Raw genomic sequence first — 144,179 nt, forward strand, 5'->3', positions numbered from 1 at the left:
ATGATGATGATAAATCAAGAAACTTACTTAAGGAGAGGAAGTTTACTCACATTGGTTGACTCAGTTCGACCCGAGTTGTTTTGGCTCCACTTAACCGTCCACCTTTCCTCTCTCTCTCTCTCTCTCTCTCTCTCTCTCTCTCTCTCTCTCTCTCTCCCCCCTTACTTAGAGAGGTCCAGCGGCCCCTGGACTCGACCCCGCCAATGGGTTAGCAGGATGACTCGGCGAGTTGACTTGGTGTGAAACCGAGTTGACCTGGTTCTCTCTCTCTCTCTCTCTCTTCTTAGTTTCTCTTCTTTTCTTTCTTCTCCTTATCCTTTTCTTTCTACTTATCAATGGACGCCCAACTCGCCCTTAGTTGGGACGGACTCGTTAGCGAGTCGAGTCACGCTCAAACCCACACTCCCCTTCTTGTTTTCTTTCTTCCTTCTTGTTCTTTCTCTCTTCTTTTTCTTTCCCTTTTCCTTTCTCACTCTCTTCCCTGCTCTCTTTCTCTGCCCAGCCACAATAGGACCTGCCCCAAACCTGAACCGAGTCAGTGACTCGGTCAGATGACTCTTCGGCCTTAGTTACGAGCATGGCTCGGCCCATTCCGGGTTGTGCAATCTCTCCCTCTCATATTCTCCTTCCTCCCTCTTTCTTCTACTTATGTTGGAACGTCCAGCAGTGGACGTTGAGCTTGGACAGGCTCGGCCCGGTCACAATCGCCACTCATTTTAACCTAGTGCAGTGTCATTATGCGCACACAGCGTCACCTACCTTATCTCTCTCTTTTCTTTCTTCTCCCAATTGCTTTCTCTCCCTCACTCTCTTCTACAACGTCCTGCAATCCTCTGGACTGAGACAGATTCAAAATTAGGTGTGCAGATCATATGGTGGCAGCTGCTTTGTCGGGGAAGATGATTGATCTCCAATGGTGCTTCTCAATCCGATGAACCTTTCGTGATTCCAACACTTCCAGATGGTTTGAATACACCCATAGGAGCTCGTGGGAGCTTGAGATTGAAGCACTAAAGGCATTTTGATGGTGGGTTCGAAAGGAGAAGGAAACGGTCGATTTCTTCTCGAGCTGTTGTAAGAGGTGGAGAGCAGCTACGGCTACTCGATCCTCCTTTCTTTATAGAAAACCCTAGTTCTCTAGGGCCATTGGATGGAGAATGAGTGGCCCAGATCTCACTAGCTTGAAGACATTCCCAAATATAGCTTGAAGGACAGAAACCGGCCATGGTTTGGTTTTTTTATGGGTGGAAATCCTCTCCCATGTGGAGAGCTACTGGATGGTTGAGATTTCCCTCAATGAATGGCCAAGATTTGAGGATAAGGGCAGGCACGGATCGCCAAGGTGGAAGAATAGCAGGACTTTTTGTTTTTAGAAATTTTTGTATTTGTAGGCTTTATTTGCGTCTATTCGCGTGTGCACACCTATGCGTAACATCAGGTGGAATGGTTGTCACTTCCCATTCCACAAGATGGACGGTTCGGATGATTCATGGGGACGATCGTGGTGGGCCATAGCATGAAGGAAGCGGACGTTGTCCGGTCACTGTTGCAGCGCAGGAGAAAGGAAGCAAAAGAGGAGAATTTCCTCTTTTAGGCAGGAGGCATCGAGTCAAACCCAATTTAACCAAGTCTCTTAGTCCCGTGCGTCGCCTGTGCACACCCACCATGGTACACACACCACTAATAGTGGGGTCCACAATGATTCTGGACGAAATCCACTCCACCCATTCAGTTTAGGGGGTCCCCATTAAGGCATCTGACCAAAAAAACTAGGCAGATCCCAAGTTCAGGTGGGCCATACCAACTAAATCATGACCTCGGACTATCAATTATCATCATTTCGGAAGTAAGATTAATCCCAATCTAAACATCAATGGTTAAAATGGTCCTAAGGATCCTAAGAAATGGTCGAGCAAGATATACAAGTTGATCTGGAACTCAAGTGGACCACAGTACATGATCTTTGTAGCTTTTCCAATGTTTAACGGTCAAAATAGCTTTAGGTGTTAATCTGATCAACCCCCACTGATTCTTAAGTTGCTCAGTCCACAAGCTATGATGTATGCCTCCATCCAACCATTCAGTTAGGTTACTTTTGAGCAATTAAACATCTTTGTAGTTACATGCTTAGCTACAATGTTTGCCCTATAAACTAATGGTCGAATTGATTCAATCACTCTAATAGTCCTAAGAGCCGTTTAAGTGGGCTTTGGTGCCTGATTTAATGCTTAGGTTGTTCGATCAGTGCGATTAAGTGGCAGATCGCTTTAGGGATGTTGTGGGCATGATGGACGATGGACAAGATGATACAAGCCCTTATATTAAAATGAGCGGTTTGATTGGTCTTTCTGAGTGATTAAAGTCCTATAGTAGGTGTCTCTGAAGTCATGATGGACCTTCCTAAAGACCAATCAAATGGATAGTTTGACACGTGGATGGGGATTGCTTTCGACGGTGGATTTAGCCTAGAACAAGGGTGGACGTTCAAGTAAGCTAGGTTAGTGTTCATATTAAGTTGGGTGACATGGTAACACTCGAGTACCGAAAGTACGGGGTGTTACAATCTACCCCCCTTAACAGAAATCCCATCCCGAGATTTGTTAGGTGTACCCCTAAATGTTAACATTACAAGTAGTGATTTAATTCCAATAGTGGACTCTATTTCTTATTTGTGCAATCACGTCTGTACTGTTAGTAAGAGATATTTAAACGTACCACATCCCTTAAAAATCTAGTTTAGCATATCAATCTCTACTATTCGTTTGAAACCGTTCTAACATTAATCAATACTAAGAATTTATTTAAAGGTTTATCTTCGTCCAATGTCCTATCACCTTTACTAAGATTACAAGTTTGTTTAGGCGACCGCTATTAACAATATCTTGTCTTTTCCTTTTATTTTCTTTTATCCTAGTGCTTGAACCGTCACGAACTGATGGTCGTAGTGGGTTTGAGCCTGATACATCAATCATCTGTTTGCGCAGAACATAGGACTTTGGGTATCAATTCACATTCCTATTAAATCTCGATCCTTTGCTTGATCAGGGCTTTGCAATTGTTAAGGTTTGCTAGGACTTAGAACTTAAGCCAAAACCATGTAAACTTTGTTTAAATATGGTTCCATCAACTCGTGATCTTGATTATTCTGGACTCATGGGAAATATCATGTATTCTTCTATTTTCATAACAGATAAGACTATGTGGCCCATTACGCTTCTAATCCGCACTCTGATTATCTAGTGCACTACCTAAAAGTTTCATGGCCAAAATTCTCATGTGGAAATTTGAAATCTGCCGAGTTCACCTAGGTTTTCAAATCTAATCTTGACATGCTCAGACTATGGTTCAAAATTTGCCTAAGATTTTATAAGTTCACCTTTAGTTGATCTTTACATGTTGAAAATTTGAGAATTATTACTTCTAACTAAAGAAATGTGTTAAGGGATTCAATTTACACTTCATAGCATGATTATTTAAGCTTAAGGAATACTTATGTTCGATCTAATCAACAATGTAGTGGCAAGGGATTTCCCATAAGCCTAAGTCCATTTCATTTGCTGAATATTATAACAGTATTACATCTAACTAATGAAATTTTGAAAAATTATCCTACATTCGTAAAGAAAGTCAAAAATCGTTCACTTGGAAGTTAAGTATAAGGAACATTCCCATCTAGTGTTATGTACATTATAGTGGCTATTTGTTCTATCATGCTACCCAGCCTTAGTTTCCCAAATGTAGACAATTATTCTAATAGCTCACAAGAGAACTAAAGTTTCCATTTCCAAGTTCAATTGATTAAGCCTAAAATGTTTAAAGGGGGCTTAAGTTCATTTCTAAGTCATTTGGGCATCCAAAAAAGTTTTTAGGGGCCTAATATTTTGAGTTCCTATATTCTTAATTTCTCCTAACTATAAGGGACATTCACATAAGTCCAAATGGTTTCTCTAATAATTTCCAAAGGGACCTAAGTTTGGATTTCTACATTCTTAATAATTCTTCTAAATCTAAGGGGATTTCTCCTAAGTTCAATTTTCTAAGTTCAACACCCTCTCTTGAGACATTTAAGGCTTGTATAAGGGCATTTCCCAAGGCCTATTTTGTCTGATACCAACTCTAATGCCCCGACTTTTCAGGACTCGATTATATGACCCGTTTCCCAAAAACTTGAGTGTTAAACTTAAAGGATGGTCAAATCCGAGTATATATTTTTTCAACTATCAGAGTAAGCAGATGATCATAGAATGGATAAGTAAGCATAAAGGAAAAATTACAATTACAATGTACAAGAGGTTGCCCATAATGCCTTATACAATCCAATGTCTCAACGTTAACAATTACAAGATTTACATACATGAGAAATATAAAAGAAAATATATAAACGAAAGCCGCAAGACCACGCAGCTTCCCTGGCAAGTACTATCATGCATCTTTGACCATCATAATAGCTCATCATCAATCTAAACCGGCATATCACTTAAGTCACCTATACTACCATTACGGTTGTATATTTGATGGATGAGTGGTCAACTTAGTGTGAATTCCCCTCAAGATTACACACCGCCGCATTAGGTAAGCATAGTTAATAAACAAAGCATTCAAAATAATACATGATGTAGGTCTTATTAAATGCATGGATGCGTGAATGCAATCATTGTCCTGGGTAAAACATCCAAATGGACATTGGGGTCCTCACCCATGCAATCGTCAACCTGGGTAAAACATCCAGAAGGTCTGTGGCCCAGGTAAAACATCCAGTCAGGCAAATACGTATGATAACAATAGATGGTGGTCTATGCCCCGCATAAAACATCCAGTTAGGCGAATCCGTATGTCACGTACGACAGCAATAGATGCTGCTCTATGCTATGCATGCATAATTAGCTGACCCGTTATTATTCTAATTACAACCAGCTAATTTAAATAAGCTCACTGTCACTACGGGGAGCACATGGCCCAGCATAGGCCAACGGCTCGGGTATAGTGTCCCATGACCACCATCCCCGGTCCATGAGACTACCATCTCAGGATGTTTAATGAAACTCATCGATTAGTGGCCAATCATATTACAATATATAGGGCTTACCATCGCATAGTTGCACAGTATAAAACATCGAACCCATATAGGGAAAATATCAAAATAAAACCACGTAAGGCGAGTATTAAAATATGCCACATAGGGCCAATATTAAAACCATACGATGAAGACTATCCTCAAAAACCATTGGACACAACAACCCTTGATGGTAGGCCACATTAATGATCCATCTAGACCACCACTCAATAACCACTAGATCGAAGGTCCATTGCAATCACCGTCAATCGAGTTACATCCAAAGTATGGGTATACATTTATAAGTAGGGATTTCCCACTAACATACCAGTTTAAATTCCGTAAGCAATCCACAAATAATCCACAAGCATGAACAAATATACAGGATAAACATTAGTATGTAATATAGCAATTCAATTTTCACCAGCTAACACATGTGATTATAAAAGGGAGATATCAATTATAAATTTAAAATACAGACTATAACTTAAGCTAATGGGAAAATGGAAAGCTCAAGGGGAAGAATCATCACCTTATAGATCGGATCACCACTAACGTTGTTAAGAAGTACGTGTGCCCTTAGGATCAAATCCTACCACAAATCAGGATGTACAATTAGATCCAAGTTCTACATACTACCTAGGGTTTAAGATCATAGCCTAAGGTTTTCTTTCAGGGTTTTAATACAAAATTAGGGTTTTCATCCTAGGGTTTAGTTAAACGCTTAGATCCTAGGATTTGAATCCTAGATTTTTATTAATAATATTATTATTATACAATGGGCTAATTAATATTCATAATAGGAGTATTAATCCATCAATGTTGATAATGATGGTTCATAAGTTCACGTTTGAATGTATCGACATTATCTAACACTTTATAATAACTAATAATCTCTTAGATAATACAGGTAATAATAATAGGATATTTTCTAATGATAATACAATAAGGACTAACACTAATAATTATATTAACAAGTATTTGACTAATCCCATAAGGGAAATGATAATATCTTCTAATGATTTTAAATCATAACTATCAATCTCAGTCATGATATTGGATATTATGCTCTTTCATGAATTATGAAATTCTACAGTTAGATCCAATCCTAACACACTATCTAGGTTCAGGGTTTGAAATCTAACTTATATAATTAATTTGTAATAATATTAGAATGAAGTAAAATAAATAGTAACTGTCCATTTATACTAGCAACACTAATATTATAACCAATGACAAAATAAGAATATCATTAATAATGATAATTGTAAGTGTCAAGTTTCTGTAATAACTATTACTAACAAAATTATCCTACTAGTGGTTAACCATATTGTAATAATTGTAGTAACACTAATGATGATGATAAATCATGAAACTTACATAAGGAGAGGAAGTTTACTCACATTGGTTGACTCAGTTCAAGCTGAGTTGTTTCGGCTCCACTTAACCATCCACCTTTCCTCTCTCTCTCCTTATTTAGAGAGGTCCAGCAGGCCCTAGACTCGACCTCGCCAATGGGTCAGCAGGATGACTCGACGAGTTGACTTGGTTTGAAACCGAGTTGACCCGGTTCTCTCTCTCTCTCTCTCTCTTCCTAGTTTCTCCTCTTTTCTTTCTTCTCCTTCTCCTTTTCTTTCTCCCTATCTCCTCATTCATTCTCCTGCTGGAAGTTTATCAATGGACGCCCAACTCGTCCTGAGTTTGGACGGACTCGATGGCGAGTCGAGTCACCCTCAAACCCACACTGCCCTTCTCATTTTCTTTCTTGCTTCTCATTCTTTCTCTTTTCTATCTTTCCCTTTTCCTTTCTCACTCTCTTCCCTGCTCTCTTTCTCTGGCCAGCCGCAGCAGGACCTCCCCTAAACCTGAACCGAGTCAGCGACTCAGTCCGCTGACTCTTCGGCCTGAGTTGCGAGCACGACTCAGCCCATTCTAGGCTGGTGCAATCTCTCCCTCTCATATTCTCCTTTCTCCCTCTTTGTTCTACTTATGCTGGAACGTCCAGTAGTGGACGTTGAGCTTGGACAGGCTCGGTGCGATCACAATCCCACTCGTTTTAACCCGGTGCAGTGCCATTATGCTCACACAGCGTCACTTACCTTATCTCTCTTTTCTTTCTTCTCCCAATTTCTCTCTCCCTCACTCTCTTCTACAACGTCCTGCAATCCTCTGGACTAAGACAGATTCAAAATCAGGTGGTGCAGATCATATGGTGGCAGCAGCTTTGTCGGGGAAGATGATTGAGCTCCAATGGTGCTTCTCAATCCGATGAACCTTTCATGATTCCAACACTTCCAGGCGGTTTAAATACACCCATAGGAGCTCGTGGGAGCTTGAGATCGAAGCTCCAAAGGCATTTTGCTGGTGGGTTCGGAAGGAGAAGGAAATGGTCGATTTCTTCTCGAGTTGTTGTAAGAGGTGGAGAGCGGCTGCGGCTACTCGATCCTTCTTTCTTTATAGAGAACCCTAGTTTTCTAGAGCCATTGGATGGAGAATGAGTGGCCTAGATCTCACTAGCTTGAAGCCATTCCCAGACACAGCTTGAAGGACCGAAACCGGCCACGGTTTCAGTTTTTCTATGGGTGGAAATCCTCTCCCACGTGGAGAGCTACTGGACGGTTGAGATTTCCTTCAATGAATGGCCAAGATTTGAGAATAAGGGTTGACACGGATTGCCAAGGTGGAAGAAAAGCAGGACTATTTGTTTTTGGAAATTTTTGTGTTTGTAGGCTTTATTTGCGTCTATTCTCGTGTGCACACCTATGCGTAACATCAAGTGGAATGGTTGTCACTTCCCATTCCACAAGATGGACGGTTCAGATCATCCACGGGGACGATAGTGGTGGGCCATAGCATGAAGGAAGCGGATGTTGTCCGTTCACTGTTGCAGCGTAGCCATAGCATGAAGGAAGCAGATGTTGTCCGTTCACTGTTGCAGCGTAGGAGAAAGGAAGGAAAAGAGGAGAATTTCCTCTTTTGGGCAGGAGGCATTGAGTCAAACCCGATTTGACCAAGCCTCTTGGTCCTGTGCACTACCTGTGCACACCCACCATGGTACACACGTAACCAATAGTGGGGTCCACAATGATTCTGGATGAAATCCACTCCACTCATTTGGTTTAGGGGGTCCCCGTCAAGGCGTCTGACCAAAAAAACTAGGCAGATCCCAAGTTCAGGTGGGCCATACCAACTAAATCATGACCTCGAACTATCAATTATCATCATTTTGGTAGTCAGATTAATCCCAATCTGAACATCAATGGTTAAAATGGTCGTAAGGATCCTAAGAAATGGTCGGGCAAGATATACAAGTTGATATGGAACTCAAGTGGACCATGGTACATGATCTTTATAGCTTATCCAACGTTTAACGGTCATATTGCCTTCAGGTGTTATTCTGATCAACCCCCATTGATTCTTAAGTTGCTCAGTCCACAAGCTATGATATATGCCTCCATCTAACCATTCAGTTAGGTCACTTTTGAGCAATTACACATCTTTGTAGTTACATGCTCAGCTACAATGTTTGCCCTATAAACCAATGGTCGAATTGTTTCAATCACTTATCAATCGCTATAATAGTCCTAAGAGCCATCTAAGTGGGATTTGGTGCCTGATTTAATGCTTAGGTGGTTCGATCAGTGCGATCAAGTGGCGAATCGCTTTAGGGATGTTGTGGGCATGATGGATGATGGACAAGATGATACAAGCCCTTATATTAAAATGAACAGTTTGATTGGTCTGTCCGAGTGATTGAAGTTTTATAGTAGGTGTCTCTGAAATCATGATGGACCTTCTTAAAGACCAATCAAATGGATAGTTTGACATGTGTATGGGGATTGCTTTCGACTATTGGATTTATCTTAGAATAAGGGTGGATGTTCAAGTAAGCTAGGTTAGTGTTCATACTAAGTTGGGTAACACGGTAATACTCGAGTACCGATAGTACGGGGTGTTATAGTTGGATGATTGAATCCTTCCTAACATTCATACATCTTTTAAATTGGTTTAATATTGTTGTGTAATGCCCTAACTTTTCAGGACCCGAGTATATGACCCGTGTCCCAAAAGCCCGAGTGTTAACTTTAAAGGATGGTCAAATTCGAGTGTACATTTTTTTTCTTCATCAGAGTAAGAAAATGAGCGTAGAGTGGACAAATCGACATAAAGGAAAATTTCATTATCGTTCAAATATACAAGAAGCTGCCCATAATGACTTATACAAACTAATGTCTTTGAATTTAAACAAGTACAAGATTTACATGATTTAATACATGAAGAATAACAGAAAGCATATAAACATAAGCCGCGAGATTACGTAGCTCCTCCAAACAATTATATTTATGCATCCCTGGCGATCATACCCTACTCTTCATCAAGTATGAACAAGCATATTACTTAAGCTGCCTGTATTACCTATACAGTTGTATATTTGATGGATGAGTGGCCAACTCAGTGTGAATTCCCCTCAAGATTACACACCGCCGCATTAGGTAAGAAATAGTATAAAACATTCAGACAACCAAAATAGAGTAAATGCAATCTTATTAGGTGCATGGATGCATGAATGCAATCATCGACCCAAGTAAACCATCCGGACAGTCGATGCCCCAGGAAAAACATCCAGACAGGCAATGGGGTCGTCACCCAAGGATGTGACTGGTCATCAGCGCAACACATGGCATAATCATATGGGCATGAAGAACCAAGTCATCATCATAAATCGATCGGCTGGTCATTAGCGCAACACGCGACGTAATCGTATGGGCATAATGATCCAAGTCGTCGTAGTATGCTATGCGTGCATGATTTGCTAGCCCATTCTTAGTCCAATTGCAATCAACCATTTTTTAATAAGCTCACGGTCACTATGGGGAGCACAGGGCCCAGCGTAGGCCGACAGCTTGAGCATAGTGTCCCATTACCACCATCCCCAGCTCATAAGGCTACCATCTTAGGATGTTTAATGGAAACCCGTCGACTAGTGGCCAATCATATTACAGTATATGGGGCTCACCATCACATGGTTACACAGTATAAAATATCAAACCCATATAGGAAAAATACCAGAACAAAGCCACATAGAGCGATATCAAACAAGCCACATAGGGTAATTATCAAAATAGGCCTCATAGGGCGAGTATCAAAACCATGCGATAAAAGACCATCCTTGAAAACTATTAGACACAACAACCCTGGATGGTAGGCCCACATTAATGATCTATTTAGACCACCACTCAATAATCACTAAGTCGAAGGTCCATTTTAATCACAACCAGTCAGGTTACATCCCACATATGGGTGTACATTTATAGGTGGGGGTTTCCCACTAATGTACCAGTTTAAAGTCCATAAGCAATACACAAATAATCCATAAGCATGAACAAATTTACAGGATGAACATTAAGCAGGTAATATAGCAATTCAATTTCCACCAGCTAACACATGTGATTATAAGAGAGAGATATCAATTATAATTTTTAATAAAAGCTATAACTTAAGCTAATGAGAAGATGGAAAGCTCAAGGGGAAGAATCATCACCTGACGTATAGGATCACCTACTTATGTCGTTAGGAGGTACATGCACCCTTAGAGTCAAATCTTATCATGAATTATAAATTTTGTATGGTTAGATCCAACTTTCATATGTTATTTATGGTTAAGATCATGACCTATGGTTTGGATCATTTAGATTTAGGGTTCTATTCATTAATCTAATCTTTTACTTTGGTTTAGGGTTTGAAGTTCAACTCACCTAATTAAAATAATAATATAATGGAGTAAAAATAAATAATAACTGCCTATTAATACTAATAATGTTAATCTTATTATCAATAACCTACAATGACAAAATAAGAATAACATGATTAATGTTAATATCTAATATCTATAATAACCAATACTTAGCAAAATTAACCTATCAATGGTTAGCCACATTTAATAATTGTAATAATTATAGTAACTCTAATGATGATAATAAATACTAAGATCTACTATTGATGATAATAATTAAGAATGAAGAGCAAGACACTCTTATTTAATCATGGAAATCTATATGTATTAACCAATATAGGCATTTTACTAATGGTTAATCATATGTGCTATTAATGATCCTAACAATAGTGATACTTAATAATGGTAAAATAAAACACTACTATCTAATGATGAGAATTGTAATTGAAATCATTTAAATTTGGAAGGAGAAGGTGGACTTATCTTGTCGTGCTTCCCAACTCAGCCAGCACCTTGACTCAACTTATGTGGACCGAGTCGACTCGGCAGCTACACCAAGAGGAGACGTCCCACACCATCTCTTCTTCTTCTCTATTCTCCTCCTTTCCCTCTCTTTTCTTTCTTCCTTTCCTTCTTCCCTCTCCGTCCACATGCTGGAAATCCAACAAAAGTCTAGATCATGCCAAACTCAACTCGACTCGGCTAGACTCGGTTCAGCCGAGTCAACTCAGCAGTCACTCACCCAAACCCCCTCACTCCTTCTCTTCTTCTCCTCCTTTTCTTCCCTGCTATTGGGAACACCCAACAAAACCCGTCAACTCGGCCTGACTCATTGGGAACTCACCTTGGACTGGCCCAAGTCAGCAAGCACGGTGGCTGAACAGTGCATGGTGCAGTTGCACCGCTCCAACACTCTCTCTGACCTTCTTCTCCCTCTTTTCTTTCTCTTTTCTTCCTATCTCTCCCCCTACTTCTCTTCTTGATTTAGTTGGAAAACCCCAGTAAAAATCGGACTGAGCCAGGGTCGATACTCACCACCCGACCCAGCTGACTCGGCTCAGTTTGGGTAGCTACCACAGTGGCGGACGCTCCCTCTCACTCTCTCTCTCTCCCTTCTCTTCTTTTCTTTTCTTCTTCTTATTTTTCCTGCTGCAGGTCCAGCGGAGTCACGGGACCCCGGATTCGACCCGAATCGACTCGGTTTGGTGTGGCTCAAACGAGGAAGAAGGAGACAGCTCCAATGGCAGATCTCTTTCTGATGATTCTTTCTCCATTCCGACAGCATGGGAAAATTTCTAGGGGTGTAATGGAGCTTAAGGCATAGTTGGAGTGGAGCTCTAACAACGTTTTCTTGGTGTGTTTGAAGGTTGGAGGGAAACAACCGGTTTTTTGGTTGTGGCTGCGAAACTGGAGGGTGAACTACTGTTCCTCGATCCTCATGCCTTTTTATGCTCGCCCTAATCTTTCCTAAACCGTCAGATCAACAACGAGTGGCCAGGATCTCCTCTAGTTGAAACTGCCTCCAAAACAGTGGGCGGAATGGGGACCGATTGTGGTTTTGAAGCCCTAAACCACTGTTGGAATGAACGGCTGAGATCTCGCTAGGATGGATGGATAGGATTGGAAAAGGGAGAGGGCATGCAGATCGCTAAGTTGGAAGGAAGATAGGTTTCCATTTTTAAAAAATTTATCTTTGAAGGTCTTGTTTGAGTCGAAGATGGTGCACATGAACACGTTTGCCAACGCATGGAAAAGGGTAGGTTTTGGTTGGACCTATGCTGTGCACACGATGGACGGTTTGGATTGTCCAAATGGATAGAGCAAGTGGGCCGTTGATCACAAACACAGACGTACATCCGTCCGCTGTTTTCAAATAGAAAGAGAGAGGGAAATCTCCCTATTTTAAGAAAATTTCGATCAACCCACCTTGACCGGTTTGCTTTGGGTTGGTGCATAGCGGGTGCACATCCCTGTTGTGCACGCACGCTTGAAGTGGGGTCCACCATGATGTTTATGATAAATCCACTTCACCCATTCTACTTTGGAGGCCCCAAGAAGCGTTCTTGATCGAATATCATGTAGGTCTAACACCTAGGTGGGGCCCACAACTTGATTTGGGTCCCATTTATGGATTTTTCGTTGATCAGTTAGTTAGATCAGTCCGAAATTGAACTTCAACGGTTAAAAGAGTTCAAGAGTCCATTTAAGGCTTTCATCATGTATTATTAACCAATACTAATATTAATATGAATTTACTTGTAATTAAAATAATTAAAAACTCATACATATATATAAATATAACTTCTAATATTGACATGCTAATATATACATGTTATTAGTCACATATTTATTAATATAAAATTCCTAATATACAATATCATATTACACATGTATGGATTGAAAATTGTACAATATCTCTTTTAAAATCACATTGTTAAATAATATACCTTCTTATTAAGATGTCTAATAATTTTTGCATACATGTTTAATACTACATCAACATTTATAATTCAATTATATATTATAAAATTATTATCCACTATGTTTAGTTAATGCAATATTAATTTCATAATATTATATATATATGCGTATCACTCTATTACAATGCATTTTCATACATTATTTATTTAATAAATAAATTATCAAAATACATCCATAATCTTTTAATTCATGTTTTTGTAAATTTTATAATATAATAAATAGATAAGATAATAGACTCGGTATATTTAATTTGACCAGTGGATGGTTTGATATGTGGATAGGGATCACCTTCGACGGTCAGATTTAAACTAGGTTGTACGTGAATGTTCACTAAGCTAGGTTTGCATCTTACTAAGTCAGTTTATATAGTAACACTTGAGTACTGGAAAGTACGGGGTGTTACATGTTGTTTACTTTGTCTCATGAGCATGGTTTTGTGATGGAATCAATTCTAATTCTCATACCTCTCATCTCTTGAAAAATAAATGAAAGGAAGTTTAGATTGAGTTCTAGTGATATATCTTCCAACTGGATGAAGATGGGACTCAAACTCCAGTTAAGTTCATGAATCAAGCATAGATCTCCCTGATCTCTACAAGTGGATCCTTGACACCCTAGTTCCCACCTTTAATTTCATTAGTTTTACTCACTTTAATCACAATTATTTCCTCAATTATTCTAGATTTAGATTTCATCTTCACCTAGTTCTCGTTCTAGTTACTTTTAGATTACATACAAGGTTCAGTCCTTATGGATTCGACCTCGGTCTTACCGAGATTATTACTACATCACAACCCTATACTTGGGGTGTGAACAAGTTTTTGGCACCGTTGCCGGGGAAATATTAATCTAAAAGCTTGAAGAATGCAAAGATGATTTTGTGAGGTAAGTTTTGGTTTAGGTTTTGGTTGTCATGAATTCTCTTGTTGGTTACCAATGATATCATGAAATCGAGAAGTAAATCTTTATGTTGATAAGCTGGGATTACACTATACACCCATAGATCTTAATGTTTATACGTTTTCTAATTGGTGGACTAATACCTTGAACTTGACTATGAAGTTTACCATGCGCTTAAGTCCAGGAGAAAGTAATACCCAACATTCATGAATCTTAGAATTCTCATATCTGGATTATTTTGCAAATTTCACTCAAGTATATAGAAATTATCCTGTAGTTCTCAACTTATTTTTCACATACTTTGCTCAGGACTAGCAAAATGTTAGTTGGGGGTTGTGTTGAGGGTCAAATATTGCATATTAGATCCCATTTATTACCTGATTTACGAACATGATACTGTATAATGGCCCATTTTGATCGTGTTTGTGTTGCAAGGTGCATTTATGAGCCTGGAATGAAAAAGGGTACTAAAAGCATGGATTTAACAGTCATAAATCATCAAGGCAAGGGACGGACCCCAGGGGACCGAGATTGAAGAGTTTACACACTAGAGATTTAAGAAAATCAAGCCATTCACACTAAAGGGACTTGAAAATTGTCCAGAATGAAAGATCACAGGGTTCCCACCATTCGTTCGGCTCAAAACTTTATATCTAGCCTGAGAACTTAAATTAACCGTACACGTCAAATTTCATCCATTGGATCCTTATGGAAGTGACCCAATAGACAGATAAGCTCATAAATCATTAATCTAGGGCCACCTAATCTCTGCATATGCCTCAATTTTGGACTCAACCATTTAAATTAGACTGGAAGTGGATGAGCGAAATGGATTCCCAAGATACATCACGATGGACCTCACATTTACATTGCATGTATATAGGGTACACGTGCACAGGAGGTGCACCGGACGGAGAGTCCGGTTAAACAGAGGGCTGACCGATCTTTCCTTAAAAAAATGAAAATTTTCATTTTCTTTCATCCCTAGCGTCCGCACGTCCGGATGTTGGGACGTGTAGTGGGCCCACATTATTCATCACATGGATGATCAGGACCGCCCATTCGGTCCAGGGGGTGGGGATGACCCTATCCAAGATCTCCTTTTGCTCCAATGCATGCACACATAGGCAGATCACATGTAAACGCAGGAATGGATGGTATAGTAAAAATCTTGATGGGCTACACCAAAATCGAGAAAAATTACACATTCTTGACTGGTTTTTCGAGGATAATTCAATGGATGGGGTGGATTTCTCTGATAACATTGATCATGGGCCCCACTAATAACGAAAAAACTGATTTCCACATGCAATACACTGTTCTCGCGCTGTCGGACGATCTGGGCAATTCTAAAATCAAGGAAACGGTCGGATCTACCATCCAGACTGTCCAAAACTCTCCTACGGGGGGACCAACCAAGCTCAAGGAGTCTGAATGACTTAGAACCCATTAACAGATCAGTTATCAACGTCAAACACATTCCAAATGCGGTTCTTTCACTGTAGCCACGTACACACGTTCTGCAGCCGACTTTCTTTTTATTTTCTCTCCAGCAAGGTTGACCACCTTCATGCTACTATAAAGGGAGAGAGAGGCATGGAGAATGAGATCATCCTTCAACGACCGTGAGAGAGAGAAGGAGGAGTGGATGGCCAGGCAAAGAGTTTCTTTCCTCCCTTCATTGTTTCCTTTTAATGATTTCTTTTCCTTTGAGATTTAGCATGATCATGATTACGTCAGGCTAAACCTCTTAGCTAGGGCTAAGAGGTGAAGCTTGTAGCGTGATGGGTGAGTTTCTATGGCTTTGATTCATGCGATGAACTCTCTTTGATACTAGTTTCATTATAAGATATACTTTTAGTTTTTAATGGTTTATTGTGACTCAAATTACAGTCGATCTACAATAGCTTTGAGTATGTTTTTTTCATTATGAGATTGTGAATCTTGGATGCCCTGTTGTTCACCATCATCTACTAGGCATGGTTGGATGATTGAATCCTTCCTAACGTTCGTAACTCTCTTAGATTGGTAGTGGATTGATTAAATTCTGTTGTTTTCTTTGTCTCATGGGCATGGTTTTGTGATGGAATCAATTCTAATTCTCATACCTAACTGGATCAAAGGAAGTTCAGATTTGGTTTTTAATGAATTATCTTCCAATTGGATGAAGTTGGGACTCTGATTCCAGTTGTGTTCTTGAATCAGGCATAGATTTCCCTGATCCCTACAAGTGGATCCTTGGCACCCTAGTTTCCTGCCTTTGAATTCTACAAGTTTTAGATTAATATTTCACCATTATACCCTCATATTCTCCCTGATTTAGATTACATCTTATTCTAGTTCTAGTTCTGGTTATTTTCAAATTACGTACAAGGTTCAGTCCCTGTAGATTCTACCTTGGTCTTACCGAGATTATTACTACATCGCAGCCCTATACTTAGGGTGTGAACATTGCGGCTCAAATTTATACACATTTTATTATTTCACATATGTTAAATCTTGTAATTCTTGTATTTGTTAATATAGAGACATTGGTTTGTATAAGTCATTTTGGGCAGCCACTCTTATAATTTGAATGTATATATAATTTCCTTTCTACTTGATTTGTTCATATTCCACCTAAATGCTCACTCTAAAAATAATATATGTTAAGACTCAGGTTTTTGGAAAACGAGTCATATACTCAGGTTTCGAAAACCCGGGGCATTACAGTTGGTATCAGAGCATATTTTGGACAAACCAGACATGGGGGAAATGAACTTATACAAACTATAAATGTCTCAAGTAGGATGTTGGAAAATTAGAGATTAAACTTAAGTGAATCTCCCCTAGAATTAGGAAGATCTCGGAAATGTAAGGACCCAAACATAGGTTCCCTTAGAAATTATTAGAATAACTATTCGAATCCCCTTTGAATTAATGAAAAATTAAGGGCATAGATATTTCAAACTTTAGGCTCCCTTGAATCCTTTAAGTTAGACCTTTAAACTTTAAACTTATGTAGAAACCCCTTAGAATTGGTAGGAAATGAGAATATAAAAACTCAAAATGTTAGATTCCCTAAAAAAAATTGTTTGGATAACTTCAAAACTTAGAAATGAACTTAGATTCCTTTGAAAATTTCAGGTTTAGTCACTAGAACTTGGAAACTAAACCTAAGTATTGTTGAAGAACAAATACCCACTATGATGTACATAAGACCAAACAAGAACATTCCCTTGGCTTGACTTTCAAGAAATAATTTTTGAGATCTAGAATTTGAACGTCTCCAAAATTTCTTAGTTAGAGATAACATTGGTATAATAACCAGCAAATGGAACAACTTAGACTTCAGAGGAAATTTCTTAACCACCACATTGCACATTAGATCGAACATAAACATTCTATGGACTTAGGGAATCATACTAGAAATTGAAATTTGAGTTCCCTAATGTGCCTCGTTAGTTAGAGACAAGAATACTCACAAATCTCAGCACTTAGGGCTAACTAGAGGTGAAGTTATAAATTTTTGGGTAAAATTTTAACCCTAGATTAGGCATGCTGAGGCTAGATTTGAAATCCTAAGTGAACTCGGCAAATTTCAAACTCAAATTTCATGTAGGAAACTTAGTCCTAAATTTTGGGTAGTGCATTAGATAATTAGATTGCATAGTGAAAGTGTAATGGGCCACATAGACTTATCATTTATGAGAATATATGATTACATGATATTTCCCAGGAGTATAGAATAGTCGGGATCACGGATTGATGAAACCATGTTTAAGCGAAGTTTATGTGGTTTGACTCGCATTATAAGTCCTAGCAAATCTCAATGATTCCAAATACCCTGATCAAGCAAAGGATTGAGATTTACCAGGATTATGAGAAACAATTTTCACCTATCAATCAGATCATCCATCCGTTGTGTCTTCAAGATGGATCATCAAATCACTAGAGAGACCTACTTTTAGGATTTCAGTTTCATAGACAGACAAATCTAATTAATAATCTTAAATTTTAAAAGTCTGAATCACGAGATCCACTGTTCATTAGATCCACAACGTCCCATCAATAGCTCTAATACCTGACTTCCCTAATCCAGCCATTAGGTTATAAAATAAATCTTTAGGTTGCAATCAAACAATCCTAAAGACCACTAAAATTGTTCAATGAGGGCTATGGAAGGCTTTGACCTTAAGCCATCTTAAAATTAGGTCCAATTCGCTAGATCCATCGTTATTAGGCCTACTACACTCAAGTTCAGAACCTGCTATTTGATCATCCCAACCCCAGCTTCTAGTAATTGAGTAAACCATTAAGACTCAATTAAATAGGCCCCAGGACCATTTTAACCGTTGATGCTTAGATTGGGAGTAATCTAACCGTCGTAACAATGGTAATCAATAATTAAAGATCATGATTCAAATTGGATGACCCACCCAAATTGATGATTGGCCCCATCCATGATTTGGGGTCATAATAAAGCCCTACAAATTAAATGGACGGAGTGGATTTGCCAAAAACATCTACGTGGGCCCCACACTTATAGTGTGGGTACACCAACAAATGTGCACCAGGGGATACCAAACTAGTCAACTTGGTTTGACTGAGGGACGCCCAAAGAGGAAGGGATTCCTCGTCCTTTCCCACTCCTATAATCGTTTTAAAAAAATGGATTGATCTTGTTTGATCGAGATGTGGCCCCATCTGGTCCCATCCTCATGATCTGAGACGTCCATCATGACAGGATGCTAAAACTAACAGAAACCAAGTCATTCATGCAAACCTACACGTGTGTGTTCACAGCGACGGGTGCAAACGGTCAGGCGTGTGAGCAGGGTTGTGTTTCCAGCCGCTCCAAAACTGATCCGTTGTGATCAAGGTGGGACACCTAGAACTAATCCAAACCGTCCACCTTATAGAGCCCTAAAACACAACAAAAAATCAGTTGGTCCCACACCTTGAAGCTCACGTAAGTGGCTGCAAATCACTGGCACAAATGGGCATGTGTGCAGCATTTTTAGAAAATGGGAACTTTTTTTTCTTTCCTACTCTGCTGGCGATCCACGTGAGGCAAAACCCTCACATCCCAACCCTCCATGTAAGCATATCTCGGCCATCCATTGTTGTTCATGTGGACTAGGGTTTTCTGTGGAAAATTAACGTGAAAACCACCATTGTATTGGATGTTTCAAGAAAACTGGACACCAGGATCAGATCCTGGCCTTTCATTCTCATCCAACGGGCCTGGGAAAGCTTAGAGTGATGCTTTTAAAGGGAGGGTATCATCAGCAGTGTCTTCTCCCCCATTCATGGCAACTGCACCCGAGAAAATGACCTTCACCTTCCATCTCCGAACCCACCACTCAAACCTCATCTAAACTTCAAAACCTAGCGTCCTCTAGCTCTCTCACATGGATTCAGACCCTCTAATGCCTTCATTTCAGAGGAAGGAGATCTATAGCGAGATCTGTCATTAATGGTGGGTCTCCTTCCTCGTCATTCTACCCCACCGGGTCATCTCGAGTCGGGACAAAATCGGGTCGAGCCAGAGCGTCTTCGGACCATAGTAGGGAGGAAGTAAGAAAGAAGGAGAGAAAGAGGAGAAAAGAGAGAGGGAGGATAAAGAGAGAGAGAGAGTAGCGAGAGCCAGGGCTGTTGTCCGACTTCGTGCCGCACCAAGTCGATGTAGCTTGGATCTAGTTGCTCCTACTGGAACTTCAGCAGATGGGAAGAAAAAGGAAGAAGAAGAAGAAAGGAAAAGAAGAAGAAGAAGAAGAAGAATCAGTAGGAAGATGGAAAGAAAGGGAGTGTGGCTGCCACTTTGTGTGGGGTTGAGGGGTTGTTGTCAAGTCATGTAGACTCAACACATTGATTTTGAGTTGGGTTTGGGTCACCAGCTGGGTAGTTGGATGGGTAGAGAAGAAGAGAGAAAGAAGGGAAGAAGTAGGAGAGAGAGAGAGAGCCAGCCTTTGAGTGAGTTGACTCGACTGAGTCGTTGGTTGAAATTGTGGATCATTTTGGTCTAGCAACCTTGCTGGCTAGGGCAAGGGGAAAGAGAGTAAAAAGAATAGAGGAAGAAGAGCAAGAAGAAGAGGGTGGTGGAGAGAAGAAACGTGGCAGTTGAGTCAACTTGGTTCGGAATAAAGTTAGACCGCTGGCTCATTGGTTGGGCCACATCTAACTTCCCTTGAGGTATAAACTCTCTAACCTCTTATGTTGAAATTTAGATCTGATTATTTGGTTAGACTTTATCACCACGAATCTTATATTTCTCAAAACCCTAACCTTAAGTTAGGGTGTGGGTCAAAGTCCACTAGATAACATAGTCAAGACCCTAACGTTGATCCTAACCATAGATAGTTTATAAAACTTTGAGCTAATCGTGTGATTTACGATTCATGGTAGGATACAATTTTAAGGGTGCGCTCTCCCTAACAATGTTAGTTGATGATTCAACTCGTGTGGTGATGAATTTTTCCCCTTCAGCTTTCCTCTTCCTTGTTAGTCTAAGTAATAGTTCATTTTATCTCCACTGATAATTGATATCTCTAATTCATAATAACTTGTGTTAGATATTGAATCTAATTATCAATCGTATGCTCAACACTTAGCTCGTATGAATATCCATATGTTGTACCTGTGTATCTTTCAAGTTTATGGATTATTTATAGATTGCTTGAAGAACTTGAACTATTACATCTATCAATGGAAAACCCCACTTATATATTTACACCTAGACTTGGGATGTAACTTGACTGATTGTGATTATAATGGACCCTCACCTAGTGACTACTTTGATTGATGGATTAAATGAAACATTGATGTGGGCTTACCATCCATGGATTGTTGTGCCTATGTGACTTTTTCCTTCTTGATATTTGCCCCTTGCAGTCCTGATTATTACATATTTGCCTTAGGCGGCTTGATTAAATTATTTTGTGTGAACATGCGATGACAAGTCCCACTTGATAGACTGTGAACATCCTAACGATGAAGTCTCATAAGCTGGGGATGGTGGAATGGGACACTATGCCCAAGCTGTCAGCCTATGCTGGGTGACGAGCCCCCCATAGTGACCTTTGATATTTTCTAAATTGGCTGCTTGCAAATTTGAATAATAATGACTGGGATTAATCATGCATTCATGGCACTTGCATTCTGAATGGACTGACTATTTGAAAGGTCTATTCTCTTACTAGGGATAAGCTGACTGTTTGAAAGACCCATCTCCATGCTTGAATGAGCCGACTGTTTGAAAGGCCCTTTAACGCGCTGACTTTTCAGGATTCGAGTATATGACCCGTGTCCCAAAAACTCAAGTGTTAACCTTAAAGGATGGTCAAATTTGAGTGTACATTTTTTTCTTCATTCAGAGTAAGCAGATGAGCGTAGTATGGACAAATCAACATAAAAGAAAATTTCATTTACATTTGGAATATACAAGAAACTGCCCATAATGACTTATACAAATAAATGTCCCAAACTTACAATTTCCAGTGAAATGATGTTACATGTAACCAAAGCAAAATATAACAAATTTGGAACTGTAAACCATGTAGCAACTCTTGACAATACAATCATGCATCTTCAACAGTGATACTCTGCTCCTCATCAGTCTGAACTTGAAACTCAATTAAGCCATCTATGCTACTTGTACAGTTATATATTTGATGGATGAGTGGCCAACTCAGTGTGAATTCCCCTCAAGATTACGCACCGCCGCATTAGGTAAGCATAGTTATAAATCAAAGCATACAAAACAATACACGATGCAGGTCTTATTAGATACATGGATGCATGAAGTATGTAATCATCGCCCCGGGGATGCTCATCTGTGCGGACAGTGGGATCGTCACCCATACAATCATCAAACCTAGGAAAAATCATCCATTTGGAACAATACACACATCACGTACGATAGCAATAGATGCTGGTCTCTCCCATGTATGCATGATTAGTTAATCCATTATTAATCCAATTACACTCAACCAATTTAATTAAGCTCACGGTCACTATAGGGAGCTCTTGGCCCAACGTATCCCAACGGCTCAGGCATAGTGTCTTATGACTACCATCCCCGGCCCATGAGCCTACCATCTTAAGATGTTTAATGGAAGCCTGTCGACTAGTGGCCAATCATATTACAGTATATGGGGCTTACCATCGCATGGTTGCACGGTATAAAACATCAAACCCATATAGGGAAAATATTAAAACAAAGCCACGTATGGTCAATATTAAAGCAAGCCACATAGGAAAAATATTAAAATAAGCCACATATGGTGAGTATAAAAACCATGCAATAAAAGACCATCCTTGAAAACCACTTAGACACAACAACCCTAATTGGTAGGCCCACATCAATGATCCATCTAGACCACCACTTAATAACCACTAGATCGAAGGTCCATTACAATCATCGTCAATCATGTTACATCCCAAGTATGGGTGTACATTTATAAGTGGGGGTTTCCCACTAATGTACCAATTTAAATTCCATAAGCAATCCACAAACATAAGCATGAACAAATATATATGATGAACATTAAGCAGGTAATATAGTAATTCAATTTTCGCCAGCTAACACATGTGATTATAAAAGGAAGATATCAATTATAAATTAAAATAAAACTATAACTTAAGCTAATAGGAAAATGGAAAGCTCAAGGGGAAGAAATCATCACCTGATGTATAGGATCACCTACTAGTGTTGTTAGGAGGTACGTGCGCCCTTAGAGTCGGCTCCTATCACGAATTATGAAATTGTATGGTTAGATCAAGTTCTACATATTATTTATGGTTGAGATTATAACCTAGGGTTTAAATTACTTATTTTTAGGGTCTTGATGTGAAATTAGGATTTTCATCATAGGGTTTAATCTTAAACTTAGATTCTGGGATTTGAATCCTAAATTATCATTAATATTATTATTATTATTATTATACAACAGATCGAGTAATATTCATAATAGGAGTATTAACCCATCAATATTAATAATAATGGTTCACAAGTTTATATTTAAAATATATACGTAACAACAATATTTAATGTTCTTAAAATGACTAATAATCTATTAAATAGTAAATGTGATAAAAATAGAATATTTACTAGCAGTAAAATGATAATGACTAATGACAATAATCATATTACAAGAATTACACTAATCCCATAAGGAAAATGATACCATTTCCTAATGATAATAATTATAACTATAAAAAATGAATCTAGTCATGATAATAGATACCATGACCTATCACAAATTTTGAAGTTCTACAATTAGATCCAAAACTCATGCACTATCTAGGTTTAAGGTTTTATCCTAGAGCTTAGGTTTAGGCTAAATTTTGTGTAATTAATTTTAGTGTTAATTAATAATTATAGAATGTTTATTAACATTAGTGTTATAGTTAATATTAGTTAATAATCGTTATGATGACACCAATTAGTGCAATCCACTATCAATAACAAATATTTAAGAATGATAAATAAAATACTATTATTTAATAATTGAAACTTGAGTATAATAACTAGTCCTAACATAAATGTTCTACTAATGTCTAATTGTAACACCCTAAAAATTGAGGGTCGAGCAGATGTCCAACTCCCGAGTTTCACCGCATCACTTATGCAACATAGATAATGATGATTAAATGTTGTCTGTATTAGTGCATTAAACATGAATGGGATTATACCAAAACAACATATCATACTTCAGAGACAGTTAAATTACGCAAGCGAAAGACTATGATAAGTATATAAAGCATATAAGTGGTCGTAGGTCCTCAGAGTATGAACATTATACCAAGTTAAATAGTTACATGTTTAGTTCCAAAATATACAAAATAATGAAGTGTAATGTCATCTACTCTATATCCCTGTAGCCACGGTGATGCAACTCCAAGTCTTCATAGACCCGCCAGAGAGTTGCAGGTAAGAGAACTCCTCGTCATCATAGAAGTCAGGCTCTACCTCGTAAGACTCGGCATCACTTAAAACTACAACAGAGTCTAGTTGGTGTTTTAAAACACCGTCCTAGAGTGGGAGTGAGTGATCAACTCAGTGGAGCTATAAGCCAAAGGTTAACATGTTATCAATTCAGTCAAGCAGTAATGATAAAGTAATACAACAAGCATTCCTAAGTACTCTGGTTAATGCAAGGAGGGTATGTATTAATGGTGTGTGCCCTCGCCTGCACTTCCTCTACGACAACATCTCATGGTCGCGCATGCAACACTCCCGTTGTGCTCAACTCCAACGTCAAAGGCACATGCAATGCGATGCATGTGCATGATTAGCCAAGTTCTTAATTAGACCTATTCATACAGCAGGTTTGGGAAGCTAAGGTACCTCCCTTTATATCATTGACCCAAACAATGATCCATCTAGGGTCGTCAATCCTAGCTAGTCGTATACGATGGCAGTTCCAGGTCACTACCGAGAGGCTCGTCACCTCAGCACAGGCCTAGTTTATACTCGAAGTCACTACGGAAAGGCTTGTCACCTTAGCGTAGTCCTAGTGTATACTCGAGGTCACTACAAGAGGCTCGTCACCTGATCATAGGCTGACAGCTCAAATACAGTATCCCATACTACCGTATTCAGCTCACGAGTTTGGTTTGCTCACTGGACACTACGGGGAGGCTCGTCACCCCAGCATAGGCCGACAGCTCGACCACGATGTCTCATATCCCATGCCTGGCTTATGAGTCTTGGCAGATCATGGTACCAAGATTAAATGAGCTTTTCATTGGTAAGTTGGTACCTTAGTTTCAAGCAGTAGCATCCATACATGGTGAACATACATTAGGTCAATCGGGTTACTTGACAAGCTCGACTGGTACGAGCATACATTGAATTAATCGACATGAAGCGCATACGCACTCCTCGTGGCCTAACCACTGTCGATAATCACCGTACGACTCGGATTCACCGAATGTATTGGTCATGGTTAAAACAGTTCAGCCACCGATCGTAAACCATTACCGATTGCCTGGACTACATCGTAGCCCCAATCACACTCCAATGTGATAGTCAAAGATAGCATGTGACAACAAATCCAAATATAAATCTCATTTGAGCATTTTTATAAACACATAGTGTACATCTTATCATGTATAGGCATTTCAACCATAAAGCACGTAGCAGCGATATAGGTTACATGAAGGAAACCGTAACTATAGATAAGGCAATTAAGAAACCTATCTCAATGCCCTCGTTAAATACATTTCAACAAGCATTTTCTCATTCAAGGATTTTATCAAACACTTAGACTACACATATCACATACATGTAATAAATTGGTTATAACGTATATTATAGCAAATCCTTTCACAAGGGAGTTGCCACGCGTACAACAATCATGTATTCTCGAACAACAATCATGGCAAGCACAAATCATAATTACGTATTCATACAAAAATTTCAACAAACACATGGAATGCATTAATTTTAACATAGTTTATATATATATGTAATACACAGAAAACATCGCATTTAAGCATATGTGATAGCAATCAAGTCAGTCATAAATAATTAACTGACATTGAAAGCCTTGAAAACCATAACCTAAACATTTATAGTCCGCACCTTTCATCGGTAAACTCGTATCGAACTCAGTTCGAACACTATGCCTTTATCTACGGCACAACGGCAACCTATAACATGAAATAAGTTAGCTATTTCACCGATCTATCTATTTAGATACCTAAAACAGATTAGGGTTAGGACTTCTTACCCAAGAATGGAGGAGAAATTGTCTGTATAACGATACAGGTAGGATGATTCGGCACGTGGAGCGGTGGGAATGAATCCAAGGAACTATCTCTCACTCGCTCTCTCTTCTTCTCATTCTTTCCTTCTCTTTTTCTCTCTTCTCTCTCTTAGAGTTTTGAAAAATCGTATGGAATGAGAGAGGGGTGGGTTAAGGCCCTTATATAAGCCCAAAACTGATGTCAATGGCCCCAGGGCCATGGTATTCTTAAAATATATCTAAAGGGTGACTGTTTCAGTCCAACGGGGCTCATCCGGAGGTCCATACCTCGCATACGGTCTAGAGAAAGCTTCCTGATAATGGATCTATGTCAAGTTAAGATTTCAGTCCAATAAAGTTTGTAGATCGACCGAAGAGGACCAGTTTCAGTTCAACGGTCATCGTCTCTCGATCAGGGCCACAAGTGCACTGACATGTGTAGGAAAATTTTCCTGATCTGAGGGTGTAGTTGGGTCAGAATCTGACAGTCTGAAACCTTAAATTTGGCCTACAAACGAACGGCCCAATTCACTTAAGTTTGAGTCTATTTTCTAAAGATATTCACGTTTCTCACACACTTCACTCCGGGCTCAAGTTGTACATTTCTGGATATTATTTGGACTTGATTTCTGAGATGGTTGTCAAGCCTAGTAAGGTGGTCATAACCGTATAATTTCGCTATAATCAGACTTTCAACGCGCGGTCTAGGTCCGATACGGAGTTTCAAGATGCTCTCGAGAGCAACTTGGTTTTGAGATTGATCATATGTTTTTAGGTAATGTAGAGTTAGCGATTCTGCTGGTTTTGGGTCTTGCAGTTCATATTAAAAGTGATTCGATCTAATTCACCGATTAACTTAGTTTAGTACTTAATCAATTTTCGTCTAATTTTTAAAGGATTCGGTCCTTAGTGATTTTTGCCTGAGGTGGTACTCGAGTCTTTGTATGGATTTTTCTGAGACGTTATAATAATCGTATTTAATATTAACAACCCCAATAAATAAGAGTGGTAACAATTATATTAATACAATGAGATATGTCTAGTCTAGAAAGAAAGTATTGACTCATCGAGTTGACTCAGTCGATTTGGATTTAGTTGGAAAGGTTACCTGACGATGATGCATAGTGCTCGGATCGGGACTGGGAGTCCCAACATCATCAGTCTACCGACCGAGTTTGGTCCCCGAATAACATGGGATTTGGGTCAGTCTGACTGAGTGAGTTAACTCAGTTTGAAATCGAGTCGACTTGATCTCCTCCTCCTCCTCCTCCTCCTCTCTCTCTCTCTCTCTCTCCTCTTCCTTCTCTTCTTCTTCCACTATTCTTTTTGTTTGCTTTCTCCCTGACCCATCCAGCAAGGTTATTGTACTAAAAACAACCCATAGCTTGACTAACAACTCAATCGAGTTATTCTGCTAATAAGGCAAGACTCGACTCTCCTTCCCTACTTCCTATCTTCTCTCCTTTCTTCCTCTTTCTTTTTTTTTTCCATTTTCTTTCTCTATTTTTCTTCTCTTTATTCTTGTCAACCATGGCCAGCAAGAGCAGCTCCCACACACCTAAATCTCGCCCCAACAACTCGGTGTAACTTTGAAATATCAAGGTGTAGACGCTGTTTTGGCTCAAACCATTGTTTCCCTTCGATGGTCAGGCCATGATGGAGTCCTGGTGTTTAGGACGAACTCAGATGTCTTTCATGGTGGATGAAACAGAACTGGAATCCATAGATCTTGATCACTTTCTGATGAGGGAGAAGACCAACCGTTAATGGCTGGTCTTGCTACACTACGTACTTCTTTGTTTTGCTTCTATTAGGCACCTCAGATTGGTCCACAAGAGCTCGTGGAGGTGATATTTCAAAGCTTCTGGGTGGTTTAGGTGATAGGTTCAAAGGAAGAAGGAAAATGATTGTTTTCTAGTTTTTTTTTTGTAAAAGATGGGAGAAGAGACGTTTTCTCTTCCTTCTTATAACAACCCTAGCTCCCTCACAACCCTTAGATGGGTAATTAGCGGCCAGGATTGGATCCCACTGTCCGGTCTCAAGAAACCGCTATGCAAAACGGTGGTCTTGAAGCCAATTTTCCTATCTCACGTGAACAACATGTGGATGGTTTGGGTTCGTCTAAAATAGGGGTACGTGATTGGAGGAAGGATCCTCACATGGATTGTGACAGTTGGCTGGAGGACGTGGTGGGATAGTTTCCATTTTTGGAAGAACACCCACGCGCATATCTTGTTTTGCACAGAGAAACGTGTGCCCGCATGCTTGTTCCCACGTGCAAGGAGGGTCATTCTTTGGTCAGATTCATGTGCCGCATCTGATGAACAGTTTGGATCATCTAACTGGGATGAGATGGTGGGCCATATCTTGATCAAACAGGAAGAAGAAAAACCAACAGCTGTTTCAAACGGCTGCAGGCGGGAGCGAGAAGAAGAAAAGGAGAAATTTCTTCTTTTTTGGCAAACTGACGGGTCAAGCCCGTGTTGACTGGCAGTGCAATAAGATGCATTAGGGGTGTTTTTCCCATTGAGTGCACATGCAACTCAAGGTGGGGTCCCTCGTGATGTCACTTAGGCAAATCCTCTCCCTTCATTTTCTTCGTATGATAATGTTAGGCCATGGGCCAAAATATGGGGTGGATCCGAGTTTTAGATGGGCCACACCACTAGTCAACGTGTGGTGATAATTTCGTCACTCCTGATTTTGCGTCCGCTGTTATAACATGCAAACAAGTTTCTTTTCTATCTTGTTGTTCAAAATAGATGGGGTCCACATGTGATGATCTTCCAAAAGACCCTCTCCATACACCATCTTTGGCACGTCGTGCTAACACATGGTCCTAAATTTGAAGTAGATTCGAACTTCAAGTGGGCCGCACGATCTGCTAATGCATGAAATGATATTCATCGTTGAAACCATCTTCACCCTTACGTAGTCACTTTACATCCTTCAATTACAAATTTGCCATCCATTTTCTAATCATCTTCCAATGTCTATTATATCAAAGTGCATTGTCCAAATGCCTTGAAATTTGGCGAGTATCCCCCGTTTTTCATGCTCTTTCCATCGGTCCAATTTAGGCCTTGATCACGTATAGACAGCCATGATGCCTTTTTAACGGATTATACTGCCCTGAGGTCTAAAATAATGCTTTCATACATTCAATAGAGAAGTTAGCCGATAGTTTTGACATATCGCCTAAGACCTTTGTTATGAATGGATTACCCTAATATTGAGATGGCCCGTCTAGGGGATCCACATATGATGGATGGTCAGATGACATGTTAAAAATAGGAAGACTTGATGGTTGGTATTCAAGTCATGTATCTGGGTGATTGTACTGTCAGTTTTGTAAATGGACGAACACAAGGTGGTTTTATGGAGTGATTAGGGGTAGGACATGTAAATTGTTAGATTTGAGTAACCTTTCCACATGTCCGAGTTCCTCATATTGTAATTCTAATGGTGAGTTAAGCATATTCATATGGTGTGAACAAGATGGACGGGTCAAAATCTTGATCTGATAAGTGTACGAACGAATGTAGAGTTCAAGTAGCTAATTTACTACGATCTGGAAAAGGCCTAGCTATATGTCCTAGAGGGGGGGGTGAATAGGACTATACCAAATTTAAAATAATAACAGCGGAATAAAATAATAGGATAGCGAAGAACAGGAAAGATAATAATTCACAATGTAGAATGTAAAGCAATCACAAAATCTACTTGTTCTAAGGACAACCTTTCACCATAAAAACTAAGGGTTTATGGCAGGACAACCTTATTAGAACAGTTAGAGAATTAAAAGCTAAAACTGTAAAGGAACAGAAAGGAAATAGCAAGAATTGAAATCTAAACTATTATAACATTCCCCACAGTGCTTGAAATGTAAATATTACAACATTCACATCTACACATACATCCCACAATTTTAAATGATAAATGATATAGAAATAAGCAAACATTCAAACCACAATACACAAAGAATTATAGTGGTTCGCATGTATGTTCACCAACTATTAAACAACAGCCACACAGATTGCTACTCCACTCCTAATATCCTCACACAAGGGATATCAGCATTCACTATGAAAATAGGTTTCACAGGTTCACCTAAAACCTTCACAATTGTGTCTTTCAATGGGCTTACACAATTCAAAAACCCCACTTCTGAGTTTTCCTGGCACTCCTTGGATAACCAATAGATTGAGATTTTTCTGGCTTAATCTCAAACAATAACCAAAATGAAGGAAATTTACAATATAGTAAAATACCTGTATTTCTCCTTTTGTAGCAGCTCGGAAGAACCAATCAGAGTAGAAGTTCGAATGTGGAAGTTCAATGTCCAATACTAACTTTGAAATGGTTCTAAGTTCTAATTGATTTTAAATTAATCCAATTAGGGCTAGCTCTATTTGATTTTGATTCCAAGAAGTGGAATATCCCAATTCCTCTTTCAAATTAGATTGGAATGCAGAAACAAAATCAAATAAGAAAAAACTAACAAAAGAGAATATTAAATATGCACAATTAGCTTAAGAATGAACACAGACTTATCTCAGAGTGATGCTTGATTTTACTTGAATTGCATTGTAAAACTCTGAAATTTTTCGTCTATTTATAGTTGCAAAAATCGCATCTATGACTGGTCGTAAACTGAACAGATTTTTGAAATTTTAAGCGCGATTAGATAAAACCGTTTCATGACTGGTCGTAGGATGTCCACGACCGGTCGTGAGCATCCTACGACTGGTTGTGAGGTACCTAATTTGATTGTTGTAGTTTGAGTCGAAGGTGTACGACTGGTCTTAGAACGAGTCGACACTATTCCTACGACTAGTCAAGCAGTCTCCAGGACTAGTCGTAGCTCAACCAAAAAATTTTAAAAAATTGCAACAACTTAGGACTGGTCTAGGAATTTCTTGGACTGTTCGAGCCAGAGCTAGGACTAGTCGAATAGAGTTCAGGACTAGTCTTAGAACAGACCAAACATCTATAAAATGATTCAATTTAAATTATGTATATAAAATGACCTATCCTAAGGTCAATCTAAGGTCAATCCTACCTTGAAAGTGAGGTATGAACATTGAGACTTCATTTCTTAGGATGATAGTTAACCTTTGAAGATTGTGAAGCTTAAGATCTCTCTACTTGATGTAACATTGAGCTTGAGATCTTCTAAAGCTTGAATTACACTTCATCTTGCGTTGTACACTAACTTGAGTCTTTGAACAAGATCACTACTTTTGTTGTAGCTTGTACTTGCATTTCTTGAAATGGTTTGAAGTAGTTCTTCGTTCTTGACTTGAAGAAAGTGTTTAGAGAGGTGATGCAATGTCTTGATCATATATACCACTGAGCTACACAAGACATAGATTGATGTTTTGGCACCACAAAATTTAACAACCAAAGAAACATAAAACCATCCCTCTTTGTCAAATTTGTGACAAAACACACTGCAAAAAAAAAAAAAAAAAAGAGAAGCACAACATGCACCAGTCATATATAAGAGAACTAGTTACAGCCTGGTTAAAGAATCATGCACCAGTTCTCATTAACTAGCACAAATTCTTCCTTGCACAAATTCTTCCTTACTTATTTACTCCCCCTGAGTAGCACACACATATATCATAAAAATTATTGCTACTTCCCCAAGCCTGAAATCGTCTCCCCCTTTTTGTTACAATATGACAAAGGAAGAAGAAAAAAATATTTGGAAAAGAAGGATTACCAAGAGAGTAAGAAAGTAAATAACTAGGCAAGATAAGAAAGCAATTTAAAAGTGCACATATCAATAACCAGTTCAAATTCCACAAACATAGGTCAGTCAACCAAACTGAAGGAAAAAAAAAGTTCACAGACCGACTAAGATAATTTTAGAGTTAATACAGGCCAAAGGATAAAACACTTAATCAGATCTAAATGAGGAAGCAGGTATGGTAGGATCAAGTTGATGAAGGCCCTTGTTTATGCGTCGAAGATACTTGCGCATATATTTAAATCGTAAATCATGGGCCACATTCATATTCTCTACCTTCTCCTCTAGAGCATGAAGACAAGCATCAAAATCAGATGACTCATAGTCAGGATCATGAGTAGAATTAGATTCAAGTTCATCAAAAATATCATCCATATTAATATCATCAGGAAGATTGCCATCTTCATCTTCATTCCCTGCTTCAGCTTCTCCAACACCAACATCTACTTGGCCAGGAGCCAATTCCAACTTCATCTTGTTAATATTCGAATTGTTAAAAATAATATGATGAATAGGAGCCTCTCCAACCGGCATAGCAACTAACATGTGATTAGCTAACACTGTCATAAGATAGGCAAATGGAATATCACTATGACCTGGATGGAGATGAAACTGAATAACAGAATGACATATCAATGAAGGAAGACAAAATTTAGTACCAGAGATAACGGAATGCAAAACCCGAACCATAAACGAAGTCAGTTCAATTTTGTTACCTAAACGAGGATACATATTAAAAATAAAAATTTTGTGGAGAACTCTGTATCTGGGTAACAAATACTTTAAGGGGAGCGCATTCCCTTTATGAGTCCATTGCACATTCATATTACATAGATCTCTAGTGAGCATGCATTTTTCTGATTCTGAGGGTTTTTCAGCTAAAGTATGAATAGGAATACCCTCATCATTGAAAGGTATGCCCATAAGACCCGAAATCAGATGGCGGTCTACTTCAAATGGACCTTCTCTAGCATCAATTTTAAATGATAAATTATCAGTCGAAAAATCAAAGATACATGCAAACATGGACTGCGTAATAGATTGGTATGCAGGCCCACCTCAATGTAAGATGTTAGCCCATCCTACAGCTTGAAGAAGTGGGAGAATATCAAAAGGAGAAATGTGGTCAAGATCAACAGGTCGCTCAACAATGACATTGCGCAAATGTAAATCCCACACATATGAGGGATCATCTTAGGGTGACCGAAGATGGCGCTGAGTGATAGGGGTTGATCGAGAAGAAGATGGACCATGAGAAGTTTTCTTTTTCCCTCTAGCATCCATTTGCAATAGAATAATCAAAGAAATAAGTAACTTCAAAAGATGTGAAGTGGGGTTTTTATAGATCAAAATTTTCAAGATAAAACCCCAAAATTGAAATGAATGACGAAATAAATTACTCCAAGAGTGAAAATGAAGTGATTTTGACTAGAATCTATAAGAAAAATGCAAAAGACGCACTAACCTTGAAGATCTAGGAAGGTGGGTACGACCGGTTGGGCGTTGGCTCATTGGAGAGGAAATAGGAAATAAGAAAGATGAAGTTTTTTCCAATTTTAAAATGTCTAGCGTGCTACACGACTGGTCGTGGGATGTCCACGACCGGTCGTGCTACAACTGGTCATGTACATCCACAACTGGTCGTGCACCAACTAAAATATGCATTTTTCATAAAAATTTGAAATTTAAACCAATAAATTATCAAATATATATATACTCTGATATAAGTATGCATGAATATTTAATTTAGATTGCACATACCAAGATCAAATTTCAATTTATTAAACCTTCTTTTGTCGAGCGGTTTAGTGAAAATGTCAGCAAGTTGAGTCTCAGTAGAAATGTATTCTAAAGATATCAGCTTTTCTTCCAAAAATTCACGAATGTAATGATACCTAATGTCAATGTGCTTGGTACGTGAATGCTGAATTGGATTTTTTAAAATGTTTATAGCACTGGAATTATCACAATATAATATCATTGATTCCTGTGCAATTCCATAATCGCTTAACATACATTTCCTCCAAACAAGCTGCGTACATGCATTTCCAGCTGCGATGTATTTAGCCTCAGTAGTTGAGAGCGATATATAACTTTATTTCTTGCTAAACCAAGAAACCAAACAATTTCCAATATAGAAACAACCACCACTGGTTGATTTCCTGTCATCAATATTACCAGCCCAATCAGCATCTGAGTGCCCAACCAATTGAACACTAGTATCATATGGATACCAGAGACCCAATTTAGTAGTACGTGCAACATATCACATTATCCACTTAACAGCAATTAGATGTGACTCTTTAGGGTCACTAATATCTAGCACAAATACCAACACTAAAAACAATATCAGGTCTATTAGCAGTTAAATAAAGTAAATTGCCAATCATACTACGATATAATTTAGGATCAACATTTTTACCTATAGAGTCCTTTGAGAGTCTTAAAGAGTTACTCATAGGAGTTTCAAAATTCTTACCATTCTCAAATTTGAACTTTTTAATCAAGTTCAAAGCATATTTGGTTTGAGAAATAAAAATACCATCAGGTTATTATTTTACTTATAACCCTAGGAAATAATTTAATTCCCCAACCATGCTCATTTTGAACATAGATTTCATTAAATCTGCAAACTCAATAGTCATGTTAGAATAGGTAGATCCATATATAATATCATCAACGTAGATCTGTACTATTAAGATGTGATCATTAAGTTTCTTAACAAAAAGAGTCTTATCTACACTCCCCATTTGAAAATTATGACTTAATAAAAACTTAGTCAACTTCTCGTACCATGCCCTGGGAGCTTGTTTTAAACCGTAGAGAGCCGTTTTAAGGCGATAGACATGATCAGTGTTCTTAGGGTCTTCAAAACCCATTGGTTGTTCAACATACACTTCTTCATGTAGATCACCAATTAAGAAGATACTTTTTACATCCATTTAATAAATTTTGAATTTTCTAAAGCAAGCAATGGATATGAATAGTCTAATTGAATCAAGATGAGCTACTGGGGCAAAGGTTTCATCATAATCAATGCCTTCAATTTGAGTGTACCATTGTACAACCGGTCTACCCTTGTTTCGAATAATATTACTAAGTTCATCAGACTTATTTTTAAAAATCCACTTAGTTCCAATAATATGTTTATCTTTAGGTCTAAGAACAAGATACCAAACATCATTTCTCACAAATTAGTTAAGCTCATCTTGCATCGCAATTATTCAATTTTCATCAGTAAGAGCTTCTTTTACATTAGCCGGTTCTATCTAGGATGTAAAGCATACGTAATTACATATGTCTTCAAGTTGTTTACTAGTGCGCACTCTAGTGAGAGGGTTTCCAAGAATCTGATTGGTTGAATGATCTTTAACAGTCCTCAATTCAGAATTGTTTTGACTTAATGAAGTATCTGGTTTGTCAATTAAAAGAACTTCATCATTATTTGAACTTGGGACAAGTGTATTCAAGCGATCATCTATAACTACATTAATAGATTCCTGAATAACACCGGTCCTTTTGTTCAGTACGCGATATGCGCGACTATTTAAAGAATAACCTAAAAAGATCCTTTCATCACTTTTAGTGTCAAACTTTTCTAAATTTTCACGGTCACGTAAAATATAGCACTTGCTACCAAAAACTCAAAAGTATTTGATAGTAGGCTTCTTATCGAACCACAGTTCATAAGCGGATTTATTATTTGACTTACTTGTATAAACTTGGTTGATAGTATAACATGCAGTATTTACGGCTTCAGCTCGAAGATTTTTAGGGAGCTTCATACTATTCAACATTACATTAGCCATTTCTTGAAGTACTTTATTTTTTCTTTCAACAATTCCATTTTATTGTAGATTTTTAGGTGCAGAGAAATCATGTAATATCCCCTGATCGCTACAGAATTTCTCAAAACTGCTATTCTTGAACTCAGATCCATGATCACTACGGATTTTACTAACTTGAGAACCTTTTTTAGTTTGGATCCGTTTGATAATCCTTTTTACTTCATTAAGGGTTTTTGATTTATCCCTTAGGAAGGCTACCCAAGTGAATCTGATAAAATCATCCATGATTACCAATATGTATTTTTTGCCACCTCGACTTTTCGTCCTGGTTAGTCCTACAAGATCCATGTGGAGAAGTTTGAGAGGTTTAGATGTGGCATTAGAGTCCACCTTTTCGTGAGCACTCCTAGTTTGTTTGCCAATGTGGCATTCGCCACATATTTTGTCTACTTTTTACAATTTAGGTAGACCTCTTATTAGTTATCTTTTGCTCAATCTATGGAGATTGCAGTAGTGTACATGTACAAGGCATTTATGCTATAACTCGGTCTCATCGGTATGGACCATGTAACATAGTTGATTAGATGAGCTAGAACCACTTACGAAGTAGCAGTTTTCAGATGCTCTACGACCAGTTAATATTATTAAACTATTTTTGTTTAAAATTTCACACCCTGGGTTAGAAAATTTAACACTATGATTTTTATCACATATTTGAGAAATGCTTAACAAATTATGTTTTAATCCTTCAACGTATAAAACATTCTCAAATAAGGGGAGGTTAGAAAGTTGAACCGTACCTTGGCCAATAATCTTGCAGTTGCTGCCATCACCGAATGTAACTGAACCATCAGCCGTGTCTTTGAGATCGGTAAATAGACCTTTATTACCAGTCATATGCCTTGAACATCCACTATCTAAGTACCACTTTGAATGGTTTGAAGCTTTGAAAGTCGTGTGAGCAACCAAGCAAGTAACCTTAGGAACCCATTTCATAGCTGTTTTGGGTTTAAGAGTATAGTTGGTCTTTTTGTATTTATAATTGTTATAGGAATGACCCACTGAGTTAGATTTTAAGAGCTCCTTAAGCAAATCAGCTATCTTTTTAGCCAAAGGGTTTTGATTCTGATTTTAATAGTTGATATAATTACTTTTAGGTTTGAAAGATTGAAAAGTTTTAACATTTTTAGAAAACTTTTGATTTGAACTATTTCCTTTTGAGTTTGAAGATTCTCCTTTCACAAACTTAGGAAAAGTATTCTTCTGTTTAGGAGAAACACTTTTATCGTAGCCCAAACCGGATCGGTCGCCACATTTTCTTGATCCAGACAAAAGTTTTTCTAACTTTGGATCACCTTGGGCATATCTCCATGTATCCTTTAAACTCAAAAGAGAAGAGACTTCAAGTTTTAGTTTTTCATTTTCAGATTTTAGATTTTCAATCAAGGAAGTTTTGAAATCTAAATCACATTTTGATTTTTCAAAATAATCTGAAATGTGGGATTTTTCTAAAAGAAGTGATTCAAAATTTTCTTTAAGTTTTAAAAACTTTTCTTTTTGAAGTTTTAGTTTTACGGCAATTTTACAACTTTCATTGTAGAGGGCATTATAAGCATCTTGAAGATCTTCTTCATTTTCACAATCACTGTTCAGATTTTCTTCACTTATTGAATCATCATTATCTGAAAAAGTGAATTTGGCTAGAGTCATAAGGGCTTTAACTTCACTGCCTGACTCGGTTTCAGAATCAGTGGATTTATCCCAAGTAACCAACATACTCTTCTTTTTGGGTTTGTCCTTTTTACAACACTTGTTTGCTAAATGCCCATATTCTTGGCAATTGTAACATTGATTATCTTTTAAAGATTTCCAAGTTCTGGTTTTAGATCTTTTCTTATCATTTAATTTTTGAAAGTCAACCCTCTTTTACTTTTGAAAATCTTGTGAAACTTTTTCGCTAAAAGAGCCATATCATCTTCAGAATTTTCTAAATCAGAATTTTCTTGAGAAATACATTTAGAAGATTTAAGGTCGATGGATTTACCTTTAGGAGCTTTAAAGTTTAACTCATAGGTTTGTAAAGAACCAACTAGTTATTCTACCCTCATATTGTCCGTATCACAAAGTTCCTGGATCGCGGTTACCTTAGAATTGAACCATTCAGGAAGTGAGCGTAGTATTTTTGCACACACTTTACTTTCTAGGATTTTACTGCCAAGACCCCACATAGAATTTACAATGTCATTTAATCTTGTATAAAAGTCCATAAACATTTCATTTTCTTCCATATGAATTTCCTCAAATTTGGTTGTGACAAGTTGGAGTTTAGATTTCTTGACAATTGAAGTACCCTCGTGTGTCATTTCTAAAATATCTCAAGCTTGCTTTACAGTATCACAAGATATAATTCTTTTGAATTCATCCGGTGATAGTGCGCAAATGATTGCATTTAGTGCTTTTGCATTGTCACTACTCTCACTTTTCTGAACTATGGTCCAAGTGAAATATGGTGAAACTTTTATTGATTTTGAACCATCAATACCAGTTACTTCAGTGGTAGGGGGTTCCATTCAGTCACTGTAGCTTGTCATACACTTTCATCTATGGATTTAAGAAAAATCCTCATCTTAGCTTTCCAATAGGCATAATTGAAGCCATCAAATGGTGGAGGCCTAGTAACTGAAAGGCTATCAAAATTTGACATCTTATAAATAGCATAGATCGATTAGCTCAGGAAATAAATCCAAATATAAAGAATTAGAATAAGCTATTAGGCTCTGATACCACTTGAAAAGGCCTAGGTATATGTCCTAGAGGGGGGGGGGGGGGTGAATAGGACTATGCCAAATTTAAAATAATAATAGTGGAATAAAACAATAGGATAGCCAAGAGCAAGAAAGATAATAATTCACAATACAAAATGTAAAGCAATCACAAAATCTAGTTTTTCTAAGGATAACCTTTCACCATAAAAACCAAGGGTTTATGGCAGGACAACCTTACTAGAACAATTAGAGAATTAAAAGCTAAAACTGTAAAGGAACAGAAATGAAATAGCAAGAATTGAAATCTAAACTATTACAACATTCCCTACAGTGTTTGAAATGTAAATATTACAATATTCACATCCACACATACATCCCACAACTTTAAATGATAAATGATATAGAAACTAAGCAAACAATCAAACCACAATATACAAAGAATTATAGTGGTTCGCCTGTGTGTTCACTAACTGTTAAACAACAGCCACACAGATTGCTACTCCACTCCTAATATCCTCACACAGGGGATATCAGCGTTCACTATGAAAATAGGTTTCACAGGTTCACCTAAAACCTTCACAATTGTGTCTTTCAATGGGCTTACACAATTCAAAAACCCCACTTCTGAGTTTTCCTGGCTCTCCTCAGATAACCAATAGATTGAGCTTTTTCTAGCTTAATCTCAAACAAAAACAAAAATGAAGGAAATTTACGGTACAGTAAAATACCTGGATTTATCCTTTTATAGTAGCCCGGAAGAACCAATCGGAGTAGAAATTCGAATGTGGAAGTTCAATGTCTAATACTCACTTTGAAATGGTTCTAAGTTCTAATTGATTTTAAATTAAATCCAATTAGGGCTAGCTCTATTTGATTTTGATTCCAAGAAGTGGAGTATCCCAATTCCTCTTTCAAATTAGATTGGAATGCAGAAACAAAATCAAATAAGAAAAAGCTAACAAAAGAGAATATTAAATATGCACAATTAGATTAAGAATGAACACAGACTTATCTCAGAGTGATGCCTTGATTTTACTTGAATTGCAATGTAAAACTCTGAAATTCGTCATCTATTTATAGTCGCAGAAGTCGCATCTACGACTGGTCCTGAGGACACTATAACTGGTCGTAGACCGAACAGATTTTTGAAATTTTAAGCGCGATCGGATAAAACTGTTTCACGACTGGTCGTAGGGTGTCCACGACTGGTCGTGAGCTCTCTACGATTGGTCATGAGCATAGTACGACTGGTCGTGAGGTACCTGATTTGATCGTTGTAGTTTGAGTCGAAGGTGCACGACTGGTTGTAGAACGAGTCGACACTGTTCCTACGACCGGTCGAGCAGTCTCCAGGACTGGTCGTAGCTCAACTAAAAAATTCTGAAAAATTGCAACAACTTAGGACCGGACTAGAAATTTCTAGGACTGGTCGACCCAGAGCTATGACTAGTCGAACAAAGTTCAGGACTAGTCTTAAAACAGACCAAACATCTATAAAATGATTCAATTTGAATTATGTATACAAAATAACCTACCCTAAGGTTAATCTAAGGTCAATCATACCTTGAAAGTGAGGTATGAATATTGAGACTTCATTTCTTCATATGATAGTTGACCTTTGAAGATTGTGAAGCTAGAGATCTCTCTACTTAATGTAACATTGAGCTTGAGATCTTCTAGAGCTTGAATTACACTTCGTCTTACGTTGTACACTAACTTGAGTCTTTGAACAAGATCACTTCTTTCGTTGTAGCTTGTACTTGCATTTCTTAAAATGGTTTGAAGCAGTTCTTCATTCTTGACTTAAAGCAAAGTGTTTAGAGAGGTGATGCAATGTCTTGATTATATATACCAATGAGCTACACAAGACATAGATTGATGTTTTAGCACTACAAAATTTGACAACCAAAGGAGCATAAAACCATAGCACTTATAGATCTAAGGGTTGAAATTTGACGTGTATGGTTAATTTATGATAATTAGTCCTGATATAAAATTTCATATGAAACGGATCATAGGAACCATGTGATGTAGAATTCAGGGGTCTAAGTCAATGGCATTTTCATAATTATTGCTAATATGTGAGTTTTGAGGAATCCAATGGCTCCATGTGGTTATAGGCATGTTTTTAAGAAGTTCTTACAAAAGAATGCATATTTAAATCGTTACGGATAGTGAGTTATTTGTCATGTCATTCCTGGGAAGTACTTACGTCAAATCACGTGATGGATGGTCTTTTCTTGAAATCAACTGTCAGATGGTTGAATTTATTGAATGAAGGTAACTTCCAACAGTTAGGTTTGTGTCAGGGTGAGGATGTAAGTCTAGGATAGTTGGATTGGTATCGTACACATGTACATATAGGTTAATTTCTAGGTAATGCTCGAGAACTTTCAATACTCGGGCATTGAAATGTTCGGGGTGTTACAATCTACCCCCCTTAAACATAATTTCACCCCCGAAATTCAGTACTTCTACCGTGGATATGAATGATGACAGTTTAATTTACAATGCTCCTAGGCATTCACTATTTTCCCTTAAAGGTTGTGTGTTTGTATAATCTTATGCAACTAATTATAAAAATTAGGGTTATTACAATCTACCCCCCTTAAAGAAAAACTTTACCCATGAGACCTGATGATGTACACCCAACTACTAACATTATCATGTTTACTAGGATTACAAGTTCATTTGTGTGGTTAATAATAATATCTTATGTTTCTCTCCCTTTACCTTAATGTTAGTCCCCCACTGTCTATGGTACGGTACAATTTTTTAATTTTCAACATTCAAGCTAACACGGATAGATGGTTATAGTAAGTTTGAGCCTGATACATCGATCATCTGCCTACAGAACAGAGGACTTTATGTATCACTTTCAAATCCTGGTAAACCTAGATCTTCTGCCTGATCAGGGCATTGAGGCCATTATAGCTTACTAGGATATGGAGTTTGGACCAAACAACGTACACATTGCTTAAGCATGATTTCATTAGTCCGTGATCCCGATTATTCTAAACCTATGGAAAATATCATGAAATTTTATATTCTCGTAAATAGTAAGTCTACGTGGCCCATTACATTTTCACTGCGCACTCTGATCCTTTAAGCGCAATTCAAGAACTTTCAGAGCTAGGATCCCTACATGAAGCCTAAGTTTAAAATTTTGTTAAATCCACTTTGGTTTTCAAATCAAATTCCAATATACTTAGTCTAGAGTCGGAAATTCACCTAAAATTCTATAATCCCGCTTCTAAATTTTTATTTTATTATTTTTTTTTGTGGTGGAATTGAGGGAAATGTTTTCTATAAGTAAGGAAACGTACTAAGGAATCCAAGCTACCATTCCTAGTGTGATTCTTAAGTTTAGAGAGCACCTGTGTCCAAATCAAAATGTACGATATGGTGGTTAAGGAATTCCTACCATTCCAAGTTAGTTTCATTCGTCAAATCTTACAACGATATTACTTCTCTTGTTAAGAAATTTTTGAAAAGGTTCATATTCTAAGTTTCCTAAAGATTGTGTATTGAGAGTCAAGTTCGAGGAATGTCCATAATAATTCCCATTTGCGTCACAGTGGCCACTTATTTCCCATAATACCTAAGCTTAGTTTCTATGTTCAAACAACAGTTTTGGTGGTTTTCATGGGAACAAAAGTTTTTGTTCTAATTTTCAATGACCAAACCAAAAACTTTTCAAAGGACTTAAAATCTTGGATGCTTATATTTCCAACTTTCCTAGATTTTAAGGGAAATGCACTTAATTTCAAATGACTATCCTAATATTTTTTAAGGAATTTCTACATAAGTTTAAAGTACAAGAGCCTAACTTAAAACTTCCAAGGGGATCTAGAGTCTTAAATTTCTATGTTTCCAACTTTTTCTCATTCCAAGGGAATTTCACCAAGTTCAAATGATGAACCTAAAAATTTTAAAGGATCCTAAGTTCATTTCTAAGTCCTACGATTATCCAAATAGATTTTTAAGGGACCTAAAATTTTGGGTCTTTGTATTCTCAATCTCTCCTACTTCTAAGGGGATTCCATATCAATTCAAGTAATTATCTTAATAATTCCCAAGGGAACCTAGGTCTAGGCTGCTACATTCTCAACCATTTTCCTGAATTTAAGGAAAATTCCCCCAAGTTCAATTTTCTAATATCAAACATTCTAACTTGAGACATTTAAGGCTTGTATAAGATCATTTCCCAAGGCTAAGTTTGTCCAAACTATGCCTTGATACCAACTGTAACGCCCTGTGTTTTTAGGACCCGAGTACATGACCCGTTTTCCAAAAACCTGAGTGTTAACCTAAGAAGAGCCAAATTCCATATATAATCTTTTTCTTTTATCAGAGTTAGTAGATAAGTGTAAAATGGACAAGTCAGCATAAAGGAATATTTTCATTTACATTTAGAATACACAAGAGGTTGCCCATAATGACTTATACAAAATAATGTCTCCATGTTAACATTACAAGATTTACATACATGAGAAATATATAAAAGCATATAAACGAAAGTCGTATGATCGCGCAGCTTACTCGGTGGCAGAACTACGCATCCTTGACCGTCATAACGGCTCCTCATCAGTCTAAACCTGCATATCACCTAATCCACCTGTGCTACTTGTACATTTATATATTTAATGGATGAGCAGCCAACTCAGTGTGAATTACCCTCAAGATTACACACCACCGCCTTAGCAAAGCTGTAATGACCCGAAAAATTTCGTGCAAAGACCCGAGTACTACCTCAAATTTCTTAGAAGTTAAATGTGGGTTAATTAGCGCTAAACTCGATTGCTTGTGAAATTAGCATCAATCACTTTAAATTTGATCTGCAAGACCCAAAACCTATAGAATCATTAGTGCTACGTTACCCTGAAATCTGGGATTCCACGCTAAATTCAGTTGCTCTCGGGAGTACTTGGAAACTTTATATCGGACCTGGACCGCGCGTCGAAAGTCCGATAGTGATGATCTTAGACAATTATGATCATCTGGTTGGGCTTAACCATCACCTCAAAAATCAAGTCCAGATGATGTCCTGGGTCGATTTGCTTGAGTCCGGAGTAAAGAGTGTGAGAAAGCTGAGAAATTAAATATAAATTTATGAAATTTGAGTCGTGTCGCTTGCGCGCCAATTCTAAGCTTTCTGACCGTTGGATTCTGACCCAATTTCACCCTCGGATCAGGGAAGATGGCCCAAGCATGTCATAATGCTTGTGGACTTGATCGAGTTTCGGTGACCGTTGAATTGAGATTAGTCCGCCACGGCTGATCTGTAAATCCAATCGGTATGAAAACTCAGCCTGACCTAGATCCATGGTCAGTGAGCTTAAGTCCGACTGTACGTGGAAAAAGGACCACCAGAAGTGCTCCGTTGGACCAATATAGACCTGATTTGGTTATAACCTAAGTATACCTTGGCCCTGAGGCTATTTTCATCCATTTTAGGCCTATATATAGACCTAAAACCCTCACTCTCAATTTCATATGAATTTTCTAACCCTAGCTAAGAGAGAGAAAGTGAGGGAGAAGTTGGTGAATCATCTTAAGATTCTTCCTTGTTACTCTGCATCCCTAAACCGTCACTTCTGAATCGTTATTCCGGCGATTCTAAGTTCATTTTTAGGTAAGTCAATGTAACGCCCTGAAATTCGGGGGTCGAGCATAACTCAGCTCCCGAGTTCCAAAACATCACTTATGCAACATATTTAACGATGGATGTATGTTGTCTGTATTAGTGCATAAAACATGGAATAGATTAAGCCAAATAGCAAATATAATTCAAGGATAAGTGAAGAAAGCAAGCGGAAGACTTAGAGAAATATATGTGTACATGTGCAAATCCCTGAAGTACATAAACATACCAGGTCATAATGTAAGTGTTGCTATCAAAATTACATCATTTAATTTCACAAAAGAAATCCCAGCATCCACGCATCAGAACAGGAGTCGCATCAACATCTGCAACATCATCAGCTAAGACAGAGTCTGGTGGGTGTTTAACACCGCCCCAGAACGTGGGAGTGAGTGATCAACTCAGTGGAACAATAAACCACAGGTTAACATGTTATCAGTTCAATCAAGCAGTAATGATAAAGCAGAACAATTAAACATGTCCTAAGTACTCTTGTTAATGCAAGGATGTATGCAAAATGATACGTGCCCTCACGCGTACACCCTCAGCGTCTTCATCTTACTTTACGCATGACACCACCTCAAAGTGCGCCACGTCTACAAAGCACATGCAAATGCGGTGCATGAATATGATTACCAAGTTGTTATTAATCCTTTTCATACAGCAGGATTGGGAAGCTAAGATACCTTCCTCATGTCACCATCCAAACAGTGATCCATTCTAGGGTCGTCAGTCCTAGACATCTCATACGATCATATGTTTTCAGGTCGTTGCAAAGGGCTCGTCACCAATCAATGCACGCCTATCATACCATCGTTACTACACTAAGGCTCGTCACCTTAATGCGGTATCCAGGTATGCTCGAGGTCACTACAAAGGGCTCGTCACCAATCAATGTAGGCCGACAGCATGAATATAGTGTCCCATACCACCATAATCGGCTCACGAGTTTAGTTGCTCACTGGTCACTACGGGGAGGCTCGTCACCCCAGCATAGGCCGACAGCTCGACCACGGTGTCCCATACCACCATGTCCGGCTCATGAGTCTTTGCGGATCAAGGTACCAAGGTTAATAGGATTTCACTGGTAAGTCTGGTACCCTAGATTCAAACAGTAGCGTCCATATATGGTGAACATACATCGGACAATCGGATTACTTGACGAACTCGACTAGCACGAGCGCACGTTGGGTTGAACGACATAGAGTGCGCAAACACTCCGTGTGGCCAAACCACTGCCGATAACTCTAATACGACTCGGGTTCGCCTAATACGTCCTATGTGGTGAAAGCAATCTCAGCCACGAACTTAAGGCAGATTACCGATTTCCTGGACTATTCATAGTCCCAAACACATTACACTACAACAGATATTCGTATTTGATGTAGAACAGTAATGGAACAACAACTCAAATCATGTGGTACACAAGCATTTGAAGAATATCAACTTAACATAAATGTAAGCATAAGTAAGACTTGAATTTAAATAACAAGGAATGTAACTTACATGAAGGAAATCATACACATCAATAGGAGTGTTGAGAATCACTTCTCAACGCCCGCAAATAGTGTAATGAGTTACACTTTAGATCATTCAAACATTTCTACAAACACTTAGAATACATAGATCAACATACATGACGTATGTTGAAATACATGCATTTGGACAATTCCTTTTACCAAGGAGTTGTCACACATACATCTAGCATACATGCATGACAAATAATCATGACAAACACATGTGCATATTTAATACGTATACGGTACTTTATACATACACATAGAATACACAAATCTCGATATAACACATGCATATCAGGAACACAAAGTAAACATGACATTTGGCATGTGAAATCTCATCCCTAGCAAGAATAAACCATTAACTGGCATTGAAAACCTTGAAAACCATAACTTATACACTTAAAGTCCGCACCTTAAGCCAGTAAAGAACACCGAACTGATTTCAGACGATATGTCTTCGTCAACGGCGACAGAATAACCTAAGACAAGAATAGAAATGAGATATAACAACACCAAGACTATTCTAAGCTCTAACACAGATTAGGATTAGGTTAACTTACCCAAAGATGAACTCAGAATCGTCAGAATAACGATTCAAAGTGAAGGTTAAAGGATGAAGAAGAACAGGAAAGAATCTAAGATGATTCACCAACTTCTCTCTCACTTTCTCTCTCTTTTCCTTTCTCTTTCTTAGGTAGGGTTAGGAAATTCGTATGGAAAAGAGAGCTAGGGTTTTAAGGACTATAAATAGGCCTAATATTGATGAAAATAACCCCAGGGCCAAGGTATACTTAGGGTATAACCAAAACCAGTTTCTCACGATCCAACGAAGCACTTCTGGTGCGCCTATTACCACGAAAGGTCAGACTTAAGCTTACTGACCATGGATCTAGGTCAAGCTGAGTTTTCGTACCGACCGGCTCTTCAAATCAGTCGTGGCGGACCACAAACAATTCAACGGTCACTGAATCTCGATCAGGTCCACAAGCATAAGGACGTGCCTAGGCCACCTTCCCTGATCAGAGGGTGAAATTGGGTCAGAATCCAACGGTCAGATTGCTTAAAATCGTCGCGCAAGTGACACGACTCAGATTTCATAAAAGCTTAATAAATTTCCAACCGTTCTCACACTCTTCACTCCAGACTCAATCAAATCGACCCAAAACATCACATGGACTTGATTTTCGAGGTGATGGTCAAGCCCAACATGGTGACCGCAACAGCATAAGATCATCGCTTTCGAACTTCCGACGCGCGGTCCAGGTCCGATCCAAAACTTCCAAAAATTCTCCAGAACAACTGGATTTAGCGATGGATCCTAGATTTCAGAGTAACATAGCGCTAACTAATCTACAAGTTTTGAGTCATGCAGATATAATTTAAAGTGATTGATGCGAATTTCACAAGCAATCGAGATAAGCACTAATTACCCCAAAAACAACTACTAGGGAAAGATCAACACAAAATTTCCAGGGTCATTACAATCTACCCCCCTTAAAGAAAATTTTGTCCTCGAAATTCATACCTTCTCATATTCCTCAAGGATCTGAGGGCAGCTCTTTCTGACCTCAGCTTCAGATTCCCAAGTTGCCTCTTCCTCACTATGATGCGTCCATAGCACCTTCACAAGAGGGATAACCTTGCTACGCAATACCTGATCCTTCCTGTCGAGAATACGCGTCGGTCACAGTACATAAGTGGCATCCTCACTCAACTGCACCTGCTCCCAACTGATAATATGCGAAGGATCCGGAACGTACTTCTTCAGCATAGAAACATGAAATACGTTAGCACGCCCGCAAGAGGTGTGGGCAAAGCAAGGCGGTATGCTACCGCTCCCACTCGATCCAGAACTTGAAATGGACCAATAAATCTCGGCATCAGCTTCCCCTTCTTACTGAACCGCAGAACTCCCTTCATAGGAGAGACCTTCAGAAATACATGGTCTCCAACCTCAAACTCAAGCGGTCGATGCCTCATATCAGCATAACTCTTCTACCTACTCTGGGTTGTCAGAAGTCGACGTCGAATGATGTCAACCTTCTCTGAAGTCACCTGCACCAACTCCGGGCCATGCAAACTACGCTCACCAATTTCTGCCCAACAATGTGGTGCTCTGCATGGGCGACCATACAGCGCCTCATAGGGAGCCATGCCGATACTCGCCTGGAAACTGTTATTATACGCGAACTCTGCATACTGAAGATAATCATCCCAACTGTCTTTGAAATCCAAAACACAAGCTCGCAACATGTCTTCCAGGACCTGATTCACGCGCTCCGTCTGCCCATCTGTTTGCAGATGAAACGCGGTGCTGAACTTCAGTTTCACACCCATCGCTTCCTGAATACGAGTCCAGAAGATAGATGTGAAACGCGTGTCTCTATCAGACACAATCTCCAGGGGAACTCCATGCAGACGTACTATCTCCTTGATATACAACCTAGCCAACTCGTCTGCAGAGTTAGTGACTCTGATCGGTAAGAAATGCGCCGACTTCGTTAATCGGTCGACGATCACCCAAATAGAGTCATATCCCTTCCTGGTTCTCGGCAACCCAGAAATAAAATCCATAGAGATGAAGTCCCACTTCCATTCTGCTATGGGCATGGGCTGCAACAACCCAGGAGGTCGGCGATGCTCTGCCTTGACCTGCTGGCACGTGAGACAACGAGAAACAAACTCAGCAATCTGGACCTTCATATTGTCCCACCAATAAGATCTCCTCATATCCTGATACATCTTCGAGCTACCTAGATGCATCGCAAGTTTAGAACTATGGGTTAACTCGAGAACCTCCCGTCTCAAGTCAGGTATGTCAGGAACACATAACCGGTCAGGAAAACGTAGGCCCCCATCAGAACTAATACTCCAGTCGGAGTTCTCATCTGTACCAACCCGCTTCCTCATCTTCACCAAAAGCTCATCATTTGCCTGAGTTGCAACGATCCTCTCGTCGATAAGGGGCTGTACATGAAAGTGTGCGATAACCTCATACGGCTCAACCACCGTAAGCTGCTGCTCAAAATCTCGCACGAACTCCAACATATCCCACTCTGCTATCATTAGCGGAGCCGCAAACTCAATAGCCTTCTTGCGACTCAACGCATCTGTCACAAGGTTCGCCTTGCCCGGATGGTAAGAAATATTGAACTTAAAATCTTTCAATGTTTCCATCCATCGGCGCTGCCTCATATTCAAATCACGCTGCGTGAAAATATACTTAAGGCTCTTGTGGTCACAAAAGAGCTCGAACTCCTCACCATAGAGGTAATGTCTCCAAAGCTTTAATGCGAAAATGACAGCTGCTAACTCTAGGTCGTGCGTAGGGTAATTCTCTTCGTGTTTCCTCAACTGACGTGAAGCATAAGCAATCACCCTGTCCTTCTACATAAGGACACAACCCAGGCCAACGCGAGAGGCGTCAGTATATATAATATACTTAACCCCTTGCTCTGGCAATACTAGCACAGGGGTGGACGTCAACTTGTCCTTCAGCTCCTGAAAAGCTAACTCCGCCTTCTCATTCCAAGCAAACTTCAAATCCTTCCGTGTCAACTGCGACAACAGCCTGGCAATCTTCGAGAAGTCTTAAATGAAGCGTCGATAATAGCCTGCAAGACCCAGAAAACTCCTTACCTCAGTAACTGAACCAGGCTACTTCTAATCCTGCACTGCAGCTACCTTGGCAAGATCAACAGCTATTCCTTCCTTGGACACCACATGTCCCAAGAACTTGACTTCCTCTTTTCAGAAATCACACTTCTTGAACTGCGCAAAGAGATGATTCTTCCTAAGAGTATCCAAAATCGCTCTTAAGTGCTCCTCGTGTTCTTCCCGGCTCGCCGAATAAATCAAGATGTCATCTATAAAAATAATGATGAATCGGAACAAGAATGGCCGGAACACCCTGTTCATCAGATCCATGAACACGGCCGGTGCGTTCGTAAGACCGAACGACATCATAAGGAACTCATAGTGACCAAAGCTAGTCCTGAAAGCGGTCTTTTGCACGTCCCCATCCTTGACGCGCAACTGATGATACCCTGACTGCAGATCAACCTTCGAAAAGTACCGTGCTCCCTTCAATTGATCAAACAGATCATCAATCCTGGGCAAAGGGTACTTATTCTTCACAGTTACCAAATTCAACCTGCGATAATCAATACATAACCGCAAAGAACCATCCTTCTTCTTCACAAACAAAACAGGTGCTCCCCAAGGAGACACACTAGGCCGAATAAAACCCAAATTCAGCAAACCATCTATCTGCTTCCTCAACTCCTCCATTTCACTCGGAGACTACGATAGGTGGGTAATGAAATGGGCGTCGTACCAGGCATGAGGTCGATAGCAAAATCAATTTCACGTTGAGGAGGTAATCCAGGAATCGAATCAAACACATCTTCAAACTCCTGAACTACCGGCGTGCTAACTAACATCGATTTAGCCATACTCTCCAACAGAGAAGTATAATAATCAATACGAAAAGGGTAACTGACCTGAACTAGAAAAGTAACAGCCTCGCCCTCAGGTCCATGGATGGTCACCGACCTTGCTTCACAATCAATCTCAGCTCGCATCCTCATGAGCCAATCCATACCCATAATAACATCGTAATGATAAAGGGGTGCGACTAAGAAATCAACATGCATTCCATTAACCAAAATCGTCGCAATACAAGTAGTGCAGCATTACATGAATCACGACTAGGAAAGCATGTGAACAACAACATCTAACACTTCTAGCAACAACAAACAACTCCAACTACAAAGCTAACAATGGCTACACAAAGAAAGAAACAACAAACAAAGCAAAGGACGGCTACACCGACAACTACTCGTCGGAATCAGGAGATGGAGGTGGGGCACCCTTATCCTGTAAGCAACACAGGATAGACTTCAGAATTCGAGTCACCTTCTTAAACTTATGCTTCACAAGGCCTCGAAGATCCATAATATCCTGGCGTAGAACAGCCTACCCGTCTTCAAGCCGAGCAATACGAGCATCTCTGACAGTCTGCTTTGCGCTCTACTCTGGCACCACAGGAGGAGAGCTATCACTCGTATCCTGTGCCTCATCCTCATCCTCGTCCTGCTCTGTTTCTTCCTCAATCTCAGCACCACCTTCAACATAACTCTCTTCATCATCGCTCTCTGACTCATCCTCACTCTCTGAGACATGTCGACCAGAACCGATCTCCATCTGCTTAAGAGTCCTCAGATTAATATGACGAACAGGAACCGGCTTCTCTGCTCCAAGCCTATAGCCAAACTCATGTGCAAGCTTACAAATGAGGCGGCCAAATGGAAGCGACTCGGTCCTCCTAGTCGAACGAGCGATGAGAATAATCTGGCGCAGGATGTACGTCAGTACACACAACTTCGCTTCTTGCCCCACCTGATACAGGAAATCTACTATCAGGCGTGTACACTCGCTGCGGTTGCTCCACCTTGGGTATACATTAAATGTACACATGTGGTGAAGCAAACGGAAGTCGTTCGTCATTTAGGTAGCCAGAAGACTCCTATTAGGCTATCATTTGACCAAACGACCACACAAGGATCGGGTGCGACGATCCCTCTTGCACATACTGTTCACATTCTTCTCGCTGGTATACACCTCACCAAGTGGCACATTCAGGAGTCGGGATATCAAAGCGATATTGACTATAGCCTCCCGACCACTACCACAAGGAATCTTGAACTGCAGAGGCTCCAGCGAAGGATCATGAATATTGACATAAAAGGCTCGAACAGTACTTGCATTCACGCGATACTCGCCTTCAAATAAGGGACATCAACCAGCCCCTTCCAGGTGCTCCAACAACAGAAACTCACCATACAGCCACGGATCAACATGAGCCTCAAAAAGGACTCTACGACCTTCATAGACTCCATGCGACAACTCCGCCAACAAGGTCCTACCAATAAGAGCTCGAGGATTGAGGTCCCGCTTGGTCTGGAATTCACGAGTGGCGGACGTGCTCGCGGCGGCACCTCTCGGCCTCCGTGCACGGGTTGGGCGGCTAGGCCTAGCTTCATCCATGGGCGCTCTCTTCTTCCCCATCAAAGAAAGAAGGGTAGAAATGGAAAATATGGCCGTGATGAACTCAGAGAGGGCCATGAGAAATGAGAGAAAGAGAGAAATAGGAAGGATGAGAAGTTTCCACACACTTGAGATCTCAAAAGAGAATGTGAGAGCTCAAATGAGAAGGAAAGAAAAGATAAACAGCAATGGGGGTGAGGGTTTTGAGATGGGGTGATGGGGTTTGCACGAAAATGGAAGAAGAAGAAGATTTAGAAGGGATTTAGAAGAGTTTGGAGAGAAACTTGAAAGAAAAGAGAGCTTGGGAGGGGAGTTTGTGAAGGAAGTAGGGTGTAGGAGGTGTTTTAATCACTGAACCATTGAGGGGTGGGCCACACTAGGCCAAACATGCGTCGGCCCGAGCTGGCCCGCTGATCGGCGAGCCCTTGCCGAACCGGCGATGGCATCGCCGGTCTCTGGATTGTCGGACGATGCATCACCGTTTGGGCGAGGTCCTCCTGGTTCCCCATGCTCAAAATGATGTGGGTCCCCCCTGGACCCCACTGGAAATGCACCGATCGGCCCCTTGCATGATTTGACGCCTATCGGGCCATTCGGGTAGATATCTGATTCAAATAAAGATTTCTTGAAGATTTAAGGGTTGAAATAGGATAATAAACCATCTAAACTCATTAATAGATGGTCTAGGAAAGGTTTTGGGTCGCTGTGTGTGATCAGGAGAGAGCACAGACTCAATCTCGGTAAACATTTTCAGGAAACTTTCGCCGATAGAAGCTACGGAAAACAAACACACAACCTATAATAGACCCGCACCTAAATACATTAAAGTGGCGACAGCGTGCAGTGTGTGACCATAACCTAGGTCCGGTTTAATCCAGATCATGCTCTGATACCAACTTGTAACGCCCTGAAATTCGGGGGTCGAGCATAACTCAGCTCCCGAGTTCCAAAACATCACTTATGCAACATATTTAATGATGGATGTATGTTGTCTGTATTACTATATAAAACATGGAATAGATTAAGCCAAATAGCAAATATAATTCAGGGATAAGTGAAGAAAGCAAACGGAAGACTTAGAGAAATATATGTGTACATGTGCAAATCTCTAAAGTACATAAACATACCAGGTCGTAATGTAAGTGTTGCTATCAAAATTACAAGTATCAAAATTACATCATTTAATTTTCCAAAAGAAATCCCAGCATCCCGCGCATCAGAACAGGGCTCACTAGAACCCGTCTAAAAACTGCATGAAAGAGAAAGCAGCCTCATCATCATCCATCTCCCGCTCTGCCTCAGGAGTCGCATCAACATCTGCAACATCATCAGCTAAGACAGAGTCTAGTGGGTGTTTAACACCGCCCCAGAACGTGGGAGTGAGTGATCAACTCAGTGGAACAATAAAGCACAGGTTAACATGTTATCAGTTCAATCAAGCAGTAATGATAAAGTAGAACAATTAAACATGTCCTAAGTACTCTTGTTAATGCAAGGATGTATGCAAAATGATGCGTGCCCTCACGTGTACACCCTCAGCGTCTTCATCTTACGTTACGCATGACACCACCTCAAAGTGCGCCACGTCTACAAAGCACATGCAAATGCGGTGCATGAATATGATTACCAAGTTGTTATTAGTCCTTTTCATACAGCAGGATTAGGAAGCTAAGATACCTTCCTCATGTCACCATCCAAACAGTGATCCATTCTAGGGTCGTCAGTCCTAGACATCTCATACGATCATATATTTTCAGGTCGTTGCAAAGGGCTCGTCACCAATCAATGCACTCCTATCATACCATCGTTACTACACTAAGGCTCGTCACCTCAATGTGGTATCCAGGTATGCTCGAGGTCACTACAAAGGGCTCGTCACCAATCAATGTAGGCCGACAGCACGAATATAGTGTCCCATACCACCATAATCGGCTCACGAGTTTAGTTGCTCACTGGTCACTACGGGGAGGCTCGTCACCCCAGCGTAGGCCGACAGCTCGACCACGGTGTCCCATACCACCATGTCCGGCTCATGAGTCTTTGCGGATCAAGGTACCAAGGTTAATAGGATTTCACTGGTAAGTCTGGTACCCTAGATTCAAGCAGTAGCGTCCATACATGGTGAACATATATCGGACAATCGGGTTACTTGACGAACTCGACTAGCACGAGCGCACATTGGGTTGAACAACATAGAGTGCGCAAACACTCCGTGTGGCCAAACCACTGCTGACAACTCTAATACGACTCGGGTTCACCTAATACGTCCTACGTGGCGAAGCAATCTCAGCCATGAACTTAAGGCAGATTACTGATTTCCTGGACTATTCATAGTCCCAAACACATTACACTATAACAGATATTCGTATTTGATGTAGAACAATAATGGAACAACAACTCAAATCATGTGGTACACAAGCATTTGAAGAATATCAACTTAACATAAATGTAAGCATAAGTAAGACTTGAATTTAAATAACAAGGAATGTAACTTACATGAAGGAAATCATACACATCAATAGGAGTGTTGAGAATCACTTCTCAACGCCCACAAATAGTGTAATGAGTTACACTTTAGATCATTCAGACATTTCTACAAACACTTAGAATATATAGATCAACATACATGACGTATGTTGAAATACATGCATTTGGACAATTCCTTTTACCAAGGAGTTGTCACACATACATCTAGCATACATGCATGACAAATAATCATGGCAAACACATGTGCATATTTAATATGTATACGGTACTTTATACATACACATAGAATACATAAATCTCAATATAACACATGCATATCAGGAACACAAAGTAAACATGACATTTGGCATGTGAAATCTCATCCATAGCAAGAATAAACCATTAACTGGCATTGAAAGCCTTGAAAACCATAACTTATACACTTAAAGTCCGCACCTTAAGCCATAAAAGAACACCGAACTAATTTCAGACGATATGTCTTCGTCAACGGTGACAGAATAACCTAAGACAAGAATAGAAATGAGATACAACAACACCAAGACTATTCTAAGCTCTAACACATATTAGGGTTAGGTTAACTTACCCAAAGATGAACTCAGAATCATCAGAATAACGATTCAAAGTGAAGGTTAAAGGATGAAGAAGAACAGGAAAGAATCTAAGATGATTCACCAACTTCTCTCTCACTTTCTCTCTCTTTTCCTTTCTCTTTCTTAGGTAGGGTTAGGAAATTCGTATGGAAAAGAGAGCTAGGGTTTTAAGGACTATAAATAGGCCTAATATTGATGAAAATAACCCCAGGGCCAAGGTATACTTAGGGTATAACCAAAACCAGCCTCTCACGATCCAACGAAGCACTTCTGGTGGGCCTATTACCACGAAAGGTCGGACTTAAGCTCACTGACCATGGATTTAGGTCAAGCTGAGTTTTTGTACCGACCGGCTCTTCAAATCAGCCGTGGCGGACCACACACAATTCAACGGTCACTGAATCTCAATCAGGTCCACAAGCATAAGGACGTGCCTGGGCCACCTTCCCTGATCAGAGGGTGAAATTGGGTCAGAATCCAACGGTCAGATTGCTTAAAATCATCGCGCAAGCGACACGACTCAGATTTCATAAAAGCTTAATAAATTTTCAACCGTTCTCACACTCTTCACTCCAGACTCAATCAAATCGACCCAGAACATCACATGGACTTGATTTTCGAGGTGATGGTCAAGCCCAACATGGTGACCGTAACAGCCTAAGATCATCGCTTTCGGACTTCCGATGCGCTGTCCAAGTCCGATCCAAAACTTATAAAAATTCCCCAGAACAACTGGATTTAGCGATGGATCCTAGATTTCAGAGTAACATAGCGCTAACTAATCTACAAGTTTTGAGTCATGCAGATACAATTTAAAGTGATTGATGCGAATTTCATAAGCAATCGAGATAAGCGCTAATTACCCCAAAAACAACTACTAGGGAAAGATCAGCACAAAATTTCCAGGGTCATTACAGTCAATCAAACCCTAGTCTGTTATAGAGCTTAGAATAGTTTAAGTGTTGATGTAACTCATTTTCTATTCATGCCTTAGGTTATCTAGTCACCGTTGATGAAGACTTATCGTCTGAATCAGATCTGTGCGCATTTTCTGGTTTAAGGTGCAAACTATATTCATATAGGTTATGGTTTTCAAGGCTTTCAATGTCGGTTAATGGTTTATTATTGTTATGGGTGTAATTTCACATGCCAAATGCAATGTTTATATTGCATTCCTAATATATATGAGCTATATTGAGATTTGTGTATTCCTTGTATATGTAGAAAGTATCGTATACATATGAAATACGAACATGTGTTTGCCATGATTAATTGTCGTGTATTTGTGCTAGTTGTATCTGTATCAACTCCTTGGCGAAAGGAATTGTCCAAATGTGTATTATCACCAACATACGTCACGTGTGTTGGAATATGTAGTCTAAGTGTTTGTAGAAATGTCTGAATGATCAAGTGTGTAATATATTATCCTGTTTACGGACGTTGAGAAGAGATTCTCAACTATCCTATTGGTGTGTATGATTTTCTACATGCAAATTTACATTCTTTGTTGTTTAACTTCAAGTACTACTTGTGTGTAAATCCATGTTAAGTTGACATTCATCAAATGCTCACATATTGTATGATTAGAATTGTTATTCCATTACTGTTCTAAATTGTTAATATGAATATCTGTTATAATTGAATGTGTTTGGGACTATGAAATAGTCCAGGAAATCGGTAACAAACCTTGAGTTCGTGGCTGAGGTTGTTTTCGCCACGTAGGACGTGTTTGACGAACCCGAGTTGTATTAGGGTTGTTGGCAGTGGTTTAGCCACACGGAGTGTTTGCGCACTCTATGTCGTTCAACTCAACGTGCGCTCGTGCTAGTTGAGTTCGTCAAGTAACCCGATTGTTCCGGTGGATTTACACCATGTATGGACGCTATTGTTTGAATCTTGAGTACCAAACATACCAATGCAATCCCGTTAACCATTGTACCTTGATCCGCTAAGACTCATGAGTCGGGCATGGTGGTATGGGACACCATGGTCGAGCTGCCGGCCTACGCTAGGGTGACGAGCCTCCCCGTAGTGACCAGTGAGCACACCAAACTCGTGAGCCAATTATGGTGGTATGGGACACTATATTCGCGCTGTCGGCCTACATCAATTGGTGATGAGCCCTTTGTAGTGACCTCGAGCATACCTTAATATTGCATTGAGGCGACGAGCCTCAAAGTAGTAACTAAGGTATGATAGGCATGCATTGATTGGTGACGAGCCCTTTGCAGCGACCTAGAACCATATGATCGTATGAGATTGTCTTGGACTGACAACCCTAAAATGGATCACCGTTTGGGAATTGATATGAGGAAGGTACTTTAGCTTCCCAAATCCTGTTGTATGAAAAGGACTAATAACAACTTGGTAATCAAGTTCATGCACCGCATTGCATGTGCGTTGGCGTCGTTGGCACTGCGGGAGGTTGTCATGTGTACCGTAAGATGAAGACGCTGAGGGAGTGTAGGCGAGAGCATGCATCATTTATTCATACATCCTTGCATTAACAAGAGTACTTAGGACGTGTTTGATTGTATTGCCTTATCATTACTGCTTGGTTGATTTGATAACATGTTAACTTTTACTGTATAGTTCCACTGAGTTAATCACTCACTCCAGCATTCTGGGATGGTGTTTCAACACTAACCAGACTCTGTCTTAGATGCAGATGATGACGCGACCCCTGAGGCAGAGCAAGAGTATGAGGATGATGAGGACGCATTTTCTTTTATGCAGTTCTCAGGCGGGTTCATGTGAGTCGTGTCCTGATCGACGGGGATATAGGGTTTATTTTGTAATGGTTTATTTCATTTGATACTTGCATTTTGAGACACACATGAATGTAATTATAACCTGGCAGAGTATGCATATCTCAGGGACATATACTGATATCTATACTTCTTTAAGTCTTCCGCTTACGACTTTCACTTATCCCTGAATTATGTTGCAGTTTGGCTTAATCTATTCCATGTTTTATGCACTCATACAGACAACATACATCCATCATTGCATATGTTACATAAGTGATATTTTGGAACTCGGGAGCTGAGTTATGCTTGACCCCCGAATTTCAAGGCGTTACATAAGCATAGTTAAAAACGACAAGGCAGCCAAAACAATACATGATGCAGTCTTTTTATATGCATGGATGCATGAATGCACATTGACCTAGGGATGCACATCCAATCTGACTTGGGCTCATCACCCATGCAATCATCGACCTGGGAATAATCATCCAGTCGGAACTTGGGCTCATCACCCGAAAATAGGCTAATAGTTGGTGGTTTGGGAGTTAGCGAAATAATACCCCAATAACACTAAGGCACATGCTACAGCATCCAGAATTAGCCACCCGTCATCTCCTGTATGCTATGAATACATGATTAGCCAAACCATTATTATTCCAATTACAACCAGCCAATTTAAGTAACTCAATGGTTACTACAGGAGGCTTATCACCTAGCGTAAGCCGACAGCTCAGGCATAGTGTCTCATTACCACCATCCTTGGCTCATGAGATTCCCCCATCTTAGGATGCTTAATAGAACCCATCGATCAGTGGCCAATTAAATTCAATAAGTGGGGATTTCCACCACATGGTATAGGCCATCAAAGGAACATAAGGAAATAATCAAATCATAAGACATAGGTTAAATCGTAGCAGTAAAAGAATGCTCGGAATATTAATCAAGTTGGTAAAGGGTCAGATAAGAGTAAATCAGAGCGGTTAAAGAGGTCATTTTAAGCCATTCAAGCCATATACCCTATGGATGGTAAATCCCACATTAATGTTCCATGTCCCATATAACCTTTAAATCGAGGGCCCATTCCTTAGCACACTCCATTTTGTTACATCCTAAGCATAGGTTCACGTACACAAGAGGTATTACCTACTAGTAAGTGTAGTGAATAATGATCCATAACGACTCACAACAATTCATGAGAAAGCATATAGTTGTGGCATGGCAAACAAAAGATAAGCATAATAATACAATAATTCATGATGTGAACTATCCATTAAAATGAGAGTTATCATGTAAGTGACTATCACAAGCAATCATGTTTCATAATTATCAATAGTAAATCAGATATAAATCATGTAAGAGATCGCATGCTTATGAATTAACAATTTTAACATTTGATAAAGACTATAACTTAAACCAATTTGGAAATGGAAAGCTTAAGGGGAGGAATCATCACCTTATAATTTGCATCGCCTACCAGTGTTGCCAGAGGGTGCATGTTTCCTTAGAATCAAACCCTATCATGAATTGTAAAGTTATATAGTTAGGTCCAAGCTTATACACTAATTAGGGTTAGGGTTTTAACCTAGGGTTTTGAAAAGGCCTGCCTATATGTCCTAGAGGGGGGGAGGGGATAGGACTATGCCAAATTAAAACTTTAACAGTAGAATTTAAATGAATAAAGTAAAGATAACACTATAAACCAATCACTGTATGAAAATGTAAAGCAACCTTCAAATACTAGAACAGAGAGGTTGATACCAATGTTGTTCTAAGGACAACCTTGCACCATAAAAACCAAGGGTTTATGACAGGACAACCTTACTAGAACAATTTGAATATTAAAAACTCAAACTGAAAGTAAATAAAGGAAATAGCAAGAAATAAATTCTAAACAACATTCCCCACAATGCTTGAAATGTAAATATTACAACATTCATATCCACAAATACATCCCACAAACTTGAATGATAAAAGATATAGAAATTAAACAAACATTCAAATCACAAGACACAAAGAATTATAGTGGTTCGCCTGTGTGTTCACCAACTGTTAAACAACAGCCACACAGCTTGCTACTCCACTCCTAATATCCTCACACAGGGGATATTAGCGTTCACAATCAAAAATAGGTTTTTCTCAGGTTCACCCAAAACCTTCACAATTGTGGCTTACACAATCCAAAAACCCCACTTCTAAATTTTCTGGCTCTCCTCAGATAACCAACAAATTGAGATTTTTCTGGCTTAATATCAAATAAAACCAAAAGAAGGAAATTTACAATAATGTAAAATACCTGGATTTCTCCTTTTGTAGCAGCCCGGAGAACCAATCGAAGTGGAAGTTCGAATATAAAAGTTCAATTGTCCAATACTCACTTTGAAATGGTTCTAAGTTCTAATTGATTTTAAATTAAATCAAGTTGGGCTAGCTCTAATTGATTTTGATTCCAAGAAGTGGAATATCCCAATTCCTCTTTCAAATTAGATTGGAATGTAGAAACAAAATCAAATAAGAAAAGCTAACAAAAGAGAATATTAAATATGCACAATGTAGCTTAAAGAAGAACACAAACTTATCTCTTAGAGTGATGCCTTAATTTTACTTAAATTGGATTATCAAACTCTAAAATTCGTACTCTATTTATAGTTGTAGAAATCGCATCTACGACTAGTCCTATGGACACTACGACTGGTTGTAGGTCGAACAGATTTTTAAATTTTTGAGCGCGATCGGATAAAACCGTTCCACGATTGATCGTAGGCCTTGCATGACCGATCGTGACACCTCCATGACTGGTCGTGACCATCCTACGACTGGTTGTGAGGCACCAGGTTTGTTCGCTTTAGTTTGAGTTCTAGATCCTAAACTGGTTGTAGGATGAGTCGTGCACTGTTCACACGACCAGTCGAATAGAGTCCAAGACTGATCGTAGCTCAACCAAAAAATTTTAAAAATTTACAACAAACTTAGGACTAGTCTTGGAATTTCTTGGACTGGTCGAGGCAGTGGTAGGACTAGTCAAACAGGGTTCAGGACTAGTCTTAGAACAGTCCAAATTCATATAAAGTGATTCAATTTGAATTATGTATACAAAATGACCTACCCTAAGGTTAATCTAAGGTCATTCATACCTTAAATGTGAAGTATGGACATTGAAACTTCATTTATTCAGATGATGGTTGACCTTTGAAGATTATGAAACTTTGAGATCTCTACAAGATGTAGCTTGAACTTGAGATCTTTTAAAGCTTGGATTATACTTCATCTTGTACTTTATATTGAGTTGTACTTGAGTCTTGAGTTGTACTTAAGTCTTGAATAAGAACTTGCCTTTTGATGTAGCTCTTGGAAGACTCTGAACATCGAAGCTTACAGAAGTGGACAAAGCACTTGACCTAGCATTTCTTGAAGTAGATCACCATTCTTAACTTGAAGCATTTGTGATGCAGTGTCTTAAACATATAAATCAACATGCTACACCAAACACAGATTGTGTTTTTGGCACCACAAAATTTGACAACTAAAGGAGCAGGAAACCATAGCACTTACAATCTCTCCCTTTGTCAAATTTGTAACAAAACACACCCAAAAAAAATAAGAGAAGCACAACATGCTCAATAAAGAATTATGCACTATTTATATAAGAGATGCAATTATAGCCTGGTTAAAGAATCATGCACCAGTTATTATCAACTAGCATACATCTTCATGAACTAGGCAAAACAAGTCAAAATCCTTACTTATTTACTCCCCCTGACTAGCACACATATATATCCATAAAAATTAATGCTACTACCCCACAATCCAAACTAATTGAAATCTTCTCCCCCTTTTCATCACAATATGACAAAGGAAGCAAATAAGAAATGGAAAAGAAGGATTGACAAGAGAGTAACAAAGGAAATAACTAGGCAATATATGAGAAAACTATAATCAAATTTAAAGTTCACATCTCATTACTCAACATAAACAAAAGTTAGTTTCACAAACTGAAGTAAAATCAAAGTTCACACACCAACAAAAGCAAAATAGTATTAGAGTAAATACAAACCAAAGGATAAAACACTTAATCAAATCTTAAAGAAGGAGCAGGTATGGTAGGATCAAGTTAATGAAGGCCCTTGTTTAAGTGCCTAAGATACTTGCACATATATTTAAATTGTAAATCATGGGCAACATGAATGTTCTCTCCCTTCTCCTTAAGTGCTTGAAGATGAGCATCAAAATCAGATAGCTCGTAGTCAAGATCATTTACAGAGTCTGATTCAATTTCATCTAAGATGTCATTCATATTAATATCATCAGGAGGAAGATCACCAACCTCATCTGCATCGCTGCTTCAGCTCCACCACCACCAACATCTACTTGGCCAGGAGCCAATTCTAATTTCATCTTGTTAATATTAGAGTTGTTGAAAATAAGATGATGGATAGGAGCCTCTCCAACAGGTATAGCAACTAGCATGTGAGTAGCTAAAACAATCATAAGATAGGCAAATAGAATATCACTATGACCTTGATGGAGATGAAACTGAATGATGGAATGACATATTAATGAAGGCAGACAGACATTTACACCAGAGATAACAGAATGTAAAACCCGAACCATAAAGGAAGTCAGTTCTGTTTTATTACCAGAACGCAGATACAGATTTGGTGTAGAACCCTATATCTGGGTAACAAGTACTTTGAAGAGAGCGCATTCCCCTTATGAGTCCATTGCACATCCATATTGCATAATGCTCTAGTGAGCATGCGTTTTTCTGATTATGAGGGTTTCTCAACTAGAGTATGAATAGGAATACCCTCGTCATTGACAGGTATGTCCATAAGGCCCGAAATCAGATGGCGGTCAACATCAAATGGACCTTCTCTAGCATCAATTTTAAATGTTAAATTCTCAGATGAAAAATCAGAAATGCATGCAAACATGGCCTGAGCAATAGATTGGTATGCAGGCCCACCCCAATGTAAGATGTTAGCCCATCCTACAACTTGGAGAAGAGGAAAGATACCAAAAGGAGCAATGTGGTTAAGATCAACAGGTCGTTCAATAATGACATTGCGCATTCACAAATCCCATACATATGAAGGATCATCTTTGGGTGACCGAAGATGGCGTCGAGAGAAAGGAGTTGATCTAGAGGATGATGGATCACGGGAAGTTTTTTTTACCTCTAGCATCCATTTACAAGTAAGAGTATAAAGAATCAAGAGATTACAATGCGCTACACGACTAATCGTGGGTCGTCCTCGATCGGCCGTGCCACGACTGGTTGAGCACATCCACGACTGGTCGTGTACCGACTAAAATATGCAATTTCATAAAAATTTGAAATTTAAACCAATAAATTATCAAATATATATACATTATGATACAAGCATGCATAAATATTCAATTTAGATTGCACATACCAAGATCAAATTTTAATTTATTTAACCTACTTTTGTTAAGCGGCTTAGTAAAAATGTCGGCAAGTTGAGTCTTGGTTGGGATATATTCCAAAGATATTATTTTTTCTTCCACTAATTCACGAATGTAATGATACCTAATGTCAATATTGTTGGTACGTGAATGCTGAATTGGATTTTTAGAAATATTTATTGCACTGGAATTATCACAATATAAAACCATTGACTCCTGTGCAATTCTGTAATCGCTTAACATTCTATTCATCCAAACAAGCTGAGTACATGCATTTTCAGCTGCGATGTATTCAGCCTCAGTAGTTAAAAGCGATACAGAACATTGCTTCTTGCTAAACCAAGAAACTAAACAAATTCTAATGTAGAAACAACCACCACTGGTTGATTTTCTATCATCGATATTACCAACCCAATCGGCATCAGTGTACCCAACCATCTGAACACTAGTATCATGTGGATACCAGAGACCCAAATTAACATTACTTGCGACATATCGAATAATCCACTTAACAGTAGTTAGATATGACTCTTTAGGGTCAGATTGATATCTAGCGTAAATACCAACACTTAAAGCAATATCAAGTCTACTTGCAGTTAGATAAAGTAAACTGTCAATCATACTATGATATAATTTAGGATCCACACAATTACCTGTAAAGTTTTTTAAGAGTCTTAAAGTTGTACTCATGGGAGTATCAAAAATTTTCCCATTCTCAAATACAAACTTTTTAATCAAGTTTAAAGCATATTTGGTTTAAGAAATAAAATTACCATCAGGTTGTTGTTTTACTTGTAACCTTAGGAAATAATTTAATTCCCCAACCATGCTCATTTCAAACTTAGATTTCATTAAATCTGCAAACTCAACAGTCATGTTAGTACAAGTAGATCCATAAATAATATCATCAACATAGATCTGAACCATTAAGATATCATCATTATATTTTTTAACAAAAAGAGTATTATCAACACTTCCCATTTGAAAATTATGACTTAGTAAAAACCTAGTCAATTTTTCATACCATACCCTGGGAGCTTGTTTCAAACCGTAAAGAGCCTTTTTTAGGCGATAAACATGATCAGCATTCTTAGGATCTTTAAAACCTATTGGTTGTTCAACATAAACTTCTTTATTCAGATCGCCATTTAAGATGGTACTCTTTACATCCATTTGATAAATTTTGAATTTTCTAAAGCAAGCAATGGATATGAATAGTCTGATTGATTCAAAATGAGCTACTGGGGCAAAGGTTCCATCATAGTCGAGCCCTTCAATTTGAGTATACCCTTGTACAACCAGTCTAGCCTTGTTTCAAATTATATTATCAAGTTCATCAGACTTATTTTTGAAAATCCACTTAGTTCCTATAATGTATTTATTTTTAGGTCTAGGAACAAGATACCAAACATCATTTCTCACGAATTGGTTAAGATCTTCTTGCATTGTTACTATCTAGTTTTTGTCAGTAAGAGCTTCTTTTACATTAACCGGTTCTATCTGGGATGTAAAACACATGTAATTACATATGTCTTTTAGTTGTCTACGAGCGCGTACACCAGTGAGAGTGTTTCCAAAAATTTGAGTGGTTGGATGATCTCTGACAGTCCTTAGTTCAGTATTATTTTGACTTAATGAAGTATCTGGTTTGTCAATTAAAAGAACTTCATCACTATCTGAACTTGAGGTAGGTGTATTCAAGTGATCATAGATGACCACATTAATGGACTCTTGGATTACACCAGTCCTCTTGTTCAGTGCTCGATATGCATGACTGTTCAAAGATTACCCTAAAAAGATCCCTTCATCACTTTTAGTGTCAAACTTACCCAGATTTTCACGGTCACATAAAATATAGCGCTTGCTGCCAAAAAACTCGAAAGTATTTGATAGTAGGCTTCTTATCAAACCATATTTCATAAGCTGTCTTACAGTTTGATTTTCTCGTATAGACCCGATTGATTATATAGCATGCAGTATTTACATCTTCAGCCCAAAGATTTTTAGGGAGCTTCATACTATTTAACATTACATTAGCCATTTCTTGAAGCACTCTATTTTTTCTTTCAATAATTCCATTTTATTGTGGTGTTTTAGGTGCAGAGAATTCATGCGATATTCCCTGATCGCAATAGAATTTCTCAAAACTGCAATTTTTGAATTCTGATCCATGATCACTACGGATTTTACTAACTTGAGAACCTTTTTCAGTTTGGATCTGTTTGAGAATCCTTTTTACTTCATCAAGGGTTTCTGATTTATCCCTTAAGAAGGCTAACCAAGTGAATCTACTAAAATCATCCACGATTACTAGTTTGTATTTTTTGCCACCTCGACTCTCCGTCCTGGTTGGTCCTATAAGATCCACATAGAGAAGCTCGAGTGGTTTTGATGTGACATTGGAGTTCACCTTTTTGTGAGTGCTCCTAGTTTGCTTGCCAATCTGGCATTCGCCACATATTTTGTCTACTTTTTGTAGTTTAGGTAGACCTCTTATTAGTTCTCTTTTGCTCAATCTATATAGATTGCGGTAGTGTACATGTCCAAGGCGTTTATGCCATAATTCAGTCTCATCGGTATGGACCATGTAACACGATTGAATAGATGAACTAGAATCACTTACAATTTAGCAGTTTTCAGAAGTTCTACGACCAATTAATATTATTGAACCATTTTTGTTTAAAATTTCACACCCTAGGTTAGAAAATTTAACACTATGATTTTTATCGCATATTTGAGATATGCTTAACAGATTGTATTTTAACCCTTTAACATATAAAACATTCTCAAATAAAGGGAGATTAGAGAGTTGAACCGTACCTTGGCCAATAATCCTACAGTTGCTACCATCACCAAATGTGACTGAACCGTCAGTCATGTCTTTAAGATCGGTGAATAAACCTTTATCACCAGTCATATGCCTTGAGCATCCACTGTCTAGGTACCACTTTGAATGGTTTGAAGCTTTGAAAGTCGTGTGAGCAACCAAGCAAGTAACCTTAGGAACCCATTTCATAACTGTTTTGGGTTTAAGAATATAGTTGGTCTTCTTATATTTGTAGTTGTTGTAAGAATGACCCATTGAGTTAGATTTTAAGAGCTCCTTTAGTAAATCAACTATTTTTTCAGCCAAAGGGTTTTGATTCTGATTTTCATAGTTGATATGATTACTTTTAGGTTTGAAAGATTGAAAAGTTTTAGTATTTTTAGAAAACTTTTGATTTGGGCTATTTCCTTTTGAGTTTGAAGACTTTCCTTTCACAAACTTAGGAGGTGTATTCTTCTGCTCAGGAGGAACCATTTTATCATGGCCCAAACCAGATCGGTCACCACATTTTCTTGATCCAGACAAAAGTTTTTCTAACTTTGAATCACTTTGGGCATACCTCAACGTATCCTTTAAACTCAAAAGAGAAGAGACTTCAAGTTTTAAGTTTTTCATTTTCAGATTTTAGATTTTCAATCAGGGAATATTTGAAATCTAAATCGCATTTTGATTTTTCAAAACAATTTGAAATGTGGGATTTTTCTAAAACAAGTGAATCAAAATTTTCTTTAAGTTTTGAAAAATTTTCTTTTTGAAGTTTAAGTTTGACAACAATTTTACAACTTTCCTTGTATAGGGCATTATAAGCATCTTGAAGATCTTCTTCATTTTCATGATCACTATTCAGATTTCTTCACTAGTAGAATCATCGTGATCTGAAAAAGTGAACTTGGCTAGAATCATAAGAGCTTTGACTTCATTGCCTGACTCGGTTTCAGAATCTTCTGATTCAGAAGAGGCTTCAGTGTCAGCAGATTGATCCCAAGTAGCCAACATTCCTTTCTTTTTAGGATTGTCCTTTCAGGACACTTGTTTGCTAAATGCCCATATTTTTGGCAGTTGTAACATTGACTATCTTTTAAAGATTTTCAAGTTTTAGATTTAGATTTAGATCTTTTCATATCATTTGATTTTTGAAAGTCAACCCTCTTTTTACTTTTGAAAATCTTGTAAAACTTTTTCGCTAAAAGGACTATATCATCTTCAGAATTTTCTTGAGAAATACATTTAGAAGATGTAATGGCAATAAATTTACCTTTAGGAGCTTTAAAATTTAACTCATAGGTTTGTAAAGACCTAACTAGTTCGTCTACCCTCATATTGTCTGTATCACAAAGTTCCTGGATCGCGGTAGCCTTTGAGTTGAACCGTTCAGGTAGTGAGCGTATTATCTTTGCACACACTTTACTTTCTGGGATTTTATCGCCAAGACCCCACATAGGGTTCACAATGTCATTCAATCTTGTATAAAAGTTAATGAACATTTCATTTTCCTCCATATGTATTTCCTCAAATTTGGTTGTGAGGAGTTGGACTTTAGATTTTTTGACAATTAATGTTCCCTCATATGTCATTTCTAAAATATCCTAAGCTTGCTTTGTAATATCACAGGATATAATTCTTTTGAATTCATCCGGTGATAGTGCGCAAGTGATTGCATTTAGTATTTTTGCATTGGCACTACTCTTACTTTTATGAAGTGTGGTTCAAGAAAAATAAGGTGAGATTTTCATAGATTTGAATCCATCGATACCAGTTACTTCAATGGTAGGACGGATCCATTCAGTCACTGTGACTTGCCACATGCTCTCATCCATGGATTTAAGGAAAATTCTCATCCTGGCTTTCCAATAGGCATAATTGGAGCCATCAAATGGTGAAGGCCTAGTGACTGAAAGGCTATCAAAATTTGACATCTTATAAATAGCTTCGATCGATTAGCTCAGGAAATAAATCCAAAAATATAACAATTAAAATGAGCTATTAAGCTCTGATACCACATGAAAAGGCCTAGCTATATGTCCTAGAGGGGGGAGGGGGGGGGGGGGGGGGTTGAATAGGACTATGCCAAATTAAAACTTTAACGGTGGAATTTAAATGAATAAAGTAAAGATAGCACTATAAACTAATCACTGTATAAAAATATAAAGCAACCTTCAAATACTAGAACAGAGAGGTTGATACCAATGTTGTTCTAAGGACAACCTTGCACCATAAAAACCAAGGGTTTATCGCAGAACAACCTTACTAGAATAATTTGAATATCAAAAACTCAAACTGAAAGGAAATAAAGGAAATAACAAGAAATAAATTCTAAACTATTACAACATTCCCCACAATGCTTGAAATGTAAATATTATAACATTCACATCCACACATACATCCCACAAACTTGAATGATAAAAGATATAGAAATTAAACAAACATACAAAATCACAAGACACAAAAAATTATAGCAGTTCACCTGTGTGTTCACCAACTGTTAAACAACAGCCACACAACTTGCTACTCCACTACTAATATCCTCACACAGGGGATATTAGCGTTCACTATCAAAAATAGGTTTTTCTCAGGTTCACCCAAAACCTTCACAATCGTGTCTTTTAAATGGGCTTACACAATCCAAAAACCCTACTTCTGAGTTATCTAGCTCTCCTCAGATAACCAACAAATTGAGATTTTTCTGGCTTAATCTCAAATAAAACCAAAGAAGGAAATTTATAATAATGTAAAATACCTGGATTTCTCCTTTTGTAGCAGCCCAGAAGAACCAATCGGAGTAGAAGTTCGAATATAAAAGTTCAATTGTCCAATACTCACTTTGAAATGATTCTAAGTTCTAATTGATTTTAAATTAAGTCAAGTTCTGCTGGCTCTATTTGATTTTGATTCCAAGAAGTGAAATATCCCAATTCCTCTTTCAAATTAGATTGGAATACAGAAACAAAATCAAATAAGAAAAGCTAACAAAAGAGAATATTAAATATGACAATGTAGCTTAAAGAAGAACACAAACTTATCTCTCAGAGTGATGCCTTGATTTTACTTAAATTGGATTATCAAACTCTGAAATACGTGCTTTATTTATAGTTACAGAAATTGCATCTACGACTGGTCCTATGGACACTACGATTAGTCGTAGGTCGAACAGATTTTTAATTTTTTTAACGCGATCGGATAAAACCGTTCCACAACTGGTCGTAGGCCTTGCACGACCGATCATAATACCTCCACGACTAGTCGTGACCATCCTACGACTGGTCGTGAGGCACCAGGTTTGTTCGCTGTAGTTTGAGTCGTAGATCCTGGACTGGTCATAGGACGAGTCATGCACTGTTCACATGACCGATCGAACAGAGTCCAAGACTGGTTGTAGCTCAACCAAAAAATTCCAAAATTTTACAACAAACTTAGGATTGGTCTTGGAATTTCTTGGACTGGTCGAGGTAGTGCTAGGACTAGTTAAACAGGGTTCAAGACTAGTCTTAGAACAGTCCAAATTCATATAAAGTGATTTAATTTGAATTATGTATACAAAATGACCTACCCTAAGGTCAATCTAAGGTCATTCATACCTTAAATGTGAAGTATGGACATTGAAACTTCATTTCTTCAGATAATGGTTGACTTTTGAAGATTATGAAACTTTAAGATCTCTACAAGATGTAGCTTGAACTTGAGATCTTCTAAAGCTTGGATTATACTTCATCTTGTACTTTATATTGAGTTGTACTTGAGTCTTGAGTTGTACTTGAGTCTTGAACAAGAACTTGCCTTTTGATGTAGATCTTGGAAGACTCTGAACATTGAAGCTTACAGAAGTGGACAAAGCACTTGACCTAGCATTTCTTGAAGTAGATCACCATTCTTAACTTGAAGCATTTGTGATGCAGTGTCTTAAACATATAAATCAACATGCTACACCAAACACAGATTGTGTTTTTGGCACCACAAAATTTGACAACTAAAGGAGCAGGAAACCATAACACTTACAGGTTTGGATCATTTAGGTTTTGGATCATTTAGGTTTAGGGTTTCACTGTAGGGTTAAGGCTTAGGCTAGATTTTTAGGTTTTGTTTATAGGATTTGAACTCTTATTTTGTATGGTCATGGATGATATTATCAAAGGGAATAATAAGTGAATAAGATTAATCAAATAAATTGGTTATTAATTTAGGAATAGTAACCATGGCTACTATTATATTAAATTACCTAACAACAACCCACAATGGATCATATTGCTAATAATTCCAAAACAATTAGTAATATTAACAATATCCTTAACGTTTAGCCAATGTGGCACTAATAGTCATTTTGATGAAAATAAATAGCGTGTTCTAGAGTTAATAATAATATTTTAAGAATGACAAGGTAAAATATTAACATTTTAATAATGAAGATTTTTATGTGAATCAACTAATACCCATATGAATAATCTTCTATTGGTAAATCATATCTAAATTTAATAACCCCAAAAAAATGGTAATAACAATAGCGATGATAATTAAAGTAAATTAAATCTGGACAAAAAGATGTGGGCTCACCTAGTTAACTCAGTGATTCAACTCGGCTTCAATCCGAACTGACAACCCACTTTGCAACTCAACTCCGCTCAACCAAGTTGACCCAACTCACTGATTCAGTGAGTCAACTCAGCCCAGTCAACTCAGTGCTTCCAAGCACCACCATTCCTCTCTCTTTCACTTCCTTCTTCTCCCTTCTTCCACTCTCTCTTTCCCTTATGCTAGAAATCCAGCAAGAGTCTGGACAGTCCAAACCCAACTCGACTCGGCCGGATCCAGTTTCGGCCGTGTCAAACTCAACAGCCATGGCTTACATCTCTCTCTCTACTCTTCTCTCTATTTTCTTACTCTTCTTTCTTCCCCCCCCCCCCCTTTTTTTTCCTTTGCTGGAACTCTAGGAACTGCCGTGTAACACCCTGTACCTTTGGTACTCGAGTGTTACCTATTAAACCCACCTCAACCTAAATCAGATCAAAATAATCATTCAACTCAAACATGACTTATGCAGGATGAGACTTCCAAGCACCACTAAAGGCCACCCATTAGAGACCCCAGGAGCTGGAACACAGCCCATGACGATTTGGAAGGTAACCTTGCCTAAACACCTCAAACCAAAATGGTTTCAACCAAATTAACTATAATGATAGGAAGTGAACCAATCTTCGAGGGCTAGTAAATAGCCAACCAGGCACCCATTTTGCTCTAGAACCCCAATGAACCATTGAGAATTGGTGTCGAACCAATCCAACCACTGGACCTACAGTTATGGGGCTAAATAGGGTTCGGGGCAAGTGGTACAGGCCACCTGGGCCTCGAGTCCGCCAAAGATCAGGCCATTACACCCCCATAACTACTTAGAAGGAATTTTAACGGATCGGATTTGTCAGGACCATCCCGGTAGAACTCATACAGTGTGCATGTGCATCCCATGCACTTGCACATGAAGTACACCAAAACGGCCAGCCGGGTCAAATGTACGTTGACCAAGCATTTTGCAAAGAAATCAGAGAAATGGCATTCCCCCCTTCCTCCTTGTTTAAACCAACTATGCTCGAGCCTCTAAGTGGCCCACCACGGCCACTTTCTGATTCATCCGAGCCATCCAACCTCTTCATGGGACATACACGATCAAAACTGTATAGCGGTTTGGTCTCGTGCATAGGGATGAGGAAGACATATGGGATTGTTCGGGATCCCTTATGCGGCTGAGATTAGAGAAGGTGGGCCCATCTGTGGGCACATGGGTGGGCCAAGATCATAAGGACCAAACAATCCCATCCATCCAACTGATAGAGGAGCTTTTTGTCTTTTGCTAAAAAATGGCCCGACATGGCCTGTGGGAGGAAGGAGAGAGAGAGTCGACCTTCCTCTTTAGGAATGACGAATCCCAGCCGTCCGCTGTGGAAGCAAATCCCAACCATTGAAGCCTTCTCTCCCTAGGCTATAAAAAGGGCAATGTAGCCCTTGAGATGGACGTCAAGAGAGAAGAAGAAAGAGAGTGTAAGAAAAATAGGGATTCGTTCCCTTTATTGTAGCTCGAACGTTGGGACGGCATCCACCCACCCCCAGGTGACCACCTTTCTCTCTTTTTAACTAGAATAAGCAAGTTTTATCGGACCAAAGCCAGGCCCAATGTTGGCTGCAATTTGGTCCGTCAGTGGAGGTTGGGACAAGCCAAGCAATGGCTCCGTTTCAAACTACCAACCAGTCGTGTCGAGACACTAGTTCGAGCCCCATTTGAGCAGTGTTTTAAGCTCTCTATAGAACTTCGAAACTAGCTCAGAGGCCAACCAATCAATGCCTTCATGAGACGGACTGAGGAAGCAGTAGTTGGGTCCCTGTTTTGGACCAGAACTGAGCTAACCCATGGCCCTGTTTCGAGTTGGAATCTAAGCTAACTAGAGTGTTTGTTTCAGGCCAAGATTTGGCCAAAAGATGGTTGAGTTCTGAGTTGAGGACATGAAGGAAATCAGGTGTTGTCGAGCTCTGTTTTGAGCTAGAAAACTAGCCAAACAATGGCCATGCTTTCAGGAGGTATCAGTTCAACAACAGCAGTGTTGTTTGGGTTAGAATTTGTCAGGAGTATGGTAAGTCTCTGAGAAAGGCCATATGTTGGACGGCTAGGATCGTGTGAGTTGGGTGCATCAGGATAGTCGGATTCATGTTCTGGAACATTGGGACTATAGTCCTTCATGTCATCACATTTCTAGTTTCATCACAAATGGATAACGGAGGTGGAATCATGGGGTCCCGATCGTCCAATGTGAGAAGCTACACGATGCGGTTGGTCCCTGATCAAGCCATCAATCAAGGGTTGTGATCAGCTATGATGTGTATAGAGATGGGTCCCTAGGGTCGTCTCAATCAAACCAAAAACGGCCTCCAAAATGGCTTATAACAGAGGCAGTTATACATCGGTTGCAGATGGTCTGCATTGATCACATGGGGGTGAGCTACCATGGTCTTGGGCCTACACAAATGCAAGTGGGCCGCACCTTGCATCAGCCCGGGAGCTACATGTGGGTCTCTTTTCTAAGACCAGGCAGATCACCCCCATGTAAATATCAGTGGGCCACACCCAGCCAACGTTCGCTTTGTGGGCCTTGAAATGGCCAAGCTATATGTCCTAGAGGGGGGGTGAATAGGACTATGCCAAATTAAATTTAAATACTACGGAATATGAAACAAAGAATAGATAGCATTATACACCAATCGCAGTATAGGAATAGAAAGCAACCCAAAATAGAGAAATAGAAACAAAAATTGTTCTAAGGACAACCTTACACTAAAAACCAAAGTTTATGGTACGACAACCTTATTTCTAGAATAAATAGAGAAACTGAAGCACAATGTAATAAAGAGATAGTAAAAATATAATGCTGAAATGTAAATCTAAATTATTACAACATTCCCCACTATGCTTGAAATGTAAAATTTACAACATTCACATCCACACATACATTCCACAATTCTGAATGATAAAAGATAGGAAATATAAATCACACATCCACAACACAAAGAATTATAGTGGTTCGCCTGTGTGTTCACCAACTGTTAAACAACAGCCACACAGAATGCTACTCCACTCCTAATATCCTCACACAGGGGATATTAGCGTTCACTATCAAATAGGTTTTCACAGGTTCACCCAAAACCTTCACAATTATGTCTTTTTCAAAGGGCTTACACAATTCAAAAAACCCTCACTTCTGAGTTTTCTGGCTCTCCTCAGATAACCAACAACTTTGAGATTTTTCTGGCTTAACCTCAAATAAAACCAAACAATGTAAATTACACAACTTGTAAAATACCCGATTTTCTCCTTCGTTGTAGCAGCCCAGAAGAACCAAGTCGGAGTAGAGATTTGAATGTCAAAGTTCAATGTCCAATACTCACTTTATAAAGGTTCTAGGTTCTAATAGATTTTAAATTAAAACAAAAAGGCTAGCTCTAATTGATTTTGATTCCAGAAAAAGGAAAACAACAATTCCTCTTTTCAGATTAGATTGGAATGCAAGAAACAAAATCAATTAACAAAGCTAAAGAAAGAGAATATTAAATATGCACACTTAGCTTATATGGAGCACCGACTTATCTCTCAAAAGACTAAATTAAATTAACTTGAATTGCTTGATTTATTCTGAGATTCGTGCTCTATTTATAGGTGAACAAATCACGTCTTCGACTGGTCTAAGGACCTCTATGACTGGTCCTAGAACTAACAGATATTTGAAAATTCGGGTGCGATAAGATTTGGCATTTTCACGACTGGTCATAGGTTTCCTTCGACTGGTCATAGGTCTCCTTCGACTGGTCGTAGGATCCCTTCAACTGGTCGTAGGTGGCCGAATTTCAACGCTGTTCTTTGAGTCGTAGGTCTACAACTGGTTGAAGTTGCAATCGACACTGTTCCTACGATTGGTCGAATAGTCCCCAGGACTAGTCAAAGCCTAATAGAAAATTTTTAATTTTTGTAACAAACTTACGACTGATCCAGGAAATGTTTAGACAGGTCGAAGCAGTGCTAGGACTAGTTGAGTAGAGTCCAGGACTAGTCTTAGAATAGACCAAACTCACTTATATAAAACATATGAATTATGTATCCAAAATGGCCTACTCTAAAGGTCAACCTAAGGTCAGTCATACCTCAATAGTGAAGTAAGGACATTGAAACTTTAGAGACGAGTGACCTTTGAAAGTAATGGAGCTTGAAGTCTTGTTGTCGTTTAAACTTGAGAGCTTTTTGAGATCTTGAGATTGAAGGCTTCTTAAGATCTTGATGTTGAACTTGAAAGCTTCTTAAGATTCTTGACTTGTGAATAGTGCTTGTTAATCAAAGTTGATCTTGAGTAGAGCTTTGTTCTTCAAATATGCAAGCTTCATAGTAGTGTCTTTGGCACCACAAATTTGACAACACAAAGGACTATAAACTATGGCACTTACAGGCCTCACTCAAACATCAAGTGGGCTGCATGTGTTGGACCATCCCATATTCAACACATTGAGTCCCTGGACTCTATCTATATGCATGTTCTATTTTAATGATGTGTATTTTATATACATAGTGGGACCATGTAATATATGTGTATATGCTAGATGCGTGGCAAGCCCCACGTGGAACCCACGATAAAGTAATCACATCTGCACCGTCCATTCTTGGACGGTGCCATGAAAGGGCCTAACATGACGTACGTATTCTCCACGCCATCCACGGGAGGGGCACACCGTGTAGTGTGCCTGTATCTACACCATCCATTTGTGGACGCTGTCCCTAGACTGTCCATCTATGGACATGGATCTGGACCGTCCATCAACTGACGTCCAGACCTGGACGTTGAAACAAAGGATGTTTGTGTATAATATATATATATATATATATATATATATATATATATAAACATATATGTACTATGCATGGTGGGTCCTACACATGTGGACCTACCTCTTGGATACCCTCCACATCTGGGATGTCCATCTGTATGGGGACCCCACTGGGAGGTGTGTGACCTATACACACCATCCAATCATTGGACGTAGGCTTGTTATAGCTAGTAGCTCTAGCCACTGCACTAATGCCACCAAGTTCTGTGGGCCACAGTAGCTTGTAGCTGTTGTGATGACATCAGCAACTCTTTGGACCACACTTAATGTATGTAATTTATCCACACAATCCATCCAGGGGGCGAACTTGTCCTAGGGGTCTGGGAAGAAGGTGGGGTAGATCTAGTGATCAAGTGGACCCTGACTAGACCCAGTTTGATTAAAATAGGGACTCATGCTTGGTGAGCTTGATTTCCCTTAAGTACAGCCCAAGACAACCTAGGTCTAAGGCTTTCCAGCCCTCCACCTATCCTTAAGTATTTAACCTTGTGACTCACTATCTATTATGAATGGAATTGTATAGGGAGATACGTGAGCGGTGTAAACTCACTACATTCTCAAGAAAACTTGCATCTAAGAGCACTTTACGTTTTGTCTGGTGATGGTTTTCTTTCCCCTAAGCTTTTCATCGCTAACTAGACCAGAAATAGTAACTTTATCAGCATAAATGACTAGTTAGACAGCTGATAAATTGTGTGAAGTAGACTGCATTAATAATGATGATCATGCTTACTATTATCTAGATTCTTGATTTCTCTAGACTACCTAAGTAAATAATCCAAGTCATTCATGTTATGTAGTTAGTGTGTATTGACTGAAACATATGTATTGTTCCTCGTTCCTTTTCCATATTATGATCTATGATTGTTATAACACACATTTTGTTGAATCTCTCCATGTGAAGTCTTAACAAAGGAGAGTCCATACTTGGGGTGTAACTAGACTAATCATGACAAAGTAGGCCCCTGACATGGAGGTTTTGTCGTGGTGTTTGACCATAGGGTTTACCATCCATGTGTGGTTTTCACCTAACTGATTTGGGATGAACTTTACAACCTTTCAAAATACCGTTGTTTATTTGCCTTTAAAACCATTCATGCCGACATGTTTAATTGCCACACTTGGAAATCTCAACATTTCATCCCCAGTCAGCATTGGCGATGGGCCCCTTATGTTGAATTGATTGACCGCATGTTGGTGGGTACTACACACACCCTAAGACGGTAGCCTCATGGGCCGGGGATAGTAGTCGTGGCATACTATGCCCGAGCCGTCGGCTTACACTGGGCCACGAGCTCTCCGTAATGACCTTTGAGCTTATTTAAATGGCTGAATGTAATTGGATTAATAAACGGACTGGCTAATCATGCATACATGGCACAGACCAACAACTATTGCTATCGTACGTGATGTACATATGTTCTGACTGGATGATGTGTCCCATTTTTTATGATTGCATGGGTGACAAACCCCCTATCTGCATGAATGAGCATCCCCGGGGTGATGATTGCATTTCATACATCCATGCACTTAATAAGACTGCATCTACTGTGTTTTGGATTATCTGTATGTTTTCATGTTATTCCTTATTTATGGTGGCGGTGTGTAATCTTGAGGGGAGATCACACTGAGCTAGCCACTCATTCATCAATGTTCAACCGTACAAAGGATACAGGGATGGATGGACTTGTAGTGAACTCGGAGATGGCTAAAATTGAGGAGGAGCCTTACAACGAGGAGCCGTACCAGGAGGCGGCTACTTATTTTGGATTAAATCAGTAGACTATTTTCTTATTATTATTTTAGTTTAATTAGGAATTTGAGGTTTTGTATATGGGCCCCAGCTGAGTGGCCCAGGATATTGCTATTGCTTGAGTTTTATCTATACTAGGCTTGGTTCCATTAATCGTACTTTGATTAGGTTTGACTATCCTTTTGCTTATCAGTTAACACCTGGGTTTTCAAGATCAGAGTGGCATACTCGGGTCTCAAAAATTGGGGCGTTACAAGCTGGTATCAAAGTGGAGTATGAGACAGCCTGGCTGTGGGACCAACTTATGAACCTTGAGAGAATAACTTAGGCAAAACTTAGAAACTTTCCCTTAGAAGAATAGCTAGGATAAATGAATGTAGAAATAGAACACTTAGGGTCCCTTATTAGCAGAATGAACAACTTAAAATTCCTTAAGGAATGACAAGATAATCATCTAAACTTAGAAACAGAAACCTTAGCCCCCTTGAAATTTAATAAGGAGTATTAGTTAAGTTAAGAGCTTAACTCCTATGCCATGTGGCAGGCAAGTAACACGGCCTCTAGCCTTGTATTATTTCACAACTAACTGAAATCATCCCCTGATACATGAAATGTGTAATTTTTGGCCTCACAGGAAGCCATGCCACCCGTATTACGATCCCAACGAACTAATACGATTGATATTCACCCCATTCCATCAATTGAGCGTCGGAGGGAGCGCAGCCCTGTCTACACACCAGGCCTTCTTCCTGGAGCGGTGAACGAGGACGTGGGGTCGGAAGCTGTAGGAGACTCTCCCTCTCCTCAGATCTTTGCATCGGGGCTGCCCTCACCACACTTCGAGCAACGGACGTCGTCGGCCAAGCCCTCAACTAACGTATATGAAGATACGCCTATAGGAGCTACTGCCTTCACAGCCTTCGCATAGATGGCAGCAACTATGCAGAAGTAGCAGGCTGCCTTCATGCAACAGCAACAGGACTCGTAAGCTTTAATGATGGAAACCCTATGAAGTCATGGGGGGGTGCCACGTGATACAGAGGCATGAGGCACCGACCTATTCGATCGCTTCCTGAGGCTCCGCCCATTGACTTTCGGAGGAGCGCCTGACCCGATTCAAGCTAAACATTGGTTGGCAAGAATTACCAAGATGATGGGACCGCTGGAATGCTCTGATGCTCACGGGGTCAGCTGGGCCGCGTACATGCTTGAGGGAGAGGTTGAAAACTACTGAAAAAGTGTACAAAGAAGCGTGCAACTAGGTATGCCTAGACCTGGGCTGGCTTCAGGACAAAGTTCCTGGAGAAGTATTTTCCACGGTCATGTCGAATTGAGAAGATCGGATAATTCCTGAAGTTAGAACAAGGAAGCCTGACAGTCGTCCAGTACAAGGCGAGGTTCGATGAGCTATCCCAATATGTACCCAAAGCCCTCGAGGACGAGGAGTATAAATTAGAGAAGTTTAAGGAGGGGCTAAAGCCCAGGATACAATCTCGGCTATGCACCTGGGATTTCGGGGACTTCCCGAAATTAGTGCACAAGGCAATGCACATAGAAAAAGATTTTGAGCGCACCATCCACTCCTGTCAACTGGCTGGGACGCCCCATTTCGACCAAGGCAGCCTCCTCCTACCCCTCCTTTCCAGCAGGGAGGTTCAGGCCGCTACTCGCAAGAGCTCCGCCCCTACCTTCAGGTGAAAGCTGCGGCTACTACGATAAATCAAACCACATCTCCCAGAACTGCTTCTAACGGATGAGGGATCAGGGTATCCCACTCCCAGTAAATCGAGCTCTGCAAAACCAGATGGCAGCACCCAGGCCTTAACAGCTTAGACAGGGGCCCCCAGCTCAGCAGAGAGCTCCCCCAGCACGAGTATATGTTGTTGCTGCCACAGAAGCCGAATAGGACCCCCTTTAGACCATTCATGGTACCGCTCATATTAACGGTACCCCTGTACTGGCTTTATTTGATTATGGTGCAACTCTATCTTTCATCGATTCTTCTATTGCATCTAGATTAGAACTGAACACAACTTGAATGCATGCCCCCTTAGTTATAGCATCCCCTATGGGTAAATTTGTAGAAACAGACAAGATGTGTAGAGCACGTCCCATCACGCTCACAAATTGCAAGGTTGCTGTGGACCTAATTGTCATGCCTGTCAGACAGTTTGACGTTATCTTTGGAATGGACTGGCTCACGTTGGTACATGCAGTCATGGATTGTCACAACAAAACAGTGACCATATCCATCCCAGGGCAGGCCTCTTTTACATTGAGAGGGAGGGGCAGATGCCAAGAATTCATGGGCTTTAGGCTCTAGAGGAAGCTGAATCAGTAGAAGACACCATCAGGCGGATACCGGTAGTTCGGGGTTTTCTCGAAATATTTTAAGAAATACCAAGGCTACCCCCGAGGAGGGAGATAGATTTCTACATTGACCTTAAGCCAGGGACTGCTCCTATATCACTCCCTCCATTTCGCATGCCTCCTTGTGAGATGGAGGAGTTGAGAAGTCAGATTGATGAGCTGCTAGCTCAGGGCTTTATCCATCGCAGTGTTTCTCCTTGGGGAGCACCAGTCCTCTTTGTCAAGAAGAAGGATAGGTCTATGCGTCTCTATATAGACTACAGGAGAGTGAACGATGTAACGATCAAGAACAGATATCCCCTATCGTATATCGATGATCTATTTGATCAGTTGAAAGACATAAAGTACTTCTCCAAAATAGACTTGTGCTTAGGATATCACCAGCTGAGAATAAGGGATGAGGACATTCCAAAGACGGCCTTCAGAACTCGTTATGGGCACTACGAGTTCTTAGTTATGTCTTTTGGTCTCACAAATGCTCTAGCGGTTTTCATGGATCTCATAAACCGAGTTTTCATGCCCTACCTAGACCGGTTCGTAATCGTGTTCATCGATGACATCTTAGTTTACTCCAAAGGCCAAGAGGAGCTTGAAGAACATTTGCGTACGGTCCCAAGTACGCTAAAGGATAACCAACTATACACTAAGTTATCCAAATCCGAGTTTTGGGAGCAGGAAGTGAAATTCTTAGGTTACGTAGTAAAGGCAGAGGAAATAGCGGTCGATCTGGCTAAGGTGGAAGCAGTATCTAAGTGGGAGCAGCCCACTATAGTGACCGAGGTTCGGAGTTTCCTGGGTATGGCCGGGTACTACCGATGCTTTATTAAGGAATTCTCCAAAATCGCGCGACCACTCACGTAACTGACAAAGAAGAACGCCTGATTCACATGGGATGAGAATGCAGAGGCAATATTCCAGGAGTTGAAGATGAGGTTAACTTCTGCACTAGTGCTCACTCTCCTAAAAGAAGGGGAGAAGTTCGTGGTATACAACGATACCTCGAAGTTGGGCCTCGGTTGCGTTCTGATGTAAAATGACAATGTGATCGCCTATGCCTCTTGCCAATTGAGGAAGCATGAGGAGAACTACCCGACTCATGATTTAAAATTAGTAGCTGTGGTATTTGCTTTCAAGATATGGAAGCATTACTTGCATGGAGAAGATTTTCATTTATTCTGCGATCACAAGAGCCTGAAATACATATTCACACAGAAGGACTTAAACATGTGCTAGCGTCGGTGGATGGAGAATCTTAAACATTTCCACTTTGAAATCTCATACCACCCTGGCAAGGCAAAGTCCGTAGCCGACTCTCTGAGTCAGAAGAAGAAGCACGAGCTATTAGCCACCCTGATGATCAAGGAGTGGGAAATGATGGAATTTGTGCAAGACTTTGATATCCAGCTCACCCTCGACGAACCTAATGCCTATGTAGCTCTGTTAACTGTAGAGCCAACCCTGGTCCGACACATGATCTCCATACAAGACTAGGATGAATAGCTCATCAAGATGAAAGAAAGGTGCAAGAATGACGAGATGCCTGATTAGAGGGTTGGTGACGACGGCGGTCTTCGGTATCAAGGATGAGTATGTGTCCCAAACAACGCCGAATTAAGGAAGGAAGTAATGGTAAAAGTCCACCATTCCAAGTTAGCTATCCACCCAAGAAGTGTCAAGATGTACAACGATGTTAAAAGACAGTACTAGTGGAGCAATATAAAGAGGGACATCGCCGACTTTGTGGTGAAGTGCATGGTGTGCTAGAAGATCAAGGCCGAGCATCGCAAGCTTACTGGCCTCCTTCAGCCACTACCCTTAGCCGAATGGAAATGGGAAAGCATTTCTATGGACTTTATATCCAGTCTTCCTAGGACGCAGAGGAAACACGACTCGATCTGCGTCATTGTTGATCGGTTCACAAAAGCTGCCAGATTCCTCCCGATCCTCAAGTTAGATTCCACCAATAGTTTGGCAAGGTTGTATATCCGGGAAGTCGTGCGATCCTACGGAGTTCTACGGAAAATTATATCATATCGAGACTCCAGATTTACCTTTGCCTTCTAAAAAAGACTACAGGAAGAATTGGGCACGGAACTCAAGTTCAGTATGGCGTTCCACCCTCAGACAAACGGGCAGACTGAGAGGGTGAACCAGATCTTAGAAGATATGTTGAGATCATGCGTCTTAGACTTTCAGGGCAACTGGGACGATCACCTAGCACTGGAAGAGTTCACGTACAATAACATTTTCCAGTCCAGCATAGGCATGGCACCGTATAAGGCTCTCTATGGTCGCCCTTGCCGAGCCCCTCAGTGTTGGGCAGAAATAGGAGAAAGAAGCTTATTAGGTGCGGAGCTAGTTCAGGCCACTACTCTGGTCATTAAAGTGGTCAGAAAACTCTGTGTACCGCCCAGAGTAGACATAAGAGCTATGCGAATAACTGACGTCGCAACCAGGAGTTTGCAGCTGGTAACCACGTATTCCTGAAAGTGTCGCATATGAAGGGTCTGATGAGGTTCAGACAGAAAGGAAATCTAGCACCGCATTTCATCGAGCCTTTCGAGATTTTGGATTGTGTGGGAGCTGTGGCATACCGCCTTGCACTACCTACTACACTGGCCAGTACTCACAACATCTTTCACATATCTATGTTGAAGAAGTATACACCAAATGAGTCGTACATCGTTAGCTGGGAGCAGATCGAGCTAACAGATAACGACTCCTACACCGAGGAACCTATCCGTATCTTGGACCACAAGGAGTAGGTCCTACGAACAAAGACTATACCTCTGGTCAAGGTACTTTGGTCACATTATGGGGAAGAAGTGACATGGGAACGAGAAGCAAAAGTTAGGAAAAAGTATCCTCACTTGTTCAGTGACACACTGCAGGTAATTTTGAGGGTGAAATTTTTTTTAGGGGGGTAGAGTGTAACACCCCATACCTTTGGTACTTGGGTGTTACCTGTTAAACCCACCTCAACCTAAATCAGATTAAAATAATCAATCAACTCAAACATGACATATGCAAGATGAGACTTCCAAGCAACATTAAAGGCCACCCATCGGAGACCCCAAGAGCTGGAACACACTCCATGACGATTTGGAAGGTAACCTTGCCTAAACACCTCAAACTAAAATGGTTTCAACCAAATTAAATATAGTGATAGGAAGTGAACCAATCTTCGAGGGCTAGTAAATAGTCAACCAGGAGCCCATTTTGCTCTAGAACCCCAATGAACCATTAAGAACTAGGGCCAAACCAATCCAACTACCGGACCTGTAGTTATGGGGCTAAATGGGGTCCGGGGCAAGTGGTACAGGCCACCTGGGCCTCGAGTCCGCCAAAGATTGGGCCATTACACCCCCATAACTACTTAAAAGGAATTTTAACAAAACAGATTTGTCGGGACCATCCGTGTAGAACTAATATAGTGTGCATGTGCATCCCATGCACTTGCATGTGAAGTACACCAAAACGGCTAGCCGGGTCAAACGTGCGTTGACCGATCCTTTTACAAAGAAATCAGAGAAATGGCATTCCTGCCTTCCTCTCTATTTAAACCGACTATGCTCGAGCCTCTAAGTGGCCCACCACGGCCACTTTACGAGTCATCCGAGCCGTCCAACCTCTTCATGGGACCCACATGATCAAAACTGTATAGCGGTTTGGTCCCATGCATAGGGATGAGGAAGATCATATGGGACCATTCGGGATCCCTTGTGCAGCTGAGAATAGAGAAGTTGGGCCCATCCGTGGCCACATGGGTGGGCCAAGATCACAAGGACCAAACAATCCCATCCATCCAACCGCTAGAGGAGCTTTTTGTCTTTTGACAAAAAACAGCCCGACAGGGCTTATGGGAGGAAGGAGAGAGAGAATCGACCTTCCTCTTTGGGAATGACGAATCCCAATTGTCCGCTGCGAAAGCAAATCCAAACCGTTGAAGCCTTCTCTCCCTAGGCTATAAAAAGGGTATTGTAGCCCTTATGATGGACGCCAAGAGAGAAGAAGAAAGAGAGTGTAAGAAAAACAAGGAGCCGTTCCATCTGTCGTAGCTCAAACGCTGGGACGGCATCCACCCACCCCCAAGTGACCACCTTTCTCTCTTTTTAACTAGAATAAGCAAGTTTTACCGGACCAAAGCTAGGCCTAATGTTGGCTGTAATTCGGTCCGTCAGTGGAGGTTGGGACAAGCCAAGCAATGGCTCCGTTTCAAACTACCACCCAGTCGTGTCGAGACACTAGTTCGGGCCCCATTTGAGCAGTGTTTTGAGCTCTCTATAGAACTTTGAAACCAGCTCAGAGGGCCAGCCAATCAATGGCTGTGCGAGATGGACTGAGGAAGCAGTAGTTAGCTCCCTATTTTAGACCGAAAGTGAGCCAACCCATGGCCTTGTTTCGGGTTGGGATCCGACCCAACTAGAGTGTTTGTTTCGGGCCAAGATTTGGCCAAAAGTTGGCTGAGTTCTGGGCTGAGGACATGAAGGAAATCAGGTGTTGTCGAGCTCTGTTTTGAGCTAGAAAACTGGCCAAAAAATGGCCATGTTTTCAGGAGGTATCAGTCCAGCAGCAGCAGTGTTGTTTAGGTTAGAATTAGTTAAGAGTATGGTAAGTCTCTGAGAAAAGCCATAGGTTGGACGGCTAGGATCATGTGAGTCGGGTGCATGGAGATAGTCGGATTCATGTTCTGGAACATTGGGACTATAGTCCTTCACATTGTCACGTTTCCAGTTTTATCACAGATGGATAACGAAGGTGGAATCATGGGGTCCTGATGCGTCCAACGTGAGAAGCTACACGATGCAGTTGGTCCCTGATCAAGCCTTCAATCAAGGGCTTTGATCAACTATGACGTGTACTTAGATGGGTCCCCAAGGACGTCTCAATCAAACTAAAAATGGCCTCCAAAATGGCCTACAACAGAGGAAATTTTTACGTCGGTTGCAGATGGTTTGCATTGACGAGCTACCATGGTCTTAGGCCTGCACAAATGCAGGTGGGCCACACCTTGCAACAGTAGGTGGGCTACACCTTGCATTAGCCCGGGAGCTGCATGTGGGTCTCTTTTCTAAGACCAAGCGGATCACCCCCATGTAAATATCAATGGACCACACCCAGCCAATGTGGGCCCTGAAACTCGCTGGTGGGCCTCACTCAAACATCAAGTGGGCTGCGTGTGTTGGACCATCCCATATTCAACATATTGAGTCCCTGGACTCTATCTATATGCATGTTCTATTTTAATGATGTGTATTTTATATACGTAGTGGGACCCACGATTATGTAATATATGTGTATATGCTAGATGCGTGGCAGGCCCCATGTGGAACCCACGGTAAAGTAATCACATCTGCACCATCCATTGCTGGACGGTGCCATGAAAGGGCCTACCATGACTTACATATTCTCCACGCCATCCATGGGAGGGGCACACCGAGCAGTGTGCCTTGTATCTATACCATTCATTTGTGGATGATGTCCCTAGACTGTCCATCTATGGACAATGGATCTAGACCGTCCATCAACTGACGTCCAGACCTGGATGTTGAAATAAAGGATGTGTGTGTATATAATACACACACACACATGTGTGTGTACTATGCATGGTGGGTCCTACACGTGTGGACCTACCTCTTGGATACCCTCCACATCTGGGCAGTCCATCTATATGAGGACCCCAAAGGGAGGTGTGTAACCTATACACGCCATCCAATCATTGGACGTAGGCCTGTTGCAGCCAGCAGCTCTAGCCGCTGCACTAATGCCACTAAGTTCTGTGGGCCACAACAGCATGTAGTTGCTGTGATGACATTAACAACTTTGTGGACCCCACCTTGATGTATGTAATTTATCCACACCATCCATCTAGTGGGCGAACTCATCCTAGGGGTCTGGGAAGAAGGTGGGGTAGATCTAGTGATCAAGCAGGCCCTGACTAGACCTAGTTTGATTAAAATAGGGACTCATGCTTGATGAGCTTGATTTCCCTTGAGTATAACCCAAGACAACCTTGGTCTAAGGCTTTCCAGCCCTTCACCTATCCTCAAGTATTTAACCTTGTGACTCACTATCTATTATGAATGGAATTGTAGAGGGAGATACGTGAGCAGTGTAAACTCACTACGTTCTCAAGAAAACTTGCATCTAAGAGCACTTTACATTTTGTCTGGTGATGATTTCCTTCCCCTTAAGCTTTCCATCCCTAACTAGACCAGAAATAGTAACTTTATCAGCATAAATGACTAGTTAGACAGCTAATAAATTGTGTAAAGTAGAAAGCATTAATAATGATGATCATGTTTGCTATTATCTAGATTCTTGATTTCTCTAGACTGCCTAAGTAAATAATCTAAGTCATTCATGTTATGTAGTTGTGTGTATTGACTGAAACATATGTATTTTTCTTCGTTCCTTTTCCATATTATGATCTATGATTGTTGTAACACACATTTTGCTAAATCTCTCCATGTGAAGTCTTAACAAAGGAGAGTCTGTACTCGGGGTGTAACTAGACTAATCATGACATAAGTAGGCCCCTGACATGGAGGTTTTGTCGTGGTGTTTGACCATAGGTTTTACCATACATGTGTGGTTTTCACCTAACTGATTTAGGATGAACTTTGCAACCTTTCAAAATACCATTGTTTACTCGCCTTTAAAACCATTCATGCCGACATGTTTAATCGCCACACTTGGAAATCTCAACGTTTCATTCCCAGTCGGCATTGGTGGTGGACCCCTTATGTTGAATTGATTGACCGCATGTTGGTGGGTACTACACACACCCTAAGACGGTAACCTCATGGGCCGAGGATGGTAATCCTGGGATACTATGCCTGAGCTGTCAGCCTACACCGGACACGAGTTTCCCGTAGTGACCTTTGAGCTTATTTAAATGGCTGAGTGTAATTGGATTAATAAACGGACTAGCTAATCATGCATACATGGCACAGACCAACATCTATTGCTATCGTACATGATGTATGTACTGTTCCGACTGGATGATGTGTCCCATGTTCGATGATTGCGTGGGTGACAAGCCCACTGTCCGCATGGATGAGCATCCTCAGGGTGATGATTGCATCTCATACATCCATGCACTTAATGAGACTGCATCTACTGTGTTTGGATTATCTATATGTTTTCATACTATTCCTTATTTAGGGCGGCGGTGTGTAATCTTGAGGGGAGATCACACTGAGCTGGCCACTCATTCATCAATGTTCAATCGTACAGAGGATACAGGTATGGATGGACTTGCAGTGAACCCGGAGATGGCCGAAATCAAGGAGGAGCCTTACAATGAGGAGCCGTACTAGGAGGTGGCTACTTATTTTGGATTAAATCAGTAGACTATTTACTTATTATCATTTCAGTTCATTTAGGAATTTAAGGTGTTGTATGTGGGCCCCAGCTGAGTGGCCCAGGATATTGTTACTGCTTAAGTTTTATCTATACTAGGCTTGGTTCCGTTAATCGCACTTTGATTGGGTTTGACTATCCTTTTGCTTATTAATTAACACCCGGGTTTTCAAGATCAGAGTGGCATACTCAGGTCTCAGAAACTGGGGCGTTACATGCCGACTCAAACAGGGCCCACCAAACGTGCCCAAATGCATTGACAGCCCGTAACTCGGTTGGGTTGAGCTCGACCTGGCAGCCACTCCCTCTCTCGCCATTCTTTCTCATTTTCTTCTCCTTCCCTGCTGCCTTTTTCTTCCTTCTTTTCCTTCTAACTTACACTTGGAAACATCTAACAGTGGACGTAAACATGACCTAGCTCAAATTGAACTCATCCTGAGTCACGTTTGTGACTCGACCCAATGTGGTGCCACACCACCACCCGAATCCTCTCCCTCATCCTTCTTCTTCCTCATTTCTTTCTTATTTCTTCTTTTTCTTCCTCTCCGACATGTCTAACAAGCTTAGGACTCAGTTTAAATGAGTCCAAGTGAGCCAAAGGTTCGGTAAAGACGACATGGTCGTCAATGGTGAAATCTTGCTTGGATGATTTTTCTTCAATCTACCTCTTGCAGAAGGTCTGTGTGGACCCTACGAAGCTTGTGGATAAGCTTTCATGAAGTTTGAAGGAAGATCGGCTGGTGGGTTCGGACTTGAGGAGAAACAGCTCCTTTCTCTCTCTCATTCTCTCTTTTTTTCTCTTTTATTCCCACAGCTAGATCAGCTGGCATTGGACGGCCAGGATCTTCTTCCCATGGACGACTGAGATCCAAGGATGAGAGCGCATGAGGATTGCTCAGCTAGCAATAGATAGTTTCCATTTTTGGAATTTTTGTGTTTTTGAGGCTGTTTTGCACTAGTTCTCATGTGCCCAAACGTGCATGAAATTTAGTTTTGATAGTTTGGTTTTGATCGAGCTTGCCCCCTAAATCAGATAAACGATTTGGATCATTAAGATGGTTCGTGTAGATGGGCCATCGATCAAGAAATTGGGGCACCTGTGCGTCCGTTGCCGATCCGAGGAGAGAGGGAGAAATCTTCCTTCTTTTGGATAGACACGGGTCAGACCTATTTGACTGAGATGGGTCGTACAGCACACCGCAGGTGCTTTAACACCGGTGCACATTCACCCTAATGTGGGCCTCGTGGTGATGTTTGTGGGAAATTCGCACCATCCATTCATCTTGGAAGGCCTTCTCAGGGTCCTTGACCAAGGATCGAGCCGATGAAATGCCTAGGTGGGGCCCAACATGTGATTTGTAGTCCTAATGGGGGTTTCTCATCGATCTGATGGTCGGATGGTTTTGAAGTTGAATGTCAACGGTTAAAAGGCCTAAATGGGCCATTTGTAAGGCTCTCATCATGTATTTCTACCCAATACTAATATTAATATGAATTTTGTTATTGTTGTACATTACTTATAGTTATGGCGATTTAAAATCCCATACACACATATAATTGTAATTTTCAATATTAATGTACCACTATATACATGTTATTGCTCACGTATTTAATAATACATAATTTGTAGTATTACATTATAAATAAATGCACGTATGAATGAATTGAAAATATCATGTTTAAATTAAAATCATACTTGTATTCATTAATATTGTTAAATAATATACAATTTTGTTAAACTATCTAATAATCTTTTGTATTCCTATTTACAACAGACGTTTAATACTACATTATATTTATAGTTTAATTGTACATAGAAAAATTATCACCCGTTATGTCTATTTAATATTATATTATTTTCATAATATTTTATATACGTTAGTTATATACATATCACTCTGCTACAACACATTTTCATACATTATTTATATGATAAATAAATTATCAAATACGTTCACAATTCTTTTGATCTATGTTTGTGTAAAACTTATAATATAACATATATATATATATATATATATATATATATATATATATATATATATATATATATATATATATATATATATATACTTATGAGATATTACAAGATGATTTGATTCTTCTATTGAAGTGATTGAGATCCTAAAATAGACGTCTCTGGACTACTTTGAAAATCACTCGAATAGATGGCTTCATGTATGAATGAATGTTATACAAGATGGTCGAGATGAAAAGATCGAGGATCATTGGGTGTCGGTGTGCATGGATGACCACGTGTGTTTCTACACACGTGAAAACAATTTAGACTTCCCTTAGGACACCCGTGTACTAAAAAGTGTAGGGCGTTACAATCTACCCCCCTTAAAGAGAATTTCGTCCCTGAAATTCCGCACTCCGACTATGAACATGGACAACGATCCATCTTATGGTGTCTGCACGCATCTCTTACTTTTCCACCCTAAGTTCATTCATATATGTAAGCGCTCGTGTCTTACTCTTAGGACAAGGGTCATTATAATCTACCCCCCTTAAAGAGAGTTTTACTATCGGGATTGGTTAACGCTCATTCTAGTTACTACTATTACAAGTAGGAGGGTTATCCTAGGGGCGTACATTACCTCATATAAGTCTATGTGTGAAATCGCAACGGCCATAACTAAAATTTCCGCAATCCTCCAGTCTCTGGTCTAACCGATCAATTGGTGCGTATAGATCCTACTGAAAGTTAGAGACTATCCCAATACCCACCGACTTAGGAAATTATCCTAATGCTTATCAACATCAGAATTTATTTTAAGATTTACTAAAATTTCAAGGTTGTTTAGGTGGCTAATAATGTTATTTTATCTTTATTTTTATTTCCCTTTACTTTTGATGATAGTTCCCTGTTGTCTAAAGTACATCATGATTTTTTATTTTTTTTGGTTTTCTGTGTTTGAGTTGCCACGAACAGATGGTTGTAGTAGGTTCGAGCTCGATACCTCGATCATCTGCTTACAGAACAGAGGATTTTTGTATCTATTCATAATCCTATTAAATCTCAATCTTTTGCTTGATCAGGGCATTGAGACCATTGAGATTCGCTGGGACTTAGAACTTGAGTCAAACCATTTAACTCTGTTTAAATGTGGTTTCATCGGCTCGTGGCCTCGATTATTCTAGACTCATGGGGAATGTCATGAAATCTTCCCATTTCTTCAATGAGAGCACCCGAAATCTATGTGAATAGACGCGAATGGCCATCACACTTCCAATGCGCACTCTTAAGTGAGCCGACTGTTTAAAAGGCCCACTATCTTAGTTGAGCAGGTCGACTATTTGAAAGACCCGTTCCCTTGCAAGTTGAATGAGCCGACTGTTTGAAAGGCCCATTCTCTTGTTTAATGGACCGACTGTTTGAAAGGTCCATTCTCTTATTAAAAAGGGGGCTAACTGTTTGAAACGCCCATTCTTTGCTTAAGTGAGCCAACTATTTGAAAGGCCCTCTATCTTACTTGAGCGGGTCGACTGTTTGAAAGACCCGTTCCTTTGCAAGTTGAATGAGTCAACTATTTGAAAGACCCATTCTCTTGCTTGAATAGACTGACTGTTTGAAAGGTCCATTCCCCTATTAGGGATGAGCTGACTGTTTGAAAGACCCATTCACGTCTAAGTGAGCCGACTATTTGAAAGGCCCACTACTTTGTAAGTTAAATGAGCTGACCGTTTGAAAGACCTATTCTCTTGCATGAATAGACTGACTATTTAAAAGATCCATTCACTTGGCCAACTGGATGTGCATCCCTAATTGATGTGCATTCATGCATATATGCACTTAAACAACATCGCATCATGAAATGTGTTGTATATTTTATTGTTTAAAACTATGCTTAACTAATGCAGCGGTGTGTAATCTTGAGGGAAAATCACACTGAGCTGGCCACTCATTCATTGAATATATAACTGTATAGGTAGTGCAGGTGGTTTAAATGATATTCATGTTTGGATTGATGAGGAACATGGTACAATTGTCAAGGATGCATGGTTGTAATTACCAAGAGAAGTTGTGCGATGTTGCGTCTTAAATTTATACTCATTTTATTATTTCACATGTGTTCAATCTAGTAATTTTTGTAATTGTTAATATAAAGACATTGGTTTGCATAAGTCATTTTGGGCAGCCGCTCTTACAATTTGAATGTATATATAATTTCCTTTATACTTGATTTGTTCATATTCCGCCAAAATGCTTACTCTGAAATAAAAGAAAAGAAAAGAAAATTGCACGTGGAATTTGGCTATCTTTATAGGTTAACACTTGAGTTTTTAAAAACAGAGTCATATACTTGGGTTTCAAAAACCCAGGGTGTTACAGCAACGGAGAGCGTCGGTGGCTCAAAGCCCATGAAGGTCAACCACATGTGAGACCAATACCGCCTGTATTGCTCTTTGACAACGTCATGAGGGAAGGTGAGAGAAAATGCCCTCTCATAAATGGGTCTGGGTTATACAGGCGAAGAAAAAGTAGGCCGTAGTGTGAGCTCTTTAGGCCATCCATAGATAGACCAACTATGCATAAAACCCTCCTGGCTTGATTTCAGTAGAAACTCATGGAGAAGGGTCGACCTTTAAATGAGCTTCACCTCATTTATGGACTGGTGACATTAGATTTGGTACCCCGACAGGTAGCTTAGTGAGACTTATGAACTCCAGAGAGTTACTGTGACCAACCCTACGCATAAATCCTACCGAGTTCACCACCTCGGTAGCTTCATTGGGCCCATCTGATGGACCGCTGTCTATGAAATCCCCAGGCTGCAGTGGTTCAATGAAAGAAGCCATTTGCATAAGTTCACCTGCTCTAACTACTTAAGAGCCTGGAAAACTGTGTTTGCTCCAACTACTGAAGAGCTAAAAACTGTGTGTGCTCCAACTACTCCAGAGCTAAAGCCTATGTGTACTCCAACTACTTAAGAGTTAAACTATGTGTGGTACCTTAGGTACTAACTGAACTTTAAAATACTTCGCCCATTGAAAATAAGCACCATGTAGGGAATACTAACAAAAGAACAAGCTACTATTGCGTTATACTTCCAAGTTGTGCAACATGTTAAAACAAGTAATCAGGATCTTGAATTAATGCATGAAAATCTTGAACAATAATTCAAGATATTCATAAAAGTAATGTAAGGGTTCCGATACATCTCGTACTCTACCACTATGAGTGGTATCAGTATACGCAACCAATATATATGAATGTATTTCTAGCAAATTGTGTGCGACTCATCATATGTAGTGATCATCACAATATGGAATATAATTCATAAAAAATCTAGCACGCCCTGCATCCCATAATTACAGAGATTCGCTGGCGTGTCCAACACTACCGTGGATTTACGTGAACACCTCAAGACGACACAATACATTTATCGAATGAATCACGTGACATGATTTGTTCATGGAGCAACTATTTGTGACATATAATTCCAGAAGTGATGTAACACACATTTTGGATTACTTACATCGATTTATGCACCACTACCCAAAATTCATGGAATTACGTGTCGACAAAGAGGGTCTCTACCTATAGCGCATTACGTCCATGATAAAATATTTGAATCACTAGTTGTGAGACCTCTAACACATCACTTGTATCAAAAGGGAAATAAATTGAACTATGGTAGTTTTGGAATTCCAAGACATGTGCCCAAGCCATAAGGGGAGGTAGCACAAGACAAACCTAATAAAGGAGAAAAGTAGAATTAAGTTATTTCAATAAAAGAGAAGAGTAGAAAATAGGCTGACTTAATAAAAATAAGGGGAGAGGAGAAAAAGGCCAACTTAATAAAGTGAAAGCACGCATCGCTCTCAAAATTGACAAAAGGGCAAGGCTTGTATCCATCACCCATAAAAATTCATAAAAATCACGCATAACTAAAATCATTCCTTAACCATAATTCTCAAAAGGGTAAATAATTGTTAATGTTAAATCAATCAATTACATGGTGAAACACAATAATATGAAACTATGCAAAAATAAGATAAATCATATTAACTCAAGTTAGTGTAAGCTTAAAGGAATCCCTTACCTTAGCCTTAGATCTAAATCCTAGGTAGATATCCATGTAGGAAAGCTTCTACATGAATCATGACATTGCTTGAGTAAGAGGGGTATATGATTTTCTTAATGATTCGAAATTTAGATTAGCCTATCTTGAAAATTCTCCTAACGGGTGCCAAAACGAACTTGATCTCAATTAACGGTCCACACTTAATGATCAAGGCCTATTTTTGGGATAAATGTGCAGTCAAGATAGGCCAACAGTTGGATAAAATTTGGTGGGTGATCAATGGTGGAAAAGGCCTAAATCTAAAATTTAGGAACTGGATTTAACATTCAACGGTGTAGGATAATATATCAGGATCTAAATTTTGTATAACTTCATAATCATATGAGACCAAAGTGTGGTACAAATTTGAGTTGCGATGAACAATGAAAAATGGTTAAATCGGAAGTCTAGATTTATGAGTTTATAAGACTCGAAAGGATAACTTTGCGCTTAAGAAAAAGCTTACTAAAGTGGGATCTTCATATTTCATACTTAGTCCATATTATGGGCAATCCAAGTCATGCATATAAAGGGAAGTATCTTACTACAACTACTCACGAAGTTTCTTCACTCGATGGATACTAAAATCAACAATTAAGGGGCTAATTTGTCAATTGGGTCACTTTTATAATGATCTAAGGGCTGAAATTTCACATGTATGGTGTAAAATTTCACTTCAAAACAATTATGAGAACTATGTGATCTAGAATTCAAGGGTCTAGGTTAATGGCATTTTCGTAATTATCGCTGATATGAGAGTTTTGGGAAATCTAATGGTTTTACATAGTTATAGGCACATTTCTAAGTAATTATTACAAAAAAAAAATTATATCTAAATCATTATGAATAAAGAATTATTCACCAAATTAATTAAGGGAATGTACATATATCAACCAACATAATGAATGGTCAGATGACATGTTAAAAATATAAAAACTATATGGTTAGTACTCTGATCATGTATGTAAGTGGGAGTACGGTTATTTTTGTAAAATGATGATCACAAGTGGGTTTCTGGAGTGATCAAGAGGCAGAATATTATACCGTTATATTCAAGTGACTTGTTCACATGTGTAGGTTTCTCAGATTGTAGTTTCGATGGTGGATTAAGCATATTCATAGGCAGTGAACAAGACGAACGGATCAGAATTTCAATTTGATATGTGTATGAGTGGATGTATGATCAGGTAGTTAGTTTACCATGATCATGTAGTCCAAACTCAAAGTGGACGGTCAAATATCTTTACCTAGCGGTGAATAGTTAATTAAACGGTTGGTTATTATGAATAAGTGAGAATACTTAGATATATGATGATCTTATCCTAAAAAGCAACAGCCAGATGACTTGATCTATGGATGAAGATTATTCCCAATGGTGAAATTTGGGTTAGAGAATAGATGTAAGGTTAGGATAGGCTAAATTGGTGACATACATACATATATATATACATATATATATATATACTAAATTAAATTTCATGGTAACACTCGAGAACTTTCAATATTTGGGCGTTGAAAATTTCAGGGTGTTACATCGAGAGATCCTGCCAATCCCATCTGCAAGAGACCCTAAAGCTCAACTTTAACATCCTACAGGTTGCCCGATAGTGAAGGAGACTCGGCCATGACTATTTCTCTAGCAAGGGCCCTTCTCAACGAAGACATGATATCTTCAAAGGGAGGGAGATCCTCACTGTTGAAGGTGAGAGCATCATCCGTGGATGTGGGTTCTAAGGCAGATGATGGATGAGAATCAGGCTCAATGGTTCCAACTATCATCACCTCAACAACTTCTATCATCGTGGTTTCCTCGGTCTCGACCGCTGTCTCAACCACCATTGCTTCTATGGTGACAATCTCAGCCTCTTCTGAGACAGGGACCTCTTCAACCGTTAAAGGGGTTGGTTTTGCAGGAAGGATCATCAACATGGAAGAAGGTTTCTCGACACGAGGAATCTGGATCATGTACTCTAAGTTAGTGGGGAGAGTACTGACTTCAGGAAGGTTGTGAGAAGGGAGGCCTTCAACACTGACCGTTGCTTTCGAATCAACGGTCTGGATCTTAGTGATCACAGGAGTGTCAGCCTCTAGTGGTCATTATTGTGGTTGAGCCACGACAATCTGTTTGTTTATGGCCATTAACTCCTGATTAACTACAAAAGAAACAAAAAGAACCAGTTGATGCAGAAGCAGAGAATTCAGTATAGTTAAATGTTTAAGTGAGCGATCTCCCCCTAAATCAAATCGGACGGCATAGACAATGGGCCGATTATTAATGGCATGAGGATTTTTTATTACCATCACCAACGGTCGAGTAGAAGTAGGGAATGGTGACGGATTAGGAAGATAAGGGGTGAGATACCTCCCATCGAAGGGTAGGTCAGGATTATTCAAATTTTCTCTATCCCACTTGTAAGTGCTTATATGTTTAGCACACATGGATTGTCAAATTTTGTAGGACAAAAGTGCTTCGAGGTAGATCGGAAGTATGGAATCACAACTACTCTACATGCCTGAAGATCAACTCAAGATCGGCTTGTGAATAGCTCAAGATAGGCATATCTTCTCAAGTAGTCAACGCTCGATTTCAAGACAATATCAAGTCAAAGTTCAAGACAAGTTGTCTCATATATTTGCTAAAACATGGGTGGTATAACCCTAAAAAGACCTTAGGTTAGGTACTTTAAAAAATTCATTAATTTTAGGTTTTAATAGTGTTTTTGCTATGGAGTTCGGCCAACCTAACTTCCTTAGCTAACATAACTTCAAGTTTGAGCAAAATAAAAAATTTTGTTGAAAATTCGACTAGCCTAAGTTTTGGTTCGGCCAATCTAAGCTTGAAATTCGGCTAGATCGAGGGAGTTCGAGTCAAGTTTCAGCAATGTTTGCTTTTAGTTTTTGTGGGAATTCGGCCAGCCGAATTTTAAATAAATCTTATCCCATGCAATCGGATAGCTGTTTGAACAAATCGGGTGGAATCTGGCCAGTTGAAGCTAGTCTTAGGCTAGCCAAATTTCCAATCTCTATAGCTATAAATAGAGGCTTTCTCTCATTTTAAAGTACAATGAAAAATCACTCTAAACCTTCTTCAAATGAGAGAGAAGCTCAAGTCCTCGCCAAGCTATTTGTGTGGTATTTATAATTTTTTTTAGTTTATTCAATTCCCTTTCTCAAAGATCATTTCAATCTTATTCTAAAAAATAGTAATTTATACTCTTCTTTGAGATCTAAGAGAATTGAATCAAGTATCATTTGGGTTTTTCATTTCTAAAAATCTATAGATCCTTGTACTCTTTTTGTTTGAGCAAGTATTGCTTTCATCTACATTCAAGAAAGAAGTTCCTCTACTATAAGCTTCTACTGTGTCTTCGACTCTACATTTAAAGATTAGTATTTTACTGTATTTCATTTTAGGTCTTTCTAAGATAGCCTGTGAAAATCTTAGTGGTTTGATTTGTGATAGCCTGTGAAAATCACAAAGTGGGTTTTTATTTACAATAGCTCATCAAAATCACAAAATGAATTTTATTATAGTGAACCCATGAAAATCACAAGGAACTGTATTAGGTTGTTCAGGTCAACATGTGAAAACTTTGTTATAGTGAAAGCTAAAATTACGAGGGTAATAATTTTGGGGTGGAGTCGGTGTGGTTATTTTAAGCACCGAACCCCTATAACTCCTTGAGCCTTGTGGTGAATGCTTTATTCTTTTGGTGGTAGATGTTATTTATTTTCATTCTAGTGGTGAATGCTGTATTTATTTTATCTTCTCTTGCTAGTTTGAAACATTGATTTTAAAGACATTCTTGAAATAAGGTTGTCCTACTTAATATTTTAGGCGAAGGTTGTCCTACGAATTATTTAGAATCGAGGTTTCAATACTTAGGTGATTGAGATTTTGCATTTTTTATTTATTCTACTTTTATTTCGATTATTTAGCATTATTCTATTCACCTTATCACGTCCCAAACTCAGAAACCGAGCTCACAAAATTTTCGATCGCTGAATCCGGTGCCGACAGCCTCCATAGTGCCCTATTCTTGGCTCCCGCCACCCATACGCTAAGTTCCGATACTGGGACCCTACAAGGAGGATTTTCAGTACGTACATTTATCTCAGAAGAAGCATAACCATAAGTTTACCCAAACATCATCATCACATATCCACTAATATAAGCAGTTGATTACAATGCTGAAAGGAAAATATACATATATCGAAAATCAAAGCTCTAAAAGACCGTTGTAAGCTCCAAGCTCAACGCTGCTGCGACATAACGCCACCTGCTTGCATCTGTCGTGCATAAGCTTATAGAAAGCTTAGAGGGTCGTGTATGTATGTGAGCAAGCTAAGTGTCAAGCATACAATATTAGAGCAATGCGAAAACATGCTGGTAAGTCCATAAATATCATTAGCCTTATCCAAGCTATGTGATGCAAAAAGATAATATGCTAATATCATATACTGAGGAAGCAATGTAGATCAGTTATGCAATACGGAGACATAGTAAGCCAAATATCATATACTGAGAATGCAATGCAATATACAAATCCTGACGAGTCCACGAATGCCGTCAACCTCATCTACGCCATATAAATGCAGAAATGTAGCAACTAAAAATACCATATGTCGTGGATGTAATGCAATATGCGGTGTGAATAAAATGACCAAGCTGGAGTGTGAAGTCGAGATGATAGTAGGTAGTATAGCATGCTATGGAGTCCATCACAAGGGACTTCTATCCAAACCGGTCCCATACCTAAATTTAGATAGATAGACTTAATGTGGTAAACTCCTGACCTCAGGCTGGTTGCGCGCCCCAATTGAAATCCTGGCCATTGCGAAGGTACACATAACAATTAATTGCGCACCACCAGCCCAAGTGGATAGTGAATGAATGAGTAAAATGCTGAGTACACAACTCCTGCTCAATAAGTCCACATATCAGTACTGTACATCTTTGGGATCATCATTGGGGTCTAGTAAACTCTACACGCGATCGCCGCCCACTAGACACGCAACCATGCAAGTGGAAGAGACCTCACTATCTGCATGGCTAGTAATCAACAAATATCTACCAGGCATGTCAATAGTGGACTCATTTATGAGTTAGTCAAACTCAGCCTAACTATGCCCCCTACCCTCAGGCAGGTAAGGCCACACCCCCTTTTAACTGACCACGACACAGTGGGAGATGCGAACTAATGGTATTCGGCAATCGGATGCTCATGTATCTACTCGGTCTAGATGTTGGAGCATCTCCTGGCCATAGAGGTTTAGGGACATCTACCCGGGGACATCTATGGCACCTTATGTAGAAAAAGATTTCTGATGTCCCATCTGGCCATCCACGATATGCCTGTGGAGGCCACGACCCTGATGTCACTAGGGCGTAGAGTAGTCATATCCCAAAACGTGAGATGCATGAGTCATACAATCTAATCATGTATCAATCCTATGCATACCATGCGCTCACGTGGGACGACTCCACTTATCAGGGAGTCCCATAAACAACTTGCCCTGCAGCATATGCAATAGTTATCCACATCTCATAATAAACATGCACATGATGCGTATGAGCACGTATCATGATGTTATGTTGTCACATACTTATAATCGGTATCAATAACTGGCATCGATAATTGGCATCAACAATCGGCCTAATAATCGGCCTAACAAAGGGCCTAAGGGAAGGTTAGAATGTGGACATTTAACCATCACTGCCCATCAATGTGGACATTTAACCAACATTGCTCCCAAGGAGTGGCCTTCATAGGGCCAAACATATAGCAGGCTCATGGCCTCACACAAAGGCCTTATACACAACATAATGGGCCACATACAATCTCAACAGGCCTCATACAATCATAATGGGCCTTACCATATGGGCCTCACATATCACAATGGGCAGCATTAGATGGGCTTCATATACAACACATCGGGCCTCATCATATGGGCCTCATATACATTAAGTGGGCCGCATCAATGGGTCGCACCAATGGGCCTCATAAACGTCAAGTGGGCCATATCAATGGGCCGCACCAATGGGCCTCATGTACATCATATTGCACCTCACACAAGGGTCTCACATACATCTCCATGGGCCTCGCTCAAAGGGCCTCATACATTACATTGGGCCTCGCTCATGGGCCTCATATACGTCGCATTGGGCCTCACTCATGGGCCTCATATACATCGCATTGGGCCTCACTCATGGGCCTCATATACATCAAGTGGGTCTCATATACATTGTAAAAAAAATGAATCATATTGAAAGATCATCTGGACCATACTACAACTAGCAGTGGAGGTAATGATTTCCACCGTTAAAATGCACAGGGCCCACCACAGAAAACTGTGGGAGCAGCCACACCCACCGTTGAAACATTTATAGGACCCACTATTATGTATTTTTGAGATCCAACTTATTCATGAGTTAACATAGAGATAGATGAAGTGAAAACAAAATATTAGATTGATTGGAAACTACTGTGGCTACTAAGAAGTTTTGAACAGTGGATGTCACTGTCCCCACTATTTTCAATTGTGGGGTCTGTTAAAACTTTAGATCTGACTCATTCTCTTTGTGATGCCATAAAACGATCTCTAAAAATGGTTGGACGTTATAGATTATAGTGCATGCATCATGGTGGGTCCCACGGTCCAAGGTCTGTGTGGATCCACACGGATGGACGGATGGAGAGGATTTCACATACATCACGGCGACCCGTGCTTCCTGCTACACATATAGCAGCATCTTGCAGTGGCTGCTGGCCCACCATCCATCAGATGGACGGTGTGGGTTGCAATTAGATGGATGACATTGATGAAACACATACACCATGTCTACTGGACGGTGTGAATGGACGATCTAGATGAAACACATATCGGATTAGACCCTCAGGCCCCTGCTGACGTTAGTACAACAGGTATTAGTTGTTATACACAACCCGCCCCCTACCAGATAACAAAAGGTGGGTCCCACATAGGACCATCTTAAATATTATAATATTATTATTTTTTATTATTATTAAGGTGGGTCCCTAATGAACGGTTGGGGTATAACACATCCCTTATATGGGGTCCCAACCTAATGGACGATGTGGATCAAAATGGTCTGGATGATGTGCAGATCACACGTGTTAATGGGCTCCACCGTCCAGAAAATGCTGGACGGTGTGGATTGGCATGAACATCTGGTGGGTCCTCGTGTTGGCCCACCGACATTGAATCACGCTGATATTTGTGGTTTCCCATCTCTGCCCAGGCTTGTCCAAACGGACTATTAGGTGGACCCACTCAGCAGACGACATGGATAAAATACATTCATCATGGTAAGATCCATCCGGGTGGGCCACACGGCCACATCACCACAAAGGAAATGAAAGAGAATGAGAGAAAGAGAGATAGAGAGAGGAAGATTGGCATATTAAAGGGACCCCACCATTATGGGCCCTTTGTTATGCCTCAAACTCTGAAACCGGGCTCACAAAATTTCTGATCGTCGAATCCGGCGCTGACATCCTCCATAGTACCCCATTCTTAGCTCCCTACAACCATACACCAGGTTTCGATCCTGGGATCCTATAAGGAGGATTTTGAACATAAATTTGATTCGTAGTAAGCATAACCATAAGCATAAACCACAAACAACAACCAACAACATCTTTACAAATCCACTATGATAAAAAACTTTTAGTACAATGCGCATAAAGGGAAATACAATAATAGAATCAGAAACTCAAGAAGTCTGTTGCACGCTCTAATCTCAATGCTGCTGCGGCATCCCAGCATCACCTGCAAGCATCAATCGTGCATAAGCTTATAGAAAGCTTAGAGAATGGTGTAAGTGTGTGCGCAATATGAGCATGCTCAGAATGTAATATCATAGTAATATGGAATCATGCTGATGAGTACATGAATGCAATCACTCGTACCAAGGCTATGCGGTGCAAGACATGAATGCTATCGGCCATATCAAGGCCATGCGATCTAAGATGCAACTCTAGCATACCAATCTTTATTCGAATCCACATATCAATGCAGCTTATCATTAGAGCATCAAATATCAGTACAGTTCTCACTCTGAATAATCACCAGGGTTTAGTATACTCCAAATGACACTACCCCTTTCTTAAGCACGCAGTTCAAGTGAGCGTAAGAAACCTCACTATCTGCCTGTCCAATAGCCTGGCAATACCTATCTGGCATATCGATAGCAGACCCATTCATGAGCTAGTCATACTCAGCCTAACAATTCCCCCTACCCTTGGGTAGGTAAGGCCACACCGCCTTCCAACCGACCACAACACAGTAGGAGACGTGGCCTCCTGGTATTCGACCCTTGTGTGCTCATGTATCCACTCGGTATAGATGTTGGAATCATCCTCGGATACCATCGGATTTAGAGATTTTCACCCAGGGACATCTATGACGCCCCAATGCTAGTAACAGTATTTTCGGTGTCCGATCCTGCCATCCACGATAAGCCTGTGGAGGCCACAGCATTGATGTCACTACGGCATACAATAATCATGTCATACAAATGTAAGGTGCATGAATCACACTATCAATCATGCAACAATCCTGCGTGTACCATGCGCTCATGTGAGGCAACTCCACCTATAAGGGAGACCCGTAAATAATCTGTCCGAAGGCATATACTATGATCAATCACTCCTCATATCAAGCATACATATGATGTGTATGAGCATAAATCATGGAGCTATACTAAGTATGTTATATGGTGATGAACTCTATTTATAACGAAGATGGACCTAGATGGCCTGCACACAACAAGTATGGGCCTAACAATGGGCCTTAAGAAGAGTTACAATGTAGACATTTAAACATCATTGCTCTTACAATGTGGACATCAACCATCATTGCTCCCAAGGCATGGCCCGCCATACATCATGGTGGAATCACACATCGCAATGGACCTCATATACGTCACATTCGGCCTCACACAGGCGCCTCACATACATCTCATTGGGCCTCACTCATGGTCTTTATATACATCACATTGGACCTTAACCCGTGGGCCTCAAATACATCACTATCACTCCCCAAACTCAAAAATCGGGCTCACAAAATTTTTGATTGCCGAATCCGGTGCCAACAGCCTCCGTAGTACTCCATTCTCGACTCCCAGCATTCATATGCCAGATTTTGATCCTAGGATCCTACAAGGAGAATTTTTTAATATACGTTTAACTCGTAATAAGCATAACCATAAGTTTACCCAAATCACAAAGGCAACATCATCATCATATATCAACTAATATAAACATTGCTAAAAGGGAAATACATATATCAAAAATCAAGCTCTAGAAGTCCGCTGCATGCTCCAAGCTTGGTGTCACTGCAACCTAACGCCACCTGCACACATCTATCGTGCATAAGCTTATAAAAAGCTTAGAGGGTGGTGAAAGTGTGTGCATGAGGTAAATGCCAAGTATGCAATATAATGCCATAAATCATACAATATAAGAATAAGTGGAAATACTGACAAGATCATGAATCATACAATATCAGAGTAGGCAGAAATATACTGGAAAGTCCATGAGTGCCATCAGCCGTACCAATGCTATGCGATGCAAGGCATGAATGCTAACAGCCATATCAATGCAGAAACATGGCAATTCAAAATCCTAAATGTTGCGGATGCAATGCAATATGCGGAGTGGATGAAATGACCAAGTTAGAGTGAAGTCAGGATGATAGTACGTAGTATCACAGGCTATGGGGTCTATCACAAGGGACTTCTATCCAAACAGTCCCATAGCTAAATTTGGATAGCCAGACTCAATGTAGTAGACTTCTGATCTCAGGTTAGTCGCGCACCCCAACCGAAATTCTTGATATTACGAAGGTACACAACAATTAGTTGTGCACCACCAGCCCGAGTTAATAGTGAATGAATGAATGAATGAGTATGCAACTCCTACTCAATAAGTCCATTTATCAGTACGGTTCTTCTCTAAAAAATCATTGGGGTCAAGTACACTCCGAACTAGATTGCCGCCCCATCGCACTCAACAAGGTGAGTGGAAGACACCTCACTATCCGCTTGCCAATATCGGGCCCGGCTCGTTGATAGTGGACCCATTCCTCGAGCTAGTCAAACTCAACCTAGCTTTGCCCTCTCGTCTCGAGCAGGTAAGGCCAAAGCCCCTTCTAACCAACTACGACACATTGAGAGACGCGGCCTAATGGTATACGGCCCTCATGCGCTCATGCATCCACTCGGTCTAAGCGTTGGAGCAACCTCTGGTACCAAAAGGGTTTTAGGACTTTCACCTAAGGATATCTATAGCACCCCATGTAGAGCAGATTTTCAGTTTTCCATCTGGCCATTCACGATATGCTTGTGGAGGCTACTGCCCTAATGTCACTAGGGCGTACAATAATCATAATCACACAATGCGAGATGCATGAGTCACATAGTCCAATCATGCATCAATCCTACGCATACCATCCGCTCATGTGGAGCAACTCTACCTATCAGGGAGTCCCATGAATAACCTGCCCTATGGTATATGCAATAGTCATCCACATCTCATAACAAACGTGCAGATGATACGTATGGGTATGTATCATGATGTTATGCTGTCACATACTCATAATCAGTATCGAAAACAGGCATCAATAATCGGCTTATTAAAGGGCCTAAGGGTCACAATGAGGACATTTAACCATCATTGTGCATCAATGTGGACATTTAACCAACATTGTTCCCAAGAAGTGGCCCACATAGAGCCAAACATATAGTGAGCCCATGGCCTCACAGAAGGGCCTAATATACATCCCACTGGGCCATAAATACATCACATAGGGCCTCATCAATGGCCACAATTACATCACAACGGACCCCATACAATCTCAATGGGCCACATACAATCACAATGGGCCATGTACAAGTCTCAATGGGCCACCTACAATCACAATGGGCCACATACAATCATAATGGGCCACATACAATCTCAATGGGCCTTACATAAGGGTCTCATTCATCAAGTGGGCCGCATCTCATGGGCCTCATACCTCACATCGGGCCTCATCATATGGGCCTCTTATACGACACACAGGGTCACATCACATGGGCCTAAAATACATCACTATGGGCCGCACACATGGGCCTACATCACTATGGGCCTCTCACACGGGCCTAATACACATCACTATAGGCCGCATCACATGGGCCTAACACTCATTGCTATGGGCCACATCATATGGGCCTAACACACACCACTATGGGCCACTCGCATGGGCCTAACACATAACCATGGGCCGTATCACATGGGCCTAATACACATCACTATGGGCCTCTCACACGGTCCTAATACACATCACTATAAGCTGCATCACATGGGCCTAATACACATCACTACGGGCCACTCACATGGGCTTAATACACATCACTATGAGCCGCATCACATGGGCCTAACACTCATCACTATGGGCCACATCACATGGGCCTAACACACACCACTATGGGCCGCTCGCGTGGGCTTAACACACATCACTATGAGCCACATCACATGGGCCTAATACACATCACTATGGGCCTCTCACATGGGTCTAATACACATCACTATGGGCCGCATCACATGAGCCTAACAATCATCACTATGGGCCACATCACATGGGCCTACCACTCATCACTCACATGGGCCAAAAATATAAACAGGTGGACCCTGCACATGTGCTAAAAATACATCATGATGGACCTTGCCAAATAGGCCAAAAATACATCACAATGGGCCTTACCAAATGGGCCAGGAATACATCACAATGGGCCTCAATATACAACAGGTGAGCCTCATTGCATGGGCCTCAAACACATCAAATGGACCTTATTGCGTGGGCCACACAAACATCTCATTGGGTCGTACATATGGGCCATATAAACATCAGATTGGGCCTCTTATATGGGCCACAAAATGCATCACAATAGTCCTTGCATACATCACTTTGGGCCTCAGCAATCAGGCCACATAAGCACCATGTTAAGGTGGACCCCGCACGCCTCAGATGGGCCCCACCACAATGGACAGCTTGGATCAACATATACATCATGTGGGGGCCACATGGATGGGTGGCATGAATATACAATACCTCATAAAGTGGGCCTCACGTCGTCAGCCAAGACAAGTGGACGGCGTGGCTACAAGGTTCATTAAGGCGGGCCCCACCATCAGGACAGTGAGATCACATCGCATACATCATGGGGGGGCCACACCCATCCAGCAAATAGGGTGGACAGCATGGCTGGAATCACATACACCAAGTGCGGCCACACGCCACACGTACAGACAGACGGTGTGGATAAAACATATAAATTAAGGTGGGTCCCACCAGCCCACACATGTGGGTGGGTCCACAATACAAAACTGATGGACAGCGTGTATGAAACACATACACCATGGGGGGGCCCACCCATCCACCATCCAGACGAGTGGCATGGATTACAGAATACATAAATCTAGGTGGGTCCCACCTACCCACATGTGTCACACATGTGGGGTGGGCCCACTCCATCCATAGATGGATGGCATGAATAAAACATATACAGTAGAGTGGGTATCCACGTCCCTCACCAGGGATGGTGTGGATATAATATATAATATATATAAATCAAGGTGGGTCCCACCTACCACATATGTCACACGTGTGGGGTGGGCCGACCCCACCAATAAATGGACGGCATGAATACACAACATACATCATGGTAGCCCACAACACACCGTCTAGACGGACGATCTGAATAAAATACATCACGGTGGTCCCTCAGCACCGTCCAACCATTGTCCATGTAAATCAGCACCGTCCATACATTGTCTATGTAAGTCAGCACCATCCAAACATTGTCCAGCGTCGTCCAGCACTGTCTGGACGGTGTGGAGGAAACAAATACATCACATGGGCCCTATGGTGGATGAACGACTTGGATCCAATACATACCACACGTGAGACCCACAGAACTTGTTGACGTCAGTCCAGCGGTGGGTCCCACCATTTGGACGGCTTGGATATAATATATACATCACGTGGGGCCCACAGAACTTGCTGACGTCAGTCAGCAGATGGATCCCACCATCTGGACGGCTGGATATAACATATACATCACGTGGGGCCCACAGAACTTGCTGACGTCAGTCAGCAGATGGGTTCCACCATCTAGACAGCTTGGATATCATGTGGATCATGGTAGGCTCCCCAGTGATGGATGAAACACACACGCCATGGTGGGGACCCACCGTCCAAGTTGTTGGACGGTGTGGATGCACCACATACATCAAGTGGGCTCCACCGTGATGGATGGCGTGGATACACCACATGCATTAGGTGGGCCGTACGGCATCAAGAGAGAGAGGGAAAGAGAGAGAGAGAGAGAGAGAGAGAGAGAGAGAGAGAGAGGGGAGGGACCTTCACACTATGGGCCCTCTCTTACATTACATACCTCAAGATGGGTCCCACCATATGTCGGCCCTTAAATCACAATAAAAAAGTAAAATAAAGATCACCCACCGTCGATCTCCTCTTCCTTCTTCCGCTAACACAATTTAGAGCTCCAAGGGGTGGATTGTAACAGTTGAGATGGACTTTGGAAGGTGGGATTGGGTGATAGGAAGGTGGGCCACACCAAGCTCTCTCATGGAAGTTGGGATGTTTGGGTTGCTTGGGAGAATGAGAGAGATGAGAGATGTGAGTGATGGGTGAGTGATAGATGTACTTGATAGAGGATGGGTTGTAAGAGAGAGAGAGTTGACTTTAGGGTTGCTTGGGGATGGGGTGTGAGGTGATTTGTACTTGATATGAGATGTGATTGATGGGATTGATTTGAAAGCTCTCTCTTGTGTTTTGCAACTGTGCGGTGTTTTTCCTCAAACTGAATGCGAGCCCACATCTCCTAGCTTGGGTATCGCCTCGGTGCTCGAGATGCGGCGTTAGAACTGTTGTGACGACACGATCGTAAGGGTACAAGTCTCGGGTTGAGTTGACTCAGGAATACGGGATACGCCTTAGGGTTTACTTGTAAATGTTATTTACGCGTCGCGGGTCACTGGAATCCAACCGAGAGGACGATAGAAGTTGATGGAATGGTATGGACTAAGATATGGGTCTTACAATCACAATGGGCCTCATATACATCGAGTGGGCCGCATCACATGGGCCACACCAATGGGCCTCATATGCATCAAGTGGGCCGTGTCAATGGGCCACACCAATGGGCCTCATATACATCAAGTGGGCCATATCAATGAGCCACACCAATGGGCCTCATATACATCAAGTGGTTCATATCAATGGGTCGCACCAATGGGCCTCGTATACATTAAGTGGGCCACACTAATGGGCCTCATATACATCAAGTGGGTCGTATCAATGGGCCGCACCAATGGGCCTCATATACATCAAGTGGGTCGTATCAATGGGCCGCACCAATGGGCCTCATATACTTCAAGTGGGTCGTATCAATGGGCCACACCAATGGGCCTCATATACATCAAGTGGGTCGTATCAATGGGCTGCACCAATGGGCCTCATATAAATCAAGTGGGCCGTATCAATGGGTCACACCAATGGCCGCACCAATGGGCCTCATATACATCAAGTGGGCCACATCAATGGGCCGCACCAATGGGCCTCATATACATCAAGTGGGCCGCACCAATGAGCCTCATATACATTAAGCGAGCCGCATCAATGGGCCGCACCAATAGGCCTCATATACATCAAATGGGTCACACCATCTACACCATTCATCTATTTTAGAGATCATTTAAAGCATTTCCTTAAAAAATGAATCAAATCGATAGATCATTTGGACCGCACTCCAAATAGCGGCGGAGATGATGATTGGAAGATCATCTGGACCATATCACAAATAATAGTGGAGATAATGATTTTCACTATTAAACAAATCACAGGGCCCACCATAAAGTTTACTCTCCATCCAATCTAATCATAAGGTCATAAAGACCTGGATTAAGAGGGAAAACAAATTCCATATTGATCTAAACCTTCTGTGACCCTAACGGGTTTCAATGACAGACATTCAATCCTCCACTATTTTCTGCAGTGTGATCCACATGATACACGGATCTGCCTCATTTTTAGTCTCAAGCCTTAAGATGAGCTCATCGTTTGGATGGACGGTTTAGATGTAACGTATAGATCAAGGTGGCCACTCAATAGACGGTGTGAATGTAATATATACATCAACGGTGGGTCCCACCATCCAGCCACCTGGACGGTGTGGATAAGACCCATATATCAGGTGAGATTCCCATCGTCCCAAGCAGTGGACAGTGCGAATACACCACATACAAAGGGCCTCATATGGCACTGTCTAGATGGACGGTGCTGGATATAGAATACAAGCATTAAAGGTGGGTACCACGTGGGCCCACCAGATATACATACATACAAATATATATACATATATAATATTATATTATTATATTTTTTTTTAATTTTTTTTAAATGTCCAGTGTCCAGATAGATGGACGGCTGGATAAAATACATTTGTATTGAAGTAGCCCACCATCCAAGCAATGGACGGTGTGGATCCACACGCTACACATGCACTGTCCAGATGAACGATGTGCAGATAAAACATGTACATCAAGGTGGGTCCCACCTGCCACACATGTCACATGTGTGGGGTGGGTCCATGTCCAAACAAATGGACGACTAACAAAAACACATATATTTGGTGGCCCACGGAGCTCCAACAGCTGCCAGGTATTGTTGGTCATCTAACAGATGGACGGCCCAGCTACAGCACGTGCACGAGGTGGGTCCACACGTGTAGCCCACTTCAGCTTTTGATTAAGCTGATACTTGTGTTTTCTCCTCGTCCAGGGACACTGGACATCCATCAGACAGACGACCCCGGATGGGGAACGCCATTAAGGTGGATCTCGCATGATGGAACACCATGGGTTGGATCAAAGTGATATTTGTGTTTTCCCTTCATCTAGGCTGGCTGGATCAGGTGGGCCACACTCCATCACAAAAAAGGGAGAGAGAGAGAGAGAGAGAGAGAGAGAGACGAAGTAGGGGAGGGACCCCGCCACTATGGGCCCCTCTTTATTACAACACATGCATCAAAATGGGTCCCATCACAAGTGGGCTCTCAAACAAAAATCAATGGTGGATCACCCACCAATGGCACTCCTTCTTTAACTCCTTGGACTCCTAGGCGCCTTGGCTTGCTCTTTGATGGTGGATAATGAAGATTGGATGACTAAGATGGGAGATAGGGTGGTAGGGAGTGGGCCACACTAGGCTTCATTCTCCATGGAAATTATTTGGACGGTTGCTCTCCTTGGGAGTTTGAGAGTGAAGAGAGAAGATGAGAGAGAGAGAGAGAGAAGTGATGGGATGAAAAGGGATGGAGTGATGGGTGATGGGTGGAGTGGAGTTGTAAGAAAGGGATGGGTGGAGAGAGAGAGAGTTGACTTTGGGAATGGGAGAGGTATGGGCTAGGTAAGGTTATGTACTTGACATTGATTGATGGATTGATATGATGTGTTGTAGAGATTCCCTTGGCATTTACAACGTACGGCGTTTTTCTCGAAATACACATGAGCCCACATCACCTGGCCTAGGTATCGTATCAGCACGCAGGACGCGATATTGGAACCGTTGCGACAGTGCGGTCGCTAGGATACAAGTTTCAAGTCGAGTTGACATTGATATAAACGATGTGACTTGGGGTCGCATACGAACGTTGATTACAGGTCACAGGTTGCTGAAATTCGCTGGGAGGACCGCGGAAGCCTAAGGAATAGAATGGACTAGGATACGGGTCTTACAGTTCTTCCCTCCTAATAAAAATTTTATTCTCAAAATTTACACTATCATCGCAATTAGACATAAGTCATAAGGAAAGAGGAAACATAGCAACATCATATAAAATCGGAGATAACATATAAGATACAACATATAATCAATCATCAAAGAGATAAGGATAGTGCTCTCGAATCTTGGCTTCGCGCTCCCAAGACGCCTCATCAACAGAATGGTGACCCCACTATACCTTCACCAAGGAAATGACCTTAGTCTGGAGGACCTGCTCCTTCCGATCAAGGATACGAACTGGCTGCTCAATGTAAGAAGTATCCTCATAAACCTCCAATAACTGTCAATCAATAACAGGAACGATGTCTGACCCACACTTTCTCAACATAGAGATATGAAAAACGTTGTAGACGTCAGAAAACTAAGATGGAAAGGCAAGCCAATAGGTCACGGCGCCAACGCGCCTAGTGATCTCGAAAGGTCCTATGAATCTCGTGGCAAGCTTGCCCTTTGCTCCAAATTGAACTACGCCCTTCATGGGTGAGACCTTGAAATACACTTTGTCCCCTACTGCAAACTCTAAGGGATGACACCGACGATTAGCAAAACTCTTTTATCGGCTCTGAGCTGTGCGCATCCTCTGCCGATAGCCTCTGACGTCTGCTGCACAAGCTCGGGACCTAGGAGACGGTGCTCTCCAACCTTGGTCTAACAACTCAGAGCTCTGCACGATTTGCCATATAATGCATCAAAAGGAGTCATGCCAATGGTCGCGTGATAGCTGTTGTTGTATGCAAACTCAATCAATCACAGATGCTCATTCTAGTTACCCCCTAAGTCAATCACACAGGCCTAAAGTATATCCTCAAGGATCTAGTTAACCCTTTCGGTCTGGCCATCGGTCTGTAGATGATACGCGGTGCTGAGTTGCAAAACAAACCCCATGGCTTTCTGAAAGCTCCCCACAAAACTGAGATGTGAACCACGGATCTCGGTAAAAAATAATTGAGACTGGAATGTCGTGCAGTCTCATAATCTCCTCGATGAATAATTTCGCAAGCCGGTCCAAAGACCAGGCTGCACAAATTTCAAAAAAATGTGCCGACTTCATCAGGAGATCCACTACAACCCAGATGACATCATGACCGCGCTGAGTCCTCGGTAAGCCCATAAGGAAATCTGTTGACACGTGCTCCCACTTCCACATTGGGACGCTCAACGGCTGCAATGGACCAGGGGGTCTCTGATGATCGCCCTTGACAAGTTAGCATGTGTCACACTTAGTAGGGCTGTACACGAGCCAAGCTAACTCGAAAAGCTTGCTCGGTTTGGCTCAATTTAGCTCGACTTGACTCGACTCAAACGATGAATCAAGGCGAGTCAAGCTTTATATGACCCAGCTCGTTTTCAAAACTAGCCAAGTTCAAACATAGTGGGGTTTGACTCAACTCGACTCGAACTCGACTTGGCTCGAAGCTTAAGCTTGAGCTTGGCTCCACTCGAATATATTATTATTATTATGATTATTATTATATATTAATGTATATTATATTACATTTAAAAATTTAAAAAAATTAAAACATAAACCCTATCATACCCGTTTGTCTCTCTTATACCATTTCCTTTCCTTACCTAACCCGCCATGCTCGGGCTCCTCTCTCTCTCTCTTCTCTCTCTCTCTCTCTCTCTCTCCACTCAGTCACTCACCTGAGCTTCACTCAACATCTACCCGGCTTGTCTCAGTTGTACGATGTGCACTCACTTAAGCTCTCCTCTCTCTCTCTCCCTCTCAGTATCAACAATAAAGTACCATCTATGGTTTTATTTAATATTATATGTGTGTGTGTGTATTATTAATTAAATATTTGATTTGGGGGTTGGGTCAGGTTGTTGGGTTAAGTCAGGTGCGGTTGCGGGTTGGGTCAGGTTGGGAGCAAGCTCGACTCGACTCGAGGTAAACTCGCCTCGACTCGATCTATTAGCTCGCATCGAGGTCGACTCGAAAGTTTTGGTAAACAAGCTAAGCTTCAATAGTAAGCTCGAGGCCGAGCTCGAGCTCAAGCTCAAAACTCGAGAAGAACACGGACAAGCCAAGCCAAACTTAGCCCACCTCGACCTGACTCGGCTCGATGCACAGCCCTAACACTCGGCAACAAAACTGGCGATCTAGCGCTTCATCCCCGCCCAAAAATATTATCGCCTCATATCATGGTACATCTTCATCAAGCTAAGGTGGATAGAAAACCATGATCGATGTGCCTCGGCCATAAGATCTCTACGCAACTCTGGAATATCTGGGACACATAATTGACCTCTGAAGCGAAGTCCACCATCAGAATCAATCTGCCAATATGACTGACTCTCATATGCTGCCTCTACTCGGTAACCCTGTAACGACTTATCTATCTGCTAAGCCTCGATCACCCTTGTAATAAGAGAGGGTTGAATCGACAGGCTCAATAGTTGAACGATAGAAGACTGTAAATCAAACTCGAAGTTATACTCTGCTATATCCTCAAGCATCCTCCACTCCTAAATAATCATGTGTGCCACCAGGCCTCATGGCCGATGGCTAAGGGCATCTATCACCACGTTTGCCTTGCCTAGGTGGTACTAGAGATCAAAATCATAATCCTTCAGGAGCTCCATCCAACGCCTCTGCCTCATGTTCAGCTCGGACTGAGAGATGGGTACTTCAAGCTCTTGTGGTCAGAAAAGAGCTCAAACCTAATCCCATAAAGACAGTGCCTTCACACCTTCAGTGTGAAGACGACTGCTGCCAGCTCTAAATCATGCATGGGGTAGTTCAGCTCATGGACCTTGAACTGCCGAGACACATAAGCCACTGGCCTCCTGTGCTACATCAAGACAACACTCAAACCAATATGCGAGGTATCAGTGAATACAACAAATCCATCACTCCTAAAGGGAAGAGTGAGGACACTAGCGGACGTGAGGCGGTCCTTCAACTCCATAAATGCTCGCTGACAAGCATCGCTCTAAACAAACTCTACGCCCTTATGAGTCAACCTGGTCAACCGGGGCTGCAATACGGGAGAAGCCCTTAATGAAACGCTGGTAATAGCCCGCCAAACCAAGAAAACTGCCCATCTCGAAGGCATTTGTGGGCTGGCCCCACTGACGCACTACCTCAACCTCCGAGGGGTTCACTGTTCACCCTCCCTCGTCACCATGTGACTGAGAAACTTCACCTCCTCCTTCCAAACCTCACACTTCTCCAGTTTCACATACAACTGGTTGGCATGGAGGGTATGTAACGCAATCTTCAGATTCAGCTCGTGCTCCTCACAGGTCCTTAAATAGATCAAAATGTTGTCGATGAAGATCATAACAAAATGATCGAGGTATGGACGAAAGACCTCATTTATCAACTGCATGAATACTGTGGGCACATTGGTCAGTCTGAAGGACATGACCTGAAACTCAAAATAACCACAACGCGTCCTGAAAGCTGTCTTCGGGATGTCTTCCTCTCGGACCAGAATCTGATGAAAATCGAAACGTAGGTCAATCTTTAAAAAGAACTATGCACCCTAAGCTGATCAAATAAGTCGTCTATCCTCCGGAGCGGGTACTTGTTCTGAATCATGACCCGGTTGAGCTCGCGATAATCCACACAGAGCTTCAACGAACCATCCTTCTTCCTAACAAAGAGTATCGACGCTCCCTAAGTCGAACTGCTCAGACGAATGAATCTCAACTCATGCAACTCGTCCAACTGTCGCTGCAGCTCCCTCAACTCCATCGGTGTCATATGATACAGGGCCTTCGAATTAGGTATGGTACCGGGGATGAGATCAATCTGGAACTCAATATGTCGGCACAGCGGCAATCCCAAAATCTCCTACAATACATCGGGAAAATCACGAACCACTGACAACTGATCAATACTCTCTACTATGGGCTCCTCTACTACGCATGACAGGAGACAAGACAACGACTCTCCTCTAGGCTCGGTAATGAACTGGAACTGCGGCAAGACTGGTATACAGATCGTGACTATCCTCGTGGAACAGTCCAAGATAGCGTGATACTCGACAAACCAATCCATACTCAAGATAACGTCAAAATTTGACATCGGCAGCACAAACAAGTTGACAGGCAAGAAAATCTCTCCCACCAACACGGGGCAAAAGGAACAGAAGCTGCCTAACACTATAATCTTCCCCAAGGGCGTCGATACGGTCAACCCCTCATGAGCAGACTCTGTCGGCAATCCAGACGATCGGTAAAAATTCTCAGACATGAATGAGTGCGAAGCACCAGAATCAAATAATACTCAGGCGATGCATGCAGAGACCGGGACTATACCCTCAATGACTCCTCTGGAGGACTGCGGGTCCTGCTAAGCCGCATAGAACCTAGCCTAAGCTAGCTGGGGAGGTGTTTATCCCCTCTGAGGTCCCTGCTGCTGCTGCTGCCACTACGACAGCCTATACTGCTATCTCGGCTGCTACTGGGGCCTCGGCGGTTGAGGTGGCTACAGTCACTACTGCTGTTGTGGTCGGTGCCTCGGTGGAGGCTATTATGGCCCTCTCGGCTGCTACTACTACTGCTGAGGGAAAGGGCACTAATGTATACAGTGTCCTGTCCCACCACATCCAAAACAGGTCCCTGAAACAGCCGATGGGGTGGCGCTAGAGGTACAGCTGAGGCTGCTGGTGCTCTGGTGGAGGTGATTTATTGATTGATTGATGGGATATATTGTAGAGATTCTATTGGGATTACAAACGCGCGGTGTTTTTCTCGAACTGAACGTGGGCCCACATCTCCTGGCCAGGGTATCGGGTCAACATGCAAGATGCGGTATTGGAACCGCGACGACGGTGCGGTCACAATGGTACAAGTCTCGGATTAAACTGACTCAAATATATGAAATACGACTTAGGGTCACGTGTAAACGTCGATTATAGGTCACGGATTGCCAGAATTCGATGGAAAAGATAGTGGGAGTCAACGGAATAGTACGGATTAAGATACAGGTCTTACATGTGGCCTACTGGTATACAGCCCTCATGCACTCTCATATATATCCACTCAATCTAGACGTTGGGGCGTCTCCTGACCATGAAGGTTTAGAGATTTTCACCTAGGGACATCTATAACACCCGTATGCTAGAACCAAACATTTTTGATGTCCCATATGGCCATCCATGAAATGCCTGTGGAGGCCAAAACCCTGATGTTGCTAGGGCGTGAAAGTGCCTTGGTTTGTCAATTAACGTGAGTGTTGAGTCAGCTAGACAGAGGAGCCCATAGGAAGATTGATCAAGCGTCTGCCTCAACCAGATGTGTGCCCAAACTTGCCACAGGTAAATCTTGAGCCTCACATCCCATGTCCCCAAAACACCAGGTAATTAAATGCCTTAAAATTGGTTCAAAAACCCAAAGGGATTATGGTTAGAAACTTTTTTCAAACTCACAAAAATCTCTAAGTTTTCTGCCTTTGTTGATTTATCGACAAGTGGTTCAATGAACTCGAACTTTATTGTCGATGTCCTCGAAGCTCACTCGATATTTTCGAAATGAGGACATAAGATTTCTAGCAACTACAAAGATATCTGGAAGAAATTATCGATGTATTAATAGAAGGTTCAATATCGTCGAAATTTGAATCTCGAGTCCATCAAGTACACTCGATAAAATCGACATCAGGTCTATTGTGTCCAGAGTTCTGCTAAGGCAAATCATGTAATCTTTGATATATCGAAGAGCTTCTTAATATCCTCAGAGCTCAAATTTTGATGATATCGGAAGCCCTTTGATGATAACGAATTGCGACACATTTATAACCAATAAGTTTTTCAGAATATTTTTCTCAGATCGATGGTCACTCGATAAAATCGATATTCAAATATCAATCATATCGAGGCATGGTCAATGTCATTAAAAGTGGACAGAAACTGTCCAGCAAGCTTATAGGAAAATTCCTTGGAATTATCAATGAATCGACACTATCCTCAATATCATCGATATTCAAATTCTGATGATATCAAGTGATGTTCGATCATATCTGTTTCCTGAAAAATCTTCAAAGGCAAGTCTCTCTTAGTTTCAAATGTCAAGGAATCGAACCTCGTGTTGATGAAATCGAAGTTCGAAATTTGATGACATCAATGCATGTTCGATTTCCTTGACCAGCTGGCAAAAGGTTTCAAAAGCGTTTGGCATTTGAGTTTGTGTCATCGAGCGGTCAGTCGATGCTAACGAAAGTATATGCTTGATGATATTGACCTCGATCAATGATATCGAACTCTATAAAAAATGTGACCGTTTTATATCCGTTGGAACCTTTTGCCTATTTAATGAAAGCTTGCCCCTGGTTGTTTTGTAGAGAAAATAGGGAATGCTTTTGAGTGTTTAACCCTCGATCATATACCCTAAGCCTTTTTCTCTCATGGGAGTTCATCCTCTAATCCACCCTCATCATTGACATTCAATAGAGTGGATTGGGGAATGAACTTCCGCATTCAAGGATCCTCCAGCTACCACCTTAATGGCAAATCATTAAGGTAGGATGACTTGAATGCATAAATGATTGGAATCGCTCTATCTCCCTTATAGGAAAACATTTAATAGAGTAGGATTCCATTATAACCTTGACCTAACCCGTCGCCATGTATTGGTACATCTTCTGAGTTGCGGTTCAAGGAAGTAGAAGATTCTTCATCACCAAAGGATGAGATCTTCAACAACCCGCTGAAAGGGGCTCATCTGCTTATCTGTAAGTCATTAGAGTCCAGAGGACCCTTGAGATCATTCTTTTTTAGGATTGGGTCTAAGGTGTTTCTCACCCCTTGCAAGTCCTCATAGGAGGCCTCCGGCGGGAGTGTACATAGGGGTACTTTGAGAGGACCCTTGCTCTATGGAGAACATAAACTGGTTAAAGGTGAACCTATTTAAAACCTCCGGTTATAGGTGAACCTGTTGTGAAACCTCCATTAGGTTCCTTGTGTGGATCCTTAGCCAGTACGGCCTAAAAGTCGGGTGTTATGTGTTGACCCTTGCTCATGGGAGCATAAACAGTGTCTTGTAGACACATTGTGTCAGCCTAAGTATAGGTTGTACTAGTTAGAGGTGAACCTAATTTAAAACCTTCAGTTTGAGGTGAACCTGTTGTGAAACCTCCTTTAGTGAAATCCGGTACACTCAAGGGTTGAGTGCGTCCGCCGAGAGTGGAGTAGACAAGTAGTCGAACCACTATAAAAATGACTGTGTTTGAGATTACTATTGTCTACTATTGCTTGTGTTGATTACCATAAATACTTTCATTATCTGAGATCACACCTTACACATACACAATCACATCTATCATAAACTGATTTACATATTGTTTATCTGTCAAACAGTCTTATGATTGGATCCTCTATTAGGCTTAGAAGTAAGTAGAGTTACTTTGTACTAATCCTGATGCATGCTTGTTTTTAGGATTAGAGTGATAGGATTTTAAATAATCATAAAATATTAAAAAGTCATATTCACCCCCCTCTAGGACATATTGGCATATTCCTACTTCAACTAAAGCAGTCATTACCGCAATTTCAATTGGTATAAGAGCAGGTCTCTCTTAAGGGCTTCACCGCCTAGAGAGTGATCTTGACTGAAGTTGGTAATATGGCCAAAGGAGATGGCTCATCGGTCACTAGACCTTCAGTATTTGATGAATCAAATTATGCATACTGGAAGGCTAGAATGCATTACTTTCTGAGATCTTTGGATCATGATGTTTGGGATATAGTTGAAAGAGGATATGTGCTACCAACAAAACAAGTAGTACTTGAAAATGGCACAGCTATCACCAAACCAAAATCCAAAGAAATGTGGACAACATTCGACAACGAAAAACAAACATCTGAAGCTAAAGCTATGAATGCTATCTACTGTGTTGTGTCCCAAGACATTTTCAATCAAATCAGTATGTGTGGGATAGCCAAAGAAGCATGGGATCTGTTGGAAACAACCCATAAAGAAACAAGCACTGTGAAGAGATCCAAACTGTAACTCTTAACATCACAGTTTGAAAATCTCAGAATGGAAGAGCATGAGACCTTCATGGAGTTCATAAAACTGAACATCATTTGCAACTCCATGGGTGGAATAGGTGAGAAAGTTTCGGTCCTAAAAAAAACTATTGAAATATACTAAGATCATTACTGGAACGGTTCAATCCTAAAGTAACAACCATTGAAGAGTGTAGAAACATAGATGAAATGAAAGTAGAAGAACTACTAGGTTCCCTACAAACATCTGAACTATACTTCAAACAAACCCCAAAATCTAAAACTACTGTCCTCAAAACTTCAAAGAATACAACAAATGAGGACATTGAGAGTGAGAGAGAAAATGAAGATGAGGAAGTGGCCTTGCTGGCACAACGGTTCAGAAAATTCTTTCAGAAAAATCATGGCCATCCATTTAAAGGAAGAAAGGTGGACAACAAACATTCTGCAGGTAAATTTGTTAAAAAGACCAAAGAACCACAATGTTATGCTTGTCAAAAGTTTGGACACCTGTCTACTGAATGTCCAAATAGAAAAACTAAGGGTAAGGCAATAGCTGCCACATGGGATGATACGGAAGAGTCAAACTCAAAATCTAGCGACTCAAAAAGCAATGGAGACCAGAAATCCTTAAAAATTCTTATAGTCTCTACTAATCATTCCCATCGAAACTAAGAACGATGAAGAAACGCAAGCCACTGAATCATTTCCATCTGATAATGAGGAAACTGAGAAGGAATAAGAGGAACAGGACAAACTACAGGATGTTTACAATCAACTCTATATTCATAGCATCAACATCCATAAAAGACTTGGAATATCTGAAAACAAAAAGGAATTGCTATAAAAAGATCTGAATAAAACTTTGAAAATTAATATACATCTAATTAATGATTTACAGCAATATCATTTAGATAAAGATAGATTAAAAAGAATTAATACCTTCCTTAAATCCAAGTCTGACAAACTAAACAAACAGGTTGAGCTATTAAAAGATAAAAGCATGCTCCTTCAAAATGAAAATCACACACTCCTGTTTGATTTAGAAGAATCCAAAAAACTTGCTAAGATAAACTATAAGTTTTCCCAGAGTGGTGAGAAATTAGAAAAACTCTTAGGTATGGGAAGACCTGGAAAGGACAAGAGTGGCTTAGGATATGAAAGATTTAAAACTAGAAATGTAACACAAACTGAAAAATCTGCTGCTTCAGGTAGTAAAACAAGAACCATTCTTGTTTGTCATTTATGTGGTGATTCTGGTCATTACAAGTTTAAATGCATATCACCTAGGAGGACTCAACATAATTCTGGTTAAAATCATACCGGTAAATATAGACCGACCAGAGAAACAATACAAAATGTCAGGAGTCCACCCAGGAATATGGATAGAAGAAATACACATCCATCACCACCTAGAATGACTAACAGAATGAAGGAGTTATCCAATCAAGTGGCTGGATTAAACAAGAAAACAAATGAATATGAAAACATGGTTTAGTTCCCTTACTTGATTAAAGAAACTACCACAGTTAAAAATTCTATCACAAAATGGGTAGTAAAAGAAAAAAAATTACCTTGTTACTCACTCAAATCATATAACAGGTAATGATACTAAGTGATATCTGGATAGCGGATGCTCAAGACATGTCACAGGTGACAAATCCCTCCTTTCAAATTATTCAGATCTTAATGATGGGATAGTCACCTATGGAGATGGAAGCACCACTAAGGTAATTGGACAGGGAATTATAAAAGGAATAAATTCGCTTAAAAATGATAATGCTTTTTGCATAAAAGGTTTAACGCATAATCTCTTAAGCATTTCTCAAATATGTGACAATGAGCATGTGGTTACTTCAACAAGAAAAAATGCGAGATCCTAGACCTTTCATGTAAATCAGTGATGAAGGGTTCTCGCACAAATAACCACTGTTATGTTATTAAAGGTAAGGGAAAGGCTAATTCATATGCCCAAAAATATTAAGCATGGAAAAACATATCCAGGTCATGCATCTAGATCTAGACAGTTGCTGAAAAGATGCAATTTTGATGAACTCCTAATGATATATCTAAGATTTCTCACCTCAATCTTTTTGTATGTAAACATCGTGATGTTTATAATTTTAATTTGTACAAAGCAGGTACAAAATTTTGCTATGTATACTGTTTGATTCAAAGATATACTATACTATACATGAAGGATTGCCAATATGCTGATAAATGAAAAATATACTCCTTCGATATGTCTGTCGATAAATCATGTGGACTATCGATTAAATTGACCAAGGATCGATATCATCGACGCCTCCTTTGGAATCTGAGAAGTCACATAATCGAGAATGTTATCGAAGGTAGTATCGATAACATCGAATGGGGTCCCTCGATATAATCGAAACAACGTTCGATGATATCGAAGTGTGCCGCCCGATAAAAAGGTGCTCGAGCTAGAAAAGCTCATTTTACCTCCTTACTCGATTTTTCTGGGATTTTCTTATGTGGATTTCATCATTTGTCTACCTCAGGCCATCTAAGGTGTCTTAAATCAGGTAATCTCTAACACATGCTCTTAGCTCCTCCAAGTATACTGAGTTGTGTTAAGGTCTTTCAAATAGAAAATCTCGAGTTAGCTCTCAAGATCCTTGGTTTTTTTGTTCTAATGAGTAAGGAGAAAGCTAAGTCTCTTGCCATCGGTGAGTCATCTCGATCTATTAGAAAGAAATCCGTGGCTTCTAGAGAAAGAGGAAGGGCTCAGTTTCAACAGTCCCCGACACGCTCGCGAAGTTCCTCTACCCGTCGGTCATCTCATAGAGAAGCCCCGGCTGAAGCACCAGCACCGCCACATACTGCTGTAAGTCCACCTCCACACATACTTGAAACATACTCAGGGAGGTGCTTGGTGTGTGAGCGTAGGGTTGATAGAGAATGCATAAAATCCTACAATATAGAAGCTCTGTTAGAGGCAATCGACTGGCTACCACTTCTTGATTTCGAGGGAACATGTCATATTGAGCAGACCTATCACTTCTTTGCATACTATCATTCTCCAACTCTAGAACCACCATCCTTTACTATCACAGTTGGAGATGATAGTGTTGAGATTACCATAGAATCCATCGCTAGCATTTTTTATTTAATCCAGTTGGATTGTCTGACCTTGATCTTGAAAATCCTATCACTCAGTCTACAATTACAAAATTTCTGTGTTAGGGTCGAGATATCCCATGGTATCAAGGGAATGCCTTAAAAGCAAAGTATATGCACCCTCGATACTGCATCTTGCATGGGATATTCTGCTCAAATGCTTATCCTCGTGGACCCAATCATGCTTATCTCACTGGGTTCATGACTATGATTATATACTATGTTGCCACTAGAGTCAAACTTTGTCTGCCTACCTTGATCCTTCACCAACTAGCTAGTGTCATCCACCAGTCCAGAGCAATATATTTTCCCTTTCCTCACATCATTCATGTAATCTGTGATACAATTGGTATTCCTCAAACAAATGATCCTGCGCGTCCTCTCCAACTCTTTAACAAGGTCAATATACGAAAATTAGACCTTAAATTTCATGACTGTGGAAGAGGATTCTGAGGAGGCTATTCATGAAGGTGGAGAAACAGGAGAAGGCACAGCACCACCCAGGTTAGATCCTATGGAGCAACAGCATGCCTCAGATCCAAGTGATTTGGCTTCAACCCAACGTGTCAAGTTTCACAAAGATAGGGTTGGTGCAACTCAATGGGGTTTAGCTCGGATGGAAGACAAGATAGGGGGATATGATGCGAGGTACTCGGCGTTGGAGAGAATGATGTCTAGTATACAATAGTCGGTGTAGAAACTGATCGATCTGATTACATGCCGACGAGATCATGCAGCTCCATCTTCATCAGCCCCTCCATCGTAGCATCAATGCTTTTCATGCCATCTCATACACCAGATATTTAGCTCAAAGTATGGGCATAGATATCTTTTTGGTTGTCGTACTTCCTATGTGTGTATGAAATGGCTATCTAACTAACAAGTCTAATAGGTTTTTTTTTCCTTCTGAATATCCTCCGGGTGAGGCAGATACTTGTTTTTGGGTGCCCATGGATGGGCCTGTGTTTTTTTTTATGTATGTCACTCCTCTGGCAATCTTGGATAATTCTCACATACTTACTACCATATTTTGCGATCCCCTATGTTCACTGGTTCATATAGGAAATGGAATATGATGCATGAGATGCTTGCTCTTTATTTTCATATTATCTGCTATTCACTGCTCTCCTTGTGTTGATAAGCATATATGTTTTCTGAAATGAGATGATCTTGTACATCTATCTACTGTGCTTATGCTCCCTGAATTTTGGTTCTCCCAATTGCTTCAACTTCAGTCAATATCAACTGTTATGTTATCATTTGCCAATGAATGATCAAAAGGGGGAGAACAAATCAACACCCCGATGAAAAAATTGTGTGTATCTACTTGTGATTGGTGGTATAGGTGTTAGGGGGAGCAGCTGCAACAAGACAGGGGGAGATTGTTGTTAGGGGGAGCAGTTACTGATTGTGTGTGTATAGTCACTAGATATTGTAAAATTGTGTAAAAATCATGTACACACAATTTAGGGTGTTTGTCTAGAAGTCGTTCTAGGGTGTCTTGGTGTTTTGTCACATAATTGACAAAGGGGGAGATTGAAAGTTCCTTGGTTTATCAATTAGCGTGAGTGTTGAGTCAGCTAGACAGAGGAGCCCCATAGGAAGATTGATCAAGCGTCTGCCTCAACCAGATGTGTGCCCAAACTCGCCATAGGTAAATCATGAGCCTCACATCCCATGTCCCAAAACACCAGGTAATTAAATCCCTTAAAATTGGTTCGAAAACCCAAAGGGATTATGGTTAGAAAAAAAATTTCAAACTCACAAAAATCTCTAAGTTTTCTGCCTTTGTCAATTTATTGACAAGTGGTACGATGAACTCGAACATTATTGTCAATGTCGTCGAAGCTCACACAATATTATCGAAATGAGGACATAAGATGTCTAGCAACTACAAAGATATCTGAACGGAATTATCGACGTATCAATAGAAGGTTCGATATCGTCGAAATTTGAATCTCGAGTCCATCGAGTAGACTCGATAAAATCGACATCAGGTCTATTGTGTTCAGAGTTCTGCTAAGGCAAATCATTTAATCTTTGATATATTGAAGAACTTCTCGATATCCTCGGAATTCAAATTTTGATGAGATCGGAAGCCCATCGATGATAACGGATTGGGACACATTTATAACCAACAAGTTTTTCAAGATATTTTTCTCAGATCGAGAGTCACTCAATAAAATCGATATTCAAATATCGATGATATCGAGGCATGGTCGATGTCATCGAAAGTGGACAAAAATTGTCCAGCAAGCTTATAAGAAAATTCCTTGGAATTATCGATGAATCGACACTGTCCTCGATATCATCGATGTTCAAATTCTGATGATATCGAGTGATGCTCAATCATATCTATTTCCTAAAAAATCTTCAAAGGCAAGTCTCTTTCAGTTTCAAATGTCGAGGAATCGAACCTCGTGTCGATGAAATCGGAGTTCGAAATCCGATGATATCGACCCATGTTCGATTTCCTCAACTAGCTGGCAAAAGGTTTCAAAAGCGTTTGACATTTGAGTTCGTGTCATCGAGCAGCCAGTCGATGCTATCGAGAGTATACCCTCGATGATATCGACCCTGCTCGATGATATCGAACTCTATCAAAAATGTGACCGTTTTATATCCGTTGGAACCTTTTGCCTATTTAATGAGAGCTTGTCCTTGGTTGTTTTGTAGAGAAAATAGAGAGTGCTTTTGTGTGTTTAACCCTCGATCATATACCATAAGCCTTTTTCTCTCATGGGAGTTCATCCTCCAATCTACCCTCATCATTGACATTCAATAGAGTGGATTGGGGTATGAACTTCCACATTCAAGGATCCTCTAGCTACCACCTTAATGGTAAATCATTAAGCTGGGATGGCTTGAATGCAAAGATGATTGGAATCACTCTATCTCCCTTATAGGAAAACATTTAATAGAATAGGATTTCATTATAACCTTGACCCAACCTGTCCTCATGCATTGGTACATCTTCTGAGTTGCGGTTCAAGGAAGCAAAAGATTCTTTGTCATCAAAGGAGGAGATCTTCAACAATGCACTAAAAGGGGCTCATCTACTTATTTTTAAGTCATTAGAGTCCAGAGGACCCTTGAGATCATTCCTTTTTAAGATTGGGTTTAAGGTGTTTCTCACCCCTTACAAGTCCTCATAGGAGGCCTCCGGAGGGAGTGTACGTGGGGGTGCTTTGAGAGGACCCTTGCTCTGTGGAGAGTATAACCTGGTTAGAGGTAAACCTATTTAAAACCTCCAATTAGAGGTGAACCTGTTGTGAAACTTCCGTTAGGTTCCTTGTGTGGATCTTTGGCCAATAGGGCCTAAAAGTCGGGTGCTATGTGTTGACCCTTACTTATGGGAGCATAAATAGTGTCGTGTAGACATATTGTGTCATCCTAAGTGTAGGTTGTACTAGTTAGAGGTGAACCTGATTTAAAACCTCCGGTTTGAGGTGAACCTGTTGTGAAACCTCCTTTACTGAAATTCGGTACACTCAAGGGTTGAGTGCATCCGCCGGGAGTGGAGTAGACAAGTAGTCGAACCACCATAAAAATGATTGTGTTTGAGATTGCTATTATCTACTATTGCTTGTGTTGATTGCCATAAATACTTTCATTATCTGAGATCACACCTAACACATACACAGTCACATCTATCATAAACTGATTTACATATTGTTTATCTGTCAAACAGTCTTATGATTGGATCCTCTATTAGGCGTGGAAGCAAGTAGAGTTACTCTGTAATAATTGTCACGCCCCAAACTCAGAAACTGAGCTCACAAAATTTTCGATCACCGAATCTGGCGCCAATAGCCTCCGTAGTACCCTATTCTCGGCTCCCAGCGTCCATTCGCCAGGTTCCGATCCTGGGATGCTACGAGGAGGATTTTCAACATCAATTTGATTTATGATAAGCATAACTAAAGGAATAACCCACAAATAATAACTAAAAACTCCATCACATTTTCACTATGATCAAAAATTTTGTAAGTACAATGAGCATAAAGGGAAATATAATGATAATGAACAAAAAGCTCCAAGATGATCTGCTATGTACTCCTGCCTCAGCGCTGCTGCGGTCCAACGTCACCTACACGCAACGGTCATGCAAAAGCTTATAAAAAGCTTAGAGGGTGGTGAAAGTGTGTGCGCATGATAGTAATGCAATTATATAGTATCAGAGTAATGCGGAACATGCTGATGGATCTATGAATACCATTAGCCGTACCAAGGCTATGTGATGCGATGCATGAATGATGTTGGCCGTATCAAGGCCATGCGATGCGAGACGCAACTCAAGCATACAAATCCTCATCTAAGTCCACATATCAATACAGGTCAACTCTGGAATATTACCGGGGTCTAGTGCACTTAAACTAGATTATCGCCCCATCACACGCAATAAGGTGAGTGGAAGAGACCTCAATATCCGCCTGCCAATATCGGGCTCGACTGGTCGATAGCGGACCCATTCCTCGAGCTGGTCAAACTTAGCCTAGCTTTGCCCCCTCCTCTAGGGCGAGTAAGGCTGCACCCCCTCCCAACCGACTACGACACAGTAGAAAGTGCGGCCTTCTGGTAATCGGCACTCGGCGCTCATGCACCCACTCGGTCTAGACATTGGAGCAACCTCCTAGTACCATAAGGGTTTAGACTTTCACCCAGGGATATCTATAGCACCCCATGTAGAACAAGATTTTCAGTATTTAATCCTACCAACCACGATATGCCTGTGGAGGCTATGACCCTGATGTCGCTAGGGCATACAATAACCATGTCACACAATGTAAAATGCATGAATCACACCATCCAGTCATGCAGCAATCCTGCGCATATTGTGCGCTCATGTGGGGCATCACCGCCTATCTGAGAGCCCATAAATAATTTGTCTGAAGGCATATGCTATGATCAGTCACTCCTCATATCAAGCATACATATGATGCATATGAGCATGAATCATGGGACTATATTAAACATGTTATATGGCTATGAATTCTGTTCGTAACGAAGATGGGCCTAGACAGCCTACACATTACATGTATGGGTCTATCAATAGGCCCTAGGGAGAATGACAATGCGGACATTTAACCAGCATTAATCTTACAATATGGACGTCAAACCATCATTGCTCCCAAGGCACAGCCGCCATAAACACCATTACTGAAACCATGGTAGAGTTACACATTGTAATGGACTTATGTACATCCTATTGGGCCTCGATCCATGGGCCTTAGTTACATCAAATGGGCCCATAACATGGGCTTCATATATATCAAGGTGGGCCTCAACGGATGGGTCATAACTACATCAAGATGGGCCTAATCATATGGGCCGATCAAATGGGCCGAGTCGAATGGGCCAAGTCAAATGGGCCGAGTCAAATCGGCCTCAAGTATATCAAATCGGGCCCACCCTCATATATTTTTGAGATCCGACCTATTCACAAGTTAACATAGAGATAGATGAAATGAAAACAAATATCAACTAAATTGGAAACTACTGTTGCCCTTAGAAGTTAAACGGTGGATGTCACGGTCCACTATTTGAATGGTGGGGTCCACTTGAACTTTAGATCTGACCCATTCTTCTGCTCCTGCCATAAAATGACACCTCAATATGGTTGGACAGTTTGGATACAACGTATGCATCATGGTGGGCCCCATCATCGAAACAATGGACGATGTAAAATACATATATCAATGTGGGGCCTGCGGGCTTGCTGCTGTCAAAAGGGGCAGCTATATAGCTGTTATACGTGCAGTTGCTGCACTAGAAAGGTAGAGGTGGTCCCACATAGGGCCCATCATCATGAATATATTATATTATATAATATAGCATATAATATATATATATATATTATAATATATTTATAATATGCCTAACGTCCAGGCCTTAGATGGCCTGGACGGTTACATACTTGACACGTGTGTGGGTCCCATGTAGGGCCTACCATCCTATATATATTATAATATATATATATATATATAAGATATATAATATATACACTATATTCACGTCCAGGCCCTGGATGGCCTGGACGGTCACATACATCAAGGAGGGCCCCACACGTGGGGTGGGTCCCACTGTCCAAGGGCGGTGGACACCACACACGCCTGATGGCGTGGCCCATCTGAATGGATGGACGAGGTGGGTGGGTCCCACAGACCCTAAATGAAGAGGAAAGCAAATTTCATAATGATCCCAAAACTCCCGTTACCCAAAAAGGGTTTCAATGGCAGACGTACAAACACACTATTCCATGTGATGTGGGCCACCTGAAATGCGGATGAGGCTGATTTTTGGGGTGGCCCACTGCCCTAAGGGGGCCTACCAAATGCACGGTATGGATTGTCCAACCCACATCACAGTGAGGCCCACGGCTGGGACCGTGGGTCTGCCTGTCCGTCCGTCCACCAGCGCTGCAGGCGCTGCCTGCGCCCTCTGGCAGCAGCAATGACCTGCTGCATATTTATTTTATTTTATTTTATTGAAAGGAGTTATCTTGAGGTTTTTCACAGGTGGGGCCCATATCAGGGAAATTCGACCCAGCCGTTGGATCCCATGGCTCAAGACAAACCCATCAAGCCCAATATTCGAGCTATTTTGGTGTATAGAAACATCAGGTGGATTTCAACGGTAAAAAACACAGTTTTTTATGCTATGGCCCACCAAAATATCGGATTAGCTTCGTTTTTCAGCTTAACACCTAAAATGATCTAGAGAATGAAATGGACGGTGTGGATTGGATTGATACATCAAGGTGGGGCCTGTATGGGTGGCCCACCAAAAATCCACACTGTTAGTACATCCCACCGGCAGTTCACGTTTCACTATTAGCCCATGTCCACGCCAATCCACACTTCACTGTTAGCCTATGTCCAACGTCCCTAGACGCTGGACAATGTGGATTGAACATAGGCATCATGTTGGGTCCCACATGGACGTGGCCCACCTGATTTTGGATCCAACTAATATTTGTGTTTCCCTTTCATCCGGGCCTGTGTGACCGTCCGGTCATGCAGGCCCCAAATAGGGATTAAGGTGGCCCACTAGTTAGATGGCATGGGTAAAATACACACATCATAAGTGGGCCATGATCATGGAAAGAGAGAGAGAGAGAGAGAGAGAGAGAGAGAGAGAGAAAGGGAGAAAGAGAGATCGGGGTAACGGAGAGGCCCCGCCACTATGGGCCCCTCTTGGATGCAAGCATACATCAAAGTAGGTCCCACCATATGTGGTCCCTTAGATCACAAAAGACAAGTATAAAAAGACTAAAAATGTGGGTTTAATATCACTCACCATCCACTCCTTCTTATTCCCTTGGCTTCCTTTGCTCCTTAGCTTCAATCCTAACGGAAGAGATGGAGTTTGGATGGTTGAGATGGGAGTTGAGAGGGTAGGAAGTGGGCCACACATAAAGCTCTCTTGGAGGGTGAAAGAGCTTGGATGTGTGATTTTTTTTAGGTTACTTAAAAAGTGTATTTGGAAAATGAGAGAGAGAGGGTTGTAAAGAGAGAGAGAGAGAGAGAGAGACAGGGATGGGTGATGGAGTGATGGATGTGGTGAGTGATGGGTGTGTCAGAGCTTTTTGACTTTATGGGTAAATGGTGTAAGAAAGGTATGGGCTTGTGTAAGAACCTTTTGACTTTGGGGTTGCTTGGAAATGGGTAAAAGGTCATGTGTACCTGACATAAGATGTGATGTGGTTGATTGATTGATGGGTGATTTGACATATTGTAGAGATTCTCTTAGGTTTTGTAACGCGCAGCGTTTTCCTCGAACTGAACGCGGGCCCACATCTCCTAGCCAGGGTATCGCCTCAGCGCCCGAGTCGCGGCATCGGAATCGTGGCGACGGTGCAGTCGCTAGGGTACAAGTTTTGGGTTGAGTCAACTCGGGTTGACAAGACTCGGCTTAGGATCACTCGCAAACGTCAAATAAAGGTCGAAGGTTGCCGGAATTCAACAGGGAGGATCGCGGTAACTTACGGAATGGTACGGTCTAGGATACGGGTCTTACAATAATCCTGATCCATGCTTGTTTTTAAGATTAGAGTGATAGAATTTTAAATAATCATAAAATATTAAAAAGTACTATTCACCCCCCTCTAGGACATATTGGCATATTCCTACTTCAACTAAAGCGGTCATTACCACAATTTCAGGGTGTACAGTAATCACAACACATAATGCAAGATGCATGAGTCATGCATCAATCCTGTGCATACCATGAGCTCATGTGAGACAATCTCCACCTATCAGGGAGGCTCATAACAACTGCCCAATGGCATATGCAATGGTCAACCACATCTCATATCAAGCATGCAGATGATGAGTATGGGCATGTGTCATGATGCTATACTATTGCGTACTCACAATCGGTATCGATAATTGACCTAAAAAAGGGCCTACGGGAAAGTCACAATGTGGACATTTAACCATCACTGCCCATCAATGTGGACATTTAACCAACATTGCTCCCAAAGAGTGGCCCACATAGAGCCAAACATATAGTGGGCCCATGACCTCACACAAGGGCCTAATATACATCACCATGGGCCTCACTTAAGGGCCTAATATATATCACTATGGGCCTCAGTACATGGGCCATAAATACATCACATCGAGCCTCACTCAAGGGCCGCATATACATCACAATGGGCCTCGGCATATGTGCTATAAATACATCACATCGGGCCTCACTCAAGGGCCCCAAATGCATCATATCGGGCCTCGCCAAATAAGTCACAATACATCACATGGGCATCACAACAATGGGTCTCACATACATCAAGGGGGTCGTATTAACAGGCCACACCAATGGGCCTCATATACATTAAATGAGCTGCACTGATGGCCCTCATAAAGATCAAGTGGGCCGCATTAATGGGCCGCACCAATGGGCCTCATATACATCAAATGGGCCGCATCACATGTGCCTTATGTACATTAAGTGGGTCGCATCACATGGGCCTTATGTAAGATGGACGGCGTTAATGAAACACATATATCATGGTGGGGTCCCACCGTCTAGGTGGACGGTGAGGATAAAATGCATATTATGGTGGGCCCATCGTCCCATCTAGATGGTGGAGCTGAAACACATACATCAGCGGGCCCCACACGTCCAGATGGACAGACGATGTATATAAGACACATTATCATGTGTGGGGTCCACACGTCCCAAGCGAAAAGGACGGACGATCTGGATTTCATGGTCAAACACACAGAACTTGCTGCGTCAGTACAATAGCTATATAGCTAGTGTAAGGTACACCAGCTAATCTACATCCACCGTCCATGGATTGGACGGTGTGGATGTAACACACCAATCTAAGGTGGGCCCCACACACTACCATGATGGGGTCCACGTCCAATGAATGGACGGTGTGTATAAGACACATACATCACAGCGGCCCACAGAGCTTGCTGACGTCAATCGGCTATATAAGTGGTGCCTGGTAGCCCAGCCAATCCGTTTCCACCGTAGGTGGGTCCCACTTGGGGCCCACCATAACGTTGATTTTCCATCCAATCTGTTTATAAGGTCACAAAGACCTGAATAAAGAGGAAAAACAAATTTCATATCGATCCAAAACTTCTGTGACCCAAAAAGGGGGTTTCAATGGTAGACGTTTAATCCCTTGCTACTTTTGGTAGTGTGGGCTACCTGAGTTTTGTGTACGGCTAATTTTTGGGAACGCCTCATTTTTAAAGGGGACCCATCAAATAGACGGTGCAGATGTTCAACATACATCATGGTGGGGCTTGTGGTGGGGCCCACTACCCCACTCTGCAAACAAGCAGAGAGGACACTAGCAGCAACAAAGTCTCTGCATATTTTTTTCTCATAGTTTTTCATAAGTGGGGCCCACATCAGAAGGATCCACTCCACCGATTGGGTCCCCGGCTCATAACAGGCCTAACAAGCCCAATATTGGATATATTTTGGTGTAGAAACATCACAGCGGGCCCTAACAGTTTAAATCACCCAAAACCACTGTTTTCTACATTATGGCCCGCCAGATATTCGGATTGGCTTCATTTTTCAAATGAGCTGGGAAAAAGGGCGAACGGTGTGGATCGGATACATAAATCAAGGTAGGGTCCATGTGAGTGTGACCCGCCAACTTTTGAATTAAAGCTGATATTTGTTTCCTTTTACGCAATCCAACAGCCTCAACTGCTGGATGATCCACAAATGGACGGTAGACATAATACGTCCATCAAGGAGGGGTCCACATACGCGTGGCCCACCAGCTACACCCATCCAGGTGGTCCCATACGGCCTTGTGTGGTGGAGATCAAGTGGGTCACATGCCAACACACAAAGAGAGAGAGAGAGAGAGAGAGACGTGAGAAGGGGAGGGACCCCACCACTATGAGCCCTCCCTATACAATGCATACATCAAGATGGGTCCCACCATATGTGGGCACTCAAATATGCAAAATCAACAATTTAATATGCTATGAAGACCCACCGTTAGATCTTAGACTCCTCTTTCCATCGATGTGTTCTAGAGCTCCAAGGGATTAATTTCAATGGTTGAGGTAATCTTTGAAAGGTGGGATTGGGTGGTAGGAAGGTGGGCCACACCTAGCTCTTTCTAATGGAGAGCTTGGACGTTCTCTCTCATGATGGGGTTGCCTGGGAGTGAAGAGAAAGATGAGAGAGAGAGAGGTGATGTAAGGGATGGGTGATGGGTGGAGAGAGAGAGAGAGAGAGTTGACTTTAGGGTACTTGTGTAAGAGAGAGGTAAGGGTAGGATATGGGTTGCTTGTACTTGACATGAGGTGTGATGTGTACTTGATTGATGGGATTGATTTGAAAGGTTCTCTTAGGTTTTGCCCATACACGGCGTTTTTATCGAAATGAACGCGGGCCCACATCTCCTACCTTAGGTATCGTATCGGCGTGCTAGACGCGGCGACAACGCAGTCGCAATGATACAAGTCTTGGTTTGATCTGACTCTGGAATACAAGATACAACTCAAGGTTACGCATAATTGTTGATTATAGGTTGCGGGTTACTGAAATTTGACCAGGAGGACCGCAGAAGCCTGCGGAATGGTATGGTCTAGGATACGAGCCTTAGACAGCGCACAACACATTCCAGCGTGCACCGCACTATTCCTCGCGTAACACTATTCAACGCACACAATGCACTATTCACCGCGCACAATGCACTATTCATCACGTAACACTATTCATTACGCACAACACACTATTCACCATACACAACGCACTATTCATCACGCAACACTATTCACCACGTACAACACACTATTCACTGTGTATAATGCACTATTCATCATGCACACTATTCACCCCGCACAACGCACTATTCACCGCGCACAATGCATTATGCATCCCGTAACACTATTCATTGTGCACAATGCACTATTCACCGCGAATAATACATTATTCATAGCGCAACACTATTCACCACGTATAATGCACTATTCATCGTGCAACAGCACTATTTATCCACGCAGCTATTCATCGCAGCACTATTCATCGCAGCACTATTCACAAGCAGCACTATTCATCGTAGCATTATTCACAAGAGATTTAAGATAAAGAGGGTTGGGCAATGGGAGAAATGCTACGCAAATGAAATATCCAAGGAGATAGAAAGGGTCGTGCGATGGACAGGGCTGTCTATCTTGGAATCTTGATGCGCAACAAACCAAACTCCTTTTAACTCATGTATTTTTTATGCCCCAACAAGATCCAAACCATCCATCAAGTTGGCAAACTCATGGTGGGCCATGGGGCTTTGAATTAAATTGATTTTGATGCCCTTCCCACCATCAAAATCTACATAAACCTACCAATATATTGGATTGGAAATAAATATCACGGTGGGCCATACAAGATGGTTCATACTTTAATAGCGTGTGGGGCATGGTCTCCAACAGCATGACCCACTTGTGGGCCTTACAACATCATAATCTTAGGAGAAATAAGGAAGAAGAGAAACAAATGAAAAAAGGCAAGGCAAGGATCTGGCCATTGGGTTGGGCCCTCGCCATTATGAGATCCACCATACAATTTATACATGATCAAGGTAGGTCCCACCCTTATGGGCCCACCAAAATGGAAAATTTACAGAAATTGAGAGTTTTGACCCTCTCATGCACTCACTTAGAAGGATGGATGGTTGGATCGGCGATCGAACAGTCCACCAAGCTCCTCTCCACCCTTAACCTTCTCTAATCACTCTTTTTTCTCTTTTCCCTTACTCTCTTGATCCTTCCTAATCCTCTCACAATCTCTCTCTTAATCTCTCTATAATCTTTCTTTATTTTCTCTCTTTCTCTCTTAATCTCTCCCTAATGCTCTCTAATATTTCTCTCTCTCTCTTCATCTCTCTCTACTCTTACTAGAAAATAATAGAAATGAGAGCGAGTTAGGGATTTTTTATGGTAGAAATTTTTGGGTAGATTGGGAATTATGAAAGAGGGGTAAAATGGAGAGAAAAAGAAGGGAAGAATGAGACTAGCATAGGTAATGGTATGGGTTGCATGAGAAAGGCATGGGTTTGTTTGACTAATAGAGAGAGAGTGTGGCATGAGTGATGGATGGGTTGATTGATTTGACAACATGAGGATTTGTACAAGTGGGGAACGTGTACGTTGCACGGCCCACCTCGGATTGTACCAAAATTGTAACTTCTAATCTAGGGGTCGAAATGGGGCGTGTCACATGGCGTTGGAATCGTAGCACCCGTGCGGTCGCTAGAGTATAAGTCTTGGGGTATTGCAGTACTAAAATAGGGTGACGATCAAACTGCGTCAATCTGGTCTACCAGGAATGTGCCGACACTGAAAACGAAGCGTACGATCGGCCTCAGAGGGTTATGGGTCTTATATTAATGCATTCATAAATGTCGACCCTTCTCCAAGTCTTCTTGTGTTATAAAGATACACAAACAAACTAGGATTCCCAATCTGGAGAGGCTTCAACCAAGTCCTGGGACTTTTCTGGGTGTTCACGGCATCAGGGATGGATTTGGAGTGAATCAATATGTTTTCCTTATGGAAGATGGGAAAAAATGGATCTAACACCTAGATTTCTCCCATCTCCATTACAGGGGAGAATGCGGGCCCGGGCATATATATTCACCTAGGGGTGATTCAAAGATTGTCTTCTCGATGCATTTCTCTCCAAGAATGTCCATCACAGTCATCAAATCCATCTGATTGAAGGAAGGAGTGAATGAAGAAGAGGCGGCCATTGCTAGGAATTAGAGCAAGAAAGCAAGGTTTTCGAAAGAAGAAAGTTCAAAACAGGAATATGAAATGAGAGTGTGGAAAGAAGAAAATTTAAAATGATGCTTATATTGTACGCATTTATTACACCATCATTACGATCTTTTAAAATCAATAGAAGGACACGTGTCACCATGGGTTTCCTCATTCGCCTTGATAAAACGCGACACTTGCTAACATGTCACGAGAAGTCGGTCGAAGGCGTTTAATGCCCTAGCGATGCATGTATGCATTAAATGCATCGTTAATGAGCAGTTATATGTCGGTGTCACCTTTCTGATAAAGGTATAATGACATGGGGGTAAATGTTCATACCCACTATCATCATTCTCTACCATGACCAATCAGGGGATATTACATGTGATCTGTATGGATATGCGTGATATGTTCAGAGATCTGCATATATGTATGAACGAGATTTCTCGATAAGTGGAGCCAGGACGTATCGGGTAGTATCGTGTACCACTTGAGCGACCAATGGAAAAGTGATTGTGCCCGAACGGTTACATGATAGGTGGCAAGAGGAGAAGGAGAGGAAGCAAGATGTGGGAAGCATCTAGAAGGCGGTAATGGAAAATGGTTATAGCAACCACCAAATCATGGGAAGAATCCAGAATGGCTAGATCAAAGCTACAAATAAGAAAAGAATTCAACAAAGAAGGGGTCTCATACCAACCCAAACAAATCAAATTTATCCTTTAAATTATCATGTTGATTCACATTCCATAGTGTAATCATTTACTTTCCTTGTTAAGTAAACTGCACTCATTAGTGTAATTTTTACTTTCTAAGCTTGCTGATTTATATTCCTTAGTGTAATCCGTCACTACCAAAAAAAGGGGCAAAGGCTACGGATAAAATCCGTAGCCATAGATCTATGGCTACGGTTTTATTCGGTAACACGACCGTCGTCATAAGTGCCGTAACAATAGGTCTGGAACCTATGGCTACGGATTTAATCCGTAGCTATAGGTTAAACAGCTACAGATATAATCCGTAGCAATTATATCTGTAGCGAAAACTTCAAACAGCTACAGATATTATTTGTAGCTGAAAGTCCGTAGCAATATGCCAAAATTGAAAAGGCTATACCTGTCTGATTAGTGGCTATGGTCAATATCCGTAGCTATATTGTACATTGAAAAATTAAATCATTTGTTCATTCAATTACCACTTGTACAATCATTCATTCATTCAATTACAATCATTCATTCAATTACAATCCTTCTTTCAATCAATTACATCATTCATTCATTCAATTACAATCCTTCATTCAATCAATTACAATTACAATCCTTCATTCAATCAATTACAATTACAATCAATTATAGTTACAATTATAATAATGCTGAAAATACAAATCTTTGGCTTCATTAGAGAAATGTGCTCGACTTCACCCTGAAATTTCAACAGCTTCGTATATTCCATCATCCTACAAATAGTCATGTCATTCATAAATTAGAATGCCCATTGGGGAAAAGAAAGATAGTGAAAGAAGTGCATCACGTATAACCACTTTTTTTTCTTAATGAATTAAAAAAAAAACTCAAAAAGGAATGAAATTAACACAAAAGAAATGGTCTCACCATATGATTATAGGTTTTGGTTTAGGTTTAAGTTATAGGTTTAGGTTAAGGTTAGGCTATATGTTATAATTAAGTTTAGGTTATAGGTTAAGGTTTAGGTTATAGGTTTTGGTTTAGGTTTAGGTTAAGGTTTAGGTTTAGGTTATAGGTTTTGGTTTAGGTTATAGGTTATAGCTTTTGGGAACTTGATTATAGGTTAAGGTTTAGGTTTAGGAAATTGGGTTCGGGTTCGGGATCGGGTTTAGCTTTGGGTTTTCAAGTTTAGGTTTAGGTTAAGGAGTTGAGATTAGGATTAGGTGTAGGTTTGGGTTTAGGGATTTGAGAATACATTTAGGTTTTAAGTTTAGGTTTAAGTTAAAGGTTTAGGGAAAGGTTATAAGTTTAGGTTAGGTTTAAGTTTACGTTTAGGTTTAGGTTATATGTTATAGGTTATAGCTTTAGGGAATTGAGAATGGGTTATGGTTTAGGTTTAGGAAATCGGGTTCAGGTTCGGGATTGGATTTAAGTTTGGATTTTCAAGTTTAGGTTTAGGTTTAGGTTAGGGAGTTAAGATTAGGATTAGGTGTAGGTTTAGCTTTAGGGAATTGAGTTTAGGTTATACGTTTAGGGAGAGGTTAGGTTTAGGTTATAGGTTTTGGGATTTGGGAATAGTTTTAGGTTATAAGTATAGGTTTAGGTTAAGTTATAGGTTAAGGTTTAGGGATTTGAGTTTAGGTTATAGGATTAGGTTACGGTTTAGGTTTAGGTAATAGGTTTTGGGATTTGAGAATGGGTTCGGGTTTAGGTTATAGGTTTTAGTTTGGGTTTATGTTATAGGTTTTGGTTTAGGTTATATGTTTTTGAATTTGAGAATGGGTTCGGGTTTAGGTTATAGGTTTTGGTTTTGGTTTAGGTTATATGTTTTGATTTAGGTTATAGGTTATAGGTTTATGTTAAGGTTTAGGTTTAGGTTATAGGTTTTGGGATTTGAGAATGAGTTCAAGTTTAGGTTATAGGTTTTGGTTTTGGTTTAGGTTATAGGTTTAGGTTTAGGTTATAGGTTTAGGTTTAGGTTATAGGTTTTGGGATTTGAGAATGGGTTCGGGCTTAGGTTATAGGTTTTGGTTTTGGTTTAGGTTATAGGTTTTGGTTTAGGTTATAGGTTGTAGGTTTAGGTTAAGGTTTAGGTTTAGGTTATAGATTTTGGGATTTGAGAATGGGTTCGGGTTTAGGTTATAGGTTTTGGTTTTGGTTTAGGTTATAGGTTTTGGGATTTGAGAATGGGTTCGGGTTTAAGTTATAAGTTTTGGTTTTGGTTTATGTTTAGGTTACAGGTTTTTGGATTTGAGAATGGGTTATGGTTTAGGTTTAGGATATCGAGTTCAGGTTTGGGATTGGGTTTAAGTTTAGGTTTTCAAGTTTATGTTTAGGTTTAGGTTAGGAAGTTGAGATTAGGATTAGGTGTAGGTTTAGCTTTAGAGAATTGAGTTTAGGTTATAGGTTTAGGGAAAGGTTAGCTTTAGGTTATAGGTTTTGGGATTTGGGAATAGTTTTAGGTTATAAGTATAGGTTTAGGTTAGGTTATAGGTTAAGGTTTAGGGATTTGAGTTTAGACTATAGGTTTAGGTTTAGGTTTAGGGAATTGAGTTTAGATTATAGGTTTAGGGAAATGTTTAGTTTAGGTTATAGGTTTTGGGATTTGAGAATAGTTTTAGGTTATAAGTATAGGTTTAGGTTAGGTTATAAGTTAAGGTTTAGGGATTTGAGTTTAGGTTATAGGATTAGGTTTAGGTTTAGGTTTAGGGATTTGATTTTAGGTTTTAGGTTTAGGTTTAGGTTTTAGGTTTAGGTTTAGGTTTAGGTTTGGGTTTTGGGATTTGAGAATGGGTTCGGGTTTAGGTTATAGGTTTTGGTTTTGGTTTAAGTTATAGGTTTTGGGATTTGATAATGGGTTTGGGTTTAGGTTATAGGTTTTGGTTTTGGTTTAGGTTATAGGTTTTGATTTAGGTTATAGGTTAACGGTTTAAGTTAAGGTTTAGGTTTAGGTTATAGGTTTTTGGATTTGAGAATGGGTTCGGGTTTAGGTTATAGGTTTTTGTATTTGAGAATGGGTTCGGGTTTAGGCTATAGGTTTTGGCTTTGGTTTAGGTTATGGGTTTTGGTTTAGGTTTTAGGTTTAGGCTTAGGTTTAGGTTTAGGTTATAGGATTTGAGAATGGGTTCGGGTTTAGGATATAGGTTTTAATTTTGGTTTAGGTTATATGTTTTGATTTAGGTTATAGGTTATAGGTTTAGGTTTTAGGTTTTTGTTTTGGTTTTGACTTAGGTTATTATTTATAGGTTTAGGTTAAGGTTTAGGGAAATGTAATAAGTTTTGATTTAGGTTATAGGTTATAGGTTTAGGTTTTGGTTTTGATTTAGGTTTTAGGTTATAGGTTTAGGTTAATGTTTAGGTTTAAGTTTAGGTTTAGGCTATAGGTTTTGAGATTTGAGAATGGGTTCGGGTTTAGGTTATAGGTTATAGGTTATAGGTTTTGGTTATAGGTTATAGGTTTAGGTTAAGGTTTAGGTTTAGGTTATAGGTTTTGGGATTTGAGAAAGGGTTCGGGTTTAGGTTATAGGTTTTGGTTTTGGTTTAGGTTATAGGTTTTGGGATTTGAGAATGGGTTCGGGTTTAGGTTATAAGTTTTGGTTTTGGTTTAGGTTTAGGTTATAGGTTTTTGGATTTGAGAATGGGTTATGGTTTAGGTTTAGGAAATCGAGTTCAGGTTCGGGATTGGGTTTAAGTTTGGGTTTTCAAGTTTAGGTTTAGGTTTAGGTTAGGGAGTTGAGATTAGGATTAGGTGTAGGTTTAGCTTTAGGGAATTGAGTTTAGGTTATAGGTTTAGGGAAAGGTTAGCTTAAGGTTATAGGTTTTGGGATTTGAAAATAGTTTTAGGTCTAAGTATATGTTTAGGTTAGGTTATAGGTTAAGGTTTAGGGATTTGAGTTTAGGTTATAGGTTTAGGTTTAGGTCTAGGTTTAGGTTTAGGGAATTGAGTTTAGGTTATAGGTTTAGGGAAAGGTTAGGTTTAGGTTATAGGTTTTGGGATTTGAGAATAGTTTTAGGTTATAAGTATAGGTTTAGGTTAGGTTATAAGTTAAGGTTTAGGGATTTGAGTTTAGGTTATAGGATTAGGTTTAAGTTTAGGTTTAGGGATTTGAGTTTAGGTTATAGGATTAGGTTTAAGTTTAGGTTTAGGGATTTGAGTTTAGGTTATAGGTTTAGGTTTTAGGTTTAAGTTTAGGTCTAGGTTTAGGTTTTGGGATTTGAGAATGGGTTCGGGCTTAAGTTATAGGTTTTGGTTTCGGTTTAGGTTATAGGTTTTGGGATTTGATAACGGGTCCGGGTTTAGGTTATAGGTTATAGGTTATAGGTTTTGGTTTTGGTTTAGGTTATAGGTTTTGATTTAGGTTATAGGTTAACGGTTTAGGTTAAGGTTTAGGTTTAGGTTATAGGTTTTTGGTTTTGAGAATGGGTTCGGATTTAAGCTATAGGTTTTGGTTTTGGTTTTGGTTATAGGTTTTGTTTTATGTTTAGGTTATAGGTTATAGGATTTGAGAATGTGTTCGGGCTTAGGATATAGGTTTTGGTTTTGGTTATATGTTTTGATTTATGTTATAGGTTATAGGTTTTGGTTTTGGTTTTGATTTAGGTTTTAGGTTATAGGTTTAGGTTAAGGTTTAGGGAAAGGTAATAGGTTTTGATTTAGGTTATAGGTTATAGGTTATAGGTTTAGGTTTTGGTTTTGATTTAGGTTATAGGTTATAGGTTATAGGTTTAAGTTAAGGTTTAGGTTTAGGTTATAGGTTTTGGGATTTGAGAATGGGTTCGGGTTTAGGTTATAGGTTTTGGTTATAGATTATAGGTTTAGGTTAAGGTTTAGGTTTAGGTTATAGGTTTTGGGATTTGAGAATGGGTTTAGGTTTAGGTTATAGGTTTTGGTTTTGGTTTATGTTATAGGTTTTGGGATTTAAGAATGGGTTTAGGTTTAGGTTATAAGTTTTGATTTTGGTTTAGGTTTAGGTTATAGGTTTTTGGATTTGAGACTGGGTTATGGTTTAGGTTTAGGAAATCGGGTTCAGGTTCGGGATTGGGTTTAAGTTTGAGTTTTCAAGTTTATGTTTAGGTTTTGGTTAGGGCATTGAGATTAGGATTAGGTGTAGATTTAGCTTTAGGGAAATGAGTTTAGCTTATAAGTTTAGGAAAAGGTTAGGTTGAGGTTTAGGTTATAGGGTTTGGGATTTGGGAATAGTTTTAGGTTATAAGTATAGGTTTAGGTTAGGTTATAGGTTAAGGTTTAGGGATTTGAGAATGGGTTCGGGTTTAGGTTATAGGTTTTGGTTTTAGTTTAGCTTATAGGTTTTAGGATTTGATAATGGGTTCGGGTTTAGGTTATAGGTTTTGGTTTTGGTTTAGGTTATAGGTTTTGATTTAGGTTTTAGGTTAACAGTTTAGGTTAAGGTTTAGGTTTAGGTTATAGGTTTTTGGATTTGAGAATGGGTTCGGGTTTTGGCTATAGGTTTTGATTTTGGTTTAGGTTATAGATTTTGGTTTAGGTTATAGGTTTTAGGTTTAGGTTATAGGTTATAGGATTTGAGAATGTGTTCGGGTTTAGGATATAGGTTTTGGTTTTGGTTTTGGTTATATGTTTTGATTTAGGTTATAGGTTATAGGTTTAGGTTTTAGGTTTTGGTTTTGGTTTTGATTTAGGTTATAGGTTATAGGTTATAGGTTTAGGTTTAGGTTATAGGTTTTGGGATTTGACAATGGGTTCGGGTTTAGGTTATAGGTTAAGGTTTAGGTTTAGGTTATAGGTTTTGGGATTTGAGAATGGGTTCGAGTTTAGGTTATAGGTTTTGGTTTTGGTTTAGGTTATAGGTTTTGGGATTTGATAATGGGTTCGGGTTTAGGTTATAGGTTTTGGTTTTGGTTTAGGTTATAGGTTTTGATTTAGGTTATAGGTTAACGGTTTAGGTTAAGGTTTAGGTTTAAGTTATAGGTTTTTGGATTTGAGAATGGGTTCGGGTTTAGGCTATAGGTTTTGGCTTTGGTTTAGGTTATAGGTTTTACTTTAGGTTATAGGTTTTTGGTTTAGGTTTAGGTTTAGGTTTAGGTTTTAGGATTTGAGAATGGGTTCGGGTTTAGCATATAGGTTTTGGTTTTGGTTTTGGTTATATGTTTTGATTTAGGTTATAGGTTGTAGGTTTAGGTTTTAGGTTTTAGTTTTGGTTTTGATTTAGGTTATAAGTTATAGGTTTAGGTTTTGGTTGTGATTTAGGCTATAAGTTATAGGTTTAGGTTGAGCTTTAGGTTTATGTTATAGGTTTTGGGATTTGAGAATGGGTTCGGGTTTAGGTTATAGGTTTTGGTTATAAGTTTTAGGTTTAGGTTTTAGTTTTGGTTTTGGTTTAGGTTATAGGTTTGGGGATTTGAGAATGGGTTCGGGTTTAGGTTATAAGTTTTGGTAAGTTTTGGTTTTGGTTTAGGTTTAGGTTATAGGTTTTTGGATTTTAGAATGGGTTATGGTTTAGGTTTAGGAAATCGGGTTCAGGTTCGGGATTGGGTTTAAGTTTGGGTTTTCAAGTTTAGGTTTAGATTTAGGTTAGGGAGTTGAGATTAGGATTAGGTGTAGGTTTAACTTTAGGGAATTGAGTTTAGGTTATGGGTTTAGGGAAAGGTTAGGTTTAGGTTATAAGTTTTGGTTTCGGTTTAAGTTATAGGTTTTGGGATTTGATAATGGGTTCGGGTTTAGGTTATAGGTTTTAGTTTTGGTTTAGGTTATAGGTTTTGATTTAGGTTATAGGTTAATGGTTTAGGTTTAGGTTATAGGTTTTTGGATTTGAGAATGGGTTCGGGTTTAGGCTATAGGTTTTGGTTTTGGTTTAGGTTTTAGGTTTTAGGTTTAGGTTATAGGTTATAGGTTAAGGTTTAGGTTTTAGGTTTTAGGTTAAGGTTAGGTTATAGGTTATAAGTTTAGGTTATAGGTTATAGGTTAAGGTTTTAGGTCATAGGTTATGGTTTAGGTTAAGGTTATAGGTTTAGGTTTAGGTTTAGGTTATAAGCTATAAGTTTAGGAAATTGAGAATAGGTTAAGGTTTAGGTTTAGGAAATCAGGTTTGGGTTCAAGATCGGGTTTATGTTTGGGTTTTCAAGTTTAGGTATAGGTTTAGGTTAAGGAGATGAGATTAGGATTAGGTGTAGGTTTAGGTTTAGGGATTTGAGAATACATTTATGTTTTAGGTTTAGGTTTAGGTTTTAGGTTTTAGGTTAAGGTTATAGGTTTAGGTTAAGGTTTAGGTTTAGGTTATAGGTTAAGGTTTTAGGTCATAGGTTTTGGTTTAGGTTAAGGTTATAGGGTATAGGTTAAGGTTTAGGTTTAGGTTTAGGTTAAGGTTTAGGTTTAGGTTATAAGATATATGTATAGGGAATTGAGAATAGGTTAAGGTTTAGGTTTAGGAAATCGGGTTCGGGTTCGGGATCGGGTTTATGTTTGGGTTTTCAAGTTTAGGTATAGGTTTAGGTTAGGGAGTTGAGATTCGGTTTAGGTGTAGGTTTAGGTTTAGAGATTTGAGAATACATTTAGGTTTTAGGTTTAGGTTTAGGTTTTAGGTTTTAGGTTAAGGTTTAGGTTTAGGTTAAGGTTGAGGTTTAGGTTATAGGTTAAGGTTTTAGGTCATAGGTTTTGGTTTAAGTTAAAGGTATGGTCCCTGCAAATACAGATATAAACACTGCCATCCGGCGCAAATGGCCAAGCCCTTCCAATGCTATCCATAAAAAATGGGCAGCTTCATCATGGTCATAACAGTGGTTCCCTCCTCCTTTACCCGGGCTTGGGACCGGCAATGCAAGGAGTTGCATTGGCGGAGTTAAAAAAGGGCTTAGGCTCCATTTGGTTTTCAAAAAAAAAATATTTTTATAAATACTAATGTGATAACCAAATGGAGCCTAAGACTATAAATACATTCAAATATAGAGTATAAAATTCATTCAATATTAAAAAAATAAAAAAACGTGCCAAATTAGTTCAAAATTAGTTCAAAATGCACATAACAAGTTCAAAATTAGTTTAAAATGCACACAACACATGTTCAATTATACAATACCAAACTTGTTCAAATTATTGAATTCTAAAAGCCTCTTTCCCCCATTGCACAAATGATCCTGGACCGGCCTATCCAAGTGTAAATGCAAACCCATCTTCTTTCCACAAAGCAGTGTGAGGTTGTATAACCTCAGTCAGGACAACAACAAAAGCTCCATCCTCCAATGGCTCGTAATGGACAGTTACATTTAGATTAACTTCGTGTACTTCACCACGAGCAACTACACTACGTTTTCCAAAATCAAGCAAGTTGCATCTCTTACCGATATATATAATATCCGGCTACATTTACACATAAAATGGCATTGGCATTGTTAGCGTTTATAATATAATTGTAAGCTCATTATAGTAAAAAATTTATACTTGCATACCGACAATGCCGGAGTAAATTTAGCGACTATTGGTGATGAGAGATTTTAAGTATACTGTCTCTCTTTCTGCATATCCACCAATGTTTTCTTCACCTCAACTATATCTTGAGTCATATCATCCAATTTTTTCTTCACCTAAGATAACTCTTGAGTTACGCTCTCTTTTTCTTTTGTCACATTCTCTACCTTTGAACGAGCAGGGATTGACTTCTTCAGTCCTACCTTGCTTATTGAGCAACCTAGACCCCGCATTCGCCCTCTATTGTCAGAACCAACCAACTGTAAAATATTATAAATTAAGTTATTAGGATATTCATAATTACCATAAAACTTAAGTAATTTTTAAATTTTATTAGTACCTCTATAAGGGCATCATCTATGCCGGTCATCCTAGAAGCAGGATTGCTACTATAGAGCTCATTTAGTTTTTCCTGTGAAAAAATACAAATGAATGTAATATAATTCAAAGTTATATATAGGATTTTCATAAGGGTACTAGTTAGTGGTACGAGGGATGCACTTACAGCAAGGTCAGGATATTGGACAACTTTGTCCTTTCTTGTATGGGCTCTTAAGAAGACTTCACATCTACCTATCTCGACATCAGAGGTAAGATTCTTCTCCATCGCCTTTGGCACATTACATATCATTCAAATACACATCATTAATAGATTTAGATGAATGATAATTCAAATTTAAATTCAATTTTAAACTATAATATCTATTTTTAAATACATACCATTTTATGGCGAGTAACAGCCATACTGTGTCTCCCAAGACACGCAGGTCCTTTTAGCTTAGCCCGATTGACTTTATTCCTTGCGCTTACCCTCTTGAATTCCTCGGTGGTGCGTTGATCCACGAAAGCCCTCCAATCCTCCATAGGGACACCTGGGGGGGGGGGAGCAGGACCATCTCTCACAGTAATAGGATCCTTGTTTGTAATATATTTTGCAGTCAATCTTCTCTTGTAATTCCTTTACACTTCATTGATGCATTTTGTAATGTAATCAAGACTTGTAGCCCAACTTTGACCCTCAAACTCATAAAACTGTGACAATCTTTCTGTGACCATATGAATTTGTTCATGAGGCACTTGGCGAAAGTCCAGGTATATGATCGGGATATGAGAACGGATGAGGACACCGACATGCGATGCAAAGTCTCTGTGATTGGAATAGTCCTCATTCGGTTGCTTGAATTCATTCGTCTTTAAGACTTTTTTCCTATCAGGTGGCACAAGTAAAGAGACCCCCCTAGTAATGCCTCTTTTTTTAGATGAAGAAGAAGCTGACACAATTGCATAAAAAGAATAACAGTTATATATACACATCATTGATTACTGCCAATATATAAGGAAAAGAAAATTTACAGATATAATTAAGGAGAAGT

This window comes from Magnolia sinica, chromosome 2 (genome assembly GCF_029962835.1).
Source record: "Magnolia sinica isolate HGM2019 chromosome 2, MsV1, whole genome shotgun sequence".
Classification (NCBI taxonomy): Eukaryota; Viridiplantae; Streptophyta; class Magnoliopsida; order Magnoliales; family Magnoliaceae; genus Magnolia; species Magnolia sinica.